At 35.0% G+C, this 115194-nt stretch overlaps 13 protein-coding genes and 1 non-coding gene across 15 annotated transcripts; 10 read left to right on the top strand and 4 right to left on the bottom strand.

The window, feature by feature from the left end:
* Positions 1–5107: 5107 nt before the first annotated feature.
* LOC112097608 (auxin-responsive protein SAUR72-like) lies at positions 5108–6078 on the bottom strand. The gene has a single exon (XM_024182838.1). It carries the CDS (start codon positions 5819–5821, stop codon positions 5402–5404), a length of 420 nt encoding a protein of 139 aa, XP_024038606.1. The 5' UTR covers positions 5822–6078; the 3' UTR covers positions 5108–5401.
* A 21579-nt stretch (positions 6079–27657) lies between these two features.
* Positions 27658–27761, top strand: LOC112095506. Its single transcript, XR_002903879.1, has one exon. It is a non-coding gene; the product is annotated as a small nucleolar RNA R71 (small nucleolar RNA).
* An 8953-nt stretch (positions 27762–36714) lies between these two features.
* On the top strand, positions 36715–43272 carry LOC18033462 (probable LRR receptor-like serine/threonine-protein kinase At1g56140). The gene is made up of 24 exons (XM_024189195.1): positions 36715–37035; positions 37474–37663; positions 37801–37872; positions 38027–38098; positions 38201–38272; positions 38382–38453; positions 38565–38636; positions 38732–38803; positions 38903–38974; positions 39057–39128; positions 39250–39321; positions 39427–39498; positions 39594–39659; positions 39793–39861; positions 40092–40136; positions 40254–40318; positions 40457–40833; positions 40991–41189; positions 41274–41435; positions 41531–41649; positions 41822–42032; positions 42123–42354; positions 42452–42602; positions 42699–43272. Exons 1-24 carry the CDS (start codon positions 36915–36917, stop codon positions 43080–43082), a joined length of 3111 nt encoding a protein of 1036 aa, XP_024044963.1. The 5' UTR covers positions 36715–36914; the 3' UTR covers positions 43083–43272.
* A 1368-nt stretch (positions 43273–44640) lies between these two features.
* Positions 44641–45464, bottom strand: LOC18031213. Its single transcript, XM_006422171.2, has one exon. The coding sequence runs from the start codon at positions 45372–45374 to the stop codon at positions 44763–44765; it is 612 nt and encodes a 203-aa protein (XP_006422234.1). The 5' UTR covers positions 45375–45464; the 3' UTR covers positions 44641–44762.
* Positions 45465–53775: 8311 nt separating this feature from the next.
* On the top strand, positions 53776–54510 carry LOC18033128 (NAC domain-containing protein 2). Its single transcript, XM_024188939.1, has one exon. It carries the CDS (start codon positions 53776–53778, stop codon positions 54508–54510), a length of 735 nt encoding a protein of 244 aa, XP_024044707.1.
* Positions 54511–56631: 2121 nt separating this feature from the next.
* LOC18031891 (pectinesterase inhibitor) lies at positions 56632–57295 on the top strand. Its single transcript, XM_006422168.2, has one exon. The coding sequence runs from the start codon at positions 56660–56662 to the stop codon at positions 57212–57214; it is 555 nt and encodes a 184-aa protein (XP_006422231.1). The 5' UTR covers positions 56632–56659; the 3' UTR covers positions 57215–57295.
* Positions 57296–59451: 2156 nt separating this feature from the next.
* LOC18031852 (acetylornithine aminotransferase, mitochondrial) lies at positions 59452–63220 on the top strand. The gene is given in 6 exon segments (XM_006422166.2): positions 59452–59513; positions 59628–60235; positions 60823–61257; positions 62468–62791; positions 62793–62835; positions 62838–63220. Coding segments are annotated over 5 exon segments (1395 nt in total). The 5' UTR covers positions 59452–59513; positions 59628–59809; the 3' UTR covers positions 63005–63220.
* An 803-nt stretch (positions 63221–64023) lies between these two features.
* On the top strand, positions 64024–66663 carry LOC18033345 (sperm-associated antigen 1). Its single transcript, XM_006422165.2, has 3 exons — positions 64024–64464; positions 65210–65398; positions 65616–66663. Exons 1-3 carry the CDS (start codon positions 64279–64281, stop codon positions 66096–66098), a joined length of 858 nt encoding a protein of 285 aa, XP_006422228.1. The 5' UTR covers positions 64024–64278; the 3' UTR covers positions 66099–66663.
* A 310-nt stretch (positions 66664–66973) lies between these two features.
* LOC18033104 (cyclin-T1-3) lies at positions 66974–73897 on the top strand. 2 transcript variants are annotated; one of them, XM_006422163.2, is made up of 8 exons: positions 66974–67204; positions 67310–67373; positions 67882–68190; positions 68623–68704; positions 70875–71015; positions 71843–72018; positions 72099–72250; positions 72517–73897. In XM_006422163.2, the coding sequence occupies exons 3-8, from the start codon at positions 67958–67960 to the stop codon at positions 73548–73550; spliced, it is 1818 nt and encodes a 605-aa protein (XP_006422226.1). In that variant the 5' UTR covers positions 66974–67204; positions 67310–67373; positions 67882–67957; the 3' UTR covers positions 73551–73897. The 2 variants fall into 2 exon arrangements, with proteins under 2 accessions (XP_006422226.1, XP_006422227.1); XM_006422164.2 differs by lacking the exon at positions 67310–67373.
* A 1259-nt stretch (positions 73898–75156) lies between these two features.
* LOC18031404 (peptidyl-prolyl cis-trans isomerase CYP59) lies at positions 75157–80455 on the bottom strand. The gene is made up of 14 exons (XM_006422162.2): positions 80278–80455; positions 80052–80156; positions 79852–79969; positions 79655–79705; positions 79042–79133; positions 78859–78958; positions 77941–78063; positions 77772–77849; positions 77424–77470; positions 77272–77327; positions 77033–77073; positions 76551–76656; positions 76166–76286; positions 75157–76083 (listed from the first exon to the last, which is right to left on the bottom strand). Exons 1-14 carry the CDS (start codon positions 80373–80375, stop codon positions 75450–75452), a joined length of 1770 nt encoding a protein of 589 aa, XP_006422225.1. The 5' UTR covers positions 80376–80455; the 3' UTR covers positions 75157–75449.
* A 287-nt stretch (positions 80456–80742) lies between these two features.
* Positions 80743–81096, top strand: LOC112100212 (14-3-3-like protein 16R). The gene has a single exon (XM_024188936.1). It carries the CDS (start codon positions 80743–80745, stop codon positions 81094–81096), a length of 354 nt encoding a protein of 117 aa, XP_024044704.1.
* Positions 81097–83110: 2014 nt separating this feature from the next.
* On the top strand, positions 83111–88120 carry LOC18031969 (uncharacterized protein At4g15545). Its single transcript, XM_006422160.2, has 10 exons — positions 83111–83702; positions 83850–83918; positions 84125–84178; positions 84297–84357; positions 84522–84596; positions 85397–85654; positions 85880–85925; positions 86027–86105; positions 86208–86338; positions 87678–88120. Exons 1-9 carry the CDS (start codon positions 83415–83417, stop codon positions 86298–86300), a joined length of 1023 nt encoding a protein of 340 aa, XP_006422223.1. The 5' UTR covers positions 83111–83414; the 3' UTR covers positions 86301–86338; positions 87678–88120.
* Positions 88121–92756: 4636 nt separating this feature from the next.
* On the top strand, positions 92757–94103 carry LOC18033455. The gene is made up of 4 exons (XM_006422159.2): positions 92757–93233; positions 93365–93505; positions 93592–93747; positions 93909–94103. The coding sequence occupies exons 1-4, from the start codon at positions 92757–92759 to the stop codon at positions 93984–93986; spliced, it is 852 nt and encodes a 283-aa protein (XP_006422222.2). The 3' UTR covers positions 93987–94103.
* Positions 94104–101232: 7129 nt separating this feature from the next.
* LOC18031451 (valine--tRNA ligase, mitochondrial 1) lies at positions 101233–110249 on the bottom strand. The gene is made up of 21 exons (XM_006422158.2): positions 109862–110249; positions 109683–109748; positions 109513–109575; positions 109203–109384; positions 109034–109106; positions 108460–108525; positions 108290–108373; positions 107311–107388; positions 107107–107190; positions 106919–106998; positions 106349–106406; positions 105967–106269; positions 105691–105861; positions 105402–105601; positions 104650–105052; positions 104130–104381; positions 103520–104020; positions 103168–103274; positions 102324–102423; positions 101583–101725; positions 101233–101470 (listed from the first exon to the last, which is right to left on the bottom strand). The coding sequence occupies exons 1-21, from the start codon at positions 110012–110014 to the stop codon at positions 101314–101316; spliced, it is 3324 nt and encodes a 1107-aa protein (XP_006422221.1). The 5' UTR covers positions 110015–110249; the 3' UTR covers positions 101233–101313.
* Between the last annotated feature and the right edge of the window lie 4945 nt (positions 110250–115194).

Below are 115194 nucleotides of genomic sequence, written 5' to 3'. Positions count from 1 at the left end.
AAAATGGATTAGGTACCCCATACCTAATAAAAAGATTGCTCAAAAATGTGTCTGCTCTATTTTTCAAAATTTGACATGAAGTCTGGTTTTTGGCAAATTCAAATTCATCCAAAAGACCGTTATAAAACTGCTTTTACTGTTCCATTTGGACAGTACGAATGGACTGTTATGCCCTTTGGTTTAAAGAATGCACCCTCGGAATTTCAAAGAATCATGAATGACATTTATAACCCCTACTCCGAGTTTTGTATTGTTTATATTGATGATGTGTTGATTTTTTCTCAAAGTATTGATCAACACTTCAAACATTTAAAGACTTTTCATCTTGTTACAAAAAAGGCTGGCCTGGCTCTTTCAAGTACAAAGATTTCATTATTTCAAACAAAAGTCAGGTTCCTTGGTCACCATATTTCCAAAGGCACTATTACCCCTATTGAGAGATCACTTTTGTTTGCGGATAAATTCCCAGACAAAATTCTTGACAAAACCCAATTACAAAGATTTCTTGGTAGTTTAAATTATGTTCTTGATTTCTGCCCTAATATCAATAGGATGTCTAAACCTTTGCATGATAGGTTAAAAAAGAATCCTGTTGCATGGACAGAAGAGCATACCAAAGTGGTTAGATTAATAAAGCAATCTGTAAAAAACATTCCTTGTTTATTTCTTGCAAATCCTGCATTACCTAAAATTGTTGAAACCGATGCATCTGACATAGGTTATGGAGGAATTTTGAAACAAAGGGATAATGATAAAGAACAGATAGTTCAATATGTTTCTGCTCATTGGAATGACTGCCAGAAAAACTATTCTACTATCAAAAAAGAAATCCTTTCCATTGTTTTATGCATTACAAAATTTCAAAGTGATTTATTAAATCAAAAATTTTTACTTAGAATTGACTGCAAAGCTGCAAAACATGTTTTAGAAAAAGATGTTCAAAACATTGCATCAAAACAGATTTTTGCACGATGGCAAGCTATTTTAAGCGTTTTTGATTTTGATATTGAGTTTATTAAAGGTGATAAAAATTCTGTTCCTGATTTTCTAACCAGAGAATTTCTTCAAAACAGATAATGCCGCCAAAGAAGAATAAAGGTAAAGCAGTTCTCAAAGACTCTGGTTCCCAAGAACCTTCCAAAGAACCCCTTTCAACCCCTTCCAAAGAAAAATTACTTTCTTCAGCCTTACCCATTAAATCTTGGATTGAAATGGTTGAAGAACATGGAGCCCAATACAAATCGGTCTCTTCTGACGACCAAGTAAAGCAATGGATGAGTTCCATTACAAAATCTCCTGAGCTCATGCTCGCCCTCCAAAACCTTTCTCAAAGCCAAATTTCTCCTAAAAAAGAAATTGAAATTACAAAACCCTCTTCCCAAAATGTTGTTGTCTCTGCTGAAAGCTCATCTTCTCAAATTGTGCTTTCTCAGCCAACACCTTCAAAGAAAACCTCCGATTGGTTTGATAAAACCCATTTTCAAAACATTCTTTCTCTAGAAGATGGATTTTACCATTCTGATCCTTTTCAAAGCATTTCAAAGTTTTTTCCCAAAGGCTGGTTTTTCAAACCATGGGATTTGACAAAACCCCAGTCTTATTATCAAAGCATTTTGGAAATAACTGAATCTGTTAAATTCAAACATTTCTTTCTTGACAAAGCCCATCCAGAACCGGCTTATTCAACGGCCACAATCCTCAAAGTATTGAGCCCAAATCAGTGGGGTGACCTACTCCACAATTGTAAAACCTTCCCTCTAAATTTTGAAACCCGTTTACCACATTGTCGGACTTTTTCCTACTGGGATTACCAACAAGCATGGTATAACACCTTCTTTATCCAAAACCCTAAAAAATCCCACTCTTGGTTATTTTTCTTCAACACAAAGATAACCGTTCAAAGCCTTCCAAATTGGTTTCAACATTGGTGGAATCATTTTGGCCCAATTCCACAAATCATATATATATATATATATATTTGAATACATTATAGGATAAATATAATGTATTGGAATTTGTGTTTTTTACCTTTTTAACTTATATTTGACTTTAGCATAATAAATAATTATTGATCGTGTGTGTGTATATATATATATATTAGAGATAATATTATTTCTTAATTGATCAAAGATTTGTTTGAGATTGAGGTACTGTAACTTTTAAATTACAGCTGTTATGAAAAAAAAAAACTATAATTATAGAACAAAAATTAATAATATATAGTAAACATAAATTTTAAATAATAATTTTGACAAAATTATTAAAAATATAATAGATTTTTTATGATACAGGTGAAAAATCATGTCAACATAACTTCTAAACCATAGCAGTTAGTGTTTATCAAACACTTTAGTGATGTAACTCTTAAGTTATAGTTGTACAAGTTCAATCCCAAACGCACTCCAAAAGAATTTTGATGAAGCACACGCAATCCTGAGTGTATGGGTTTTTTTTTTTTTTTTTTTTTTCCATAGAAAGTGACAATTCTTCCACTACTTATAACAGCGGAAAGAAATCCAAAACTTTGTGACAACTTAGCCTACTCACATGCAATATCAGAATATTATCAATTTGAATAATTTAATCAATTAATTTTTAGAGTAATTTTCAACATGCAGAATCAAGAATAACTTAGGATGAGTCCCAACAAAACTAGAATCATATCCTATATTGGTGATTTTTGTCACAAAAGAAATTCGATTTCTATTTATCTGATGGGGGTATATATATTGATGTCTTTTCGGATCGAACATTTGAGCAAAATCAACATTATGACTTAAGAGTCATTTTCCCGGTGGTAAATAATTATAATATTACGGTATATTTGTGTTCTAATGACACTATTATATTGCCATTTACTGACACTTGTTATCAAATATAATGTTTGCTTATTACGCTACACTTCACTGAAAAAAAAAAGGTACTTTGGAGCATCAATAACATAAGTTATAATTATTATTTGTAAATATTATTTTAATAATAAATATGTATTTTATATTTTTAAGATATAATATTAAGCAAATAACCCGATTATCCTTTAAATTTTTTGTATCAAAGCGATTATTGAATATTATAAAAATAATAGAAGAGAAAGTGGGCATGTATAAATTTTTGGAGGGAAAAGCCTGATAATCTCCCATAATTTGTATATGAAATTTTATTCAGTAATTATGAAAGCACCCACCTTGTTTTTAGGTGAAGATGGCCTCAAAATTAAGCATGTATTAGTTGAATTAAAGAGAGATAAGACAAAAGACAAAAGCATGATTATATTGAGTTTGTAATAATCGTAACTGTTTAAGAATCATTAGAGTTTGCTAATCAACTGCCGCATTATCCGCTTCTTTTATTCGCTTTATCCTTGGATTCTACAAAAGCACAGCATTGTTATTTGTTTGGATAAGTGGTTAAAGTTCTCCCAATGAAACATATAATAAACCTAAACTTACGTTTTTATACATAGAGTGATCATTATTAATAAGGAAATTCTCACTTTATTATCATTAAAATGTAAATTATTTGGAATTCAATAAATTAATATTATATTTTTTTGTCTTCTAGTATGTTAAAATTTATATTTTTTATATTTATTAATGTCATCTTTACTTTATTAAAATATAGACAATGCTAAAAAATCACATTTTAATTTCGCGGAGATATCCACGTGTGAGCATCACTGTATATGTATAACTTACGATAATCTTTTTATTTAGAGCTATTACTAAGACAAAAGTTACTAAATAAATTTATTTTATACAAGTTAATGTGATATAAATATATCAATTAACACAATCATATGGACCAGTGCTTTTATCCTACCAATATGGGTTACCCACCCCATTAGTTAATTGATTATATTTTTGTGACTGCCATATTGCTTACAATCAAATCACTAGTAAATATGATAGAGATGTAAACACCTTTGTACAAATAAGTGTGTATAAACTAATGTAAATATCACTAGTAAATATTTTTTTTGGTTTCATGAAAACAATAATTGAAAAATAATACCGAATGCGTCCTAAATCTTTTTATAAAATTGTGAATGTGGGTAATGGGTATAACATAAAATTGTCAAATTGTGTGACTGTAATCTTCCACTAGCTTTTGTTAGAAAGAAATATCACACACACACACACATAAGAGTGATTATCCCAAAAAAGAAAAGAAAAGAAAAGAAAAGAAAAAAAAAAGCCGAATAAATAGAAAGAAAATTATTCATATTTCTATAATAGAAATAGTAGTAATAATATTAATTAACAGTAAAAGCAAAACGTTAAAATGAAAAATAAATGAACTTAGAAGGTAACGTACGCACTCGTGTTGCATCAAACCGCACATCCTTCATTATTATTGCACCCACAAAACGCTAATTTCTATCCGCACCGTAATTGACCACATTACCCTCACTTTTAATTCGAAATTATGCATGTATCCAACATTCTCAAGTAGTACCCAACATCACCCTATCATCCTCATGAAACAACCACCGCAAATTCCTTCAAATTACAATCTTGCCCCCATTCTCTCTCTCTCTTTTATTTTTCTTTTGGCCTCAAATTACATTGAAATTAACATTCTTTCAAATTTATGACTGTGAAGTTTTTTTTCCTTGAATATTAATAATTGGATAAAAGATGAGTCAAAAATCTAGTAAAGAGGAGAGACATACTTCCAACTAAAGAGAAATGGGGGAGTCTCAAATATCAATGTGATATTATCAAAATAATAATAGCTATTATATTTTATTTTACCTAAACCTATAATAAATGTTAGAATCCTTATCGTAAAGAATCTAAAACTTAATGTAGAAGATAATAATCGTGCATATCCAAAGATTTATTTGATCCTAAAAATCAGATCTCACCAATATACGAATTTTGTAATTCATATTTCATTCTATCATGGTAATCGGAAAAAAAAAAAAAAAAAAAAAAGAGTAAAATTTTCACACTAGCTTAATTTTGTTTTATTTCATCTTAAGTCCTGAACAAATTTTCTCAGCAAGCAAACACCAGCTTCAATGGCTAAAGCAGTAGTAACATGTAACAGCTGCCATAAGTTTCTCAAGAAAACTCAAATTATGCCAAAATAATAGGAAAAAAAATGGAGCAAAAAGCAAAGAGCAATTTTCATTTTCATTTCTCCGTCGCCGTTTCAGTCTCATTTACAACAGACTACTACCAGCAACAAAACTACTCACCAAACCCCTAAAAATTTTCTCTTTTAAAAAAGAGAAAATAAAAAAAAAAGGAAGAAAGATCTTAAAAAACTATTTACAAAAAAAAAACAAAAAAAGAAAAAGACCTCGTTTCTGTGTATTTTATAGATACATATGTATATCAAGATCTTTCCTATTTTCTCCTATTTTTTCTCCATTTTTCTTTTGAAAAACAAGATACTAAAAATACTCGTCGGAGACGGAGCTGAGCAGATCCTGTAGGTCACGCGACTCAAGTCCCAGTCGGAGCGATTCCACGACGCGCTCGAAAACCACCACGTGACAGGGAATGCGGAGGACGCCTTTTTGTTCGTAGCCGTACTCTTGAGCCGACTTGTTGAGCAAGCCGACGAAGACGGGGTGATTCAGCAGCTCGGCGCTGACCACGAACCGCTCCATCTCGTCTCCGACGTAGACCGGCACGTGGCCTTCGGGGACCGGCTTCGAGTTCGGTGACCGGCGTGCCAACGACGCCTTGAGAGCGCGGAACGACTCCGCGCGACGCGGGCGGCGGCGCGCTGCTTGCGTGGAGTCGGACCGCAGGAGACTGTACTGCGAGGAGTCGGCGACGCGAGAAAGACGGCGAATTAATTGCTTCATCTTCGACTTAAGGTCAATTTTGGTGGAATTTGAGCTGAAATCGAGTGAGTTTGAGTGTGAAGACTAAGGAAGACTAAGGATTTAACAGAAGGAAAAGGGGTGTTTGGTTCGCGAGAAAGTGAGAGAAAATTTTTGCGCTTGGGGAGAGGAAAGAGTTAAGAGTGGGGGGATAATAAAGGGGGAGCGGGGCGAATAAAGAAAGCGAAAGAGAGACACAGAAAGGTGATGATGAGAGAGAGAGAGAGGTACGTGTAGGAGTACTTGTCAGGTACAATCTCACACAATTGCTGAGGGAAATAAATACTCAATATTTATTAATTATTCTTTTTTTTTTTAAATTTTCTATAATTTAATTAATGATTTTATGTATTTTATTTTTAAAATGAAAGTGTGGCGCGCACGATGAGTCAGCTCAGATAGAAGTTGCCAAGTTGGGCGGTTGTTTCTTGTACGGTGGAATGCCTTCAACCGAAGGCAATAATTAAGCTATAATATATGTTAGTTACATCAATACATAGGTAATTTTTTTTTTATGATTCTTTAATTATTTATCTGACAATAACTCAGTCATAAAAAAAAAAATTACTTAAACGTTGGTAACTTCATTATCACTAATTTTTTTAATGATAAAATTTTAATATTTAAGAGAAAAAGAAAAATCAAGATTATTTGAGATTGATACGTACGAATAAGGTAGATTTATATTTTTATTAAACTTAATCACGGGAAACATTAAATAAAAAAAATATTAACTATAATTCGTGCTTATCACTTTATACTATTCTTGCAGATAATTTTTATAGTCTTTGAAGGCAGGCGTTTTTATTTATGGATTAAAAACTTTGTTTTACACTTTCCATCTCCAAGGGTCCCAAGTGACCTTTCCGCAGGGTCAATAGTCCATAGGATGAAAAAGCAAAACACTTTAGTAATTACAACTATTGTTAATGATATTAAGAGATAAATAAAAGAAAGATAAAAAGATACCCCACTTTCAAAGTTTGCATAGATAATTAGATCCGTTTCAAAAGTACACAGTTGCACCTATCATTTCAAATATATATATATATATATTTATTTAAATATAACTGCGTTAGTGATTGAGTAATAATAAATGTATCAAAAATTTGTTTGTTTTAAATTTTATCTTAAATGATGTGTCATTAATTAAGTGGTTGGTAATTTTTTACAAGATATAATTAAATTAATTACATAGTACCACACTCATTTGAGATAATTTTTTGAGATAAAATTTGAGATGTGTAACGTTACTTTTTGTGAATTATATCTATTTAATTAGATATAAATATATTAATATACTATAATATTATGAGTTTGAACGAAATTAAATAAGTAAAATGCTAACAAAAAACAATTTAAGACTGGCTTACCTTTCAAATCGAAAAAAAAAAAACTCCATTGAAATAGAAGAAATTTATTAACAAGAGAGGGTAAAACAAAATGTGAGTTAACGGTTTATTTCTTAAACCGTTGGAAGTTTGGGCGTCGATGTCTGTCATAGTTCGAAAAATAAATCGACATGAAAAGTTTAAAAAGGGGCGACAGCCATCCTCTGAAAAAGGGGCAAAAAAAAGAAAAAAAAAGGAGACACAGCCCGAAAAATAAACGTTGGCTGCGCGCAATTATCGGGCATGAATCATTTTTAAATCATTTTTTTTTTTTCCGTAGTCCAAATGCAGTACAATTCCGTGACTCCGAATGCCCCTTTACCTTTAACGTCTTTTGTCATCTAATCAACGTGTCATATTTAAAACTACCCACGCTCCGGCCATCCCCCGTGATCCCACGCGCACATTAAAAATATCATTATTCCTAGAAATTATCGTTCACGCACCCCGTAGGAGGCGATGGGGATGGGACAATATTCTTTAGAATAAATGGAGGATAAGAAGATGAGATGTTGAGAATTGAGATACTACTGTTAGTGCCGTACATTTCAAATTATTTATTTAAAAATTTATCTTAAATAATGTGATATTTATTAATTAATTAATTAAAATAATATAATTAATTTACTTAAATATTTTAAAAATTATTAATTAATTAATTAATGATATATTTGAGATGGAATTTAAGATAAAAAAGTTTAGTATATCTATCGTCACTCGTTGAGATGAGTAGTGCCGCACATTCTGAATGTTTATTTTTTTTTAATTTTTGGTTTAATTTTGTTTTGTTTTGGAATCTAAGCAAGTTGTGTTTAGCGAACCCACTCCCCCACGGCATTTTCACACTTGTGTGTTTTTTACAAAGGAATCGGCTTTTTCTCTCTTTTTGATTCCGTGTAAAGTCACTCCTTTCGCATCATTCTTCATAGATGCCTGAATCTTTAAATCAAAAGACAAACTTTATTGTTAAAAATAAAAACATAAAGTGAACAATACCAATCGACACCCAACTCTTGTAAATCTCACATAGGTAGAGTGGAAAATAATCTATTTATAATATTATAAAAAGATTATAAATAATTTTGAGAGCAAACAAAGTACTTAATATGATAATTTAACTTGTTGGAGGAAAGGGGGGGGGGGGGGGGTATTGGGATAAGATTATTATTATTAGATGGGTCAAGAAAGGAGGAGTTTGAATATCGTGAAACCACACCAACTTGGGTGCTTTCGTTCAAATTGGGAAGCATGCATTTTAATTAATCCTAATGAGTAAAATTGATTAAAAAAAAAAAATAGATGGATCAACAAAGAGAAATAATTTACAAATATCATAACAATACAAACCGAAGTTGGCATTGGGTTTTTACCAATATCTCAAAAGAAATCCTGCCAACTATATTTACAGATAGTGAACTAAAAAGTTTCAGATTTTCTTAGATATTTTTTTCCAATTTGGGGTTTTTTCTTTTTCTTTTTTTTTTAATAAAAAAGATGGAATTCCCAAATTAGGAGAAAATAATAAATTTCTATACCAAACTTGTAGTGTTTGATTTTATCAAAACAAGAAGCCAAAAGTTCTTTTCAAGTGGCCAAAATTAGGGCTTTTCTAGTCCTTTAGATTTGTACACTGATACACAATTTTAATGAAGAAGCCAACCCTAGCTAGCTGCCAAAGCGGCAACAACCGCTGCCAAAAAAAAAAATAACTTTCTTAATAATCGGATTTTATTAATCGATTCGATATACGGTTTGATTTTATAATTTGTCCGGCAAATACTACTCTCAGATTTAATCAATTCGATATGCGGTTCGATTTTTATTAATATGAAATGATTTAAAAGTACTAAAAAAAGAAAAAATTGAATCAATTTCTCATCTTATTCGAGAAATTTGTGATTTTGATAAAAATGTTTAGTCACAAGCATTCTTTTTTATAGAAAAATTGATAATTTTCTTATTTAGAAAATGTGTTTAAGATTAAAATGTACATAATAATCGCTCAAGAACTAGTGGATCAAAAGTGAATACAGGAATATGATACGACGTCAAATAATAAGAAACATGAAGTGTAAGACATAAAGATAAAATTTCGTATAATTCAACAAATGTTTGATCATGAGAAAAGAAGGTAAAGCCTCATTTAAGTGAACATACGGGTTTAGTCCCTATAATTTAATTAAATGTCTATTTAGTCTCTATATTTTAAATAATACTTCAAAATATCCTTACGATTAAATATGTTACATTCTTACTCTTAACTTTTCTTAGCTTTTATCATAATATTCTTACAACAATATTCTTGATATTAATTAATTTATCTTTATGAAAGCTAACTTAACCAATAATGATATATTGGCAACTTAACCAATAATGATATATTGGCAACTTAACCAATAAATAGCAATATGAGATAACCAATATGTTTTATAACCATGCAGCAATCTTATTAATAATTATTTTTTAAAAATAATATATTAAATTAATCTTAAAAATAAATTAATAATATAAAAATTTAGAGTAAATTTTTATGTTATTTGTAAGACTAAATTGGCAAATTATCAATTTTTTTTTCTTTTTATTGACATCCTTAAGAGTATTGTTGTAAGGGTATTATTATATTAAAAAAAAGAAAAAAGATGAGAAAAGTATAACATATTTAACCGTTGGAGTATTTTAAAGTAAAATTTTTAAATATAAAAAATAAACAGGAAATTTCATTTTCATCAACCTCACATCATATCATGAACAAGAACTACTCGAATTATGATTGAATTGTTAATGAATAATGGTCCAAATGAAACGATTAAAAATTTTGAAAATGGTGTAAGAATATGATTGATTATCCAATCCGATCGGGTGCGCAAAGCTCTTGGGTATCTTCTTGATTTATTTTATGCACTGTGATTGTGCCACGTTAACAGAAACTAACCAGCTGTACCACCTGTATGTAATCGACGAATTTGGAATACAAGATGACTGTCATCGCATAATCATTTCGAATATTTTATTATAAGATATTCAAATGTGAACGCTGATCGGCGGTCGTAAACACTTACGCTTATCATATTTCATATTTCTTCAATGTTCTTCGAAAAGCTGAAAGTATCAACAAACAGTTTGAAAATCATTTTCAATCAAAATTTAACACCGCGTTTGCGCAGCTGTATTTTTTTTTTTTTTTTTTTTTATGCACACTTCTAAACTTGAATCTGCATGAACGCACATGCATGATTGTTGCCTGAGCTGTTACTTGATCTTGCTCTTGAATCAGCACCGTCCAAATCAGATTACTGACACTGAGGATAATGATCTTTGATTCCCAAGTGGGCATTGATGTGATGTTTTTATGATATGCACTGATGAGGTGATGTGGGAATTGAGCTAAACATTGAATATGTATAGTGTCGATATGGTGTAAGATATTAGATTTTATTAAACTACGAGTTTTAATAACTTTTATGATTAATATTACACTATTAACCAACTTGGTCTAGTAATTTTTTGAGATTTTAATAAATTCAAAATCCTGAATATCACATTAATAAATCATATATTAATGTCTCAACAATATTAATTCTTTTGAAAGCCGTGATAAATAAATAAATAAATAATAAACCCTATTTGAATAACCAAAAGATGATTGTATGAATACTAATCATGAGGCATTAGAGAATTATTTGATAACAGATTAATTAAAATCTACCCCCACCCTAATTATGCTTATATCACTTTGTCTCGCTTGCTTGTCCTCAAAGAATGGTGCACGCAAATATATAGCTAGGGTTAGGTCATGCATGAAAGGTACGTGAATTTTTTTTTTCTTTTTCTTGCAAGCAAAAATCAATGAGGGCACCCACAAAAAAAAAAAAATAATAAAATAAAAATGAAAGACTTGCGTAATCATGATATCACACATACTTCATCTAGAGGTCTGTTCTCATTTGTTTGTTTGTTTGTTTGAAAATTCTAATTTTCTCTCGTTCACTTAATTGATTTTGGTTGTTGGATTAATTTATAATAGCAGCTAAAAATTGTCACAGTTAATGTTTACAAGAAGGAAAAATTAGGAAATCAATCTATAGCAACGCATGGAAAACCAAAAAATAAAAATAAAAATTTGAATGTATCAAATGTCTATATATATAATTAATGTATTTGATAAATTTCACAGTATATCAATTTATAAAACATAAATATGGTTATCATTATTGTTTTTCAATATAGACGTTAGCGTATATGAAAATTGTGTTACGTACAAAAGCGTTTTTTTTTATTGAATTAATATAAACTTCTTTTACTAAATTTATTTTAAAGTAAAAATTAAATGGTTTGGTGAATGAAGAAGAATCAGATTAATCCAACAAGAAAAGTAGAAAACTTTTGTACAAGAAGATAACATTTTCATTGGCCATTTTTTTTTTTTGCCTCATAAAGAAAAGGACACCTAAATAAATAAATAAAAATATCATACAGAATACTCTAAATTATTTACCTTTGACGCATTCTATGCAATATAAAAAAGAATGGCAAATTTAAAGATTTTTATGTGTTTGGCTTTTGGTATTTTGGAGTCTTCAACTCCATTCAAAGACGAATTGTCAAGGGTCAAAAAAATTGGCAGGAAAGCTTAAAACAAAATCTTTTGATGATCATCAAGAGTTGATAAGTCCATGATGTTTTATATATATATATATATATATATATATATATATATATATATTTGATAAGGCAATAATGAGAACTCTACCGACCTACTGAGATAAATATATTGGAAATGGTAAATTGCAAATTATTATTACTTTAAGAGCTGTTGTCTGCTGCAGACTTCACTTAATTAATTTACCACAAGCTTTATTTGTCTCCCTTTAAAATCTCAAATTATTTATAGGTTTTCTTAATTAAATGAGTGCATAAAAGTTAATTTTAATTTTTTCCCTTGTAATTTCTACAAAACCCTACCCTCTTTGGTGATTTAGTCCTGCCCGCCCGCGAAAGACAAATTTTAGTAATTCAACTTTCCTTTTCTTTTAAGTCAGCAAAAGATTGCCGAAGTGGTGGGCTGCTGCCCTCACAAGCCCCCACAAAAGTATTGTGGGGGCTAAATATTCTTTATATTCTTCTCCCTTGCGAAATGCAAGTGGAGTATGAACATCCTCTCCTGCGAGGGGTTATTTATATTGGGCATGTACTTCATAGAATTCATTGTAATAATGTAAGTCCCAATCATGTATATCTGATTGTAAATATCAGTGTAATATCTCTGCTACAATAAGCAGTTGTTGTAAATATCTGTGTAATGCAGTAATCTGATGATTAATCAATCTAAAAAAAAAAAGTCAGCAAAAGATTCCCACGTAATTTCTCAAGATTTTCTTTAAAAAAATCAAGTCTTTTTTCACAAAATCAAAATTTTCGTCATTCAATTAATCTCTCTTTAACGTGAGAAATTTCCGTCGATTTATGATTAGGCCCACACAACATAAATTCCGTGTCACATAGACATAGACATTTAATTAAATAATAATAATAATAATAATAAAGTAATTGAAAAGAGAAGATTTAATAAAAAAAATTGCTCGGCGCTTAATGCTTGGTATTGATGGCATGAGGGAGTGGGGACCACGTCAGCAGTGAAGAGTCGCGGGATCTCGTCAGCTTTGCCTTATGTTCCGCTCTTGCTTTCCACGACGCCGTACGGCCAGTACAGCATTGGGACCCACACCCCACCGACCTACCGCTTTCGTTTTTTCTACTTTTTTATTTTTTTATTTTTTTGGTCAATTATTCCGTACAAGACACACACACACACACATGGTTGACAACTGACATCGACAACATGACTTTGAAAATCACCATTTTTGGTGGGCCCCACCCCGACTGGGGCTTCTCTACCTCATTCATTCGTGCATGCTCGTGTTAAAAAAAGTTTTTTAAAAAAAAAAAAAGTTAAAAAGAAACACAAAAAGTGAACAATTTCGTACACACGACACAATTCCGTAATTCGTGGTGTAATATTTATTAAAAGGATTGTCATCTTGCAACCAACCTCATTATGATAAATAATCTCGCTCATAAAAAAAACATTACTGTATATTAATTATCTTATCTTTCTTAACGTATTAAACATTAACCAATCTTTATATAACACTTTACGAATAACATTAAAAATATAAATTAAGCACATAATACAACTATTATTGTTTGAGAGAAATACGTCGACGAGACCAGACATGGTGAGCAGATATCTGATGGCAGAGTTCTGCGAACCGGTGTGTTCCGTAAAAGCCTGGTGCGCGGGGGAACAGGAGCAGAAATATCCTGCTCGTCCACAAGCACGTCATCCGCGAGGCAAATTTCCTGTAAGAGGCATAAGGCCATTCCGGCTAGAGGTCGAGAGGCGAGGAGACCCGGTCGACGGCAGTTGGCAAGACATGCTCTCCAGCCCGAGAATCTAGGCACGACAGCCACGCTTTTCCCAGAACCGTGGCGTAACACGCAAGATCCTACGTTTGCCCATAACGCAGCATAACGCAGCAGTCGGAGTCCCATACCGTCCCCCAAAAAAGCGGAAACAAGATCTCACAGAACCACGACAGCCACGCTTTCCCCAGAACCGTGGCGTAACACGCAAGATCCCACGTTTCCCATAACGCAGCAGTCAAAGTCCCATACCGTCTCGAAAAAAGCGGAAAACTAGGATTCAGAGGAAGCCTATAAAAAGGTAGACAACGAAGGTAAAGGTGTTAGCATTTTTGAGATTAGAAAAGAAATTCTAAAGAAGAGAAAATCACGAAAAAGTCATAAGATCTGTGGCAAGCGTTCCCCGAACCTTCATATCTGACTTGAGCGTCGGAGGGTTTGCGCCGGAAAAATAACCGGCGTACTCTGACTTGTCTGTGTGCGCAGGAACCTCTGGAGAAGAAGCCTTGCGAGGAGACCCCCTGGTCGTGATGACATTGATCGAGCAGAGATCCTGGTCGTAGAACGAGGAGAATCGGAATCCCGCATCAACATTTTGGCGCCGTCTGTGGGGATGAGAGCAAAAAGCTTCTGTTGATAGCAAGAAGATGAGTGAAGCAATGGAGACAGGAGGAAGTAGTGCACAAGGGGGTGATAGGAGGCTTAACGATTCCGTGACGCTGAGGGAGATAGTCAGTAAAGCACGGGAAAAAGTCATGTTCGACCGAATGGAACGGATGGAAAAGAAGATGGAGACCTTGACAACCATCCTGCATGAGCTGCGGAGCGAGCGAAGGGTAACCCAAGAGGGAAGGGTGAGAGGCGGTGGAGTGGCACCAGGTCCCGATAGTGCGGGGAGAAGTCAAACCACTGGGAGATTTGGTGGTGAGAGAGGTAACGTACCTCTGCGGGGAGAATTTCATAGAGAAAGAGAGCAGTCCCCGGCAAGACAGACTGGTGACGAGGACGACGAGGTGGTGAATGCAGAGGAAACAGAGTTGAGGCAACACTTGCATGATGTAGAGCAAGAGTGGGATCAAGTTGCAGCACGTGACCCTGGTCGTGCAGTGCAGCTGGAGGAGGAAGTGCGCAGACTAGCGCAGATAATTGACGACATGCAAGGAAGGAACAGAGCCCCTGGTTGGAGGATAATGCTGGACGGAGAATCACCGCTCGCAGCAGAGATCATGAGGGCAGTTATTCCGAGAGATTTCCGCCTCCCAGACCTCAGATACTCGGGAAGAACTGATCCGCTGGTGCACATAGAGCGCTTCAACGACATAACTGGGGTACAAGGATTATCTCAATCCCAAAGGTGCAGGGTGTTCCCACTATCCTTTGAGGGACGTGCACAAGAATGGTACAGGAAACTTCCTCGGGGCAGCATTAAAACCTTCGAGCAGATGTGCCAGGAATTCGCGGAGCAGTTTAGTGGGGCAGTGGCACCGGAAGATGACATGATGGAGCTGAAAAGCATGAAACAGGGGCAGCAAGAAACCCTTCGGGAATTCATCAAGAGGTTTCATCGGACTGTCCTCGACTTGGGAGCTTTCAACCACCCTCAGGCGTTAAGGGGATTGAAAGAAGGGGTGAAGATAGGAAGGTTGTGGTACAATTTGAGAAGCCCAGCTATTCAAATGTATGCAGCCGCATACGAACAGGTTAAGAGAGACATCGAGATTGAAGAGGAGAAGGCTGCACGGATTAAGACAGACCAGTTAGAAGGGTTGGGGAGGAAAGAGAAGAAAGCATTACCGGGGAATGGGCCGATCAGGAGGAGGGACCACCAGGCCTCCGGTAGTGGAGCAGGAGGTCGGATAACTGCTTACCAGCCTCATCAGAGGCCACCACAGTATCAGCGCAGCAGGGCGCAACCTCCTCGTTCCCCAGCTAGGGAGCCTTGGAGAAGGCATGAGTCGGCATTTGGTGGTCTTCATCAACATCCCCACGGTAGCAGAGCGAGCAGAACAGAAATACTTCCACCGCCCCCAACTCAGAGCGGGGCAAACAGAGAAAGAGCAGTGCACCTGATCGACCAGAACCCGGACTATGGGCGGTACACTTCCTTGAAGATGTCCTTGGATGAGGTGTACGAGGCCATAAAGGATCGAGGGCTGCTGCACCTCCCTACACCAATAACAAAGCTACCCAACAGGAGGGATAAATGACGTTATTGTAAGTTCCATGGCACCCATGGCCATACCACAGCATAGTGTAGAAATCTTAAGACCCAGGTCGAAGATTTGGTGAGAAATCGGTACCTGGACGAGTTTATGGATGGGACTTTCCCGATGGTGGCCACAACAGGTGAAGGGGAGCAGAGTGGTAGAAACTTGAGGCGCGAGCAGTCCGCAGTAAGGGTGATAGCTGGGGGCCCAACATTGGCCGGAGATTCCAACAGATCGAGAAAAAATTATGCTAGGTATGCCATGACCAGTAAAGAGGTACTCTTCAACACCCCAGCAGCCAAACGAGCAAGGGTCAGGCAAGTGCCAATCATGTGGACGGATGAGGATGAGGAAGGGATTCTATACCCCCACGAGGATGCTTTAGTCATCAAGGCTACTGTCGCTAGCAAGAAGTTTGACCGGATACTGATTGATATAGGGAGCTCAGTTGATGTGTTATTTAAGTCAACCCTGGAAGGGATGGGAATAGCCGACCGGAAGTTGGAATACACCAATACCTCCTTGAAGGGGTTCGGAGGAGGGAAGCTGGTCCCTCTGGGCGTGGTCGAGCTGCCTATCACAATTGGGAGCTCCCCGACAGAAAGAACAATGATACTGAACTTTGTCGTAGTGGATGAGGAAGGTCCTTACCAGATGATCCTAGGTCGGCCATTTTTAAGGATGAGCAAAGCGGTGTTGTCCAACCATTATCTGGCTCTGAAGTACCGGGTGAATGGGGTAGTAGGAGTGGTACGAGGAGACCAGAGGATCGCAAGAAGCTGCTACTCCTCGGCAGCAAGGGAAGCAATGCAGATAACATCCCTCGATACCCGAGTGGAAAACAAGAAGGGCAGACAAGAACCTGTAGAGGATCTGGAAACAGTAAGCCTGGGACCAGAGAACCCGGGAAAGACGATCAGAATCGGGTCGAGACTTAAGGGAGAGCAAAAGCAGGAGTTGGTGAAATGCTTAGAGGCTCATGCTGATGTGTTTGCTTGGACACATGAAGACATGCCAGGGATTGACCCTGAGGTAGCATTTCATAAGCTGGCAATAAAGAAAGGTGCTCGGGCAGTAAGGCAGAAGAGGAGGTGCTTCAACCAGGAGAGGTATGAGGCTATAAATGGCGAGGTGGAGAAGCTCTTGAGAGCAGGGTTCATTCGGGAAGTCAGTTACCCTGAGTGGATATCGAATGTGGTGTTGGTAAAGAAGGCAAACGGCAAGTGGAGGATGTGTGTGGATTTCACAGACCTCAATAAGGCGTGCCCAAAAGACAGCTTCCCTTTACCAAAGATCGATCAGCTAGCAGATTCAACGGCTGGACATGGTCTGCTTAGCTTCATGGACGCGTTCTCGGGATACAACCAGATCCCCATGTACGAGCAGGATGAGGAGAGCACGGCTTTCATCACTAACCAAGGTTTGTTCTGTTACAGGGTAATGCCATTCGGTCTCAAAAATGCTGGGGCCACCTATCAAAGGCATGCAAAGGCTCAACAAAGTCTCAAAGCCTGTCTTATGGCGAGACAGAAGCCAAGCATGCCAAGATCTGCTCGGCCACGAGAAGGCAAGCAGAATCCCAATCCTCGAAGAATCCAAGGCATGCAAAGGCTCAACAAAGTCTCAAAGCCTGTTTTATGGCGAGACAGAAGCCAAGCATGCCAGGATCTGTGTTGTGCAAATTTTAATGTACTCGCAAGCGCACGAATCTGTTGTAGTATAGATTAATGGTGACGAGTGTCGATCCCACGAGGAGGTGGATTTTAATTGTGTAGAATTAATTTTGTGAATGGGTGATTGGATTTGTGGTGGAAATGATTGGAATATGCTAAAACTTAAATTAAAATGGAGAGAATAAATTCTAAAATTGGTATTGAAATGGTGAGAATAAATTGAAGAGAATTCTATTGAAATGACGTACTTGGGTATCTGGATCCGTATCAACATGCATCATGGGCTAAATATTCCTTATTAATGCCAATTAAATCATGAGGGGGGAATCCACACCTCATGAACCACGCTCTAATCAATATGGTGCTAAGGGCTTATCGTGCCAAATAATAATAACCTTATACTAGAGAGCCGGTGTAACCAAGGTGGTATCTAGACAAGATTAGTATTATTTGTTGACGAGAAGTCAAAACATCCACAAAAACTAGAGGGGAAGAGAAAATAAATTTACCAAATTAAGCCCATGACACATGTTGAGACTTCACCTTCAACCCAAGCTTGAAAGAAAATTAGCCACTCATAATTGAACTAGGGGCAAAATAGGAATTTATTAAAATACAAAGAAAATACAAGATGGAGAGGGAATTACAGAAAACAGAGTCCAAAAATGGATTCAGAGATCTCAAATTAGGGGGGGGAGGCCCCCTTTTTATAGATACATGGAGTAAATCATGGCCATCGGATTAAAAACAGTTTGGACGCTCAGGATTGCGCCACGTCATCAGTCAACAGTCCACGGTTTGACCACGCGGATGAACAGTAACACGGTTTGACCCGACTTTGAACAGTAACGCGGTTTGACCCGGATGAACAGTAACGCGGTTTGGTTGAAAATAATCCTGTGTGATGCATGCACCGTACGCGAGATTTTTCGTCCACTGATATGCTGCCACGTCACCATCAACAGTACATAAGAATTTTGGTCCAACAGGATCGTGACACCTCATCAGTCAATGCCACATCATCGGTCAATGCCACGTCATCATCCGTCTATGTGAACAGTGTCGTGAACAGTAACGTATACATTACCGTACACGTGAATAGTACCGTACATGTGAATAGTGCCATTTTTCCTTTTATGCTCCTCCTAAGGTTTTCGACCGTCCTGAGTTCAAAAGTGATGTCCGTTTTGTCGTCTGATCTCTCCTTTATTGTGAAATGACTATAATGCCCCTAAAATACATAAAATACTTAATTAAAATAAAACACATGTAATTAAATCACAAGAAGGTTAAATATATAAAAGTAAGGGTTGTTAGTAAGACTTAAAATGTAAAATGACGGTTTTCTCCTTTATAAATATGCATTTTCTAACACTCAACACACCCCCCAACCAGCTTATTGCTAGTCCCTAGCAAATAAAGCGAAAACAAAATTCAAATTCAAAATAATTTTTTTTTGTTTTAATAGAAACACTCGTATTTATTCCATCAGATTAATGATAGCAATCAAATAAAAGTATAAGCATTATCTCCAGTCTAAAGCAACATCACACCCACATCAACCATCCACATGAATTAGCCCAGTAGACTTTGTTTTAGCTACTCTCAAGAATGACATGTCAAACCCCAAAATCTCACTGGAAGTAGTGACACTCTCACAAATAAATTAATCCCAATAAAAATAGTCACTCCAATGAATGGTAATTGAGAGAGAAAATAATAAAGAAGTGATATCACATGCTCTCACCAAGATGAAATAAATATGCCCTCAGCTTAGAAATAATACGATCTCAAGTCAAATAAAATGTTAGTCAACCCACTTTATTTATCTTTTTTTTTTTTAATTATGCATCACTACATCTTTTTAGCCCATATAACTAGCTTCTACTTCAAACTATAGTTCCCTAAAATCAAGAAGGACTTTTATTAGGACGAAACGTAGGCTAGGGACATGGCTAACAAAGAAGGAAAATAAAGAAAACAAAGTGTATGTTTGAGAAAAATGCAGAGAATTTTTTTTTTTTTTTTTTTTTGGAAGTTGCAAGGTGGATTTCACCTATTTTTATTCTTTTGAAACAACAACTTTTGTTTTTGTTTTTGTTTTTTTTTTTTGCTTTTATTTGGCATAACTTCACTGAACAAAACAATTATTTACATTTTCTCAAACATAAATAGGTGATGGAACTTATAAGATATCGGGTAATACTCCAAATCGGAGTGGGTCAAGATAATAAGTTGACAAATAAAAGGTTTTTTTTTTTTTTTTTTTTTTTTAAAGGCTCAAAAGGGTTAACTATGGATATTAAATAAAAGGGATGGCTTGAAAGGCTCAAACGGATCAAAGATGGCCTCTCCATCGTCTTTTAGGGCTCTAAATAATCTTCCATATCTACTAGTTAGATGGGCCTCCAAATGTAGCAACACACTCTTTTTTCTTTTTTTTTTCTCTTTTTTTTTTATTTTACAATTTTTTTTTAAGGGTTAACTCAAAAGTAATTTAGAGATCGTGTATAAAATAATAAACTGCTAAGCTGTATAAAGAGTGGGCAAAAGGGTTATTCTCCAAGAAAAATAATAGGCTCAAAAACTCACTTGGTACTTATTATGACATGTTCATTCCTTCAAGCAACTCACATTTGTCTCCGACATCAACATGTAAAGTAGCAAACATAGCGTAACATCACTTAAGACCAAAGATAATACAAATACTAAAATTTGAAATTAATCATGTCATCCAATGTTAAAACAAATCACACATTTTTTTTTTAAACATCATTCTACCCCCCAACCTATTCTAAACATGAAAGGAAAATATGCATGCAGAAATGTGAAAATGATGTATAAAAACTAATTAGAAAAGTTACACGTAAAATGATAGAAAACGAAAATGATTTTTTTTTTTTAAAAGAAGATGCGTTTCTAGAGGAACTACACTCCATATTCAGCCATTTTCGACTCAAAAGTTGGAAAATGTATATTTATAGAGGAGAAATTAAAGAAGAAAAATAAACATAAACACATAATAAAGAAAAAGAAAATGTCTGAATTTTTTTTTTTTTGAATTTTTTTTTTCAAACAATGAAGATGCGTTTCTAGAGTAACTACACTCCATATTCAGCCATCTTCAACACAAAAAGTTAGCAACAGTTAGTTTCTACAACAAAAAATTAGTAAAAACTTAACCAAAATTTCACAATTGTCGACTATTCCCTCCCCCCAACCAGAACGAAACATTGTCCTCAATGTTTGAAATGAAAGAAGTAGAGTTTAGAAGACATCACCTGGGTGGTGCAACACAGAAGAAAATATTTACAGGCGGAGAGTTAAATCTAATTTGTACTTCTTACTGCGGCTACTGTTACCATCATTATTTGGACGCTCCAACACAAAGGTCCAGGGGTCTGGCTCCGGTCGATAAGCTTGTAACATATCAAGTAGCTCATTAGCAGTGTGAGCACAAATAAAGAGTTTTTTCACATTAGCGGGAATGAAATAGTTTTTTATTGCATGGTTAAGAAATGCGATAAAGCCATCATAAAAGTTATTGACATTTAACAAACCGATAGGTTTCTGGTGGATGTGCAGATGGGCCCAAGATGCTAGTGTGATAAGTGCCTCTAGTGTTGCAAGATCTCCTGGAAGGAAAATAAAAGCATCAGCATAATTAAGCATTTCAGTTATTCTTTCTTGCATACCTGAGACGACTAACTCTTCTCCAGTTGATGAGTCAGACGAACTGCCCAATGGTTTTAGGACTCTTGGGATGATGCCTAACACTTGACTTCCTCTGATAAAAGCTGCTTCTGAGACCATTTTTGATAACCCTCGATTACCTCCTCCATACACCAAGTGTAATTTTCTCGCTGCTATGCTTCGACCAAGATCTATGGCTGCCTCAACGAACTCTTTATGTTTGCCATAGGTAAAACCGGAAAGCATACAAATGTTCTTGAATTGTCTATTGGGAGTAGCTGCCATTGCGATACTTCTAAAAAATAATTTGTGAGTGCTTGACAAAAGATATCATATTTAAGAGTCTTGGTGATAGTGGGTCATGGTTGTGTATGAGGTAATATGTCAGTGTCAAATAACGCGTAAAGCACGTGCTCGCAAGTCAAAAAGAAAACAGTAAAAAGGAAAAAGCAAACAGTAATAAAATTATTAAAGACAATAATGCAAACAATAAGACAATAGTGAAATAAAATAACAATAAAGTAAAAGGATATTTACAGGTAGTTGCGACTGTGGCTCACATCTTCCTCTGGTTTTACGTCCAGAAACGGCTTGAACGCCCTCTATGGGTCGAGGATAGGCTTCCTATCCAGTTTTCTTATAAACTGGCAAACAGGGTCGTTTATAGTCAGATTCCCGAGACTATATCGTGCATGCTCTTTCTGGAATAATGGCCATAACTGGAGAATCGCTCCTTGCACATATCCACTGGGATGCGTTTCAAGAGACAAAAGGATATCATCCAATGACTCCTTATTCAAGCCATCCCTAATGAATTGAATCTTATCTTCCCTGTTATCAGACACCATTCCTAAAGAACATGGGTTTTTATTGCAACTCATTCTGGCACACTTATGACAAGCAACAGAAATTCTTCGAGCTCGTCGTTTTCTTGCATAATTTCCTTTACCACAACCAGGCATGTATGCAATAAATTTTGGAGGTAACTCACCTGCCGATCGTACTTTAGCCTCGATTAACCAACGGATGTCAGCAGGTATGTTATTCCTCATGAGTAATCGCATGCGTTCGGACTGAGCTTTATAGATCGTAAGGAGGGCATTCTGAGGAAGTGAAGGGAATCGCTTGTGAAGCTTCGCTAGAATCTCGTTTCTGTCCATACCTTCGCCTCAGAATATCAGTTATTATGGGAAACTGAAGTAACCGACTTGATTGTCACGGAGTACCGTTATCCGCCACTTCACCGGGGTAACAAACTAAAGCACACAAATAGAAAAACAAATTAAAACACACAAAGAAAATTAAAATCGTCCTCTTATTGAATTTACCTCAAGCTCCAACTGGATGTCGTAAACACTTCTCTCAATGTCTCTGAGTTGGTGTTCTAAACCCTCAACATAGGCTACTAACTCTGGTGGTTGTAGAGTCCAAATGCGATGTGTTTTACAAAATTGAATCTGTCTTTTGAGATGAGTTTTGACACGTTGAAGTGGTTTAAGAATGTTCAGGAGGAACGGTCTAAGTATGAGACTCATGATTAACAATGATAAGAGAAAACTTAATGGTAAAATAAACACACTTATGCAAAAACAATTTCAATTAGCAAAAGAATAATAATAAAAAGAAAGAAAGAAAAATCAAATCAACGAAAAGAAAAAAAAATCAATTCAAATTTGGTGGGTCACTCAAATTTATTTCGGTGTCTTCTTCATGTGGTTGGTACTCTAGATATGGCTTTAATCTTTGACCATTAACTTTAAACGTGACACCATTCTTTGGGTCTTTAATTTCAATTGCCCCATGTGGAAAAACAGTATAAACAATAAATGGGCCAGACCAACGAGAGCGTAACTTACCTGGGAATAGGTGCAAGCGAGAATTGAATAAAAGCACTTTCTGACCTGGAGTGAACGATTTTCTCATAATTTGCTTATCATGGAAGACTTTCATTCGTTGCTTGTAGTTCTGCCAGCTGTAATCTTCTTTCTGAGCTGGCTTGCTGCATGTCAAAATTGAATTTCTTGATGGCCCAATATGCACGATGCTCGAGTTCCACAGGTAGGTGGCAAGCTTTTCCATACACTAGCCTGTAGGGTGACATCCCAATCGGGGTCTTGAAAGCCGTTCTATATGCCCATAATGCATCATCAAGTCTTAATGACCAATCTTTCCTGTCTGGCCTCACCGTCTTTTCTAATATGTTCTTTATTTCTCGATTGGAGATCTCAACTTGGCCACTGGTTTGCGGATGATACGGGGTCGCCACTTTGTGTGTGATTGAATACTTTGTCAAAAGTGCTTTGAATGCTTTGTTACAAAAGTGGGCACCAGCATCACTGATTATTGCTCGAGGGAATCCAAAGCGTGAAACAATGTTACTTTTCAAAAATGCTATCACCACCTTGTGATCATTGGTCCTACATGGAATAGCTTCTACCCATTTTGATACATAGTCAACAGCAACCAATATGTATTGATGACCAAAAGACGGGGGAAAAGGTCCCATGAAGTCGATACCCCATACGTCAAAAATCTCAACCACTAAAATTGGATTTAGTGGCATCATGTTCCTTCGCGTAATGCTCCCCATTCGTTGACACCTATCACATGAAGAACAAAAAGTGTAAGCATCTCGAAATAGTGTTGGCCAATAGAAACCACATTGTAAAACTTTAGTCGCTGTTTTCTTAGCACTGAAATGGCCTCCACAAGCTTGTTCATGGCAGAATGAAAGGATATTCTGAATTTCATTTTCTGGGACACATCGTCTAACAATTTGGTCTGCACAATACTTGAACAAATACGGGTCATCCCAAAAGAAATTCTTTATCTCTGCAAAGAATTTAGCCTTGTCTTGCTTGGTCCAATGCTCTGGAAGTTTACCTGTAACAAGATAATTAACTATATCAGCATACCAAGGTAATACTTCCACATTCATTAATTGTTCATCTGGAAATGACTCATTTAATGGTAATTGTTCTATTATTGTGTCAAAATGGAGACGAGAGAGATGGTCCGCCACAACATTTTCTGAACCTTTCTTATCTTTGAATTCCAAGTCAAATTCCTGCAAAAGTAACACCCAACGAATTAGTCTAGCTTTTGCATCTTTCTTTGTGAGAAGATATTTAAGAGCAGCATGATCTGTGAACACAATTATTTTACAACCAATGAGATAAGATCGAAATTTTTCTAATGCAAACACTACTGCTAGCATTTCTTTTTCAGTAGTTGAATAGTTCAACTGTGCATCATTTAATGTCATACTAGCATAGTAAATAACATGGGGAATTCGATCAACTCTTTGTCCTAATACTGCTCCTACTGCATAATCAGATGCATCACACATGAGCTCAAATGGTAATTTCCAGTTCGGGGCCTGAATGATGGGTGATGATGTCAACAACTGTTTTAATTTTTCAAACGCCATAAGACATGAATCATTAAAGATAAAAGGTACATCCTTAGCAAGTAAATTGCATAAGGGTCTAGAAACTTTGCTAAAATCTTTAATGAAACGTCTATAGAAACCAGCATGCCCAAGGAAAGATCTTACTTCTCTGACTGTTTTGGGTGGAGGAAGATTAGAAATGAGATCCACCTTGGCTTTGTCAACCTCAATACCTTTACTCGAAATGATGTGACCGAGAACAATACCTTGTTTTACCATAAAATGACATTTCTCCCAATTTAAGACCAAGTTCTTCTCGATACATCTCTGCAGAACTAGTGTTAGATGATGTAAACATTGATCAAACGAATCACCAAAGACAGAAAAGTCATCCATAAAGACTTCAAGAAATCGTTCAACCATATCAGAAAAAATGCTTAGCATGCATCGTTGAAATGTAGCAGGTGCATTACATAATCCAAATGGCATTCTCCTATATGCAAATGTGCCAAAAGGGTAAGTGAAAGTAGTTTTCTCTTGATCTTTTGGTGCTATGGGAATCTGATTATATCCTGAGTAGCCATCTAGAAAGCAATAAAATTCATGGCCTGCTAATCTATCAAGCATTTGATCAATAAATGGTAAAGGAAAATGGTCTTTACGTGTGACAGAATTCAACTTTCTATAATCAATGCATACACGCCATCCTGTAGTTACTCTAGTGGCTATCAATTCATTATCAGCATTCGTAACTACTGTGACTCCTGACTTTTTGGGGACAACTTGTACAGGACTGACCCATGAACTATCAGAAATTGGATAAATGATACCTGCATCTAATAGCTTAAGGACTTCAGTTCTAACAACTTCTTTCATGTTAGGATTTAACCGACGTTGCATCTCCCTAGTAGTTTTAGCATTTTCATCAAGGTGAATGTAATGCATGCAGTCTACTGGGTTTATACCTTTAATGTCTGCTATGGTCCATCCTAATGCCCCTTTGTGCTCTTTCAAAACATCCAACAACTTACCTTTTTGTTCGTCATTGAGGGATGCTGAGATGATTACCGGTAGAGTACTTTCTTCTCCCAAAAACGCATATTCCAAAGTGTTGGGCAATGGTTTGAGCTCGAGTTTCGGTGGTGATTCTGATGATGGAATGAGTTGCTTCTCTGATGGTGCTAGTTGCTCAACTCTTGACTTCCATTTATTAGTGTCCATAGATGGTGCTGAGTCAAGCAGGGCATTGACCTCATCAACCGATCTGTCAATATCAAAATCAAAACCAAAGTGAGTTAAACATGTTTGTAAAGGATCATCACTAAGGTTTGAAAGAAAAGTGTCATCAACTAATGCTTCGATTAAATCCACATCAACAATTCCATCATCTGCACTGTGAGGTTGTTTGGCAATGTTGAAGATGTTCAGCTCCATAGTCATGTTGCCGAAGGACAACTGCATATTTCCAGTTCTACATTGAATGTGAGCATCCGCAGTTGCCAAGAAAGGTCGGCCTAGAATAATGGGGATGTGCTTCCTTGAATCCTGTATTGGTTGAGTGTCAATTACAATGAAGTCAACAGGAAAATAAAATTTGTCTACCTGGATAAGCACGTCCTCCACAATACCACGAGGTATTTTTGTGGACCGATCTGCAAGTTGTAACACCACTGGAGTTGGGTGTAATTCTCCCAGTCCAAGTTTCACAAACACAGAGTAAGGCAATAAATTTACACTAGCTCCTAAATCCAACAAAGCATTCTCAATTGTGTGGTTCCCTATACTACATGAGATAGTGGGGGAGCCTGGGTCTTTGCATTTTAAAGGAATTTTATGTTGGAGTATAGAACTAACGTTTTCTGTTAAAAATGCCTTCTTTTGAACATGCATGTTTCTCTTTTTAGTACAAAGGTCTTTAAGAAACTTGGCATAAGATGGAACTTGTTTAATAGCATCAAGCAAAGGGATGTTAACACTTACCTGTTTGAAGATTTCAAGAATCTCACCTGTGGATTTTCCCTTTTTTCCTTTCGCTAACCTCTGAGGAAATGGAGCTTTGGGAACATATTCTTGTGGGTTGGTTTCTTCTTTCTCCTCCGGTGATGAGTCATCAACATTCACAGGTACAATTTGATTTTCTTTTGTCACTGGCATCTCCACCTTGTTGTCGACTTCTTTTCCTTTTCGCAAGGTCATTACTGCTTTGACCTCTCCATGCTGTTGTGGTGAACTGGTACTTGCTTCATGTACTCCTTTAGGATTAGGCACTGGTTGACTTGGAAACTTACCTTTCTCAACGGTCATTGCCAAGGTCTGAACTGAAGAAGCAAGTTGTCCCACCATCTTCTCGAGGCTTGAAACTGATTGGGCTTGTGAATTGAAGCCTGCTCTCAACTCATTTCGTAGTCCATCAATGGTGCGATTCTGTTGCTCAATCGTGGAGTGAGTAACATTCTTGAAATTTTGGAATGCATCCTCCCATGGTCTGGGTTGAGAGTAGTTCTGGTTCTGATTGTATGGTCTGAATGGGGGCTGAGAGGCTTGAGGAACTTGAGGAATTTGTTGCATTGGTGGAGCTGGAGCTGCTGGTCCATTCTGTTGGAATCCTTAAGACCATGAAAAATTGGGGTGGTCTCTCCATCCAGGGTTATATGTGTTGGAGTATGGGTTGTAATTTGATGGCTTTCTCATTACACCTATGGCATTGGCTTGATCTGAGTATGAGTCCTGGTCATGTGGTTCTGTTGATTTAGCAGTCGATAACGATGCTATTTGTCGAGCAAGACCTTCAACCATCTCCTTGACTTCTTTGATTCCCGAAGTTGACTCGCCAATTTGAACCTCATTTACTCCCTTAATTCGTCTAGTATTCCTGAGTGATCGACTCCGTTGTTGGGAATTATCCGCTTGTCGCTGGAAGAATTCCCAAATCTCTGATGCACTTTTTGACATTAGCTCTCCTCCACTTGTCGCCATTAGCCATTCTTGCACATTTGGCAATAATCCCTCCAAAAAGTATTGGCATTGGTGCCATTTCTCGTACCCATGATGTGGACACTTCAAGAGTAGCCCATTGAATCGCTCCCATGTTTCGAAAAATTGCTCGTCCTCTCTCTGGGTAAACTCCGAGATTTCCCTGCGAATAGCATTGGTTTTATGCACTGGGAAATATTTATTTAAAAATTTTGTAACCATTTGTTCCCATGATGAAATGCTATTGGCAGGTAAAGTATTTAACCATGAACGAGCTCTGTCCTTTAAAGAAAATGGGAATAGTCTAAGTTTGACATCATCGTCTGAAAAATTTTCATATTTAAAAGTTTGACAAATGGCATGAAAATCATTCAGATGATTATATGGATCCTCATTTTCTAGGCCATAAAATGTGGGGAGACAATTTAGCACACTAGGTTTTAATTCGAAACTCCTAGCAGCTACATTTGGGTATCTTATGCATGATGTACTCAAATTAGCTAAGGGACTGAAGTAGTCCTTAAATGGCCTCTCTTGTGGTTGCAAATCCATTTTATTTTTAACGTGTTTGTGTGTGCGAAGTGTTTTTTCTAATTCAAGGTCTATAGGTTCAAGATTAGGTAATAATGACCTACGACCATGCATGCAAAATAAATAAAATAAAAATAAAGATGCAAACAAAACAAAAAATAAAGATGGGAACAAAACAAATAAAAATAAAGAAGAGGGAGAAATTACGATACTAACCTTATTGCGCTATTACAACCTTTCTATAAAAATACACAAAAATAAATACGTGAAAGAAATTAACTAAAAATTAAATTAATAAGATAAACAAAAAAAAAATTACAAAGAAAAATAAATGGAAAATTAAATTACAAAATTTTAAAGAAGAGAAAAAGAAAAGAAATACTAACCTTTAAATGTAGATTCACTTTTTTTTTAATAATAAAAAAAAATACAAGAAAACAAATAAAAGAAATTATTCACAAAAATTAATTCTATGAATTAAAATTACTTACCTCCCCGGCAACGGCGCCAAAAACTTGTTGTGCAAATTTTAATGTACTCGCAAGCGCACGAATCTGTTGTAGTATAGATTAATGGTGACGAGTGTCGATCCCACGAGGAGGTGGATTTTAATTGTGTAGAATTAATTTTGTGAATGGGTGATTGGATTTGTGGTGGAAATGATTGGAATATGCTAAAACTTAAATTAAAATGGAGAGAATAAATTCTAAAATTGGTATTGAAATGGTGAGAATAAATTGAAGAGAATTCTATTGAAATGACGTACTTGGGTATCTGGATCCGTATCAACATGCATCATGGGCTAAATATTCCTTATTAATGCCAATTAAATCATGAGGGGGGAATCCACACCTCATGAACCACGCTCTAATCAATATGGTGCTAAGGGCTTATCGTGCCAAATAATAACCTTATACTAGAGGGCCGGTGAAACCAAGGCGGTACTAGACAAGATTAGTATTATTTGTCGACGAGAAGTCAAAACATCCACAAAAACTAGAGGGGAAGAGAAAATAAATTTACCAAATTAAGCCCATGACACATGTTGAGACTTCACCTTCAACCCAAGCTTGAAAGAAAATTAGCCACTCATAATTGAACTAGGGGCAAAATAGGAATTTATTAAAATACAAAGAAAATACAAGATGGAGAGGGAATTACAGAAAACAGAGTCCAAAAATGGATTCAGAGATCTCAAATTAGGGGGGGGAGGCCCCCTTTTTATAGATACATGGAGTAAATCATGGCCATCGGATTAAAAACAGTTTGGACGCTCAGGATTGCGCCACGTCATCAGTCAACAGTCCACGGTTTGACCACGCGGATGAACAGTAACACGGTTTGACCCGACTTTGAACAGTAACGCGGTTTGACCCGGATGAACAGTAACGCGGTTTGGTTGAAAATAATCCTGTGTGATGCATGCACCGTACGCGAGATTTTTCGTCCACTGATATGCTGCCACGTCACCATCAACAGTACATAAGAATTTTGGTCCAACAGGATCGTGACACCTCATCAGTCAATGCCACATCATCGGTCAATACCACGTCATCATCCGTCTATGTAAACAGTGTCGTGAACAGTAACGTATACAGTACCGTACACGTGAATAGTACCGTACATGTGAATAGTGCCATTTTTCCTTTTATGCTCCTCCTAAGGTTTTCGACCGTCCTGAGTTCAAAAGTGATGTCCGTTTTGTCGTCTGATCTCTCCTTTATTGTGAAATGACTATAATGCCCCTAAAATACATAAAATACTTAATTAAAATAAAACACATGTAATTAAATCACAAGAAGGTTAAATATATAAAAGTAAGGGTTGTTAGTAAGACTTAAAATGTAAAATGACGGTTTTCTCCTTTATAAATATGCATTTTCTAACACTCAACAATCTGCTCGACCACGAGAAGGCGAGCAGACTCCAAAGCATTCGAAGAAATTCCTAAGGCATGCAAAGGCTCACCAAGTCTCAAAGCCTGTTTTATGGCGAGACAGAAGCCAAGCGTGCCAGGATCTGCTCGGCCGCGAGAAGGCTAGTAGAATCCCAAGCTTTGAAGAAATCATCTAAGGCATGCAAAGGCTCGCAAAGTCTCAAAGCCTGTTTATGGCGAGACAGAAGCCAAGCATGCCAGGATCTGCTCGGCCACGAGAAGGCTAGCAGAATCCCAAGCTTTGAAGAAATCATCTAAAGCATGCAAAGGCTCGACAACTCTCAAAGCCTGTCTTATGGCGAGACAGAAGCCAAGCATGCCAGGATCTGCTCGGCCACGAGAAGGCGAGCAGAATCCCAATCCTCGAAGAATCAAAGGCATGCAAAGGCTCAACAAAGTCTCAAAGCCTGTCTTATGGCGAGACAGAAGCCAAGCATGCCAGGATCTGCTCGGCCACGAGAAGGCGAGCAGAATCCCAATCCTCGAAGAATCCAAGGCATGCAAAGGCTCGACAAAGTCTCAAAGCCTGTTTTATGGCGAGACAGAAGCCAAGCATGCCAGGATCTGCTCGACCACGAGAAGGCGAGCAGACTCCAAAGCATTCGAAGAAATTCCTGAGGCATGCGAAGGCTCACCAAGTCTCAAAGCCTGTTTTATGGCGAGACAGATGCCAAGCGTGCCAGGATCTGCTCGACCGCGCGAAGGCGAGCCGAATCCCAGGCATTGAAGAATCTTCAAAGGCATGTGGCAAAACCATGAGCAAAGCCGGAACCTGCTCGTCTAGACAAAGACAAGCAGATTCTCAAACGAAAGTAATCAAAAAACATTTTTATTAATTTGTTAATAATTAACAGAGGGGATAATCTTCATGAACATTGTTCATTACAATACAAGAAATATATCAAAAAGGTGGTGGATCAGTAAGCCCAGCAGCATCGGTTGGCTGGACCTCCTCAGGTGCAGGAGGGGTATCACCAGTTGCGTCCGGGGGGGTGCTCGCCTCGCCAACATCAGCAGGGACTGCACGAGGAGGAGAGCTTTCCTCCTCAATCACGATCGGCTCTACCCCTTCGGCATCTTCCTTGGCCGCCTCCTCGTCCATATGTTGAGCAACACCAGCTGCAAGATCATCCATCTTCAGATCAGGGTGTTGCTTCCCGAGGACGGCCATGATGCAACGATAGGAATGCCGAATCCCGAGGGTCTCATAACCGTCGGTTTGAAATTCAAATGGAGGGGGGGATTTCTGCCACGTCACCTCGTCCGCAATTAAATGCGACGTGACTCTTGGCAGCCTTTTCCAATCCCACGCGAGCGAGTACTAACGAGTTTCTACTGCTGGTCCACTACATTACCCAACACCAGAAACTGGGGGACCGGTGTTTGGGAGAAATACGTCGACGAGACCAGGCATGGTGAGCAGATATCTGATGGCAGAGTTCTGCGAACCGGTGTGTTCCGTAAAAGCCTGGTGCGCGGGGGAACAGGAGCAGAAATATCCTGCTCGTCCACGAGCACGTCATCCACGAGGCAAATTTCCTGTAAGAGGCATAAGGCCATTCCGGCTAGAGGTCGAGAGGCGAGGAGACCCGGTCGACGGCAGTTGGCAAGACATGCTCTCCAGACCCGAGAATCTAGGCACGACAGCCACGCTTTCCCCAGAACCGTGGCGTAACACGCAAGATCCCACGTTTGCCCATAACGCAGCATAACGCAGCAGTCGGAGTCCCATACTGTCCCCCAAAAAAGCGGAAATAAGATCTCACAGAACCACGACAGCCACGCTTTCCCCAGAACCGTGGCGTAACACGCAAGATCCCACGTTTGCCCATAACGCAGCAGTCAGAGTCCCATACCGTCTCAAAAAAAGCGGAAAACTGGGATTCAGAGGAAGCCTATAAAAAGGTAGCCAACGAAGGTAAAGGGGTTAGCATTTTTGAGATTAGAAAAGAAATTCTAAAGAAGAGAAAACCACGAAAAAGCCATAAGATCTGTGGCAAGCGTTCCCCGAACCTTCATATCTGACTTGAGCGTCGGAGGGTTTGCGCCGGGAAAATAACCGGCGTACTCTGACTTGTCTGTGTGCGCAGGAACCTCTGGAGAAGAAGCCTTGCGAGGAGACCCCCTGGTCGTGATGACGTTGATCGAGCAGAGATCCTGGTCGTAAAACGAGGAGAACCGGAATCCCGCATCAACAATTATCAATTACCCTATCAATCTTAACATATTGCAAACCTTAACTCAATTAATGACATAATAAAGACTAGCTACTTATATTGATGCATGTTAATATTATGATCTTTTTGGTCATGCAATTTTAACCCTAGATGTTATAATTAAGTTATTTTATTACAATTTTTTAAACTTTTTTTCTTTAGAATAATCTATTAACTTTTCTCACATGTGTAACTTACGATAATTCAATCACTCATATGATGAATATCATTATTGGTATGTTAATGAAGTAAAAAATAAAAATTTAACTACTAAAGATTATAACTCAATGAATAATAAAATTCTACTTATCTTAAATTCAATTGATGGTTTGTGAGATTGAACTATTTTTAATATTAATGTTATAATTTAACTTTTTAATTATAGACATATTTAAAAAAAAATCTGCATTTGATGGTTGTTGAATTAATTTCTTTATTGACTTATAGTTATTGGAGATTTTTTTTTTTTTTTTTGTGGAGTTAGTCAACAATGTTCAATCGGACTCACCCACCACAATTGATGACACATCGCAAAATGTTCAAACCTTCAATCCTCCAATCAATGTCAAGTAAGCAAATAAATAAATAAATAGAAATTAGTCCAAGCTTTGACTCAATTTATTCATTGCAACAAAAGTTGATAGCACGACCGTACATGCAAAGCATGCATGCCGGCTGCAGCACAAGCACAGAAAGTTAGTCTGCCCTCAGAAATTAGGTCATGGCGCCCACCCCTCTAGGGTATGGTTCCGTTGAGACTCTTATTAGTTGCTCATAAATGGTTTGTAGATCTGTTGTTAATTCAATAAAATCAGGACTTAGTTATGGTGCAACTGTGGTATTATATTACAATTGCATTCAGTCATTGAATCCAATCATTTATTCTTACTATAGCTGGATTCAATGGCTGAAAGTAACAGTGGTACACCACAATTACACCATAGTTGGATCCATAAAATCATCAAGACATACAGAATTTAAAAAATAATTATTGAAATAGGGCGAATTAATTTTTATATTCGGAAAAAGAAGAAGAATATGAGTTGTGTAGCATGGGAAAATTATATTTATGTTTTCCGTTTTAAGGTTCAAAAAAATTACAATTTGATCCGTATGTATGTTTTTTAAACTGAAACATATACCCTTGTTTTATTTAGTGATAAAAACTTTTAAGTGTAGAGGTGACATTAAAAATTTATTCATGAATCAAGGCCAAATTACAAATACGACAAACTTCAAGGGGAAATTGGCTTGCATTTATCATACATTTTGAATGTGATAAGTAGGTGAGTTGGGTTTGGAAATTTCTATTGAAATTATTTTGGTGAGAAATTTTATTCTTTTGGACTTAAATAGCAAAGTTGATGTGAGAATTCTTCGTCCACGTGATTGCAATTTTGACATTTTCTTGCAAAAATTAGGTTGGATGAAGACATAATCTAGTGATTATAACTAGGATGACAAATAGAATGAGTCTCTTAGGGTCCCATTTGTTATGATTTTATTGTATAATTTTGGACTCATTTTGATTTATACGTTGATTTTTATACCCGACAAGGGATTGAATTAGTTGAAGATCCTTCTAGAAGTCATTAAATATGTTGGACTGAAAAAATGAGGGGAAAATGTCGTAGCTAGGAAGAGTTGGTCTTCAATTTATCAATTAATTTACTTAAAATTGTAATCAATTTAGGCGAAGACAATTGAAAAAAATAAAGAAAGTTGCCTCTAAGAAAGCCTTGGGGAAGTTGTTCTAGAAAACAACTTTCAATCACTCTCTTTTTCTTTTTTCTTTTTCTTTTTTGTGATTAAAAGAAAAGAAGGAAATCTAGCAATTTAAGCAACTTTCAATCCTTCTTAAAGCTTTTTTTAAAAAAAAAACAAATTATAATAAAAATAAAAATCTTTTAAAAAAAAAGTGAGTTGCTTAAACTAAAGAGACAAAAATTCATTTTTTAGCAATTTATTTACTTAAATTATGGATGTTTAATCCAGAGATTGTCTTGGTAGGTTAGGAATTACAACTTAGCAAACAAGTTAAACAAGCAGGGAAAAACACAAAAAAGGAAACCTAGAATATGTAGATTCAGTTAGTACCACGAAGCCCAATAATTAATGGCATGAAATTTTCTTTAAAAAATTCTTTGTAGAACTGTAAAGAGGCCCACAAAGGGCACTAGAATATATTGCTGAAGGCACCCACAAGGCTTTTAGATTGTGTGTATGCGTGCGTGTGTCAAAAAGGGTGTCGTTAGTAATTGTTGACCAAACCCAATCTCTAAACCCAATAAGTTTGGGTGAAGCTACTTCAGGTTTGCATAGGCCTATGATGGACTTGGTAAAGCATAAATATATTGGATTGGCTCAATTTTTCGTGAGACCCGCTTATTTATTTGTACAGAAATCTGTGCAAAAGAATGAGAGAGCCATTCACATATCAGGAGAAAATTCCAATTCCACAATGAAGCAATCTGAACTTCGACCGCAATAATAATGTCGAAAGGCGAGGAGTGAGGAGGCGACAATCTAGAGTATTTGGAGCCTTAGGTGAATACTTTTTATGAGATTTTATTTTATTCAACAAGTTTAATGCTCAAAGAAATATAAAAAGTGCCCAAAATTTCTTTTATCATTAATTATAAGTTGAATTTTAACAACAAACAAGATGATCTTAAAAGTTTTCAAAAACAAATTCCGAAAAAATAGTCAAGAAGATATTTTATTACTTTCGTCAGAACCATAACAAAAATAAATAAATAAATAAGACTAACAAGCGCGTAGATCAGTTGGCATGTGACTGTTCTAACTTAATCAGGGTCTTCGGTTCGAAATTTGGGAGTGCAGCTGCGTTAAATACTTATTGGAAGAGCTTTGCCGTCCTAGGGGTCATATTCGGTTTAAATATGAATTAATCGGGTCCTAATGTGGTTTTCGAATACCAGATGATTTAATACAAAAAAAAGACTAAGTTTAAATAGAATATTTAAAATGGTGGCACCTAGAGAGTTGAGATGATGAATCGATGATAACCAGGTGATGGATATGATATAGGCTTTGAATTTCAGGAAATAAATTGTTTTTTTTTTTTAAAGTGACATAGTATGTAACCGCCTGATTCGTTACGGTTGCAGAATGATGAGTTTAATGGGGACAAAATTTGTTGGGCGGGGGAGGAATTGGAATATTGACCCGTTCATGCCATTACGTCGGTGAAAATGGTGCATTTAATTTAACGCCGACAATCATAAAACATATATTTGCTTTCAGAAAACAACGCCAAGACTTTTGAAAAGTAATGGGAAGAAGTTAATCTGAAATGTAAGCGCAGCAAAATTGTATTTTAATTAATTATTCATTGATGACGATGATGATTTAATTGCCATTAAGTAATATCACCATCATCAACTTGATGAGAACCAATTAACCCCACCTTCTCCAAATTCTCTACCTCAATTTGACCTTCGGTTTTGCGGCTTTAGCAGTTTTATATATCAACCCTAAACTTTCACACTCTCTCTTTATACGTTGTTTACTTTTTATTTTCATGGATTTTTCAATTCATGAACCGGTCAATATTTTACAATTTCTTTTTATCATTATATACACGAGAAATATTTAGCACGTAATTATCTATGTGATAATAATAGTAGTTCACAAAAAAGAAAAAAAAAATGAAAATAGAAGAGTTGAGATATTGAAATGGATGATTAAATGCTTGCGGGCGTTAATATACATATGACCACCCTCGAATTATAAAAAATATTAATGTGTTTCCGCATTTTGGTGTACCAAACAAAATTGTTGATGTGTCCGAGATACCAGTCAAGATCAGATATTGTTTTAAACGCAACAACCATAGATAATAATGATAAATTAATAATAATAATAATAATAATAATAATAATAAATGGTTTTTTATTATTATTTAACCTATGCATAAGCCAATTTTTTATATTTAATTTGCACATATATTCTTTCAAAAAAAAATTTGCACACACACACACACATATATATATATATGCATCTATATATGTGCCTGTGTTTATTGACCTTTTTTTTTGTACAAGAGATTATATGGTATCCGTCCGAAGATGTATTTTATTGACATTTTCTTAAAATTAATGGACAACTTTTCATAATAAATGATCTAATAGACGACATTATTCATGTTAAATTTTGCAATTTATCTTTAAATTTATTATGTGTCTTTTTTTTAAAAAAAAAATTATACGATTGGTGAAGTTGCTAGTTGTATCGTCATTTTCTTTATGAGAGCACGTGAGCAAGACTTAGCCAGAGAGTAAGTAGCAGCCAACATGGATGGTGGCTGTTGACCGATCACGATCAGCCTCGACGTATGTAATGTTATGAAAGATAGATATTATAAATTTGTTGTAATAATAATAATAAATTCCATATATATAGTCACCATTAAAGAACGCATACTCCAAATGTCAAAGTTGTTATGTGCGTCTCTACCTGAATCCAATACTTTTCATTGTCTTGTATTTTAACCATTAGATTAACATGTTGCGCATCTACTCGGATTCAACCCATTAATACATATCTCACCATACGAACAAAGCAACAATACATCTCAGGCTTCATAGTAAGAGAGCTAGAGTTGGATCTCAATTCAACATGTTGAGAAGATCACTGCCACCAGTTTCCGGTTTCGCTCTGTGTTTTGTTTGCCTATTTGTCCATTTTTGTTTATGTCAAGCTCAGAACCGAACTCAAGCTACCACAGATCCTAATGAAGGTGTGTGTGTGTGTGTGTATATATATATGCTTGCTGCTCTTTTTTTAAGTTATGACGGGCTCAGGAGCTTTTAATTTCTTAAACTTTGTTTGGTTGTTAAATTATGAATATATTACCTTTTTATGCTCCATTTTTGTTTCTTGTTTTACCAAACCTTAGCTTATAAAAAAATTCATTATTTCCAGTGTTTTTGTCATGAAAACTTACTAACATGATTAGAACCAAAAGTTGGTGCGGGTGTTTGAGAAGCATTAGTTGCAGAATAATAGTTTGCGTTTATGAAATGCCTAACCAGTTGTTGTGCTTTCAAAATTAAGCAAAGAACGGCCGTCGCCAATTGCAGTAGAGTGGAAAGTATTTTATTTAATTTTGTTTTGGCCATAGAAGAACTTTGAAACTTAGAGCAACTTGCATGCAACTTTTGAAACTTGATGACAGTGAGGGCGTTGAATTCAATATTTCAACAATGGAGAATCTCGGCACGGCAAGGTCAATGGAACAGAAGCGGGGATCCTTGCACTGGAGCTGCCCTCGATGATTCCATTGTCTTCGATAACACCGATTACAATCCCTTCATCAAATGTGACTGCTCTTCCCAAAATGGCACCGTGTGCCACATTACCCAGTTGTAAGTTTTTTATTTTATTTTATGGGAATACACTTGCAAGAATTGTTTGATCATATCGGTATATCTTTCTTTTCATACTTGCTGATTATCATTATTATTAATTTTTTTTCCTTTCTTTTTGCAACTTTCGTGTACAGGAAAGTTTATGCGCTGAATGTGGTTGGTGTGATACCAGATGAACTATGGAATCTGACTTCCCTCTTCAATCTGTATGTTTATATATATATATATATATATATATATATATATATATATATATTCCTTAAGTGCAGACGTTCATGTATTTTAAAATGCAAATTCGAGAGTAATATTGATTTGCATGGCTGTCCTTGAATAATTTGACAATTTTCCACCTTGTAACAGGAACCTGGGCCAGAATTACTTAACAGGTCCGCTGTCCCCATCCGTCGGCAATCTCACTGCCATGCAATACCTGTAGGCTGATCCAGTGTTTGATTTAAAAACTCATTGGAAATGACAAATGTGTTAGATAATCTTTTTTTTTTCCTCTGATCATTTTGTTCTGATGATGATCAGGAACCTTGCCATTAATGCTTTATCAGGGGAGCTTCCAAAAGAACTCGGACAGCTTACCGAGTTACTAATTCTGTAAGTTCAAATCTTTATCCTCCTTAAAGCATATGTAATTTTAAATGGCGGAAGAATTAAATCCTTATGGGGCTATCGTTGATCACTTCGTTTTGCTTTTTAATTGTAGTGGTATCGGCACAAACAATTTTTCTGGTCCTCTGCCTTCTGAGCTTGGAAGCCTATCGAAATTACAGGAATTGTAAGTCCTCATAAACTTTGTGTTTAATTTTTGCCCAAAAAAAATCTGCATGTATATTTAGCATTCATCACCCTGGACGCCCATTTAGATGTCGATTCTTTATCTTGACAGATACATTGATAGTGCTGGAGTTAGTGGCGAGATTCCTTCGAGCTTTGCCAATCTACAGAGCCTGACTAAATGGTAAGAGCATTTTGACTGATGTAAATCCACAAGATAGAATTTTATAATATAGATTGGATTAAATCTTCTTTAACTAATACTTTTGTTGTTCTCAGGTGGGCTTCGGACACACGACTCACAGGAAGGATACCTGATTTTATAGGGAATTGGTCGAAGCTCACTGCCTTGTGAGGAACAAATTATTGAATTTTTCCTTTGTTTTCTTTTTCATTAATGATCCGTAAATTATGAAAGGTTTAAGTTTTCTTCGTTATTTATTATTGCAGGAGGTTTCAGGGAAACTCTTTCAACGGTCCAATACCATCATCCTTTTCCAATCTAACTTCTCTGACAGAGCTGTGAGTTGCTGCATCCTCTCATTGCTGTTGCTGTTGTTTATGTTTTGCACTAATTAAAGCCAACGTATCATGATAAATGCAGGAGAATAAGTGACTTATCCAATGGAAGCTCGAAGCTAGCATTTATAAGGGATATGAAGTCTCTGAGTATCTTGTAAGGCAGCACTTTTACAAATTCTAATATGACATCTAGTTATACCTCATACACACTTGTCCTTTTTCGATTTTCTTTTCCTTCTTGCATTAACCTGGAATCTCGGTTGTGTGTACTGCAGAGAGTTGAGGAACAACAACATTTCTGATTCGATTCCATCCAATATTGGAGAATACCGAAGCTTGCAGCATCTGTAAGTTATTCCGTTAATGGTCGGGCTAGCAGATATAGGATAGAAAGTGCCCGCTCTAGTTTTGTGCATCTTATAACCGTGTAATTGTAACCTTTTTTTCTTCAGGGATTTGAGTTTCAATAATCTGGGCGGCAGCATTCCTGACTCGCTATTCAATTTGAGTTCGCTGACTCACCTGTAATGTTCAGTCTCCGCTTGTTTTGTGTCTTTTACCTTCTGATATGCATTCTGTTTTTTTTCTAAATTAGGTAACACTGCTTTCTTGTACACAGGTTTCTTGGAAATAATAAGTTAAATGGTACCCTGCCTGCACGAAAAAGTCCATTACTTTTGAATATGTAAGTACTAATTGTAAATTTGCATCAAACATTACAGCGCACAGTAGATATAATATTCTGAACTTAATGCATCAGCTGGATGGTACCAAATGCTGATTGTGTAACTAACATTCTCATCCCCTTATTCTTGCAGAGATGTGTCATACAACAATTTGCAAGGCAACCTTCCTTCCTGGATCAATGGCCAACAAAATCTGCAGATGTGAGTCTTGAAATTTTAGTTTATGTACTGTTATATATCACAAATCATTCTTTTCTATTTAAAAGTTTCAATACGTTTATTTACTTCTCAAAATAATCTTTTCTACTAGCTCTCGAGTAACTTCTCGAACAATCATTCAGAACTTTCATTTCTAACAATGGATTATTGCATTCTATTTACATTCAATTATGATGAAACTAACAATCGGAATTTATTGGTGCAATATGCAGTAACCTAGTTGCCAATAATTTAACAATAAGAAGTTCTGACAACAGGTGAGTTTATCTTGTTTCTATGTTATATTCTAATACATTAGTTCCCACTTCTTGGTATTTGTCACAATTCCAAAGCTCCGGAACTAAAGTAAATTCATCTTCTTTTACTTCCCTCAGTGTTTTGCCTCGAGGCCTGATTTGTCTCCAACGGAACTTTCCATGCAACCGAGGCTATGCGATCTGTAAGTACAACTTCCCCATACCTTTGTTTTAAGAGTTGAATGCATTATTAGTGATCAATGTCTAAGGGAAGGCTCTATTTTACCATGATGCATACGTGTTCTGAACTTACTTTGATACGTGGCTATAATTGTATGCAGATGCTGACTTTGCTATCAAGTCTGGCGGTCGTCAAATTAGGTCTTCTAATGGTGTTGTGTACGAGAGGGATAATGAGACTCTCGGTCCAGCAACGTATTATGTGACTGACTCAGACAACTGGGGAGTTAGTAACGTTGGATTATTTACTGGGAGCAATAATCCCCAGTACAAAAGTTCTTCTTTGTCTCAGTTCACTAATACTCTGGACTCAGAGCTTTTCCAGACGGCGAGACTCTCTGCTTCATCCCTAAGGTACTATGGTTTAGGCCTTGAAAATGGAAACTACACCGTGCTCCTCCAGTTCGCAGAAATGGCTATTTTAGATACTAACAGATGGGAGAGTCTTGGCAGGCGTGTTTTTGATGTTTATATCCAGGTTTGTATTGTATTTTAATACTGCTTTGGGAATCATTTATTAGCTTCTCTTCATTCTCAATGCTGAAGTTGGGATAATGTCATCAAATCTTTCATACGCCGTCATGATAATTTCTCAAGCCGCATTTTGTTTATCTTGTTGTGTCTGTTTCTTCCAGGGCAATCGTGTTTTAAAGGATTTCGACATAAAAAGGGAAGCAGGTGGAGTCTCTAAAAGAGCTATTCAGAGAGAAATTAAGACTCGGGTTTCAGAAAACTACTTGGAAATCCACTTGTTTTGGGCTGGGAAAGGGACCTGTTGTGTTCCAGCTCAAGGTACGTATGGACCTTCTATTTCCGCCATCAGGGTGACCCCAGGTAATACTAATTTTAATTACCCTTATTTTCTTTAACACTCTTTGCATTATTGTTTAGAGTTATGATTACTGAGCTTTGATACAGATTTCACACCTACCGTGAGACCTCCGAAAGAAAAGGATAATAATAGAACAGGTCTTATTGTTGGGATTGTTGTTGGTGTTGGGGTTGCAACCTTTCTATCAGTTCTTGCAATTTTCTGCATTGTTCGAAGAAGAAAAAGGCCACAGCACGATGATGATGAAGGTAAAACATCTACAACCTTACAATTTATCTACTAAAGATTTTGATTAGACATGCAAGTGTATGACTGTTAGCTATTTTTGTTGTTGAATTTGCAGAGCTCCTAGGGATGGATGCTAGACCTTACACTTTCAGTTATGCTGAACTAAAGACCGCTACAGAAAACTTTAGTCCTTCAAATAAGCTTGGAGAGGGAGGTTTTGGACCGGTTTATAAGGTAAGTATCATTATATTCCATTACATTAATTTGTTAAACGGCAGCGCCTCCTCCTCAGCCTTACATAATGTGATCAACAACTCCATACATCCCATCTTAGCTTCTGTTACATCCCTGATGCCTCATGTTGTGATTAGCTAACAAGTTTGATTTCAACCTTTACGCTTAATAGGGAAAGCTTGGTGATGGAAGGGCAATAGCTGTGAAACAATTGTCTGTGGCGTCCCGCCAGGGGAAGAGCCAGTTTGTTGCTGAAATTGCTACTATATCAGCTGTGCAGCATCGCAACCTTGTGAAATTGCACGGATGCTGCATTGAAGGAGCAGAACGACTCCTTGTTTATGAGTACTTGGAAAACAAGAGTCTCGATCAAGCATTATTTGGTATTATATAGGCATTTATGCAGTGATCCTCTGTTTCTCATTAGGGATATCGAAAAGAGTTAGACACTTAACATGGTTTTTGTGAATTAGGACAACGGAGTTTGAATCTTGATTGGGCAACCCGCTATGAAATTTGCTCAGGGGTTGCAAGAGGTCTAGCTTATCTCCATGAGGAGTCAAGGGTTCGAATCATACACAGAGATGTCAAGGCTAGTAACGTTCTACTTGATGCTGATCTCGTCCCCAAAATATCAGATTTTGGATTGGCAAAACTATACGATGATAAGAAGACTCACATAAGCACCCGTGTTGCCGGTACAATGTAAGAATCCGCCAAGTTTCCCATTTCTACTTTTGTTCCTAAATTCGTAAGTTCGTTATCTTTACATTCGTTTGAGACATTTCCTCTTTTGGTACAGTGGGTATCTTGCACCGGAGTATGCCATGCGTGGACACCTTACAGAGAAGACTGATGTGTTTGCCTTCGGAGTTCTCGCTCTCGAGACTGTTAGTGGGAGGCCAAACTCTGATCCAAGCTTGGACGAAGAGAAGCTTTATCTTCTTGAATGGGTATGAGAAATAAGAATTTCTACACCTAATCTGTGAACCAACCGTTGCTACATATGATACCCACTAAAGTTTCTATCATTTTTTCTTTCTTCCTAGGCTTGGCACCTACACGAGAACAACCAAGAAATAGAATTGGCGGACCCAAAGCTAATAGAATTTAACGAGGAAGAGGTAAAACGTCTGATAGGAGTGGCTCTTTTGTGTACTCAGACATTGCCATCATTACGGCCATCGATGTCCCGTGTGGTTGCTATGCTATGTGGAGATATGGAAGTAAGCACGGTAACTGCAAAGCCGGGGTACTTGACAGATTGGAAATTTGATGACATTACAAGCTTTGTAAGGACTGATGAAGCTACTAAAGGGACTGATACCAGCCATTACACTTCATCATCGAGCACAAGTATAGTGGCCGAAGCTGAGCATTTATCAAGAAATGGTAAACCCCTTCTACATGACCTCGTTGGAGAGGGTAGGTGAAAAATGTTCGTGTATTTTCATTAACTCTTTTATTTTTCCCTTAAAGAAAATAAAACTGTGATTTCAAACTTCTATATTCTTAGATTTTGGAGTGTGTATATATGGTTGCAAAATGTATTGAGAATGACTGTTTGCCGGTAAATTTTGAATTTTGGCACTATCATTGATGAATGTAAAGGCCGCTTCGCAATTTTAGCCTAGTCACATACAACTCATTTTCATTTGATTAGCCATAAGATTTATGATAGATTTTGTCGTATAAATTTTAATTTTTATGTTGTTTATAATCTCCTGCCATTTTTTTCCTCAAAACATCAAGTGGCATAACCCTCATAGCTATCAAAAACTTTTTAATTAAAAAAAGAAAATCAAGATATTAAATGAAACTAATACAAACGTATTTTAATAAAAATTACTTCTATAACCGTCACAGTCGCCATAACAACAACAACACTGATTAGAGATTGGACGATCCTTGAAAACAGTGTTTTGAGGTTCTTCCTTAGGCGTTGTCTCTCCTTTTTTGTAGCTTATCCTGTCTTATCTTCTCCACCATTTATAAAGTATTCATTATTCTTCCTAACCCTTGAGATTACCATCAATGGTGGGGAAACTAAAAAATAAAAAGGCTTGTTCAATGAGGTAGAACTAAGAGTGCTGAAGAAGATTAAAGGATGGCACAACAATTTGTTTTCTGTCGGAGGAAAAAAAGAAAAAAAAAGAAACAACACGAAAAGGTGTTGATCAAGACTTGCTAGCTAAACAAGGTTGGCGAATATTGCAGGATCCAATTTCAATAGTAGCCAAAATTTAGCAAGAAAATGGGTTTTCATGGAAGCAAAATTAGGTACAATCCCTCTCTTATTTGGAGAAGCCTTGTTGTCGAGTAAAGAGGTGCTAAACAAAGGTGTGGGATGGAGAGTAGGGTGTGGGGTAAAGATTCTGAAATACAAAAACTATTTGCTCCAAAGAGAAGCTAAGGTGAAGATGCTGATCATGGAAGGCAAGACCTAGTTAATCAACATTTCTTTGAAGGGGAAGCAGAACAAATTCTGAGCATTATGCTTTCGCAAACGGCTCAGGACAATAAACGCTTCTGGCAATTTGACAAGTGAGGATAGTGTTTGGTCAAGAGTGGATATCAGGTGGCTTCACAGAATAAATTTCCTAAATCATTCAAAGAAGGTGTTATTTGGTCCCTGTCGATTCCAGCAAAAATAAAGGTGTTTATGTGGAGAGAGAGCAGCATAATTTTCCTTTCAATGCAAACTTTTCAAGGCATAATCGCTTCTGATTTCTAGGATAGATGTAAATTGTGCAACATTTGAATGATTTCAATCTATCTGATAAGTTTAGCTAACTATTATCACCAACCAACCCAGATAATTTTCCCTTTAATTCAATCATCACCAGAGTAAACATTTATAGATTTTTCATATCAACATCACCAAAGGAAAAAGAAAAATTAGAACAAGAAATCAGATGATTATTTCATAATTATCAATATAAGTTTCGAAATTACAAAAGCAGAACACAATATTCTGCACATCCCAAAATGAATAATATCCCACCAATTTAATCATTTAAAGAACAGAAGCCAAGAGATCTTCCATCCCAATCAATCATCCAGTAATCATTAATCCCCACAAAAAGTTTCAAACCCCCCCAAATCCTAAAACCCTAATTACACAGAATAATTCTAGTCAAAGCAAGAACCAAACAAGACACACTAAAAAAGAACAGTGTAACAAAGTCTCTTGCTGACCATTTTTTCACAGCCTTCGCTTCAACTCGCAAGCTCTTAGCCCTTCTCAATGCATCAACTTCTTTCAACAGATCAAATTCAACTCCTTTCTTTTTCAATTCCTCGACGCACTTCGCCAACAACTTTCCGTCCTCTTTCTCTCTTTCAAGCAACTTCTCCAAGTGACTCTCCACGTCAGATTTGTATCTAACGGCCCAGATCAAAACCAGAGAGCAAAGCAGTGTGCACAAAGAAGGGATCCAAGATCTGCGGCACGATTTCTCAAATGGGTCGTTTGATGAGGCGTTGAAGAGGAGAATTAGAGCGATGGAGTGAAAGACGAAGAAGAACATGTAGAGTTGTGTGATTTCTTTGCGAACTGAGTCGATTTGGGTCTCTTTAAGAGCGATTCTGTTGAGGATTAGCTCTTCTTCCTTGAGCCATTGCTTGAGGAGAAGCTTGTGAGTTGGTGTTTCGGCGATTTGGTGAAGTGGGTGTGGTGGTTTTGGCTCCATTATTGATGGCTTCGTACCCTGATCGTCAGCCATTGATGGCGAATTTTTTGTGAGAGATGTTGAAGAAACAGTGAGGGCTATGTTTCTTTAAACGGCTATTTGGGATCTAACGGTCGAATTGGGAATGCTTAAATAATTGCGACTTGACGGGAATGTCCCTAGTCGGTTGTTAATAATAGTCTAAAAGGGGAGCGTGGAAAGGTTTTGTAACGGGCCATGAGATTCAAATTATGGAGTATTGAATGACAGATTTGTCCTCCAGGGCGCCAGGCCAAAAGGCTCAAAGTGGAAGCTTCGCACAAGCAAAAAGCCCATTGTGTTTTGTTTCTTAGTGAAGCCCACCCAGGGGCCACGGCCACCAATCAAAATTATTAAAAAAAAAAGCAATCACATTCACAGGTATTTTATTTGTACTTTATTAAAATCATATTGTATCAAATTGAAAAGTTGAAATAATTATTATGATTCTGCATTTTTGAGGAAGGGGCGACTGTTGTTGCTAAGAGCTTCAAAAAGGAGAACCTGGATATATTTGACTGGGCACTAACTGGTGACGATTATGACATGATTAATCAAATCCCACAGAAAATGATGGCCAGAGATGAGTACATTAATTACCCATCATGGGCCATTCAAGACACCTGAAGAGCCGTGGGATTGAGTAAATATATCCTCCTTTCAGAATATTTTTAAAAGACTTTTTAAATAAAATTTTATTTCTTATTTAAAAAAATAATTACAATATTAAACACTTTAAAAGATAAGTTAATTTAAATTCTTCGAATAAAATTTGTTTATCACTCTTTAATATTGTCGAGTGAGTTACTCCCTTTTCTATTAATATTTTATTATTATTTATTGAAAAGATAAGACTGTAATAATTATTATTTATGTTTCCTTTTAAAAAACATAACAATAATTCAATTTAATAGTGGAAAGATTTGATTAAAATAATATTAACTTTTTCTTATTTGATGAGTCTTTTGAAGGAGATTGTATGTTTCCATCCACTTATTTGCCACATCAGTAAACAAATTGATATTTAAAGGGTAAAATCTAAAAAGTCTTTTGGAGATGCTCTTAATATCTAATATGCATTTTATTTCTTCTGCAATCCAAACTTAGCTTTAAGTAGCCTTCATATTTATTTAATTATTAGCTGTAGCTATCTCAAGGCATTTGAGACGTTAATTAATTTAACTTGTAAGTACGAAGAATTTTAAATAAGTACTAGAAATCTACAACTAAGGATTCTGTGATTGTTCTTTTTAGGCACACATATGACATTGCATCAAATTGAGGATACTGTGCATGGCACAGAACAAATGATTGTTTCTGCCCTTTTCTTCACAAGCAAAACCTGCGAATAATTCTTGAAAATTTCCCATGTAAAATGAAGCCAAAACTAGCTAATGGAGAAAGAAAATACAGAACTTTAGATGCATTAAAGATCACATAATATGCTGCCAGCGAAAAGTAATACATCAACTTTATTTTATTTTGTATTTTTCTTGAAGCGAAAGGAGCTGTATTATTCAGAGAGAATATGTATTAAAAAAACCCGGGCAAGTAAGTTTTTTTTTTTTTTTATGTATAGTATAGTGCTAGCAGAAAATGTGCACATAATTTTCATATTTTGATTGAGGCAACGAAAGATTGATAATTTTCATAAGTTACAGATTGATGACTGATGTATAAACGTACGCAGCAAATTTAACACACATTATTGATAATTATTAATTAATCTGGCTGGCTGGCTGGCCTACCTGGCAAGATTTTGTCTGTTGTTTCTAATTGAAGTCAATCATTCATTCAATATGCTAAGAAATTGAGCTAACTTTACTTGTTATATTTTCAATTGAATGGGTCCTGCTTCGTTGTACATTATGCATATTAATTGGGTTGGCTTCAACAGGAACACATGCAGCTTATCTAGCTCCTTGATATAAAAAATCTTTGTAACATCATATCCGTTTGGTACGACATGCTAACCACTATTGTCTGGTTGAGGAGTTTGAGAATTTTTTTTTTTTCTTGGGGTTTATATATTTGAGAGTAGATGTGGCACATTAAATTTTGATTTGCTTGAGTTTGATAAACTTGAGCTTTTTGTATTTCGTAAAAAATCAACTAAATGTTATCATTGTGTGTTAAAATATTTATGATTTTTTTTAATCGAGTTAAACATAAGATAAATTTCAGATTGCCCATTCTTAATCTTCGGTAATTCCTCTCTTCTCATCTACTTCCACAACGACGGCACAAATGCACAGCCCCCAGCCGTAGCTATCCAGCCCCACTCACTCACTTTCACAGTCTCACTCACACACCCCCACACACCGCCAACAACTGATGTTGTCGGTATTGTTTTGATTTTAGTGTAAGCGCCTTCATTTTTTTAAGCCTATTAAACCGTTTAACTTTATAGTATATTAAAAATTAACTATATTAAGTCGTATAAGTTAACAATATATCTATATTAAAAAAAAAAATTAAAGGCGCCCACACTTAAAAAATGGTAGCTATGTGTATAATATAGGACTATACAATTTTATTTAATAAAAGAGAATTGGAGATTGGTGGTTGAGAATTGGATAGCATCCATATTCATGAAGGAACCATAGCCAAAGTCAAAGATTTAATTGGTTGATTTGGAAGGATTATAGTGCTCAATTCAATTATGAGAAAATTATAATGGCCATAACTTTGAAAGAGATCTACTTCCTGCTGGCAATGCAAAATGACTACAAGTGTTACACCATCACAATATATATATTGCCACATGGCTATGCGATCCAAGATCTTTTTATAGAGCTGATGTAAGTTTACGTACTTATCCAAAAGAAAGAGTGATAATATAGTTACAAATTTTTGTATAAACTTATTTTATACAAATTGATTTGATATTAATTTATTAGTTGAATGAAAATATAAAATAATAAAAACAAATTATGTAGGCCAAAAGATATTTAATTCAATCAATTTTATCATGCCGCATTAATTTGTACAAAATAAATTTATGCAAGAATTTGTGACTATATTAATACTCTATCCAAAAACTATTTCAACAGTAAGTTTGTATACTTTGACAAAAACTATTTCAACAGATGTAAAAATATTTAACTTTTCATGTCATCACCAATAAAAGGAAAAAAGCTGCTTGTGCTATGACCATCTTAATTTACGATTAATTTGTCAAATGTGTACACACACACACACAGAGAACTGCATGAACTAATAAGGAGAATTAATGAACTAAGCTTTTGGTTCACTTCACTCATATATGTCATCATTACACAATTTTTCTTCTCTTTCTTTTTTCTTTTCTTTTACAAAAAGAAAAAAAAAAAAAGAGTCTAGGACAAGAAAATTAGATGAAACAAAAAGCAAAAAAGATCATCAAATAAGCCTTGAAATAAGCATTGAAACCTCATAAGATTAAGTATTTGCAGACTGCAAGCAGAACAAATTATTCCAGATCTTTTTCTCACAAGCAAAAGCTGCTAATTCTTGAAAATTTCCTATTCTTCTTGACAGCACAAACATGTGAAATGAAGCCAAAACTAGTAGAGAAACAAAATGAAGAACTTTTCGTGCATTAAAAAAGGCATAATAGGCCACCAAAGACAAGTAATACATGATCAGGTTTTATTTTTTTGTAGAAAAAGGAGAGAGTAATGGAAAAAACCTGAGCAAGGAGTGCAGTTATATATCTGTATTTCTAGCAGAGCCAAAATTGTGTACGTAATTTACTTATTAATTTGATTGATGCAACAAATAATGTGGGTCAAGTCTTTTCTGTCTTTTAAAAAAAAAATTAAAATTGGAGCAATGAATTTAAGGAGGTGATGTTCTTATGTGCACAAATTTTATTGTATATTGTAGTTAGGGTGCGTTTGTGATTAAAGTTAGACAGCTGTAACTTTTAAACTACAGCACTAAAGCGTGAGTTATGTTGATTTTTCACTTGTATAATAGAAAATTTATTATATGTTTAATAATTTTATCAAAATTATTATTTAAAATTTATGTTTACTATTATTAACTTTTGTTTTATAACTATAGTTTTTTTTTTTTTCTACAACAACTATCACTTAAAATCTACAGCACTTCAATCCCAAACAGAAGCTTAGTTATGAGGTAAGAGAGCTTTCATTCTTTGGCAATAAGTTTATTCACTTTCCTTAGTAGGGCAAGTCTTTCATTTAACTCCCGAAAGTTTTAGGTTTTATATTTAATTGAACGCTTCAACTTTTAATTGAATTGTCATGCTTTCTTGTTGAGTTATTATATAGCTGCGTAAATTGGGTTGGCTTGAGCGGGAAAACGTGCACAAATTGATACTGGTGACCGAAGTCATTTTAGATAATTGTTGCACCATAAAATCATGTGCTTTGGATTGTTATCATGAGCTTGTTATCATGACCGTAGTGTTTTTTTTTTTTTAATATCCACCATAAAATATATATTTTTTCTCTGGTCATCGTCTTCATCTGCTTCTTTTTTTCCTGTTCTCATCTTCTCTTCTTCTTTCCTCAAAATTAAAGATAGCTACTCAAGATATGTTTAACATTAATTTTGTTGAAATTGACAAAAGAAAGTCAAATATTATTGAAAATAAATATGAATTCATATGAATGACTCTTAAAGTTCGATTTGAACATAGTCCAATTTGTAATCATGTAGAATTTCGAGGCTCTACGAGTGCTTAATTTAGTTTATGATTACTTTGTAGGCTTCACAAAAACTGAAACTTTTCACTTTTAGATCAATTTTTAATGTGTGTTGATGAAAATTTTGGTGGACGTGTTTCTTATTAGGGTTATTTGTTTTATCCTAAACACTATTAAGCAATTACAAGATTAAAAGAATACAAAATTATTTAGAAAGTAAATTTTACTATGAGGGAAGAAGTAGTTTAAAAAAAGAGATAGAGGGAGAAAATAATAATTAAATATTTAGTAATTAATAAAAGGGAGAAAAGAAATTAACTGAGTTAAAAGTCTTCCCTTATAACAAATCTTAACCATTCATTATTCTGTAATTTAATAGTCTAAAAATTGTGTTTAAAATTATGTAAAAAATTATGTCTCTTGAACTTATCTCATATACATATACATATACATATATACATATATACATATATCAAATATATATAGTTCTTCTTTAGTGCGTGCGTCCTCATTTTTTTTATGAGAACATAATTTTAAGTCGTGAAGTTTACTAAAGTCAGTTTTTAAGCCTATCAAAATAGCTCGACTTTATAGTATATATATTGAAAATTAACTCTATTAAGTCGTATAGCTTAACAATATGTCTGTTTTAAAAAAAAAAATGAGGGTGCCCACACACACACACACACACATATATATATATATATAAAATATAGGAGCATGTGTACAATTTTATTTAATAAAAGAGAATTGGAGATTGGTAGTTGAGAGTTGGGATAGCATCCACATTCATGAAGGAGCCAAAGCCAAAGAGTCAAAGAGTTAATTGGTTGATTACGAAGGATTATACTGTTCGTTCAATTATGAGAAAATGATAATGGCCATAACTTTGAAAGAAATCTACTTCCTGCTGACAATGCAAAATGACTACAAGCGTTACACCATCACAAGATATATATTTGCCGCATGGCAATGCGAATCCAAGATTTTTTTATAGAGCTGATGAAAGTTTACATACTTATCCAAAAACTATTTCAACAGATGTAAAAATATTTAATTTTCATGTCATCACCAATAAAAGAAAAAAAAAAGCTGCTTGGAATACTATGACCATCTCAATTTGCGATTAATTTGTCGAATGTATACACACACACACACACACACAGAGAACTGCATGAACCAATAAGGAGAATCAATGAACTAAGCTTTTGCTTCACTTCACTCATATATGTCATCATTACACAATTTGTCTTCTCTTTCTTTTTCTTTTTCTTTTACCAAAAAAAAGTCTAGGAGAAGAAAATTAGATGAAGCAAAAAGCAAAAAGGATCGTCAAATAAACCTTGAAACAAGCAGCGGAACCTCATAAAATGAAGTATTTGCAGCTGCTGGGTTCACTTCAAACTGCAGGCAGAACAAATTATTCCAGATCTTTTCCTCACAAGCAAAAGCTGCTAATTCTTGAAAATTTCCCATTCTTCTTGACAGCACAAACATGTGAAATGAAGCCAAAACTAGTAGAGAGAGAAAATAAAGAACTTTCCATGCATTAAAAAAGACATAATAGGCCACCAAAGACAAGTAATACATGATCAGGTTTAATTTTCTTGTAGAAAAAGGAGAGGGTATTCGGAGAGAGTAATGGGAAAAACCTGAGCAAGGAGTGCAGTTATATATCTGTATTTCTAGCAGAGCCAAAATTGTGTACGTAATTTACATATTAATTTGATTGATGCAACAAATCATGTGGGTCAAGTCATTTCTGTCCTTTTAAAAAAAAAAAAATTAAAGATGGACCGATGTATTTAAGGATGGTGATGTTTTTTCTGTGCACAAAATTTATTGTATATTGTAGTTAGTTATGTATGGTGCTAATCTAATAAGAGAAAATGAGGTGACAGAGCTTTCATTCGTTGGCAGTAAGTTTAGTCACTTCCTTTAGTAGGGCAAGCCTTTCATCTAACTCCCGAGAGTTTGAGCTTTCTATATTTGATTGAACGCTTCAACTTGTAGTCGAACTGTCATGCTTTCTTGTTGAGCTATTATATAGCTACGTTAATTGGGTTGGCTTGAGCGGGAAAACGTGCACAAATTCATACTGGTGACTGAAGTCATTTTAGATAATTGCACCATAAAATCATGTGCTTTGGATTGTTATCATGAGCTTGTTACCATGACCGTAGTGTTTTTTTTTTTATATTCAACGTATGTTATACGTGAGGTTAGGCCGCATCTGAAATGCTGCATTGTCCGGCGCAATGCTTCTCGCGATCACTTTCTATACATTTCATTAACATTTACACCATGATAGAGTAATCCTTGTATATTTTGTTCAGTCATAGTTTAATGACAGTTTTTTTTTTAATTACCTCTTCATTCATGTAAATGGGGTTCGAACTCAGTCGATTTTTTCTTTTTCTTTTATACATAAAAGTTTATCAACTGAATTAGTTGGCACTTACAATCATTCATGTGGCCGTGACTGTCCTGAATAAGTTTTCTCTTTTTGAATTCACAGAAATAAATGACAAAATGCATCACATGCACCAATTATTTTTGTGTTGAGAGAAGGAGAGGAGGACACATCAGTCTAAATGAGTGATGGGATGTGATTCTGTCCAACCCGGTTGGACATTGAAAGCATCATAAATGCTTCAATTACCATTAAAAAGGAGGTTCGGAACATTGGCAGTTGAGAGTTGGAATATAATTTCTTTTTTAACACCCAACAATTGTAAAGAAGCCACGTCTTTAATTTTTGATGATTAACACCGTATCGTATTCGACCATATCAATCATTGAGACGTGAAGGCAGTGGATTTTATTAATGCTTAATTAGTTTTTCTAAAACCAGACAGGCGTCTGCAGATAATTAGTTAACATTAACATTAAAGGCACAGTTTCGTGTCATTCCGATTTCTGAGAACCAAGTGATCATCATTATCCTCACATCCCGCCTCCGCGGAAGCAGAATTCTGGTTTAGTGGAGGTCGTGATGTAGAAACAACGAACCTTAGGGAGCAAAAGCATAAAAAAACGTCGAACCTGAGGGGGCTAATTGTAAATTTTTAAAAATGACTCACTTTAGGTTTAAGCTTTTGTTTTATTTTATTTGGGCCGGGGCTTTCAGCGTATAATATATAGCTAACCTCACCACATCATATGGTAAGTAGTTCAACAAAGTTAACTAATTAATCATACACATTTAACAGAGGTTCGATAAATTAATAGAAACTTAATGCTCTTGATGATGTGATAATATGATTTTATTGCACGAGCTTTTTATGATAATCCAACGGAAAAGAGAGAGTGAAGAACCATATGTATATGAATGAAAAATTATTGATAGATAATAGATAACCCTTTTACTCTCTAGTAAAATTCCTACAAGACTTGAAGTGCAAGTACCCTTATTATGATGTCACATAAAATTAATACAAGTAAAACTTAATCAAATTTTCGTCTCTACATTAGTTTCATGTACACATAGACATTAAGTTTTTGCCGTCTCTGTGTTTATTTCGTTCAACAAACAATGTAATTCCTTACACACGCGGAAACTTAAGGGATTGTTTGTTCCTCATACATTAAGCAAATTAATTAAATTAAAGCCTTTCCATATTGAATATGGAAACCGTACGTTGCCTATAAATACAATTCATGATCTTCGTAATTATGATTTTTAATTTGATAAGCCTACGAACACATTAAAGCAATCGGTCTAGACTACTCTTAGTTGATTGCTTTTTAGCTAGGGTTTAATGGAAAGACACCAACTACCAGCACTACCTCCTGGTTATAGATTTGCGCCAACTGATGAAGAGATTGTGGCGCATTACCTCTACAACAAGGTCCATGGTCGGCCTGTTTCAACCTCGGCTGTAATTGACAATATTGATGTCTACCGCGATGAAAATGTATGGATTCGAATCTTTGAACGGACAGGGGAAAATGCACTCTATTTTTTCACCACATTGAAGAAGAAAACCGAAAACGGTGTTCAAGTGGAAAGGGAGACCAACTGTGGCACTTGGCGATCACAGAAGAATACTAGAATTTACCGTCACCGCTATAACAAGACTGGTGACAAGATCATCAAGAAGCAACACATTGGTTCTCGCCGGAACTTCACGTACGTTCCAAAAGAAGGGAGCCGTGGTGGCGTGATAAAGGGAACATGGGTGATGCATGAATATCGCCTTGATGGTATCTCGATAAGCAACGCAAGGATTAACAATATCGGTGATTATGTTATCTGCCGAATTAAGAAGAAACAACCGAAAAGGGAAGAGCTGATGAGCGGTGATAATGACGGGCCTGTGAGAAATAGCATGAGTGGTCTTGTTCAGCCGCCGCCATCAAATAATACTAGTGAATGGTTCAATGTGCAAGACTTGGAGAAAATACTCTTCGATTCATCAACTGCGAATGACGAAGGTGTTGACTTAGAAGATTTCAGTCTTGGCATATCATTAGAAGACTTAGATAATTTCTGATATTTTTAGTTACTGAAATTGAAGAGCTATTAATTAATTGGATACATGTTGTCGTGAATTGTGATTATGATCAGCTAGTAAATTATTGTTAGTTTTTATTTTCACTGTTACCTAACTACCTCGGTCAATAATTAACCTTAAAGAAATATTTATTAATTGTGCAATTTTTTCCTTATTTAATCAACATTCACGTTCCATTCTGCACGTTGTTAGCTCTTAGGGTTTCCTTTTAAGATTTTTTTAAAGGAAAATTATCATTTATATACCCTTAGTTTACTCTATTATCAAAAATACTACAACACTTTGAAGGTGTATCAATTGTCCATCCTAAGTTGGCAAAATGTATCAGCTGACCACCAAATAATAGCACGTTATTAGCTCTTAGGGTTTCCTTTTAAGATTTTTTTAAATTGAAGCTTTAGACTGCTTATTATTTTTGACATGGGAGACAGTACTCAGGACTTCAATATATATAATAACATCAAGACTTTCAACACTTTTGTGTTGAATTTCTCATCGAAACAATATTTTTATGTTATGACAATTTGTACACAATAGAATTTATACGAAATATTTGTATTCTAATTATTCTAATGAATATATAAGAATCAATATATAGCCTTCAATTAGTTTACATACTCTACAAACTAATTTACTTGATTGATTGTCAATTTATTAATCATGCTCGTTAGTGGATTTTTTTTCCTCAATAAAGGAGAGAATACTTCATTATCAATTATAGTAAAAATGTAATACATGGTAACTTTGATAAGGCCAACCACTTGTGGCTTTGCCCAGTTAATTCTTTTAAGTATGCACCTCTTTGTATTTTCCTCAATTTATTCATTACATATGCACTTAGTTTGTTATTGGTCAATTTATTTCATGCGATTCCTTATATAAAGAAGAATTTTGATTCGCGATGGCGCTCATAATATCAGCTCTCCTGTATAGAGAATCAAACTCTCTATATATATAGTGTTAATTTGACTAAATAGTTTTTACAGGCATTACATTAATATATTGAAGATTCTGAATTGAAACATTTCTGTGTCTGTGTGTGGGAGTTTGTCGGCAAGTTATCTTTTTCCTCTGGAATTAATGCTTAAAATGTTGACGTTTAACTTCTGAGTATTTTCTTCGTGATAATTACAAATCTCCTTTTCGTCCAATTTTATTTCCTAGGCTAAGATTTTGACGTACTCAGTTGAACTTCTCAATTCTCATTAATGCATTTCTATAAGAGTAATCCTCTTTAATTGAACATCCAATTTTAATTTATAAATAGATGAGCCACAGAATATCTGAAACATCGATCCTTCAAATAGAATATTCTGGGTCATTTTTAAAATAAAACCAATTACTAAATAATTAATACTTAACTTTAGAGACTAATTAACTTATCCTTTCAAACCATTAACTTGTAGGGCTTATATTTATTGCAATAAGATTTTTATATGCACAAGTTACGTAACATTACTTCTGAGGCCACATACACATATGGGGCCTACAAAATCTTTTATGGTAACTATTGCACTAAAAAATGTGGACCCACAACTTGTGGGCCTACATAAAATTCGTAATGACTCTTCTTTATTATATGGGGATATTATCATTTTATTATTTAAGTTTTACTGACATATCATATCAGTATTAAGGTTTATCGAAAAGTGTATTTTACTACTCAAGTTTTGCGTCGTTATCAATTCACTACTATTCCGTTAACAACGTTAAAAATTTGCTGATGTCATAAGGGCATCAAAGATATTTCTAACTATAAGAGTAAAATTGTCTGCTAATTTGATAGATAAATTATCATTTTACTACCAAATTTTTAGGGAAATTATCATTTTACTACCAAATTTTTAGGGAAATTATCATTTTACTACCAAATTCTTGGGGGTAAAATCGACTTTTAATTCAATTTCCATTAAACATTAACTTTTTCTTAACGGAATGGTAGTGAATTGATAATGGCGCAAAACTTTGACAGTAAAATACACTTTTCAGCAAACCTTGGTGCTGATATAATATATCAGTAAAACTTTAGTAGTAAAATGATAATTTCCCTATTATATATTACACTACTAGCTAATAAAGTCTGAAGGCCTTTAATTTCAATTCACGGTTCAAAATTAAAATTTTAGACATGGCAATTGCTCCCAGTCTCCATCATTTCCTTCTTCTCTTCATTCTTCTACTTCAAACTCACCACAGTCTTGTTGAAGCAGACGACAGATTCATCGAGCAAATGTGTCGGGACACAGAAGTACCAACATTATGCGTTCAGTGCGTAAAATCCGACCCCGCTGGCGAAAAAGCCGATAAGTCAACCGATATTGCCGCCATAGCCATAAAATGCCTGAGCAACCACGCTGAAGCTTTGGTAAAAAACATGTCATCTTTGGCTTCAACGTACTCCTCTGATAAAAAACTTGTGGCGGCTTGTGAAAATTGCAGCAAGGGTTATTCGCAGGCCAAAAAGACTCTATCTAAAGCAGATGCTAAGCTGAAGGGTGGTGATTATGATAATGCTAATCATTTTGTGATCTTGGCTTTAAGTGATGAGTTTGTCCAAAGGTGTGAGCCAAGTTTGGAGCCTTACAGTGAAAAGCAAGGTGTGTATGATGCCTTTTACCAGATTAGGGTTTACGAAGAACTTACTGGAATAGCACTGGCGATCATTGATCGATTAGCGACTTGATTTAGTTTCATTTTAAATATATATGTAACAAATCAATAATTTAAGATCATCATAAGAGATAAATAAAACGTTACTTATATATGGATCCGTTTTTATTAACTTCCCTTAATTTGCTTGCAATTTTCTTACTTATATAGCTTTTTCCTGTCAATTCATCAGCAATTATATTTTGTCAAGAGAATCAAACTTAAAATTTGCAGTTGAAAATATTCAAATTACGATTAAAAAAAAAAAACTCTGAAAAATAATAATAGTTTATTGCTAACTAAAGGACAATCTATAATGTGAATGTCGTTGTTTGAATAATTTTTAGAGATTAAGGTTAGTTTTTGCGTGTGTACCTTAAAAATTCTAATAATTATCTGTTGTATTAATAGCGGGTGTCAGTTGAACAATTAAAATTTTTCTTAAAATGGTACAAGATGTTCAAGATTTGAACTCCCCTTAGGAAGATAGAGTTTTATATTACATTCAATTCATACAAATACAAATATACAATACCCTTTCTCTTAAGATATCTTTATACCAAATATATAATTATCTTTATGAGTGTTATTAGTTGGTTCAACGAGTAATACATGTTTCAAGTTTAAAAACTCTTCTTATGATGAATGAGAGAGAGGTTTTTGTTTTTCTTAATACAACATTTCAAAAAAAATAAAATGTACTATTGTTTTTTTTTTTAATGAATACTCAATTTATAAAAGGTCGTGACTATGATATTTTTAGGGTACTGTATTTACAATTTAGATAATCAAATCAACAAAATCTAAAAATTTGAGTGTGTCCAATTTACAGGGTACGGTAGCCTTGAGTTATCGTGGTCTGATCCTTTATAAAATTACTGAAATATTTGTAATTTGTATAAAGAGAAAATAAGCCCCCAAAGTATTACTCAATTATACAATTTTTCTAACATTTGTTAAAAGCAAAGAATAGTGTCGTATGTACAAAAGTTACTTCAACAATTAGTTCAACATTTATAAGAGACAAAAAAAAAAAAATTTATTATAGCAAAATTTTCTTTTATTTTTTATTGAAATTTTTTTTTTCCATCTAGTGTAATGAGTATATAACCTTATTGAAAAAGAAAAGACTCTTAGGCTATATTTGGGAGTTACGATTAAGTGTAGAATTGGACTAATTTTTGGGACAAAGTATTAATCCCATATTTGGCATGCTCACTCGGATTGGACTAAATTCAAATTTTAATCCTAAATTCATGAGATTAATAGTCCCAATTTTCGTGTGGATTTAACTAGGATTTCACAATGAGAAGAAAAATGTTTGTCTATTTATGGTGTCTTCTATAATTTATTACACTATTTTTATTTATAACTTTAAAAATTATTTATTTACTTATTGTTATTTATTAAGTAATTTATTAGTAATTTATTTCTTTATTCATGATTTACTTAAAATTTATTAATCAGTTTACTATTTGAATAGATTTATTTTATTTTATTTAATGAAATGATATATCTCATATGGTCATATGAAACTACCTATAATTTAAATAATTTATATTTCTTTAATATAATTATAACTGCCCAATAATTGAATACACACACACACACACAGATATATATATATATATATAATTTTAGTTACATTTATTTTTAATTAATTATGATATTTCTTATTAAATATCTATAAATAATTTAAATTAAAATTAAAATATTAACTTAAATACTATTTAACTTCATTTAAATTTAATTTAACATAATCCAATCTGATTCTATACCAAACACAAGTCATCACTATATAATTTAACCTAATCTAATTTAATCTAATTTTAATATTTAATCCAATCCAATCCAATTTACATGCTAATCGTATACTAATTATTTTTGTCGAAGAGAAACAGCTGATTATTTTTTTCGCTTGACCCAAGTAAAAAGCAAAAAAACAGCTGCTTTATCAACTTACAATCTGCAAGATACACACAGAGGATTTAATGAGACAATTATATTGAGAATATATTATATATATTTGGGAATAAGAGATCTTGAATTTGAATTCCACTCTCACAGGGGTGGGGAGTTATCGATCCTATACATGAGGATGATTTAATCCGAGTATTAATATTGTGAGTCGCCGTTTGACTTAGGAAATTTCAGCGAATGAATCGCAAATGGCGGATTGTGGTGGATCTCGATCGAGGAAGGAAAGAGAATATACTGTTTTTGACAAACAAAATGAACAAAACGAATAAGAGAGGAGGATTTGGTTATGTCATTCCTTGGTGAAACGAAGAGAAGAGGAAGACGTTTGGGTTTGCTTTTGCCTAGATCAAACGGTACGTTTTATGGAGAAGTGAAAAAAAAAAAATCAAACGCCGTCGTTTTGATTTACTTTCGGGTTTGACCGGGCAACTAACATTTCCCTTTTCTTACACGTTTCTCCACGTCAGAAAATATTACGACACCAGCCGCCGCTGAAACCTTACGCTAACACAGAACAGAATCATAACAAATTTTCAGGCAAACAAATAATTAAATTCCACATTTTTTAATTTCAATTTTTCGGTAATTTTCCTCCTAATTTCTTTTCTTCTCCCGCTTTTTCCCGGGAAACAAACAGCCTCACATAACCATGCAGAACGCAATGAGCTCGACGTTTCAAGCACCACTCCAAGTTCCACTCTCACAATCGGGCAATCTCCGCCGCCAGATCAAATTCAACGGCGTAAAACGGCGACCGATGGTGGCGGCGGCAAGTGTGAACGTGGAAGTGAACGATGCGGCGCGTGGGAGCGCGGGGGGGTTGGGGAGGAACAACAAGGAGGTGATGGAGGCGGAGAAGAAGTTACTCGTGGGGACGTACAATAGGGCACCAGTTGTGCTGGCGAGTGGTAAAGGATGTAAATTGTACGATGCTGAAGGGCGAGAGTATTTGGATTTGAGCTCGGGGATTGCTGTGAATGCGCTTGGACATGGGGATGCTGATTGGATCAAGGCTGTTGTTGATCAAGCTAATGTGTTGACTCATGTTAGCAATATGTATTATTCCATTCCTCAGGTTCATTACTTTTCTTCATTATGCTTTCCATTAATTTATTTATAGAGGATGCGGAAGCATTGTGAGAATTGATTGAAGTTTAATATGACATTGAGTTCCAAGTAATTGCTGAAAGACATAAATTTGCTAGGACTCTTTCTATAAAGAGTTGTTTTTGAGCAACTCTTTGAATAGAGAGTTGTTTGTCCGGATTTTTATCGAAATGTGGAAGTTGGCACCTGATAAGTTTTGCATTCATGTAAATTTTGATGTATTATGGAATTTTTCGAGGGGTGATTGTTGATGGATATGTTAGGTATTGAGTATCTAGGAGAAATATATCTCAACATTGTCATAATGCTTTTGCCCTTTTTACTTGTAAATGGAAACCTGTAGAAATGGGAACATTAGGAGCTAAGAGGTCATGCTTATTGAAATTGATGGCAATTGGCAGTTGCGTGAAGCAGTAGTATTGCAGAAATAAGTTTTATGATTCTCATGTTGTGTATCTAGCTTACTGTATATTTAACCTTAACACTAATGGGTTTTGTTAAATTGGTTTAGTGGGTATTTTCTCGTCTAAAGATTGGTTATGTTGTTTCTTGTAGATAGAGCTTGCTAAGCGTTTGGTGGCTTGTTCTTTTGCTGATCGTGTGTTTTTCTCCAATACTGGAACGGAAGCAAATGAGGCTGCTATTAAATTTGCCAGAAAGTTCCAGAGACACTCAAATCCTGATTCCAAAGAGCCAGCCACAGAGTTCGTATCTTTCACCAATAGTTTCCATGGGAGGACCATGGGTGCTCTTGCTCTGACGAGCAAAGAGCACTATAGATCACCTTTTGAACCTGTCATGCCTGGAGTCAATTTTGTGGAGTATGGAAATATAGAAGCCACCAGAAAATTGATTCAGCCTGGTAAAACTGCAGCAGTTTTTGTGGAACCCATCCAGGGTGAAGGAGGCATATACAGTGCAACTAAAGAATTTTTACAATTTTTACGTGATGCTTGTGATGATGCTGGGGCTCTCCTTGTCTTCGATGAGGTAATATGCCGTTGCCACTTTATAATTACATCTAAATTTACTGACTATATGTTAGAGTTTAAGGTTTATATCAAATTTTCAAAGCACAAATTGTTGTTTGTTTTCCAGAGATTACAATAACTGGTTAGTGCCTATTGTTTATTCACATGAACATGTGCCATCACCAGTTTTAAGTTTTTGCAAATTGAGTCCTATTAGTGGTAGCTGATACTGTAAAATTGTAAACCTTGACTGATATGGCCTTTCTAATCCCCTTTTGTGACCAAGCCCTTAACCTTCGTGATTAAACTTGGGAATTTGGTCCTTTTTTTTGTGAAGAGAAAGTACACCTTTTATTACTCACGAAGAGAACAAATATCAACTGGAAATTCATCCAGCCATATATTAGAGTCTAATTTCCTTAGGGCTGATTTGGCCATAGAGTGAGAGATGATTTGAGTCCTATTCTCAAAACAGTTTCACCATTCCTTCAACTGGCATATTCTGTGCTATGATCATACTACATTTTCTAAGCATTTAGATTTGATATGGATCAGTTGAAATAGTGCTGATATATAAGGTACACTCCAACATGTGCATTCATTTTTGTGTAGGATGTTGATTATGAAATACCCTGCAATATGGTAATAATCAGAAGTTGGCAGCTTATCAATCTGGTGGATAAACAAAACCATTTGTATGGTGCCATAGTTGGACAGAGAGGCAAAGTCCCTTGATCAAGGACTTTTTCCTCTTGTCCAGGTCTATTAAATTTAGAAGCAAATACCCCTGGTCTAGCAAATTCAACTTGAATTACTGTATTTTCCCTGATCATGCTTGGTTTGCAGTGTTAAAACTCAACTGATCATTCATTCGTTCCACTTCTTTGAATGAAGCTAGTACTTTACCATTCTTTTCCAATGGTTCAACAGATTCAAGACATCACATAGTTTCCTTTTGCCTGATCCTACAAATAACTAAGACAAGTAATTTGTGAGGTGTCACTAATTTTTTTTTTATGCTAATCTTTGTTTCCATATTTCAAATTGCTTGCCACTGATAGCTTTTAGTTCTGAAGGTTTTGTTTTGGAATGTAGAAGATTTTAAAACTTTTGCATGCTTACCACACTTGTATTACATATAAAGCCAGATAATTAGCCTTGTACTGCTTTCTGCAGTCAACTATTAGTAGTTTATGGTTCATTGTAGTCGGCATTTTGTCCTGGTGCAGGTTCAATGTGGTCTAGGCCGAACAGGATACCTTTGGGCTCATGAGCACTATGGTATCTTCCCAGATATAATGACACTTGCCAAACCTCTTGCCGGAGGCCTTCCTATTGGAGCTGCATTAGTAACTGAAAAAGTTGCATCTGCCATAAATTATGGTGACCATGGAAGCACTTTTGCCGGCAGTCCCCTTGTCTGCAATGCTGCCATTGCTGTTCTAGATAAAATCTCCAATCCTGCTTTCTTGGCCAGTGTCTCCAAGAAAGGCCATTACTTCAAAGAAACTTTAAAGCAGAAACTGGCAAGAAATCCACATGTGAAAGATGTCCCGTGGACTCGGGCTAATTATTGGAATTGAGTTCGACGTATCTGCACGCCTGTGGTTGATGCATGTCGAGACTCTGGCCTTCTTGTACTCACTGCTGGTAAAGGGAATGTTGTGAGGCTAGTACCACCACTGATCATATCAGAGCAGGAGCTTGATCAAGCAGTTGAAATTTTATGTAAAACCTTGCCGGTGCTGGACAGCAATTCAAACTAGGAGGAACCTCATTCGAGCTTGGATGCAGTTGAAGGATTTAGCTTAAGTTAACAATTTATGCTGCAACCCTGGGTTGATGAAAACTGCTGTGACCTCACCTGAAGTTAAGTTGTGGTTGTTATCATCATTTATTGGGTAATATAATAAACCAGTTACTTATATAATTTTTTTTGGGTTCTAAGTTCTAACACATGCTCAATTATCTTTCTAATTTAATCAAGGCCTTTTTTTTTTTTATGATGCTGAATAAAAAAAATCTCTCTTTCAAATAAAAAGGGACACGAGTTTTAATCTAGAATTGTTTTTTTTTTTTATATAAATAAATTCCTCACAAAAAAAAAAAAAAAACGGATTTCACTTTTGCAATACCATAACTACACAAATGCAATACAGTATAATATCTATAATATCTCTTATGTGGCACGCGATGTGTTTGTTATTATTGAAGAGGAGATTTTCTATCTATCAAAATTATGGAGGAAGTATTGCAGTTACAAGCATATATGTAAAATAATATGCTTTTTTATATATAGAACGAGAGTCTTTCTCGAGTGGAGGCATCTATATATATTTTTTAATTCGGATACGTTTTTAAAACGGGCGATTTAAAATAATTAAAAAAATATAAATTTTAATTCATTAAAAATTGAATTGTTATATCATTTAGTTTATTAAAATCTTTATTTTTTATTTTTTAATAACATCTTCACTTTGTTCTGATTTTTTCCCACGCTAGAAAATGATATATGCGTGTGTTGCAGAAAAAGCTTTAGAACTGTTTCGATTTTTCTTGAATTTTTTTTTAATGATAAAACAATTATTACAATAACTGATATACCAGAAAAATAAAAGTAAAATGGAAAGGGTGGCATCTGATATGACACGGCTCACCGATATTGAGGCAAAGCTGGTTGGCGGGATCGAACCAGATGATGCCACCTGGCACATCGAACAACTCTCCAATATTTTTCAAACTTCACACTGCCACTACATGATGTATCACGAAAAGGAAACTCGTTGTCTGAAATCTTACACTAATCTCATTCCAACGCCTCCTACGCTAATATAAATCAATAACAGCTCCACCTGCCAAACGCCCGCTCTCGTCTCTCTCTCTCTCTCTGGTTCAATAAATAAATTTATTTATTTGTTTTTCAATTATTTATAGATTTAATAGCACAGCAAGTATTCATTCGGAAGATTTCCGAATTTCGAATTTGGACGGTCCAGATTTATTGGCTCTCGATCAAACGTCATCGCCATCGTTGTTTGCGATGGCGTCCCCGGCAGCGCCGGCAAACAAGATTGAAAGGGCCCACCAGCTGTACCGAGACGGGCGTTACGAGGAGGCGTTAGGGTTCTACACGGAGGCGCTCTCTGTGGCCAAAATTAAACAGCAGAAGATCGCTTTGCATAGTAACAGAGCCGCCTGTTATTTGAAGCTCCACGATTTCAAAAAGGTTCATCTTCTCGTCTCTTTCGATGCTAATTTGAAGATATTTTGTTTTCCGCTATCAGTATTATTCTTTTTACTATTTCATTTGAAATTTAGAGTGGAAAATTTTTGAATTTGAACTCAGATTAATGTGAATTATTTGAATACATATAAAATGTGAATTTGTTTTGACGATATGGATTTTTAGATACAAATTTGAAGATAGTTTAAATTGTTAATTTACATTTTTATGTTGGATTTTACTGAAATGTTTTCGTTGAAAACATAACGCGAATTCAATGAAATAGTGCATATAATTTATGCTGGAGGGAGATATGGGAAGTGAATGTTGAGAAATGTAATATTTTAAAACCAGAGAATTAATTAAAAATGAAAACAAAAAACAAGTCAGTCTGATTGTGAAAGAGTTTATCGATACTAAACATGTGGGTTTAGCTAGTGAGCTTCACCTTGCCTCCATGTGGTTTCGAAAGAGCTGCTCGGTGCTAAAGTATTATGAACCGTGGAACTCATTGTGTATATGAGCATTCCGAGCTCCATCTATTATGGTTTATTATTTCGCAAGGCACTAAAGAGTTTGGTGTAACTAATGAAATGACAGTGTGGTAAACATGAATTTGGATTACACCGGGAAGCTGGTTAAGTGTATTTTTACTTGTGGTTGTAGTTTTAGAATGTAGTTGCTTTTACACCTTTTCTTCCAAAATTGATTTGTCCAGTGTCAATTGAAACTGTTACCTGCATCTCAGGCGGCAGAAGAGTGTACCTCGGTGCTTGAGCTTGATTACAATCACACTGGAGCACTGATGCTGCGGGCACAGACACTAGTCACTTTGAAGGAGTACAACTCGGCTCTCTTTGATGTCAACAGACTTATTGAGTTGAATCCATCTTCAGAAGTTTATCAAAACCTTCAAGCTCGTTTGAAGACTCAATTGGTAGACCCTCATATTTCCATCCTGTTAAGATCTTTTCTCTCAATATCAAAATGGCTGATAGAAGAAACATCTGGGAAAATTTATGGGAGGCTGTTATTTATTTATTCATTCATTTTTCAGTGTACAGAGGAATGAAAACTTATTTTAGTTGAGATTATCGTATATGTAAGTTTCTACTGTCAGTGACAAATTAATTCTTTCTTTTGCTCAAGGAAAGTCACTTGCTCCAATACCTGAATCCGAAGCCGAGTTCGAAGAAGAAGAAGAAGAAGAGGAAGAAGAGATAAATCAGGCAGGGCCATATGGAATTGAGGAAGAAGAGGGAAAAAGTGACGAAAAAGAAGATGCAGTTGCTCCAGTCATAAAAATGGACAACAAAGGAGAGCCGGAAGTCAAAGCGCCTAAAACACCCGGCATCAATGGTAATTCCGAACCAGGAATAAAACAGAGAGCTGAGCCTAAAAGAACCAATATAAATGAAGCAACTGCTCTAGACCATACTTCCAAGAAACCAACTGTACAAGATTCCAAAGGATGGCAAGCAATCCCAAAACCAAAGGGACATTCAACTCTGGACTATGCAAGGTGGGACAGAGTTGAAGACGACTCCAGCGAAGATGATGACGACAATGACGAGGAAGAGTCCCAGCCTCAGTACAGATTCCGTGTAAGAACTGTTGGTGTCAGACCAGTGAAGTGAAATGGGAAAATGTAGAGAGTATAGATCAATGTGAATGGCAAAAGGCTCTGTTGGATAAATCATTTTGCAACTTTCATAGTCAAGAGCAAGTAACCATCTTTAACATGGAGTTGTCATATGTGGTCCGTTGGACGGTTACATGAACGATGTGAAGGATAAGCATATGCCATATAGATTCTGGTCTCTTTGTCTCAAGCAAGTTATGCTGTTTCTTTATGCCATCCCCTTTATCCTACAATTCAGTTGCTTTAAACCACTGAGAAGGTATCAAGTGAAGGGTCTGCCTACAAACACATGAAACGTTATCAATGCACGGTCACCTCACCACCTCAGGCTTTGCAATTGGTGTATTTGGAGTGTAATAATGTTGCCTACTCCATCAAGTGACAGAGAATCACTAGGAACTGAAAATTTTGATTGAATGACTTGGGGGGGCAATGGGGTGGCAATTGTTGTATATAAGTTTTGAAGGCAGGTGTCTTATTTTCTTGCAACTTATTGCCAGTTAAACAACGGATTTTTATTGTTTTATTTATTAATTCATTTGTATGGTGTACCCCATAATGCAAAGGTTTTTTAAATACCTTTTGTTTTGTTTTTAACATTAGATTACGATTCTAAAATCAAGCCTCGAATTTAGAAGAATTGAACCCTTTATCACAGAATTGTGGATGTTTTGTAGTAATTATAATTTATTTATTTGATAAAATATAGGTATGTTATTATATGTACATATTTTATTTTACAGAATTTACATGGTAAGTCTATTGGATGTTACAATTTAAATGGTAAGTTTTCTAATGTTACCTTTGTTGGATAATTATATTGAATTATCCATACACTACATCATTCAACCATATGTCAAAAAGCAAAAACAAAAACAAAAACAAAAAGAAAATCATAGAAACAAAAGCATGAAGGCAAAAGTATCATAGTTGGCATATTTCAATGACCTAGGGAGGAAGTGATCAATCATTCATACTTCATTCATACATAAAACATAGGCCTGCGGCAGTGCGGCCTGACCTCACTCACTCAGCCCCTCTTCAGGCGGGCCTCCTAAATTATCATCAAAACGGCGAAGTTTTCTCTCTTCAGTGCCAGTGGTAATGCTATGAACCCTAATTCTAAAATTTAAAATCCCCTCTCTTTCTCTTTCTCTTTCTCTCTCTCATTATAATCGCTTTAATTAATTCCAGTGGTTCCCTCAGTACTTTTGCAGGTTCAATTGCTTTAAATTATTGGAATATTGAGTCGCTCTGCTAATTTTTTAAGGTAATTTTTCGGAATAAAATTCAGGCCTTTGATTTATATAATTCACTTGGCTAGAAAATTTCCTACATATTTTTTGGAGTTTTCCGAGTGTAGTTAGAATTTCTGTTCGATTTTTAAAATTGAAGCAGTTTTTGGGAAAGTAGCCAAATTTATGTGAATTATAAAACTAAGCTTTTGGATAAGTATGTATGTTAATGCCTGACATTTTTCCAGAATGTACTTTTGTGTTTCTGCTGGAGTGAAGTATGATGTTTGGATATAAAAGTTATGATTTTAAATGCTATTATTTTTATTTTTTGCTACCCTATTGAATGATGTCAACTTTATATTGATTAAACTGCAATTGGTCATAGTTGTTATTCTACTGCAGCAAATGATTTTGTACCGAATGTCTTAAGGTTCAAATCCTGCTTGATTTTGATGCTTTGAAATTGTTATCATTAGTTTCTTTTAAAGCATGGTATCTTTAGCCTTTTGTCACTTATGCATCTTGGCGGTACATTGGCAGGAAGGCGATGCTGTCTGTCTGTCTGTCAGCCAGATAGACCATTGATATTAGTATTTGACGGAGCTGGTTGGCCAGAATGCAAATGGCTAACTTGCTGCCTGGCGATTCCTCACATCATGGAATTTATAAAGGTGAGCCGTCTGAGTTTTCTCAGGATATGCCAAAGGATGGTGGCCGTTGGTATTTCTCTAGAAAAGAACTTGAGGAAGATTCCCCATCTAGACGAGATGGCATTGACTTGAAAAGGGAGACTTATCTACGCAAGTCATACTGTACATTTCTGCAAGACTTGGGCATGAAACTTAAAGTGTGAGTCTATGCTTTTCAGTTGGATGTGTTTAATTTTTCTGCTCCTTATCTGATAAAATAATAATTACACTTTGATGTGATACTATGAGATACAATTTGAGAGGATTTAGTTTGAACGTCAGGGAAGGTTTGACCCTTAAATCTTTTCTCGGGCTTATTTGCATATTGTTAGTTTGCTTACTACATCCTGCTCTCAACTTAAGAGTATTTGCTTTGGAAAAATATATTTATACTTATTTTGGTTTCTTAGAAGGATCATTCTTAAGGTAAGGATGGGAGTATTGTTGTTTCCCCACTGCATTGTGAGCTTATTGCTGCTCTTCTACCCGTACTGTATTATAGTGCTTTTTTGCACAGCTGTGCTTCCATTTTTTCTATTGAATTTGCAGTTTTTGATCACTAGATAGTTAATTTGAGTTCCTTAAATTGCAGACCCCAGATAACAATTGCTACGGCAATAATATTCTGTCACCGGTTCTACCTTCGTCAATCGCATACAAAGAATGATAGGAGGGTGAGTTATGCTTATCCACAACATTTTGAGTATTTATCTTTTCTTCTGGAGAAATATATTGTTATCACCTGGCAGCATTTATGGTTGAATATTTAATGTAATCTGTTAAAAAAATTTCTGATCACATCTGTAGTGTTATTAGTAGCATCATGTAATGTAATTTCAGATCCTGATATGATCTAGAATAAAGACGCCAGAGCTGTTTTTGGTTTTAGGGTGCTCTGTAATGTGGAAGTTGCTCCAAACTTGCTTTTTGTATTTTGTTTTATTACAACATACTCACTTTGTATACCTTTTCAATATTGCTAATGGCTTAATACTGAAATATTGATGTCGTCCAACAGTTGGAAAAACTACCCCATAACTGTTGTATTCCTTTATTCTACCTAGGAAATGATAAAATTGTTTTCCTTCATGAATATTGGGCCTTTCAGATATGTGATTTGGGTTGATCCACCTGAATATTCAGGATGGTGAAGTTTTTGCTTAATAACAAGTGCAGATGTTAGCTGTGCATTTGGTATCCACAGCAGTTACCATAATTGGAGAGGTTATATGGTATTATTTTAAGGTGGGAGGACATACTTGAGTGAATTTTAAGAATTTTGGAATGTTTCACTTTATATCAGGAATTCAGAATTGCGTTATTAAGAGTAGGGCTGGGCAAAGGTAGCCGAACCAATCCAAACTAATTCATTGGTTCAGTTTGGCTCTATAATGGTTCATTATCCATTTGGCTTTTATCAAACTGGTGTTTGCTTTCAGTTTTGAGTGTAATTCAAACTGATCTCTTACACTGAATTCTTTAAAATTTTAAATGATAGCAGTGCTGTTCTTTGAGCATATGTTTGGTACAGTTGCCTGCACATTATCAAAGCCCAACAAATTACATGTCCAAATATATAAGTTTAGTTCTTTTAGTATATGTTTTACATTCTAACTTCATCGCAACACCAATATCTTGAGCCTATCGTCTACCAGAAATTGCATGTCTTGATTCACGCTCTCCACTGTCAACAACACCAACAACCAAGACTGACTCAAAATGAGTGTGTGCCTGTGTTTTTTTTTTTTAATTAATCTTTTCAACTCACTTTTTTTCCCCTCTGATGTAAATCAGGGATTTTTGCCCCTCTCAGCAGCCACTGTTGACTGAGACTTACCCATGATAATTTTTCCAACTTACCCTGAGATTATTATTATTATTTATTTATTTCGTCGGGGGTGGGTGGTGTGACGTTCTACATTTGGGTTTCTGGAGATCCATACCTAATTCGCTACAATATGAGATTGTTTTTCTCCTTTGCCTTTTCGATCTCAAGAAACCCAAACCTAGACCTGCTTGTTTGACACCATTTCTTTAATTTTTGTTCTTTCTACTTTAAACTTTTATTAAAAATGTTTGATGTAATAAACACCCTGATCAATATATCTTAATTTGGGCTTTCTTTTGAGCCCCAAACTAATCCAAACAGAGTAGTGTCTGTTTTGATTGGATCAGTTTCAAATTTTTATCTCTTTGGATGGCTTTAGTCAGACGCTAAACCATTGAATTTGGTTTAGTTGAAATTGAACTCAAACCAATGCAAACCAGACATGCCTACACCTGATTAAGCGCATCAGTTGCTATCCGAAAATTGGTTACACCACCGTAGTTTTAGACATTGAGGTATCTCACCTTTTTCACTATTTCTGAGTTGGCCAAAGAGTTTCTAGTTCAGTATACTAATAGCTAGTGAACATTTAATTAGCTTCTACGCTCCTTACAATTAATTCCGGAAGGCACTATGCATTTAAATTTCCTATAAGTTGAAGGAATTTTACTAAATTTATGTCAAACCTCCTTTCCAAGAGCGACAAAAAAGGATAGCTCTGTGATTCTCTCTTCCATTCTTGCTATATGCTAGAGAGAAAGGTTGGTTTGGTTTTGTGTGGCTTCTACCAAGCGATTGAGAGGTGTGTTTCAGTTCCATCTGTCATAGACGTGCTTCATGTGGGTAACTCATCAAGCATGCATAAAATGTAATGGTTGAAAAGAACTGGAGCGGGAAAATAATAAAATGACATAAATTTTGAGCATTAAAATTGGAAATTTCTTTACTTTTGTATTAAAAAGTACTAAATTTGTCAAATAATGACAGTGCCTGTTTTCGTTTAAATTACTTTGCAGACCGTAGCTACAGTGTGTATGTTTCTTGCCGGGAAGGTTGAAGAGACTCCTCGTCCATTGAAAGATGTTATCATTGTTTCATATGAAATCATTCATAAAAAGGATAAGGATCCTGATTCAATTTATAGAATCAAGCAAAAGGTATCATCTTTGATGAAGCTTTGTTTACTGTGGTATTTCTAGTTTCCCTGTGTGAGTTTTCTTTTTACTTCAACTTGTTAATTCATCATGATGCGTGCCTACTAACTTGGTCATTTTAATTTCCTTATTGTGAAATGCCAATTGGACATCCGTAATTTGATGCCAACTGGGTTAGACCATGCGCGGAAAAGCTTTCCCAAGTGTGCAATTGTCACATTAATTAACGGATAGCATAAATTGGCAATTATTTCTTTTATTTACATTTTGGGAAATACTTTGATATTCTAGATTGGATGTCAGATATAGCAAGTAGAGTTGTATTTCAGATTTATTGAGTAAAGTCGGGTTTTGAATGTTATCAGGTTTTGAATGTTATCACTGGCCTTTTTTGTCTGTTTTCAGTAGGCGTTTAATGTGTAGCTGGGACATACTTAAGTTTGCTCGGAATTGTCGTATTGTTTCTCTGTTTCTGGAATAAACACAAGAATTATTTGCTTTCCCATTAATCTCAAATTTGCCTATCTGTCCTGTTTTGGCTGTATTTATGAAAGAGGAAAAACGACTTATTGATGACTGTTCTGTCAAGTCCTTAGTGTTAAATCCTAGAGAATGTATGTCATATTGTTTTATTATGGAATTTATTTGTTTCCATTTCAGCATTCAGCATATTTTTTCTAGCACAAGCATTATATTGATGGTCCAAGGATGTGTGATTCCTTGTCTCTTCTTTTCCTTCCAACCCTCTTCTTTTTTCCTTCAGTGTAAGCTTGTTTTTCTTCTCAGTTCTAGTCGGTTAATCAATTGATTGTATTGCATGCATTATGCAGGAGGTGTATGAACAACAGAAAGAGTTAATTTTACTTGGAGAGAGAGTTGTGCTTGCGACTCTTGCTTTTGACCTAAATGTACTGCATCCGTACAAACCCCTCGTTGAGGCAATAAAGAAATTTAAGGTTGCTCAGAATGCCCTTGCACAAGTTGCTTGGAATTTTGTCAATGATGGGTATGCTCAGTTGTTTTCTTGTATGTTGTGCATTCATGGCCTTTTCCTATTGTATCTTCTTGATTGGGGAATGTGTGCAGACTGCGGACCTCACTTTGCTTGCAGTTTAAGCCCCATCATGTTGCTGCGGGGGCTATTTTTCTTGCTGCGAAGTTCCTGAAAGTAAAGCTTCCATCAGATGGTGACAGGATGTGGTGGCAAGAGTTTGATGTCACCCCACGCCAATTGGAGGGTCGGTGTTCTCCCTTTTCTGCAGTTGTTAATATTGTCCCTTTTGTTCTTATAATTTATGTATTCTCATCTTACTGTTCTCTTGTTTAAAAAATAAATTAGAAACACAGATAATCCGATGGACCATGGTTTCTTCCTTTGCTTTTCCTTACGAATCAGTTTCATTCTTTTTATTATCATTATTATTGTCAGGATTGTTATAATGATTTTTCATTCTGTTGTTAATGTTAACAGTTAGTAGTGATGTTGAACCTTTTTGTCTTGCAGAGGTTAGCAATCAAATGTTGGAACTCTATGAACAAAACCGGGTGCAACCTTCACACGGTGATGTTGAAGGAAGTACTGGATCTGGAGGTACTCATCGGGCATCATCCAAAGCTCTATCAATCACTGAAGAATATCCGGCTGCAACGAGTAGTTATTCACAGGCTAGCGCTACTACGTCAAGACCTGGACCCTTAAAGCCTGTTTCAGTTAAAGCAGTGTCTGAGCAGCCGTTAGCTGATACTCATTGCGCACCTCCAAGAACTACCCAAAGTCAGCATAATGACTACAGGAGTGTAGAAATGGAAAATGCTTTAGATGACGATGCATATGCTGACTCCAATAAAGATGATCTGTACTCTGAATCAGAGACATTGCCTTATCAAAACAAGGGCAAACTTCAGAGAGTATCGAGATTTGGGGCAGATGCACTGGGCGAAGAGGATCAAGGAAGGATTGTGGCGAGAAGAGAAGCAAGAGAAGTTGGGGAATCAAAGGACAAGCGTTTTGTCAGAAATCTGGAACATAGTGGAGGTACAGTTGGCCAGTCACCCCAGGACACTATCAAGAAGCTTGACACAGACAAGCTAAAGGCAGCAGTAGAGAAACGCAGGCAGTCCCGTGTTGGCAGAACTCAAAAAACTGACCTGATGGATGAGGATGATCTTATTGAGAGGGAAGTGGAAAATGGAATTGAACGAGAATATGAGAACTCAAATCATCAGAGGCATCTGGAGGATGCTGGAGATGTTCCGCGAGAAAGAAGGCGGCAGTCGTCACATGTATCAGATTTGGAGAATGTGGAAGAAGGGGAGGTGTCAGTGCCTGATGACCTTGGTCGGGGTTCTGATCCTCCCAAGCCAAGCAACCGCAAGCGGAAGGTGGGGAGCCCACCTGAGAGAGGACCAGAAGGGAGGCCACGGCAAAGTTATGGCCTTGGATCCCATCATCATAATTATGATTATATAGATGATCGAAACAAGATGAGCCGTGTTGGTTGGGATCACAGAAGGCACATACCAGAAAATCATGTCTGAAGCTAGTCATATATACATGCTCTTCTTCTGAGGTGATACCGCTGACCATATTAATTATAAGGGGGTTTAATCCGCGAACTATAAAACTCTTTTCTTGAGTTTATTACTAGGCCATCTTGCATCGATTCTCATTCCCCATATTTTCCGGGGAAATTTGTTAGAATGAAAGGTTATAGAAAGGCTGCTTCTTCAAATATTTGGAGCATTTGTTACCTGTATAATAATGATAATGATTATGTGGCCAAGACTTGAGAATCTGTAAGGTGGTAGCCAGAAACTTGTAATGTTGCTAAAGTTTTTAAATATATATTATAAATGGTGGCATTATGAAGCTAATTTTTCATGTTCTCTGTTTTCGTCTGTCTTTTTCTTCCGTGGAGTACCCTTTCCTTTTTTTTTTTGAATAAAAAATTATCACTGCAACACTTTTCTTTTATTGTATGTACATCTAATCACTACAATAAAATTTTGACATGTATTTTTTAACACTTTTGTTTCTAAGTTCATGCCAATTTGACACTAAAAAATGGTCATTTTACCCTTAAGTGAATTAAAAAATTATTTTATTTTATAAAATTTTGAAGAACATAAAGACTATAATATAAGAATACTCATCAATTCAATAAAACAAACAAATCTCAAAATTTAAGATGATAATTTTTAAATGAAATTATAATTATAAAAAATAACATCTTGTAATTATAATTTTTTGTAACCATAATTTCATTTTATGTTTGTAATTAAATTAAATGGAGAGATGTTTACAAAAATTAAGAAGAGAAAAGCTCCCTATAATTATTGTAAACTTTTCTATAATTAATATTAAGAAACTTCCTTAAACAAATTAAATGAAATTATGATTACAAAAATTATAATTACAAGTTGTCAATTTTTTATAATTATAATTTCATTTAAAAATTATCATCTTAGATTTTGAGATTTATTTGTTCTATTGAATTAAGGGTATTTTTATAATTATAATATTTTATTTTTCAAAATTTTGTAGAATAAAATGATCTTTTAATTCATTTATGAATAAAACGGTTATTTTTTAGTGTTAAAGTGATTGATTGATACAAGTTTAGAAATAAAGATGGTTCAAAATACATGTCGAAATTTTATGATAATTAAATATACATATGATAATAAAAAAAAAAAAAAGTGATGTAAAGATAATAATTCCCCTTAAGAAAAATAACAGCCTTGCCTAAAGCATTTTAAGGTAGATGAAATTCTGTTGGTGTAACCTAACTGTCAAACTTGAGAGGACTCAAATTAGACGATGCCGTGGGATTACCTTGCATAGCTCTTTTTGCGTTCTTAAGCGGTTCATTTTTGTGGACATCTTGTTCACTATTTGTTCCTGTTTTTCTTCTTAATTCAAGTTTCTTCGTTTCCTATTAGAAGACAAAAAGGACGGTTCCATGAGACAATCCCAATTCCTACCCACCTTAAGTGTCTCTCCATTTTTATTTTCGAATATAAAGTCCCTGAAATAAATGAATCTGTTATGCTTTACAAGCTAACTACACATTTCCACTGCATGTATAATATGTTATCTAAAAGGTAGAAATTTTCAAGGTTAAACAATACAAAACATCATAAATGGAGATAAAAACATCTAATATTAAGATCTCAAATCGGTTTCAGTAAAATGAAATATCCTTGTGAAATAAACTGTTCCACTCATTTCTAGTTTTCTAGTACGGGTCTGGTTCAGTATCCCTGTCATGACCGTGATCGTGAGAAAAGGAAAAAGAAGATGAAAACTCTCAAGTGCCATATTGCCCGAGCCTGCTCTGCTACCAAGGTATTTATTTAATGTTAGATTTTTCCATAACCTTAAGCGAAGCTACTATCTTAACTTTTTTCCCTATCTTTGCATTCCCAGTTTCTCCATCACTCACCCCGACGTCTATTTCCCCGATCTTCTGGCCATCTTTTATAGCTATCATCATCTCTTCTGCCCCTTTTATAACTTGGCTCCTTTTTTGCATCCCTCAGTTCACTATTGCCAGAGTTCTTTCGATTATCTCTATCATATCTCCTGTCACCATGGATATCACCATCAGCACTTTTCTTTCTATAATCCCGATCATCCCTCCGATCTCGATGACTTCCATTATCTGAATTTCTCTTTCTGTAATCTCCATCTTCCCTCCTCTCCGCACGACTATCACTATCTGCACTTCTCTTCCTATAATCTCCTCCACCCCTCCAGTCCCTGTAGCGATCAGTATCTGAACTCTTTGGGTGATCCGACTCATATCTGCCATCATCGTCTCTCACTTCTTGTTTCTGCACATTTCGACTTTCTTGACCATCTCGATTCCTCCTGTCTTCCCTGTTTTCCCTTGTTCTGTCACTTTCCCTTTGCCTGTAACTTAGCTCTCTCCTTTCTTGATCCCTATGTCTCAATTCAGAACTCAACCTATTCATATTTCTCTCAACTCGGTCATCTGGATCATGGCCTCGATGTTTCTTTTCACGTCTTGATTTTTCAGGAGTCTCCCCATCAAATACCATTTCGTACCTACAACAATCATGGCACTGTCAGAAAGAGAGCAAGCAAAAAAGCAAGATCCAAAAAACTGCATGGTACTAGTTTTAACAACCTGGAGTCACTGTATCCACCATGCTGTCGGTTATCATCTCTTAATATGTATTTTGCAGGTTGCTGCCCGGTGCAATCCTTGGCAATGTGATCAAGACCCCCACATTTGAAGCAACCTTTTCCTACAGAAATAAACAAATTATTTATGAACTAAAAAGATTCCTGAGAAGTCACAAGAATGTCTGAACACACACATGAAGTTGTGCAAATAGAATTAACAACACAGAAGAGAGATAAAGCAATGTTTGCTATTTAAATTGCGGTTCCTCCAACCATCATATAGAAAGGAAAAAAGGTAGACTGAAATTAACGCACACACAACCACAATCACAAACTTGTTAAACAAGAACGTTTGATGTCCTGGTGAGGTGGCATTTAACTATTACCTTTACCAGTTTGGTGATCTCTTCGTCTGAATTGGTTCCAAAGCTTTGAGACACTTTGACTAAAATCCACATGTATCCTTCTATCATCAATCAAAGCATTATCCATCTACCGTCAAAAGAAAGATTGCCAAGTTCAGCAAAACCAATAAAATGAATTAATAAAACAATATGGTTAAAAATAATGAATGTCCTCGAGACTAATGGTGAAGAAAACATATGACAACTGCTTCTGCATCTAAGGATGGGTGTTGCGGTTATCATTCCAAAGGATTGCACAGAATTAAGTTCATAAATGCACCTGGTTCTCACGTCTAGTAAATCTACTCCAATGAAATATCATTTTCTGTTTAATCCATGGTCAATAGAAGTTGCAAATGGAAGACAATTACATATAGTGCCACATACATCAACATCACTATACATGCAAGCACAAAAATCCAAGATTTGAGAAACAAATAAGTACTTTCGGGGTTTAAGATCACCTTGGAGTACGCTCGTTCACATGCCTGTCTGTTCTCGAACTCTGGTAAAAAGAAAGTAAATTATTAACATCATACAGAAACCAGTATGGAACAGATGCACGTCACTTTGCTATATCTGTGTGTGTGTGTGTGAGCAAGGGAACAGATTAATCTCACTCAAGCTTGCTTAACTGAAGAATAGACAGTTGCTGTGTAATTCAATGGGCAGTGTGACAATATTTGACAAAAATTTCACTCACCAATGAACGCATAATTTAGACTGTCTCCAGTCTTGAAATCACGGATTATTTCAGCCCTGTAAAAATAAGTTATAATTAGAAACGCATTTAAATCCCACACTTGCCCGCATTAAAGAGTTAATCAACACTAAAAGAAAGGCTTTATAGCTTACGAGACAACAGTCCCAAAACGTGAGAAGATTGTATGCAAGTCCTCGTCCTGCAAGAGGGAATAAGAGATTGACCTTCTATTGGTGGTTAAAAAAAGAACAAAATAACAACCACAATACAATAGCTGAACAAGGGGGTAAAACATATCAATAAATCCCTTCCACATGCCACTCAACAGCTAAACTTCTGCCATTTACTTTGTCATCAATTTAAAGGCAAAACAGAGGGCCACTCTCCTTTGTCCCTTACTTGCCCTTAAACAAAGTTCAAATTCAAAAGGAAAGTAGTAGTACATTAAAACTTATCCTAGCAATAATGTGATCCTAATACAATAATGAACACAAACTCACTTCAGTGACTGGATTCAGTTTACAAACAAACAACACATTCTCAGGAGGCTTGATGTCAGCATCAGGAATATCGCCGATCTGCAATGTACACAAGACTAAAAAAATGAATCACATTATTCACAGCTAGACGAAAAATAACTGTATCATATTGTATGTATAGAATGCTTACACTCTCAAGTACAACTGCACTTGAACGTGCATCCTTCGAACGGATAACTTGCTCAAGTTCTGCTGCACTTAATTGCTCATCAAGGGGCACCCAGTCATCTTCAAGCCGCACTTCGTCAACGACCTGGTCACAACATCGAAAATCAGCCCTGACCATGAAATTGCTTGCCAAAAAGACATTACTAGGTTCAGAGTGTGTGTGTGTGTGTGTGTGTGGGAGGGTGAACCTCTGCAGTACAAGGGAAGCTTTATTAATGAAAAAGAAAAATTACGCCTAATTGGGGGTCGGGGAGCCCCCATCCCCCTTACACTAAAGCTATGCTTTCAGGTTCCAGAAAAGAGCTCAACTCCCCAGTGACCTCAATCAAACAGAGAACCTCTAACAAGTACAAGCTATGCATGCAGGCAAAAACATAAGAACACTACAGGACAGATTGTAAATTTTAAAAATCTAGCAAAATCTATAGTTTGCGACACCAACTGCATCCCAAAAAAAAAAAAATCATCCAAAATAGAATACGGAGCTGAATCCCACCAAGTGAAGGCACTCAAAATAACCCGATTTAATTACAAATTTCACTTCACCAGGTTGGGCCCTCGATTAGTACCAACCAACAGTTAAAAAAGATCTTATATTAGCATTAATCAGCATTAGCCATGAATTGCAGGATTTGATACTATAATCCCAGAACCTAAAATAAATCAAGCTTTTTTGTTAAATATTATCAACTTCTTTTTCTAGAGGCCTTCACTGAATCAAACTTTTAACCACAGGTGCGATGAATTAATAACAAAAATAAAGAACACTCTTAATGTAGGCAGCAAAAGCTTTGGATACATAAAAACTATAATTCAGTGATATTGATTTTCTTTTTCATTTTAAACCTACCCATAAATAAATGAAGAAAATGGTCAATACCTCATCTTTAGGTTTGCCTTCAGGCGATGCATCGGGAATCAACTCAGCCAGCTGAGCAGGATCATCAAAAGGATCCTCTAAAATATAAGTGTGTTTGATTCTGCACAAGATAATACTTAGTAGAAATAAGATGAATTCTATTCACAAATTAACATGAAAACTTATCCAATGGAAAACACAAACCTGATGTTTTTGTATGGTCTATTCTTCTCATCCACGAAAGATTCATTTATTCTAGACAGAGTTTCAAGCCCCTCAGCGACCTCCCCAAAAATCTGCAACAATAAACTCATTCATAAGAAACTTTCACCAACAGGCAACAGGATGGATTCAAGTGAAAAAAGCAAATTTCTACATCATAATTTCCACATCACCCAAAGCAGTTCTCAATTATCCCTAAGGCTTAAGAAAGGAACGACCACCCTAAGACATCCAAAGAGACATTCTGTAAATTCCAAGCGCAAAAGAAACTGCCAAACTGAGTTTTACACTGCGACTGTTGCCTATAGCAAAATTATTCACAATTTGGTGGCCAGGTATCTTTCTCTACATACTAGAATTGTAAGGATTGCAATCAATACAATAACATAAAGCAAACCCAAGTGGCAAACCCAAAGCATCTCAGAAATTCATGGAGTCAAGAAACAACCGAAATTTCATACTTTACGATTTTTTACGAGAAAAGATACTTGAAAATGCGTAAAACAACACAAACTAATTGTTCATTCATTTGGCTCATAAAACAAAGACTAGCAGGACAATCATAAAGTAATAAGTTGAGGATTAAGAGACTCACAGTATGCTTCTCATCGAGATAGTCCAAATTATCCCGCAGAGTCATATAAAACTGCAAAAAAAAAAAAAAAAAAATCCAACAATAAACACCTACGCAATTTCCCAACTTAACCTCAATGCCAAATCACAAATTTCACTGCAATAATGAAGCTAATCAAAATACTTAAATAAATCAGTAACACAATCTTAATACTAAACCTGAGAAGCATTCAGATTCTCCCCAGCACTAGCCATAGCAACCGTTCCTGTCTTAGCATGCTTCAAATCCACACGAATCTCATCTCCAAAGAATCTAGCCTGCTCCCCATACAAAAACCTAAAAACCAGAACATTATATAACATAAACGCACGCACTATCTCATTCTAAACATACATCAACATAACTAAGAGATCATTACTTATAGACCGAGTCACCACCGGTTCCGGTGCCGGTGGGGTCGCCAGTTTGGGCTGTAAAATCTTTCTGAACAGTGTGAAACAAACAGCCATTATAGTACTTAATCCTACAACAAAAGAGAGATAAAAATCGAAGTTATGATGTCGAAAATTGTTAGGCTTTAAAACTGACGGTGATATTTAGAGAATAAAGGAAACTGAGCGTCGAGTGTGCGAATGGAATCGTACTTGCAGAGCTTCAAGAAGTTTTTGGTGGTTAACGGACACTTGTCGATGAATAAATCCACGACTATGTCTCCTAAGCTCGTTACTATAAGCACTGACATTCTCGATTTCCCGCTTTGTCCGCAATTTGTGTGTGTGGCTGCCGAGAAAATGCGAGAGAACTCGGAGAGACTCAGAGAGAGAGTGCGAGAGAGAGAGAACAAACACACTGACGTTTTATTTTCTTTTATATTTGTCGAGGGGTAATTTTTAGGTATCTCCCCTGAGGTTTAGTGTATTGAGAGTCGGATAGAAAGTATTCATGTAATTTCAGGGATCTCCCTGATGTTAATACAAAAATACATATAATGTTATTAAAAAAGACAAATACATAAAAGTAAATTTAAAATTTAAACAAAAACAAAATTCAAACAAGCATAATTGAACGGAAAAATGGCAGCTCTTTCTCCACGGGAAGAAAACGTATAAATGGTAAAATTTGCGGAGCAAGTCGAGCGATATGAAGAGATGATCCAATACATGAAAAAATTCATCGCCTCCGCCTCGACCGGCGAGGAAATTATCGTCAAGGAGCGCAACCTCCTCTTTGTCGCCTACAAAAACGTCATCGGCGCACGCCGCGCCTCCTGGCGCATCGTGTCCTCCATCGAGCAAAAGGAGGAGTCGCGCGGCAACTATTACCATGTCTCCATGATTAAGGAGTACAGGTCGAAGATCGAGGCCGAGTTGACGGAGATCTGTGGCGGGATCTTGAAATTATCGGACCAGAAATTGGTTCCCGCCACTGTCGAGCTCCTTGAGACCGCTCCTCGGACAAAATGATCAAGCGGCCTCACAATCGCCAGCACAACTCCTTCTCAGACAAGATCCAGCGTTACCGCAGCGTTTTGCTAATCATTTCCATCCCAGTCATGTTGATTGTCGTCGTTTTGTTTCTCATGCCCGGCCGTGCCCCCTCCGCCGACGCCACTCTGGATTACGGTCTCAGCCGCAAGCTTTCCCCCAATTTGAAGCTCTCCAAGAGTTACATTGTTATTTTTTACGCCGGCAGTTCAGGCAGTCGTGTACGCGTGTATTGCTTTGATCAGAACTTGGATCTTGTGTCAATTGGCAAAGATCTCGAGCTTTTTGTTCATGTTATTTCTTAATTCATAACTTTTTTAAAAAAAAAAACTTGTTTTCAAATGAGAATTTAATATTGATTTCAGAATTATGGATCAGGATAATGTAGTTTATAGATTTGTTCCTGATGCATTGTTTGAGGTTGGTGTTCAACCACTAGTATTAGCAGCTTTGATTTAAGGTGCATTATGCAAAAGCACCTGAAATTGCTTTTTAGAGAATTATCAATTAAGTGCTTTTCTTACAAACACTTTTAACTACATTTTTTTGTTCCCCCAGAAATGTCTTTTCTTTAAAGTGCTTCTGGCAGAAGCTGTCCAAGTGCTTCTCTTAATCTTAGAAAGCGCTTTTGTCTGATTCAACCAACTATTGCAAAAAGATAAAAGCGCTCGCGATTGCATTTTTTAGTTAGTTTTAATTTTTGGTAAAGAGCTAGTGTTTGAGTTAATAGTTCCAATAATACAATATGCTATGAACAAAACTGCTTCATATGCATACATAAAAGCGATTGTTCTAGGTACTTGAACTACTTGGAGCTAAGTGTGTGTAATGATATGTTGTTTTATATAGTTCTGATTTAAAGTTGGTAATGATATTATGATTAAACCAGGTTGGTCATGGTGTTATATAATTTTGATTTAAGAGAACAAAAGATCAGAAATGAATGCTAATAAGGCTATGTTAAGAGCGCAACCTCCTCTGTTAAAAATATATTTTGGCGGCAAGGGCATTTTTGAAATTTCAACAGTCAACTGACAGTCCAGTTAATGGAATACTAACATCAGGGGAGGTTTCTGTAATTATATGAATACTTTCTATCCAACTGTCAATACACTAAACCTCAGGGGAGGTCCCTGGAAAAAACCCATTTGTCGATTTGCGATCATTTGTTTACGTTAAAAGCAGCCTACTGGGGGCACGGATGAAACGGACACGGGCTCTTTTTTTCTTTTTAAGTTAGCCGGGCTCGCATTGGGCCCATGATGAGGCTGTTGATTTGGGTCCATTGTGAATTGTAATGTGAACGGATTTTTCGCCAGATTTGTGCCTCTCTCTATACGTATGTACATGTTTCAGGTCACTGAGGTCACGGCTACGTTGCTCTAAGAAGAGTGAGCCACTCCAATGTAGATCTAAAAAAATACCCGTGCGATGTTAGTCACGGTTATCTTGTTGGTTCTATGTTAAAGCAACGTATATTAAAACATTATAAAAAATTTAAAAACATAATAGTATTATCAAATGTAATATTCGAAGATTAGGCGTAATAATAGCTGACATAACTTCTCAATTTGATATTAATAATGGGTTTAGATTGATATAAAATAATACAATTATTATCTTTGTCAAATTTATTATCAAGTTTTTATTTAGAGTTCTTAAAAAGTGTCTCTTAAATCAATAAATTAGCTTTTAGTCCTATTCTCAATTTCAAAGTTTGAAAATTCAACAAAATAGGTAGATAGTGCTTAATCAAGTAACAAAATTTTTTAATAAATCAAATTTGTTTGGTTTAGCCTGAAATTTGATATTAGACGCCAACATAGATTATCACATTTACATCCCAAATAAACATGTACGTAGTATCATATAAGTCGAAATCATTTGTCAAAAAAAAAAAAAATTAAAATGATATCTTTGAAATTTTAATAATTTTGAATTTTTATATTATCACTTTAAAAAGGGGGTGTTCAATTTGATCGAACAGATGGAGGCTACCAGCAGCGATGACGCGTTTGGAGGGAAACAACTCCCTTTAAATTTTCGAATAGCGACAAAATCCCAAAAACTGAGCACCTAAAGACTCAACCTGCCAAAGAAAAACCCCCGCACCCCAAAGCAATTAATTCAAACTTATTATTTAAAGGGAGAAAAAGAAAAAAAATAAAAAAAAGCAAAACCATTTTTGAAAGGCGTTCAATCCAAAGTTCCTCATCTGTACTGTCAGCCTTACCTAAAGCTTCCAACCACCTAACAACTCATCACCGATTGACGATTGGGTCGAGAGAGAATCAGGTATGTCGCAGAGCAGCGGAGAGAGCGGCGGTGGGCCCGACTTTCATTTACCTGACGAGGTACTGGCGGTGATACCGACGGATCCGTACGACCAGCTGGATCTGGCGCGTAAGATCACGTCCATGGCCATCGCGTCGCGCGTGTCGAAGCTGGAGACGGAGACGGGGACGATGAGGCAGATGCTGTACGAGAAAGATCGCCTGATATGCGAGCTCGAAGAGAGATTGTCGCACGTGCAAAAGGTGTACCAAGAAGCCGACTCGAAGTTGAAAATTTTCATCGATGATAATGTAAGCTTGCTTAATTTTGTAAATTATCTGTTATTTCACTTGAAACGTTAGGGTTTTGTGGCTTTTTTTTTTGTAAATTTGTGGTTTTTAGGAATTATTGACGAAATGTTCGATTGTTTTTTTTTCTTTTTCCTTTTTTATTAAAAGGCTAAGCTTGCGAAGGAACGAGATTCGTTGGCAATGACTGTGAGGAATCTAAGCCGTGATTTAGCAAAGGTTAGACATGAAAATTATTTGACTAAAATTGTAGCTGAATGTTGTACTTTAATTGGTCAAATTGTTGTGTGCATTGTTGCATTTTCGATTCAATTGAATGAAATTTACGCCAACAATTTCAATGCTGCCTAATTATACTGAGTGCTTAAACAGAATGTGTATGTATGCAGTTCTATTATAGTGATTGGTGCGTTTTTTACTTGCAGTTGGAAACATTTAAGAGACAACTGATGCAGTCGCTGAATGATGACAATTCATCTGTAAGAATTTCATACGAACCAATTTCAATTTATTTGTTTGTGTGCTACATGACTTTTGTTTGTACATTTTGTTGTAAACCACTCATTTGTTACCGGTTTTTTGTATCTTTGACTGCAGGCTGAAACTGTGGATATTGGGACCTGTGACCAGCCGGTTCCAAGAGCCTATCCTGACAAGGGTACTATTAATCTTGGCTTGAAATATTTTCTGATTCAATATGACCTTTATTATGAACCAATTATGATTATTGACTCTGTTTTTTTGTTCAAAGAATTTAACTTCGTTTTTCCTCTTGTGTTTGCCTTTTCATGATCATTCAATCAATTCCCATACCTATGCTAGATGGTGGGAACAATGGCTATACTGCACATCGTAGCTTCAATGGTTCAACAGATATGGGAAACACAGTTGACGAAGGTAATTGAAATAGTCTTTTCTGCGCATTTTACTGCATGGCTTATGCATATTATATGTTATGATTGGTTCTATGATGATATAAGATTAAATTCATGCTAGAAACGTACTCTATCGGTTGGTATGGAATGCTATCTAGAATTGTATGCTAGACTTAATTTAAATGTTCATTACTTCAATAGAAAGTAGAGAAACCTAGCAAAATAGGTATGTTAACATTTAAGTATGGTTAGAATCTGGATGCATTTGCCAAGTCAAATTTTCAAAGGCTTATAGGAATTGTTGCTTCCATTGCTACTGTTCTGATAGAAACAAAGAATAAATATTTACTTACATTACTTTCGGTAAACTAAAATTTAAAATTTCGTACAATTCAAGATAAGCTTTGCCAAAATCTTCTCACTAAAAGCTTAAAAATTGATTGAAAGTTTAGATGCAGTCTTCGGGAAAATGATTAGTTTAAACTTATAAATCAACAAGATGAGCTAGCTACTACGTATAGGGGCAACTATCAAGAATGAATATCATCTTGGAGGCAATAACAAAGCTGATACTTTCTATTTTCTTAGGACTTTGCTGTTTGATAATTCAATGCATATGGATGCATATTGAAGCATTCTGCAAGTTTCACGGCTAAGCCCTTTCAAGTCTTGTTGACTCAGTATCCTCAAACTTATCCTGTGTAGGCTGTTCTCAAGTTAATATATAGTGTTTACAAGGGTCTGCTTATTTATTCAGCATTTGAAGCTTATTTAACAAAAATAGAAAAAAGGGTTTACTTATGCTGATTGTTTGATCAACAGTTTCAAGAAATACTGCACAAAGATTTTCTCTAACTCCATATATCACACCACGGCTGACTCCAACTGGAACTCCGAAAGTTATTTCCACAAGTGTATCCCCTAGAGGTTATTCTGTTGCTGGATCTCCCAAAAGAACCTCTGGTACAATGTCTCCAACAAAAACTCAGAATGATGGACGGATTTCACTGTCTTCATGGTATCCTTCAAGCCAGCAGTCATCAGCAGCAAACTCTCCTCCTCGTGGGCGTTCACTTCCAGGTTTATAATGTTTAATTCTCATTTATCCACTGCTAGTGAGTCTTGTCTTGGTATTTGTTCAACAAGCTTCCTATTGCACCTAGATTATTCAAGTATATATTTTGGTTGCTTGGTTAGATTTAATTGATTGTATCCTATTCTAGCACTTGCGCTTTTTATCACATTTGCTAAACCAATTTTCATTTCCGTCCTGATAATTTTTCTATTTTCTGTGAATAACAATAGGGCGCACTCCTCGAATTGATGGAAAGGAGTTCTTCCGCCAAGCCAGGTGAGTTCCACTATTCCAATTCTAATGTGTATGTGGCGACTGATGTGCCACAGGAACTTTCAGGATCTTTACTGACTGATTAGGATATATTTGTAATTCAGGAGTCGCCTATCATATGAACAATTCAGTGCATTTCTGGCTAGCATCAAGGAGTTAAATGCTCAGAAGCAAACCCGAGAGGTAATGAGTTACTGATTGTACTTTTTCATTATTTTTCATATTGATGCAAAATGATATATTGCAGTTTGATTTGACGACTGACTTCTATCTATCACCATTCAGGAAACCTTGAGGAAAGCAGAAGAGATTTTTGGGACAGACAACAAAGATCTTTATTTGTATTTCCAAGGATTACTCAACCGTAATGTACACTAGACCTCAGAATCTCTGCTTGAGATGGATTACCATAATTGGTATGTCATCCATAATTGGCATATTTGGTGTCTGATTCTGTACTTGCATGTGTCTTCATGCACTCTTAGATTGTCTCGCAATATTTGTTAAACTTATTGAGATTATGAAGTTGATGAAATACATTGATATACGGATATTAATTTCAATCATATAAATGAGGGGGTGTTCAGTACCGTTCTACTCGGGTCATTCTCGTTTTTGTTTTATAAATTCAAGTGAAATAAGTGTTTGGTAGTCTTTCTCGTAAAATGTGATTGTAAAACACAAAATCTGACTTAACTTTTGCAGTTGTAAATTACAAAACAACTTATACATGTCTTACTTGCTTTATGAAACAGATTGTAAAGTAAATTATAATAATAAACACGGCTAATAAATAATAATAGGTAGTCTCCATCTTTACTCTTAACACCTCATCTATCTACCTTATCTCTTAATTCTCATCTCCCTCCCCTTTTTGGGACATATTTCTGGGTTCTTATACATTTTATTCAGTTTTATTTTGATAAAATCACCAAAGATCTGCAGAGATTTACACTGATCTTTGCAGATCTGGGTATTTGGTTCTTCATTGTAAGCATGCAATCTTTTCTTTAGAAACGCGATATTTAATAACTTTTATATTGATATGTTAAAAATGTTGAAAGGAGAATTTGATTTTTTTTTAATAAAATGGAGAATTAGATTTAATATTTTTAAATTTTTTTTTCCTCCTTTTAAATCATTTTCGAATCAAGTATATAAGGTAGGAAGATCTGCTGAACAGCGAGCACATTAGCAAAAAACAATTATTTAGAAAAAATCAAAATTATAATAATTATTATTGTAAGTTGGTATATTGAAAAACAAACTAGCTTTTATATAAATTTTAAACACAAAATTAATTTGCATGTAGTAAAACTGTTAATAGATTCATTATTTTTTCATTTTTAACTTTATATACTGAACGCGTATTATTATTTTCGTTTTCAAAATATAGGATACACAAAATAATAATAAACACATACCTAAATTAAGAATATAACAACTTCAAAACACAATTTCCATTCTCATTTTGTTTTAAGAAAATAGAAATTTAAAAGCAATACCGAACGTGCCCTTAAATATCCATTTCAAGGATATTAATTTTGTTCCTTGTAAAATAATAAATGCTTAGGTGAGATGTATTGAGATATCCTGGTATTAGTAATACATCCTGCTATATCCTTGAGATAATGATAGAATGGCCAAGGTGATGATTTTTTTTACTTCAACACGTTTTCTATGTCTAATGATTTTGTTGGACGATTCAACTGACTATTAAAAATTTTCTCCTTTTCCTTATTATCTGAATGCTAGGTCAAATTGATGGGTTTTGTTCTGTCAGCTGCGACCAAACTGTTCCCAGCTGCATCGTGCAAATGGTTCGTGGTTGATTCTCTTTGCCCTCTGATTTGTCGAAATGCGTTCCGCATGCATTTTTCGGCCTTATGTTCCAGCAAACTAGGTTTTAGGATTTGTTAATTCCAGTGATTATTGCTGGTAAGCCCTGTAAATAGTTGCTTTGTCATCAACATTTGATGCCAGCTTCTTAAAAGAAGATTACTTATTGCACCTTGCAAGATTTTGTTTTCTTAAAACAAGATTGTAAAGAGGAAATTTTTCTACAATTCAGCCGATGCTCTCTCTTCCCCCCTCCCTCTCTCTCGCTTTCTGTGTGTGTGTGTGTGTGTGTTTGATGCTCTTTATGTTTTGCTTTGGGGTCTCATCTGTTGTGAATTGCAAACGCTATTGTCAAATCAAAGGGTGATATTAATGTCCATCTAAAATGATGTTTTGTCTTTCATTTTATGGCTATGAGCCTTGGATGCATCAGATGCTGCCTGCAAGTTGCCTAAATATTTTGTGATTTATGAGACACTAAATTTTAGATACGCTTATCTATATGAAGAATGGTTGTCGGAAAACACTGTAGTTTTCTACCCCTTCTTTTTCGTCGCCTTTGTGAAATTGTTTGATTATTTGTTTATCCTGGAAAACATTACCGGCAACTTGAATATTTTAGAATAATTTTGTTTCCCTGTATTTACTTTTGCCTTTTCTTGATAAAAAGTGATGACCCTTAGTGATAAAAGGTTTTTACTATGTATTGAAATTTTGAAATTGTTTGTTTAAGTGATTAACACTGATAAAGTAGAAGATATTTTTGTTCAGGTGATTTATACTGGATAACCCGCTACATATTGCATCTTTGAAAGGTAAGCAAAGCAATTTCTCTTTCACTAAAAATGGGGGGGCATGAAAACCAGTTTGCAAGAAATTGAAGTGAAAGCTGTAGAGGTAAAGCTAAACATATCAATCTTTGAACAAGAATCTCAGGGTTTTTTTGGTTCAGATAGGGGAAAAAAAAGTAAAAAAGAAAAAAAAAGTTTACGAAATAGAACAAGAATACTTGCTAGGATGCCAAACAATTGGAAAATGATAAAAGAAAAGAAGAAAGGAAAGGTTCCGTAGTGATCTTTTGCTTAAAAATCAGATTAGATTCATTTTTGGGCAACATGCGCCTCATGGCTTTGTTGGATCATGCAGTATATGAATATCATCCACTTGACAAGCTTGAAGATAAAAAGATCATAAGGAATTATGTCAGGTCATTGAGCATGGTAACCAACAAATAAGAACGTTGAATTATCGCTTAACACAAAAGGTTAAGAGATTTTTTATGCACATCAAGCTTGCCTAATGACGGGAAAATTTAAACATACAGGGACTCACCCTTTTTGTTTCAAGTTAAGTTACCGATTGTGGTAAAAACTTGAATGAATGGGTAGATGTTCAATAATCTGTTAGAGAGTTATATTTACAAAACAATGCTGTTTGGTATAATTTTTCACTTTTTATTAAAAACTTTAGTTTTTCGTTTAATTCTCAAGTTTTTGTTATTGACACGTCAAGATTTACTGTAGGGTATTTAATAAATTGAATTATAAGTTGAGGGATGAAAATGAAAACTTGAGAGGTTGGTAATGAAAATTTTCGAAAACTAGAGGTTATTGAGTTGAAAGTAGGAGTGTGAGCATTGTACCGCACTAGTACCTCTTTTAAAGATTTCACAAGCAGAAGAATTTGTCTTCCCAACTAAGCTGAAAAAGTGTGTAACTTAGTTGTGAAGCAATAGATTTTAATTCCCTAAGAGCTGGCTTTTGAATGTGGAAACCATCAGTATTCGTACTAATCTATTTAGCTCTCATCAACCAGTTTAAGCCTTCCAAGTAATTTGTTTAAAGCTTTCAAGTAATTTGTTTAACTAAACATGACTATCAAGTTAAATTTTTTGTCTAAATCTTATGAAATCTAAATTTATTTGGATCTTGTCTGACATGCTCGAAGGCTCTCACTTAATAGCTTAAGCTTCTAGGATTTAGCTACAAAATAAACAAGTTGCTTGAGAATTTTCATCAAAAGTGGGAGAAAATAGAGGCACAGGATTGCTGCTAGTAAGTTGGTTGATAGGAAAGGAAGAGGGATTATGATCATTGATCAGAGGCACCAGATACTGTGTATAAAATCTTCCATTTTCTCTATCTATTTTCCACCTTTTTCAGGGGAATTTCCAGCAAAGTTAAAATTTCACTCACAAGCCTCCTTAAGAATTATACATAACTTTTTCTTTTTTCTTCTCTCCAAGCTGCCCTTTCATTTGTCCGTAATTGTAGTGATTACAAGAGGAAAATGAAAACATTAAAGCCAAGGTTCCTTTTTAAGATAACAAAAGATGGAACAAAATGTGTATATATACCTTTTCTCCTAAGAAATCTTGAACCAGATACCCATTCAAACTGAGAAAACATATCTTTTCAAAAAGTTTTCGACAGCAATAAAACATGTGAGAGCTTTTCCTATTCTTAAACATTTTCAAACTTAAAAAAGTATTAACATTTTCAAGCTTTAACAAAAAGGGATCAGCTTCATATAATATTAGATCAAAGTACTTCCAGATTAAAGGTTTGTGTCTTTTTTATTAGCTAATAGATTGAGTTTCGCTTTTCTTTTTTTTTTTAACATAAATTTCATTCCACTGCAAATAAATAACTTTACAATTTACAATCAATTTGTTATAATAAATGGCTGGATAAACTGTTCAAAAATACTTTCACCAAACATCACGCAATATATATAGCATTCTTCACCGCTATAATCGGTTTCACTAATCAATATAGTGACAAATTTATTCTAGCAATTTGATCCAAAACTTGTAGTTTTCTACATTTAAATCGTTGAGGCTAAAGACTAATGAGAAAACATCGTTTACCATAACGAAGCAACATGAAATAAAATTAAAAAAAAAAAAACCAAAGTCCTTCTAGAGAATCATTTAAATTGATGGTCAATGTTGATGTCTTCATGACACTTCCAGTGAATAGAACACTAGAGGAGCCCTTACATCTCAAGCACATAATCTACAAGTCCTGTGAAAAATCTGCTTCCAATACGGAATCACTTGTCTAATCAAAAAAGGGGGATTTGTTCCAGGCAATAAATTCATTCCAAATTACTGTAGCTGCGCTGCTGCTATTCTCTGTAGTGGGTATTGGCTGAAAAAGTAATTTTGGTGGGGAAGTTGATCAAGAAATTGAAATTTGGGGGATATATGATGTACTAGAATTTTGATGCAAATCTAAACAAACGCATGTGTTAGATTCTTTGGCTATGAGTAGGTTGGATCTTCAGTACTACAGCTTTTTAACGGTATAGAATAGTTAATCACATGAGGCCCTCTATATATTTTACCTTTAGCTTTTCCTTTTTGAAGCTGCATAAGTTCTTGTTCAAAAATATGTCCCTTTGGAAATGAGGAAAGTCTAAGAGCCTGTTTGGTATGGTTTATTTAAGAGCTATAAGTGTTTATTTAATCGTATAAGCACTTTTTAAAATTTTTTATGGTGTTTGGTTATTTTTTTAGTAGAGTTTTTTTAGCTTAAATAAGCTAATTTACCTCTACTAGGAAAAGCCCAAAATTTGAGCTTTTGGGAGTAGAGGTTACAAAGCTTTTCTAAATATATATAATATAAAAAATATCACATAGTTTAATGGTTCAAAAATACTTTTTTTATTGACAACCAAACACCTAATGACTTTTTGTCCAAAAATTCTATTGGTATAAGCTCTACTGCTATAAGCTCTACTGTTATAAGTTCTATTTAATAAGCTGTACCAAACGGAGCCTAAATAAAGACCAAAACTCAAATGCATAAACCGCAAGTCCTGGTCACTACCTTATTAGTGCGCAATTTTACTAGCAATAAAGACCAAAACATAGGGGGGAAATGAAAAAAGAAACCATGCTATAATAGAAACTAATCAACTACTATTTCCATTATTTTTATATTCAAATTCATGAAGTTTGATTTGCCTTGCATGCTAACCTAACCTTGTGATGAACAAAATACAAGGCTATGATTGGCGGTTATTGGATAGCAATGTATAAGATACATGTAATTAAATTGTAATTGTAGACTATTAATAAATGTACATAAGACATAAAATCTTTTATAAAACTCAGCAAAACTCATATAGACATACGAAATAAGTTGAAAAAAATTTAACATGAGATAAAATATTTATAAACAGTAATGATAGAGATATGTACAAATTCTTTTACCATTGAAGTTATAGTCTAACTTATCATCGCAATAATTAAGTGATCATAATTCTAAATCAGGAATTTATTGAATCTCAAAATTCATCAGTGCGGTTGAATAATTATCTTATTATAATATACAGTTTTCTACTACTATTTTTGAGGAATAAGAGCTGATCTTATATATTCTCTGACTACGTGTAGTTTCATCAAAGTTTACCTACAAGAAAAAAAGGGAAAAGAAAATTTCATTAATTAGACCATAAAACCACTTAATTTTACTTAGTGCTCTAATTTGCCAGCTCAATACTACGAAAACCATCACATCTTGCTTTTGGTTATACAATTAGCAAAAAAAGCTCTCCGCAAGCTGTGACACTGACACTTCTCTATATACCAAATTTATACACACTCTTAATTTTAGTTAATTACAAAAAACAACAAACTTTTTTAAGTGTAACAAACTCAATTAAAATATAATTACGCGTTTACAGCTTAATACATCTCGGTGATAAGATAACACAACTCACTGAACAGTCAAGTAATTGGTTTCGCTAATTATGTCTTAAAATTTAACAAGTAAAAATGTGGGCAGTTAATTAGCATGCATGGGCAGTACGGGCAGGACAAGTTGCAACAAAAACAAAAGCCACCGCCACTACTATCACTTTCATGCATATATATATATATAAATATAAATATTCATCGCCATTAAGTTTCAGTGTCACATACAAACCAATAAGAACAAATTTTTTATAGGCTAGCCCTGCTGCCTTCAGTTTCTATCTTTATTTTCAATGGCTTCAATTCCCCAGTTTTACTCTGATGATTCATTTTCAAGTGCGGAGCTTTCCCAGTTTCCGTATCCGATATCGGCAGCCATGGCAGCTGCCGGAGAGAGTACTAATTATGGCGAGTGCCCTGGCAATTCAGTTTCTAGCTGTGGTGGTTCGGTTTCAAGTGGTAATAATGGTCCAATATGGGGTACTGAAGAGAACTTTCCAATAGTCTCTTTTGAAAATATTCTGGCACCGGAATCCGACGTCGTTTCCTCTTCTCCGTTGATTCCTTTTACGGCTGAACAACTCGGAATATACGACTCAATGGTGCCTACATTGGCTGAATATAACGGCATGGCCATGTGTGGGACTAATGAGATTCAAAACTATGGTGCCAGATTCCAGCTTCCCTCCGCTGCCTGTGAGTTTGGAGATGACTGCTGTGCTTTTATGCATGATTTGAAGCCTATGCATCCAGCTACCGGAGAAAATTGGGTAACTAATTTGTTTGTTTTTTATTTTTACGTTTTTTTTAAATTGATAAAAAAGATTTTTGCATGGGAATTAATTAGTTAAAGCTATGTGAATAATCTTTTACTAATTATATATTATATGTATGTATGCAGGGAATCCAAAATAATCAAATGGCATCAATGGAAGACGCTAATGTTATAAAAGTTGGTCGGTATTCAGTTGAAGAAAGGAAAGATCGAATTCTCAGATACTTGAAGAAGAAAAATCAAAGGAACTTTAACAAGACCATCAAGGTTTTTATTTTTATTTTTTCGCACAAACAATTATTATTATTTTTTTCTACTTAATAATTCATTGTGATCTATTATTTATTATACAGTACGCATGTCGCAAAACCCTAGCAGACCGCCGGGTACGTGTCCGTGGGAGATTCGCGAGGAATAATGAGCTGTGCGAAGAAGATCAGACGGTGATGAAGAACGATGATAATTCTCACAAAGGCAAGAATCCATACTGTGTTGACGATGATGTTCAGGTAACAACTCTCCTCAAATAAGTTGCTTTAGATTAGATTAAAAGGATTTAAAAATAATTACTAGGAAATTGATTGTTGTTCTTTCTCAAGATTAAATAGACCAAAAAGGGTATGAGTTTATGTTCATGTTCTAATGATGATAATTTACTTGTGTGTTTCAGATGAAACAAGATGAGGAGTGGCTGCAAGAAGCTATGGCAAGTCTTATGTACTTACCATATATTGCTGGGTATAATTGATTAATTAATTTATTAATTATATGTGTAGAGTTTCGAGTGTATGTATGAAGAAGACATGCACTGGCTAACAAGTAGTTAATATTGTTGCGCCGTCCTTATCATTAGCCATTGCTTTCAAATTCGGGGTTATCGTTCTCGGTTGTGACTTAATTGTAAGCTTTAGTTGCTATATATATAGAAGTTCCAATAGAAAGATTTCTTGTACTTACGTTTTGGTTTTTCTTATCTTTCTGAAAGAGATAGGCAGTTTTTACTTACTATAGTTGGTTCAACCGATAAGCTTTTACAATATGTATCGAATTAATACAGGTCCAAAACCGGCTCAAAAGGTAAGAGATTCAGTTTTTCCGTTGATACATGTTAAGGTTTTAAAGAAAACGAAAAAGAAAATTCTTAGATGATGACATTTAAAAATTTATTTACTTTTTTATGAGTGATCAAATCAGAAGCACCTAAAGGTTCTTAATCAATGATTAAATTCAGTGTTGTCACCATTGACGATTCCATTGAAGTCATTAATCTTAACAAATCTAAGGTATCTTTGGAACTAATCATCATTAGTTTGAAATGATGGCACAAATATTATTCCTTAAAAATAATCCACTAATTAAGTTGATGTTTCTCACCCTCTTGTGAAAAAAAAAAAACAATTTAAAATTCATGTGGCTATAAATATGTTGCAAAAACAAGTGGGGTCCTTTTCCGGTCTGCTCTAAATAATTTTGGTGAAGAAAGTAAATAATTTCTTAGATAATATTGAAAGTTACATTAACTATAGAATTGCACTAAACAAGCCAAGTAAAAAGTTTGTCTAACTAATTCGTTCAGATCACGATTCTCTATTGATTTTAACTTTTATTTCAAGAGTAAATTTTTAATATGGGATATGTTGTGTTATTAAAAATAAGGGATCAATTAAAAGACAAGAAAAATACACACTTTATTCACTATATTATAAAACAAAATACACTATATTGAAGTAAGTGTTTTTTTTTATCTTATAGTAAAAATAAGGGATTCATTACTAGGTAATCAATCTTTATTTCAATTAGAAAATACATATATCTTATTGATAATTAATAAAGAAAAATATCTTGGTAATTAATTAATAAAAAAAAAAACTCAAAGATCTAGTTGAATAGTTTTTCGGCTGGCCACCTGATCAAGAGTGTGAATCTTAAAGGAAGTAGGCGGTTGAAAAAATTAATTTAAACTTCGCCCCATTATACTTGTGGCACAAAATGATAAAAGAAAATAAAATACAGTACATTTTACATGCCGTATACAAAATCTTAGAAAATTTATGATGCAAACAATTAGTATAATTGCTTTCTTTGAGAAATGCTTAATCTCTCCTTTAAACTGAGAGACCGAAGCCAAGATGAAAAAAAAAAAAAAAAAGTAATTAAATTGTTTTTAAAGATTCGAAATGTTTGTTATCGTCTTTGGATCAAACTTCAGTCTCCATGAAAGTTGCTTCGAGATGAAACAATGTGAAGATTGATGGAAACGAGAATATTTTGACCAGTCTCATATAATTTTTCTTTCAAGCTTTTCATGGTTGTAGTGGCTTAAAGGAACCTAGCTACATTTCCAATCACTTTATTATAAATATGTTATGCTAAATCTTTCTCTATTTATGATCGTAAGGTAAAGGCTTTGAAATCTTCTATCAATTCTTCTATAGGTTCTCATTAGGTTGCCCACATGTTCCTTTGAAAAATTGTACGTCAATAATCTAAGTAGCCGCAATTTATCTCATCGTTTGTGCAAATAAGCATATCTTGTTTGCCATTAATTATCAAAGATACATGGGACACAAAGTATATAACCCTTGGTGCTACTTTAGTCTTTATCATCCCTACAAGTGGGGCTAACATCTTCTAATTAATAGTTTTGTTTCCCACATTTTTATTTCATTACTTAAGTTGTTCTTATTAATTCGATAATAAAAAGATTATTCTTTTTCTCCTTCTTTCCCCTCTTTTCTCAACCTCGATAGAATGATAAAAATAATTTTTCTTTCTCCCGACATTTGCATAAATTGCCCAAACATGCATTCTTAAAATATAAGTCCCCTAATTGTGAAGCTTCTAACTAAGAAGATTTGTCCAAAATTTCCACTGAAGAGGAGGCAAAACACTTTGCTGAATTCTTTAAACATTAATTTGAGTAAAACATACTGTTATAAATTATTAGAAGATTCGTGCCACCACCATAAACAGAGGCCTTAATTGATCTTTTTAGATTCGTTAGTTATATGGTTACCTATAATTATTAAATACAATGAGCTTAAGTTAAGAGTGGATGAAAAGGTTCTCTTTTGTCTAAATTTTCGAATGTGATGCCTTTTGTCAGGGCTAACCTTAAAAATTTTTTGTAAGGCATCTTGGTTTTAAAAAAGCTTTCTATTAGTTATGCTGGCTACCAGAGTATCAAATAGAAACTTTTTAGCATATATATATATAAAACTTTTGTTATTATTAATAGAAACATTAAGAATAACAACTATCAATTTCATCACCTTTATCTAATTTGTTCACAGACAGATTATCAAAATTTCCCACAAAAATCAGCATACACTACTTATCCCTTACTATTTTCATAATATCTAATAACCCTCCTAACACCATAGTTTTTCAGTATTACCTTTATTTTTTAAAAAATTTTTAATTCATATTGATTATAAATTAAATAAATCGTATAAATTACAATTAAAACAAAGAGATTTAAATTCTAAAAATAAAAAATATTGATTTGAGTGTGTATAAAAATTAATAATATGATTATTTATTTTTTTATTTTTAAATATTTTTATCTTATAATACCTATTATTTATATTCTAAAGATAAAATATTAAAAAAATGACTCATTTGTCCCTCTTTTCTCTTAATTTATTTTTGTGTTAGCAGATTGTTAGATATTACAAAAGCAATAGCAATAAGTTATATATATTAATTTCAGTAGTGAGAAACTAGGAGATATACCTTCATTCAACCAATAGTCAAGAGAAGATCATCTGATAATTTATCCTTTCACCTTGCATATTGCTAATAAATTCATACAATTGAATTTGAATTATATTTACTAATTCGAACTAAATCAACTACTTCTACTTTTTATCTGATAACAAGCATTGTATTTTGTTAAATATCTATTTGGTACAACTTATCTAATAACTATAAGTGATTATTTAATCCCATAAACTATTTTTAATTTTCTTTGTTACTGTTTAATCAGTTTTTGAGTAGAGCTTTTGAAGATTAAATAAGTTATTTTCCATCACCTAGTAAAAGATCAAATTTTGGGTTTTTGAAAATAGAGGTTGATTTTTTTTTAAATGTTAAAATGCCTAAAATATTCTTTACTTATTTCATAACCTTATTTCATTCCTTTCATAACTTGACTTTAAATAACTTACTTATTAAAGTAATTTTCGAATTTTCTAATAAAAGCTCTAATTGACAATCAAACAATTAATTTTTTTTTTTTAGTGAAAGTTGTATTTGTAAAAGCTCTACTAAAAAAAAAATCTACTTAAATAAGCTCTATTTGAAAAATTATACTAAATGGAACCTAAGTATAAGATCAAATCATTAAGGAATTCAAATCCCATAAACAATAGAACATAATTATTAGCGAAGAACTAAATATTTCTGAAACGAGAAAAAAAAAATCCGACTTAAAAGTTATGAGTAGTGTATTTAGAGATTGAACTTTGCGCTAACTCAAAATGTTTATATGTTTCATTTCACTTCCTCGCTTTTCAATTAATTACATTATGGCTTCATACGTAGAATTAATATTGGACTTGATTTCAGAAAATTTTCAGTCGACATCTACAACAGGCATATAGTAATTGCATATGCTGGTGCTTAATTCCTTTGACAGGATGCATGCAGTGGTCAACTTTATTAGAATATTTGCAATTAATCCATGGACCACAAAGGAAGGGGGGGGGGGTGAAAGTTAGAAAGTGCAATTGCAAATTTTTTTCGAATTTGCTTTCTAAGAATGAGAGAGAAGCCTCGAGAAAGGGGAGATCACTCAAAACCCTAATATCAATGAGTTGACAAAATTTGAGCAATCTAAAACAAGCATCCAAAGTCAAACAAAGACAAGAAGCATATCAACTAATAATTATTTTCATTTGGGTTCCTTTTTTGTGCAAATAATTGTCAAGATACAGATGGTTTTACACTGGTACATAAGCTGATAGGTCAACATGAACAATGCCAAAGCAATAGGTAATAGTGCCTCATTTGCCTACTTTTTATAAATTGTTTCCATTTTTCCCCTAATAAAGAATTTAAGATGAGGAGAAAATGAATAAATAAATATAAATAAAGCATGCAAATGGGTGCCACGAGCAAGCGTTCTTACAGTCGTAAGAAAGCACTAAATGATAGCGACTTGAAACCAATTACCTCATTCTCATTATCATCCCTTACTTCAAATGGAACTTGGCTACTTATTTTTTCATATGCGGTTTGAATTATCATGGGGTTCTATGTCTTTTGCTTGTAGTGTTTATTCGGGACATGAAAATACTTGAAAAGGAATATGAAAATTAATATGTTAATATGAACAAAAAACTATTTACACATTGTGTTATAATGTGAAAATGTATCTGTTTAACACACTCCATGTGGTTCGTTTATTTTATTTTATTTTTTCCGTAAATGCTTCTCATTAAAAGATAAAGTATGGTGCTTACTTAGCATTACAATTACAAGGTGTTATGTGTAGTTAGTTCTGTTTCAAGTTGAGCTTTGTTGTTCCCGTTCACAATTTGAAAGTGCATGTTTTGAGTTAAGGATATATTTGAAACTACGCTATATTGCCTAGCAATAATAACATTAAAGAATTAATTATTTAACAATGTTGTTCAATATCAAATTTACATATTTTAAAATGTGCGAACAGATAGACGGGAGAATTATTAGCCGATATTTAGACATATCTTTTCAATTTCGAGAAGTTGATGGTAATAATGTCATAGCATTTAAAATGAACATGTTGAACATTGGGTTCAAATTTTCCACTTGGAACTGTTTGAATCTTGCATTTTGTATTTGGCAACAATGCTGAAGTCCTTTTCAATACAATTTACAATGATCGCATAGACATAGCGAAAGAGACTTTATAAAAATGCATAACAATTTGAAACTCCGGTGCCCTTTGAGATGAAGTTAGGGCTAACAAGTTTTGAAAAGTCTTTAGTGGGGTTCAAGCCATGTACAACAGTTCAGGAAATCAATCATTTTCGCCTATTATTGCTGGGTGACCATTTTTTCTTATTCTTCAGAAACAAATTGAAACTAAGATCAATCAAAGAACCAACCGGAAAGATTTGTCGGTGATAAGGGGCTTATCTTCCCAAATTCTATGTCCCACAGAACTTGGAAATGGGATAGGGAAAATAAATTAATTGCCACGAATTTAGAGCTATAAGGCCCCATGCAAGTACTAAAGAAACTATGTGTAGGTTGACTTAACTGAATACTCAATACTTGAAACTAGAATTAATTTGAGGATAAGATTAATTCATTTCATTTGGCCAGAGTTATAACTGATTACACAATGGAAAATGAGAAATTTCCGTATTGAACTGTGAAGCTTCTTTCGGTGGGGCTAGATGCTGGATTAATGGCACCATATATGCCGTAATTCTTTCTGCCATTGTAGTCAAATGGGTTACAAGATATGATACCATTTCCATGTCGCAATAATAACAATTGAACCCCAAAAAAAGTCTAGCACTAATCAGTAGTGGAAGATCTTACCCGCAAAAATATAAATATATAGAAATAAAAGAAACTTCTAAATTGTACGGATGAGAAATATTTCCTTTTTTTCATTCTTTTTTTTATAACTAAACTAGTATTTTCTTGTAATTTCTTAAGCCAGATTTTAGGTATGTTATAGCTAAAAGTTCATTTTCAGTGCATACACATTTTCTATAAAAATGATTGGCTGCTATTTGTATGCAAATTGTTCAACTAATTAAAGAAAACTGAACACATACTTTATAACACATGATAGTGTAATGCAACATATTTTTCAAAATTTCAAAAGTGAAGATTTCTATTCAATGGGTCAGCAGAAGCACGAGTCCCCAATAATATATGTAAAGTTTTTTTTTGAAAGTACATGTAAAAAATAGGAAAATGATGTTCTCACACATTCGCGCACAAACGTTTGCACAAAACGGTGCGTTTTGTTTTAAAACGCTCTTCAAACGTGCACAAGAACACACACGCTCACGCTCATGCTCTTCCCAGCTCGTCACACTCACGTTTGCCTCCTTTCATTGCAACAAAAAACCTTGTTCCTTTCACTGCAACAAAAACCTAGCAGCTTCCTCATTCTCTAGACACTATTCTCTCTCGCTCTAAGCTCTGTACTGCCTCATTCTCGCTGGATCTGTTTTGCCACACTCTCTCGGCTCCGATCTCCCCCAATCTCTCGATCTCAGTTTCATCACTCTCTCTACCCCATTTGGGCCACTTGGATTTTGAATGGTTATTGTTGAGGGTATCGTGATTTTGAGTTGTATTGATATTAGCTTTGGATTTTGAACGAATTGATTTATATAAATGCATCAAGATTTGTAAAGAAAAAGAATTTAAATAAATTATCGTTGTTACTTTCAGATCTGGTTGTATATACGTAGTTGACAGATAAAAAAATTCCAAGGGCTCCCTCTTTGCATAAAGTTGTTGAGCCTGCAAATTTTGTACAGAAGCCATGATTATCTTATCCTCGCACGGCTCATTGCCTTGCTTCGGGTGATATCCTGGTGTCATGCCTTGGAGATAAGGATGGAAATGCTGAGGGAAATGGATTTCTTCTCCTTGACTCAGAATTCAATGTGAAAGGAAGGTAAAACAATAGATTTGTGTAAACTTGGGCTACTATCTTGCTTTTTTCATGCTATTCACTATTTTAAATAATGTAAACTTGAGCTTAAAAAACAGATTCATGCAAGTGATGTTGCAAATTATTTGAACAATGTGAGGCGGTGATATTGTTTGTCATTAGTTCAGCGAAGGGAGAATGAAAAGCTGCTGCGTTTTTGTTGCAATGAAAGGAGCTTTTTAGAATGAAAACCGAGCTGTTGCAGTGAAGGGAGAATGAAATGTAACGTGCGCGTGTCTTGTGAAATTATGAGTCGTCTTTTAAAGGTTGCACAAAACGCACCGTTTTGTGCAAACCTTTGTGCTCGTTTTTGTGAGCATATCGCTACTGGTAAAAAATATATATCTGTAAATTTGATAGAGCTAAAAACATCATTGTCTACACTTGTTTGCCATTTTTTCCGGCCCTAGTTTGAATTCCCAAGACGGTTGCTTTCATTTTCAAAAAAGTCGATTTCCTGCAACAGTTTTGCGAGCTTTGCAGCATTGTCTTCCTGAATTCGAGATGGAACCTTTTCTTGATAACCAGGAGCATTAATTATCTTCTCCAATTTCTCCCGTTGCCTGTTCGGATAGAGATAACATTATGATTCAAATATTGAAATCAAAACACCATTAATAACCCCCAGATGCCAAAAGGCAAAAAAAAAATAAAAATGGTGGAGCCAGCGTTTACTTTTGTGTTTCAGTCAACTTAGTTCTGATCTTTTCGCGCTCTGCTTCTATGTCAACTTCAACCTTAAGGTAAACTTTAAGATTTTCATTCACGTTCTGGAACGCACAATCTGTTGGAGCTTCATCAGTTCCACTCAATAGAACCTGTTGAATGTTTAAGCAACAACAATTTTCAAAGGCGGTAAACCAAAGCTCAGTGCCTGGTGTGAATGGATTGTGAGGAGAAGGGAAACAGTTGAAGAATTGATTAATTATATGAAGAAAGTTGGTTTAAATGTAGAATCATAGTAAAACCACTGCAACAAAATAGTAACTATGCTTAATGAATTGACAAAGCTGAAAAAGAAATTGTTTTGAAGAATGTAAATATTATGCACTTGACATGTATAAAGAATGACCCTATAAGTTTCAAAGATTACATAATAATACCAAAAGGCATTGGATTCACAAACTAAGGCACATTAAAATGATAGATAAGGTTATGATAAATGTATGAACTTGATACGTTCGTCCAATTCTTTTTTATCCATTTTTGACCAATGATGATTTCATAGATTTGAGATATGAGTTGGTAATCCCATGCATTAAATCATCAGCAACTGATTCCGTATCTCCACAATGATAAATCCACAAATGCAGATTAACTCTCAAAGATGCCAACACTAATCCGCTGCAATGCAATGCAATGCATGATGATAATTTGCATTAAAAAAGACAAGGCAGGCAACAAAAGGATGCATACCTTTAAAGATGATGAAGTGGAAAGTGTTACAATTTCCAATTCATGACTTCTGATAATTTCTGAGACTCCTTTAGTTTGGCAAAAAGCAATAGCTGGAAGCCTGAAGACAAAACAATTAGTGTAGCAATGCTATTAACACTATTTCCACTTAAACAGTGTAGAGAGAATCAAATTGACATTTAACAAGGTAATTTGAAGCAAGGACAGATCCATCCGATTAGAAAAGGAAGAGGCTAATTTCTTACCCAAATCTTACCCTTAAAGTAAAAGAAACACAAGCTATGAGCTAAAAGATATAAAGAAAGAAAAAACATAATTAAACAAGTACCATGCCAGCTTACAGGAATGACAAGTTGTTTGGATGATAAGTTATTTGAATACTCTTTCTGGGTATAAGTTAAGAAAATGGTCCATCACATTTCTCCCAAGTTTTCAGATTATGAGGACAAAGAGAAGTAGTATTTTTCCCATGATTTGGCATGGTAGAAAAAATGGAAGAGGGTGGATCAGGGCAAATTTGTAAAGTATTACATTGTTCAAAAATTAGTTTCCCCACCGAATTTGGGAGGAATTGGCCCATATCCCGTTCTCCCACCTTTCTCTCCAACAAAAAGGGCCTAGAAGCATAATGACCCCAACATTTCAAAGATGAAGACCCTTCTTAGTTAAGAGCTAGGCCAATACCAATTTTCCAAGGAAAAATAACCTCAATGCGAAAAAAATTGTAGTTTAATCGGGAATCTTGGAAAAAGAGTTAATTGCATACTAATAGATGAATGCAAAAAGGAAACACTATCCTAAGCTGCATGCTTGTAACATGATAATCTCTCCAATATCTTTTTACCTTTCATTCTTTTGCTTCCCAAGTACCTCTGCCCTCAGTGACCTAATACATCTCACAGTGGACTCAACAAGATCCATTTCAAATTCAGCCCTTTCATCGGTCCAACCCTGCAAAGAGTCGAATAAAAAAGAAGCTAGGCCAAGACAGAAATTAAAAAATTAAATCAAGTAATGTCTGAAAACACACTTTCGTCATCATCAAGAACTGTCGAGCTGACCTTATTTAAAGACTAAATGACTATCCATAGTTATAAAGAATGCCAAGTTGCCAACAACTGAAGATTGCTAGGTAAGAAACCTACAATTAATCCCATCTCGAATAATCTTTTCCAGTTACTAAAACTAGAACTTACCTCTACAGCTGATGGGTATTCGCATAACATTATTGATTCTTTTGTAGTACAGCCCTTTGGTTGCGGAAGGCGCTGCCACAGTTCTTCAGTAACAAATGGCATAAATGGATGAAGCAACCGCAAGCCAGTTTCCAAGCACACCCAAAGAACATGTTGTGCAGCGCTCCTCTCAGAGGCAAATGCAGGATTATCACCAGCAAAATATGGTTTAATTGCTTCAATAAAAACATCACAAAACTGATATTGCCACCACGAATACACCGTGCTGGCTGCATCTGAAAATTCATATGAATTTAGCGATGATGCAGTTCTAGATATGGCCTTGTTCAACACTGAGAGAATCCATTTGCAGCTAAACGGCAAGTTATGTGGATGTAACTTCAATGGAGGGACAAAACCCTCCCCAAGTTTGCTCATGGAAAATCGAACAGCATTCCACAATTTGTTACACCATTGTCGATAACCGACCACTCTTTGGATATCTAAATTTATTTTATCAGACTGAAAACAGAAGTTGAAGAAAAATATTAACTTAGATCCATGGATTCAAGTGACTCAAAGAGTTTGGAGACTAAAATCATTAAGGAATTCAGCAGGTAGAAACATGAACCTGAGCTGTGTATGAAACAAGTGCAAATCGAAGAGCATCTGTACCACATTCAGGTATACCATTAGGAAAGTCTGCCTTCTGTCCTTTCTTTGCAACTTCGAGCTCTTTAGGATCCAGATTACCCTCCTCCAACCTCTTGTGAAGACCTTCAAGGGATATCCCATTTATAACTTCAAGGGGGTCAATAACATTCCCCAAGGACTTCGACATCTTACGCCCATGTGCATCACGGATCATTGGATGTAAATAAACCTGCATCGTATAAAATGACCTAATGTATCTGCTTCATGTATTTTACCAGAAACATGACATTTTCCCCTCATGTACAAGAGTTAACAAAGAAAACCCTATATAGAGTGTCAGAACACCAGGAAGGCATAACTTATTTCTTCCCTGTCAAAGCCACGTGGAACATTTGCTGCATATCTAAGTAGCTATGCTTCTAACAAAAGGCTCATTCGAGGTTAATCATATTTGAAATAGAAAAGTCGCATTTAATCAAGAATTAGCATTCACATACCTTCGTGAAAGGTACTTCACCTCCAAGTTTGATTCCTAACATCACCATCCGAGCGACCCAGAAAAAGAGAATGTCATGCCCAGTTTCAAGGACAGAAGTTGGATAAAATGCCTTCAAATCATCTGTATCATCTGGCCAACCCAAAACTGATAATGGAAAGAGACCAGAAGAAAACCACGTGTCAAGCACATCAGGATCTTGACACATTTCAAATTTCTTCCCAGAAAATTTTTTATTGGCCACAGCTAGTGCCTCCTTCTCATCTCTTGCAACTATCCAGTGGTCATTGTATGATCCAAGTTCCTTCAATTCATCATCTTCTAAAGTAACATACCACGCAGGAATTTGGTGACCCCACCAGAGCTGACGTGAGACACACCAGTCGCGAATGGCCTCAAGCCATCTGCCACATTCAAATATCAGAACATGAGACTGGGATGTAACCATATCAACACAAAATGTAACCAGGTAACATAGCAAAGTTCATGTAATAAAATTAATAAACATACAATTAAATTACCCTGTTATTGGAAGAAGCTAAATGTTGTTAAACATTAGAAAATTGAAGTTTAATATCTCAGTTCAAAGTTTTCCTCCCCTCTTTAATTGGTAATTTCGAAGAATATTTTTGAAAGTCAAGACACTATATGAATGAAAAACACTTCCAGGGAGAATATGCAAAAGGCCTTAATTCTTCCAATAGCCTGTTTTTGTCATTATTTATGCCAAAAATTCGGATAACAAGAAGAAACCTTCTCCACTCAGCAGTATATTGTCTCGGGATGAGCTCAAGCTTCTTTTTATCATCATCCATAACTGCATAAAGAGCCTCCATTGCCATGCTATTGCAGTTAACATACCACTGGGGCTTTATCATTGGCTCCACAACATCATTGCTTCTTGAACAAAGGCCAAGGCGCATCTCATTGTCTTTGGCACCTCTATACAGTCCCTATATGTCAGAAAGAAGAAAACTTAATAAATATTGGTATCATGAGATAAAAGTGAACGTACTAACAATAGATGATGCAGCAATAATACCTTTTTCTTTAATGCTTCATTCACAGCCTCACGAGCCTTAAAACGTGGCATGCCCTCAAACTCCAGACCTCCATTACTATTTATTTTCCCATCATCAGTAAAAATGTTTATAAATTCAAGATTATGTCGCTTGCCAACATCAAAATCATTTGGATCATGGGCTGGAGTTATCTGCAAAAGCATTTAGGGTTGGACTGTAAAAGGTTGGCATGCCTACAGAGCACTGTAAACATCAGCATACATCCAGTAGTCTTAGTTAAAGAAGATAATTCTTACCTTAACAGCTCCAGTCCCAAACTTCGGGTCAACCAGAATTGCATCACAAATTATAGGAATTTTTCTTCCATTAAATGGATGAATGGCAAATTTTCCATGCAGATGACTGTACCTTGCATCTTCAGGATGTATAGCAATGGCAGTGTCACCAAGCATTGTTTCCACCCTAGTAGTGGCAACAACAATCTCACCAAGTCCTCCCTCCAGAGGATATGCAAATGATGTTAAAACACCAAATTCCACTTGTTTTTCATAACCAGGAACGTTTCTCATCTCCCTCTTTGGGATGTCAACGTAATCCACCTATAAAAACAAAGAAACTTTCAAATTAAGCACGAGAATCCAGAAACTAGAATTGCACCAAGTAAAAGAAGTGGCTCACTTCAATATCAGATATAGCTGTCCGTAAGACACAATCCCAGTTTACTAGCCGAAGATCCCTGCAAAAGAAAGAGTACAAGTATAAAAATCGAAGCAATCCTCATCAGACTGTATAAACAACCAGATAGAATAAAGATTTTGTACAATGAAAGCTACAAAAAAAAAAAAGCTACAAAGAGCAAGCTTTACAGGGCCCTGTCAGTTTAACACAAAAGCCTTTTCTCCAGGAACTTAAAATAGCATAATTATCATCAAGAACTCATCACAATTAAATGAGAGAAGAACAATTCAATAATTGTGTTTATAGGAAACAATGAAACCTTCATTGAGAAACAGAGGGGAAAGGATTACAAAAGTGAACTGGAGGTACACAAGTTAAAATCTTCTTCACTGAATAAACCAAAACCTATTTGAAACTTTGTATAAAATACACACCTAAATATGAAACAGAAAAAGAAATGAAAAGCACAGACCAACAAGATCAACCCAAGCAAGTAAATATAAAGTCTTTTCAACAGCATAAATGACTGGAAATTATAGAAATGCAAAAATAGTTTTCTAACAAACTAACCTATATATGAGACCCTCCTTGTATAGCCGAACAAATGCCTCTGTCACGGCCTTTGACCTTTTTTCATCCATCGTAAAGCACTGGAAAAACAAAGAATAAGAAATAATAATATATCTACAAAATCTCTAAAGAACTAACTAAATGAGAAGACTGAAAACATAGTAGAGCGAAAATGCTTATATTTTCACCTCACGGGACCAGTCAAGAGAAGCACCTAACCGACGTTGCTGTCTTAATATGGTACCCCCATACTCATCCTTCCACTTCCAAACCTTTTCACCACAACATCAACAAGACCACCAATGGTTACGTACGTATAGGAATTTCAGTAATGAACAATCGATAATCCATAAGCTTAAAATAGGAACAAGCATATGAAAACTGAAATTCACCTCAGATACAAATTGCTCACGGCCAATGTCATGCCTAGTTAATTTCCTTTCACGCATTAGCTTCTTCTCTACAACCACCTACCAAATGGGAACCAAATACTCCAGTCAGCCAGCTACATGAAAGATGTTAGGAGACTAGAATAACAATAACAAGGAATACAATATTGACAAAAGTATCATAATGAAAGAGAAAATTTTTGGGTCGTAGTAAAATTTTGGTCAGGTAATGAATACACAAGGATTACTTACAGACAATAGATCAAATTTTAAGGCCTATGAATGCATGGAGCTTTGTTATCTGCCCATAGTCACTGCATTAGCTACATTCCAAGGAAATACACTAGAGAGAAATTCTAAACTCAGTTGGCTACAAGACAATATTACTGAATCTACCCAAAACAGTATAATAATATCAACAACTTTCCTCTTTCCCGAAGCATATAGCTGGGATCGAACACCCAGAGCAGTGACATTGAAGCATTTTTTAGGTGGATTTTTATGGCAAGACCGTGCAAAAGCAATGAAATCATGAATACTCAATATACTTCAAAGAAAGTAAGAACCCCCAAAAAAAAAATGTATTCTATGGATGAAAATTTTCTATGTTTACATGCTCGAACAGGTTATAGATATGCGGCCAATGTATAAAGGACCTGATTATATCAGATAGTATAGTGTTAAGCTTGCAATATATAATAATAGGACACGATAAGCAGAATAGATGAACCAGACCATGAGTGTGACACCATGTGCAAGAGTGCTAAATAACATATCAAGTTCATGATGAACAGAAAAACAACTTCTATAATTACTGTTTATCCTATCTCTAAGAGTTATTTGACATGTATTACTAGAGCCCCTGAGAGCATAGGTAAACCGGTAAAGTTAACATCATTGTGATAGACATCCTGATAAAGAGAATTGCATTTAATTTTAGCATGCATCCTGAGGTTGGCTAATCAAATTTAAGAAAAACTACCTGTGTTGCAATCCCAGCATGGTCCATGCCAGGTACCCACAAGGCATTATATCCAGACATTCTCCTCCAACGTATAATTGTATCCTGCAAAATATCAGAGGTCATCGACAAATACATTATAAAAGTCAAACTATCAGCAAAACAAGGGACTAAACATGTTATTACAAAACCTGTATGGCTGTTGTGAGGGCATGTCCTATATGTAGGGCACCAGTCACATTTGGTGGGGGTAGAACCTGCACGACAGCATCCAAACATTAAAAAAAGAAGTTAAAAAATAATAACTATAAACCTCATGCATACCTAACAACAAAAAATGTTTCTAGTACACCCAACATCAAAATGGCGATATTCACATCATATGAAATTCTAACCCATGGCACTTTTAAATATAATGAAGCATAAATTTGATAACTAAAGCTGATCTGGAAAATCTAGGTTTTATATCTGGTGCATGCATAATACAAAAATGCAATGCATTCATTTGCCTTCAACAAAATATACAACCATTTTCACTCAATAGCATCAATACCAGTTAGTTGTACAGCCAAAAAAAAAAAAATGCCTGATATGAAAGGTACAAAATTACAGTACTGGCTGATAGTAGTCCTTGTATAATTTTTTCCATTACAACCATGACCGTTTAGCTATTCACTATTCTTCAATTGTCACGAGTAGTAAGCTCATCAACGCATGACAAGCAAAACAACCTATTTAATCAAGAAAAAGGAACTAATCACTTACAATCACAAAGGATGGCTTCGAGCTCTTGTTATCTGCAATGAAATATCCAGAGTTCTCCCACCACGAATACCACCTAGGCAAAAATAGAAAATAGGTCAAACAAAAAAATTTCAAATTCAACTACTTCCATTGATTCTATTGATCAAATTCAATCCAAAATGACACCCACGACTTCTCAACAGAGCTTGGATTATACTCCTTGGCCATTTGCTTAGACATCCTCTTTTTCTCACCCAAGGGCGTCTCTGGATCAACAAACTCCTCGGCATTATCTTCGCCGTCATCTCTCTTCACATTCTTCTTTACACTTTTCTTCAAACTGTTCCCTCCCTGCTCTTGCTTCTGTTGCGCCTTCAAAATTTTTTTAAAAATATAATAAAGTAAATCAATACCACTCCAGTCAATCAACAACCAGCAGAACCAACTAAGACAACACAAAATCCAAAAGTAAATTATGAAAGACGAAAAATGAAAATCACCTTAAGTTTCGCTTGCTCTGCTTTCTCTAACGCCTTCAGTTTCTTCAGTTCCTTCTCCTTAGCCTACACATCATCACACACACAAACACATATAGATACACATAACATATATAACATATATATAAAGCTACGTATTCGTATACGTAGAAATATGGATGAGTCGAAATTACCTTTTCCTCCTTTTTCTTCTTTCGCTCGAGGTCTTCAGCGGTTTCAATCTTCTTCTCAGGCTCTGTCTACAAATTCGACGAATAATTAAATACATTAAAAAATAAAAATGAGCAGGTAAATAGAAATAAGGTCAATGTGATTCCATGATGAACTGAATGGGGTGATGCAGCGTGTATACCATGATTGATGATAACGATGACGATGATGCGTAGGGAGAACGCGAAGAGATTGCTGCCAAAGAGACGATGGCGTCGGAGACTGATGCAGCAGCTGAATGTAAAAGAGGCGACAAGAGTAAGATTCGTGTGCGAGTGCGAAACGACGACAGCATAAAAAGACCGCCCTCGTTTCGTTTGTGCACAGTCTAAAAACCCTACTCGAATCCGATACGTTTTTTCCCCCTTTTGAATTAAATTTAATATATTTTTTAAAGAGTTAAGATTTTCGTACCCTAAATATTACTTTGAACCCTCTGTAGGGATGGCAATGGGGAGGGGAGGGGAGGGGACCAATCTCCCCATACTCATCCCCGATGTTTTGTATATGTCCCCGTCCCCTCCCCGTCCCCGTCAAAATTGCTTGAGAGAATCCTCATCCCCTCCCCGAATAATAACAGGGGATCCCCGAGGGTCCCCGGTCCTCGAATAATTAATAGTCTAATACATTTTTTATTTTCGATTTTAAATTAATCATATTAAAATAAACTCATACCGCTATTGTAAGCTCGTAACCAACTTTGACAGCACATTAAGTCCTCCAATGTGCTTGGATGAAGTTTGTTATGGTATGAGCTCACAACTCTACCACTAGTGTTAAAAGCTGATTCAGAAGCAACTGTTGTAATTGGAATTGCCAAAATATCTCTAGCAATTCGAGCTAATGTAGGATACCTATTAGCATTTGTCTTCCACCAACTCAAAATATTAAAATCTTCCATCCGAGATATAACTTTCTCATCCAAATATGAATCTAATTCATCTGCAACAACTGCACAATCTCCATTGTTTACATAATCATTAAAACCTGTCATCCATTTGGTTGCTTTCTTATAAGAATCCCCTGTAGATCTAGTAGAAGAACTACTACCAGTATAATCAAAGCAATAAACAGTTGGTGAAAACTTCAATTAATACTCTTCAACTAATTCCCGGCAAAGGGTGACCACTTTCCCAACATACAACTATTTTAATATTTATTATTTTTAACAATATTTATAATTTTGTTATTTATTTATTAGTAATTTTAAAAATAAAAATAAAATTAAAAATTAAAATGGGGAAATGGGTAGGGGATGGGGATTCCACCTCATCCCCGTCCCCTCCCCGAATAAAAAGTTGGGTAAAAAATTTTCCCCGTCCCCTCCCCGAAAAAAAAATTGGGTATAAAATTATCCCCGTACCCTCCCCGAATGGGGAAAATCCCCGAGGGTACCCATCCCCGTGGGGATTTTTGCCATCCCTAACCCTCTGTTATTAATTCTAAAAAATTGAGTTTTATTTTATACAATTTTTAAAATTTCAAAAATATCCTTTGCTTTAATTTTATTTATTTAAAATACTAGTAAAACTATTCAACATACTAATTTTAAAATATTTAACATATACTTACAACAATGTAATTACATAAAGTTATAAAAAAGTTATTTGATATATTTTAGTTATTAATTATTTATTTATTTATATCAATATTGAATTTTACACCTAAAATAACTTGCAATAAGAACATAATAATAAAAAAAGGTTCTTTTTTATTATTTTTGTTTCATTTTATTTTCTTAATAATAAAAAGTATCACACATATTTTATAGTCAAAATTTTTCTCAAAATTGATTTTCCGATTATTCATCTAAATATTAATTAAAATGTTAGAGATAAAAGTTTAAGGGTTTAAGATATAAGAATTATAAATTGAACAATGAGTGTGCTATCTGAGTGTTCAAAGTCATTATATAATATTGATTTATAATATTTTTCGTTAATAATAATTCACAAGATAGATAGTTTTGTAATACATATTTTTATTAAAATTAGAGTATTTAGAGTAATTTTTAGAGTGCAAATAATTTTTTCTTTAATAATAATAATACAATACAAATGTAATAATAGACCGTTCCACCTATTTGTTATTTCTTTTTTCTCCTAAGGATTTTATGTCCATGTACTTTGTTAATGAAGATCGAAGCGAGGGTGTTGACTTGTAAAATGAATATTTTTTTAAAAATAATTTATGCATGATTAAAATATTTTTCACCTTTAAAATGACTTGTCAAGCAAGTTCCATTACTTATTTCTATTGTTTTTACTTCTTGCAAAACAAGTTTTTATTGTATGACTTGATTTCCAAGCTTTTTGTGGCAATGTGTAAGTTTCAAGTGTCGCATGTTCTAATAATTAATATTTTGTATAGTTGATTTCATTTAAAATTGCATATAAGGGACCATAATCTTACTATTTTTTGGTTCAATTAAGTTGAAATTTTTGTGTACTACCAAGCACTTGGTCTTTTATTATTATATTTTTTTATATTTCTAAGAAAAAATATTTATTTGAAGAAAAATATTTTCAATTAAAATAACACAAACTTGGAAACCAAGCCTATGATTGACACAAATTTAGGTTAGTGTCAACTCTAGCTAGTAAAATTTGTCAGGACATAATTATTTAACACGAACAACACGAATAAATAAGTATGAGTTGTCAAAATTTGACATAATTACTAAATGGACACTCTGAGTTGACACTTTTTTTTTTCCGTGGCGGGTTAAAATTAAAGTTCTTGACCTATTTACCTGACTAATGACACGATTATATTTTTTATTCTAAAATCAATTTGTATATTCATGTTATCAAAATTTAAATATTGAATATAATTCTCTTTGTTTTTTGGAAGATGAACATATACATGATATTTCATTTACAAAATTCTATATAAATTAGAACTTCAATAATGTAAATGTTTAAAATATTGATAGATATGTATATATGTGTGTGTGTGCGTATATGTACATGTAATGAAGTGAAAATATTTGATATAAATATTAAGCGAGTTATTAAATAATCTATTTATTTTTTCGATTAGGATATAAATATTTTAACACAATTATTAAATAGATTTGTGTTAGAATCGATTTAAATTTGATATGATATGAAACTGACATAATATATCACGAATTGACCTGCCGACTCATTTTGCCATGTGAATGTTTGTTAGGAGGTTTCTAAACTTAAAAGAGCAAAAGGAAGGCCCCCGCCCCCGCCAATCAAATTATGGCTTCAACTTCCTTGACGACATCGTTTTCAGTAGGGTTTCTGTCAAGTAACCTTCTTCTTTATGTCTATCTTTTTCTATTCATGCTTAACCTTAGTTGCAACATACAATTTGCATAATACACATTGTATTTTCATGTGAGAATTAGTGACAGTTGTGAAGTTATTTTCATTTAGACAATACATCAAACATGTTCAATTGATACGGTGCTGTTCAGGTTCAGCCATTACCCAGCTGTGACCAATCTCTTCAGATTTTGAATTAGAAGAATCTAGCTTGAATAGTAAGCAAATGGACTAAATTAATAGTGGGTCTTTGGAGTTGAATACACGTGAAGTTGTTGAAAGGCCTAATGGTCTTGGAAAAGAACCTAAAATTGCAATTTCATACTTTGAACAGTTAAAATTATTTGGATTCAGTTATAATGTTAATATGTTTGTGGCAATTGTGAGAATATAGTGTAGCGGTGGCTGGATTAAGAGGTTGGAATGTGTGTTATTAGAAATCATTAGAAAAGAGAATGATCGGAATTTTGAGGCTACTGATTTACTTGAAGCCCTCTGTGAAGAAGGGTTGTTAGTTTAAGTCTTTGATGAAATTATTAAGGCTTATGGTAGTGTGGGAATGTTTGATGAGGCTATTGATTTATTATTTTATACTAATCATCATGAATATGGTTGGTTTATATTATCATGTCACTTTTTCCTGAGCAAGTTAATAGAGTGTGAGAAAGTGGATTCTGCTTTAGCTCTTTACCAAAGAGGCTGGGGCTAAATTTGAATATATGCATATGTTATTATGATTAAGACCTTTTGTAAGAAGGGTAGTTTAGAAAAAGCAGTGGAGTTGTTCACATATATGAAGAAACGAAGGGTAACACAAATGCTTTTACTTACTCGACTTGTATTGAAAGGCTTTCTTTGAATGTAACGTTAGATGCGGGCTATGAAGTGCTCTTGAAATGCGAAGGAGAAAACATTCCTTTGAGTGCCTTTGCTTACACAGTTATGATACATGGGTTTTTTTTTTAACTTTAGATAAGAATAAACTTGCAGAAGCTGAAAGTGTGTAGCATCACTTGGAAAGACAAGGGGTTGTTTCTGATGCATATATACACAATGCTTTGATTTCTAGGTATAGCAAATTGGGGAACATAAATAAAGCTTTGGCTTTTCACAATGAAATGATATTAAAGGGAATTAAAATAAATTTTTTGATTGTTAATGTGATTTTAAAATGTTTCTATCATGTGGGCTTGGCTTCTAAAACTATATTAATATTTCAAGAGTTCAAACTTATAGGGGTTTTCCTTAGCAAGTTTTGTTACAATGTACCATTGGATGCTTTATGCAAACTTAAACAAGTAGAAGACACCAATGAACTGTTCAATAAATTATGATTTGTGGTTGTTGTCTTCAAGGCAAACCTGATGACTTTGTGAATATATATTTAAAGAAATGAAGGAGATAAGATATGAACCTGATGTTGATACACACAACATGATTATTGAAGGCTTGTGTATGGAAGGCACGATGAAGAAAGCTGAAGCATTTTCAGTTAGTATGAAGAGAAGTGTTTAGAAGATTATAGTGCCATGGTTAATGGTTACCGGGAAGCAAATTTTACAGAAAATCCCTTTTATGTCGGGCAAAGGGTCTTGCCATAAAAATGCTCACCAATCTTTTTATCAAGGTGATAACACAAAAGCTCTCTTGTAGTTTAAGACAATATTAGCACTGGTTACCAAACTCAGCAAAAGTATGTACCATAAGCTCATAGATCCATTATGTCGGGCAGGACAAATCAAACTAGCAAGATGGGTGTTTGATGACTAAGGTTGAACTCATGATCTTGTTACTTATACAAGGTTGATACGTGGTTATTGCAAAGAAAATTGTTTGCGGGAAGCTTGTGATATTTTTAATGATATGAAGCTGGAAGGTATCAAACTTGATGTTCTTCTTCGTACCTTTTTCAATGCTCATTTAAAAAAGATAAAAAAAAAATTCTTCTATATATACTTCAGTCTTTTAGAAGGGGGTGATGGAAATGGACATAAAACCCAGCATTGTACTTTTTATTGTTATGATTTCAAGGCTTTGCAAGGCAAACGACCTTCAAGTTGCTTTTATGAAATGACTGATAAAGATCTGGAACCTAATACCATCACATACACAATTTTTTTTTTTTTTAAAAAAAAAAAAAATTTTAAAAATTTTTGGTTGATAAAATGTCAATCAAGGG

The sequence above is a fragment of the Citrus clementina genome, unplaced genomic scaffold, assembly GCF_000493195.1.
Source record: "Citrus clementina cultivar Clemenules unplaced genomic scaffold, Citrus_clementina_v1.0 scaffold_9, whole genome shotgun sequence".
NCBI lineage: Eukaryota > Viridiplantae > Streptophyta > Magnoliopsida > Sapindales > Rutaceae > Citrus > Citrus x clementina.
This window is presented reverse-complemented; position numbering and strand designations above follow the sequence as displayed.

Excerpts from the sequence above, each read along its gene's own strand:
- LOC112097608 (XM_024182838.1), bottom strand. The coding sequence starts at position 5,821 with ATGAAGCAATTAATTCGCCGTCTTTCTCGCGTCGCCGACTCCTCGCAG.
- LOC18033462 (XM_024189195.1), top strand. The coding sequence starts at position 36,915 with ATGTTGAGAAGATCACTGCCACCAGTTTCCGGTTTCGCTCTGTGTTTT. Across the intron at positions 39,499-39,593 it reads TTGAGTTCGCTGACTCACCT|GTTTCTTGGAAATAATAAGT; the intron begins GTAATGTTCAGT and ends TCTTGTACACAG. Across the intron at positions 39,862-40,091 it reads GGCCAACAAAATCTGCAGAT|TAACCTAGTTGCCAATAATT; the intron begins GTGAGTCTTGAA and ends TGCAATATGCAG.
- LOC18031213 (XM_006422171.2), bottom strand. The coding sequence starts at position 45,374 with ATGGCTGACGATCAGGGTACGAAGCCATCAATAATGGAGCCAAAACCA.
- LOC18033128 (XM_024188939.1), top strand. The coding sequence starts at position 53,776 with ATGGAAAGACACCAACTACCAGCACTACCTCCTGGTTATAGATTTGCG.
- LOC18031891 (XM_006422168.2), top strand. The coding sequence starts at position 56,660 with ATGGCAATTGCTCCCAGTCTCCATCATTTCCTTCTTCTCTTCATTCTT.
- LOC18033345 (XM_006422165.2), top strand. The coding sequence starts at position 64,279 with ATGGCGTCCCCGGCAGCGCCGGCAAACAAGATTGAAAGGGCCCACCAG. Across the intron at positions 64,465-65,209 it reads AGCTCCACGATTTCAAAAAG|GCGGCAGAAGAGTGTACCTC; the intron begins GTTCATCTTCTC and ends CCTGCATCTCAG. Across the intron at positions 65,399-65,615 it reads CTCGTTTGAAGACTCAATTG|TCACTTGCTCCAATACCTGA; the intron begins GTAGACCCTCAT and ends GCTCAAGGAAAG.
- LOC18033104 (XM_006422164.2), top strand. The coding sequence starts at position 67,958 with ATGCAAATGGCTAACTTGCTGCCTGGCGATTCCTCACATCATGGAATT. Across the intron at positions 68,191-68,622 it reads TTGGGCATGAAACTTAAAGT|ACCCCAGATAACAATTGCTA; the intron begins GTGAGTCTATGC and ends CTTAAATTGCAG. Across the intron at positions 72,251-72,516 it reads CACCCCACGCCAATTGGAGG|AGGTTAGCAATCAAATGTTG; the intron begins GTCGGTGTTCTC and ends TTTGTCTTGCAG.
- LOC18031404 (XM_006422162.2), bottom strand. The coding sequence starts at position 80,375 with ATGTCAGTGCTTATAGTAACGAGCTTAGGAGACATAGTCGTGGATTTA. Across the intron at positions 79,706-79,851 it reads AGAATCTGAATGCTTCTCAG|TTTTATATGACTCTGCGGGA; the intron begins GTTTAGTATTAA and ends TTTTTTTTGCAG. Across the intron at positions 76,084-76,165 it reads GGTGGATACAGTGACTCCAG|GTACGAAATGGTATTTGATG; the intron begins GTTGTTAAAACT and ends TGATTGTTGTAG.
- LOC112100212 (XM_024188936.1), top strand. The coding sequence starts at position 80,743 with ATGGTAAAATTTGCGGAGCAAGTCGAGCGATATGAAGAGATGATCCAA.
- LOC18031969 (XM_006422160.2), top strand. The coding sequence starts at position 83,415 with ATGTCGCAGAGCAGCGGAGAGAGCGGCGGTGGGCCCGACTTTCATTTA. Across the intron at positions 85,655-85,879 it reads TCGTGGGCGTTCACTTCCAG|GGCGCACTCCTCGAATTGAT; the intron begins GTTTATAATGTT and ends GAATAACAATAG. Across the intron at positions 85,926-86,026 it reads GAGTTCTTCCGCCAAGCCAG|GAGTCGCCTATCATATGAAC; the intron begins GTGAGTTCCACT and ends TTTGTAATTCAG.
- LOC18033455 (XM_006422159.2), top strand. The coding sequence starts at position 92,757 with ATGGCTTCAATTCCCCAGTTTTACTCTGATGATTCATTTTCAAGTGCG. Across the intron at positions 93,234-93,364 it reads CAGCTACCGGAGAAAATTGG|GGAATCCAAAATAATCAAAT; the intron begins GTAACTAATTTG and ends GTATGTATGCAG. Across the intron at positions 93,748-93,908 it reads GTGTTGACGATGATGTTCAG|ATGAAACAAGATGAGGAGTG; the intron begins GTAACAACTCTC and ends TGTGTGTTTCAG.
- LOC18031451 (XM_006422158.2), bottom strand. The coding sequence starts at position 110,014 with ATGCTGTCGTCGTTTCGCACTCGCACACGAATCTTACTCTTGTCGCCT. Across the intron at positions 108,526-109,033 it reads CGAAGCCATCCTTTGTGATT|GTTCTACCCCCACCAAATGT; the intron begins GTAAGTGATTAG and ends GCTGTCGTGCAG. Across the intron at positions 106,999-107,106 it reads CTCTTGACTGGTCCCGTGAG|TGCTTTACGATGGATGAAAA; the intron begins GTGAAAATATAA and ends TTGTTTTTCCAG.